The following is a 144,179-nucleotide window of genomic DNA, read 5'->3' as shown; positions in this document are numbered from 1 at the left end:
AAGCATGTCGGTTCATTCCGTATTCCACCTCCAACACCATCACTCCAATCCAAGACATTGTCACCTTTTACCCGTTTCAAAAGCCTTCTAATTGGATCCCCATTTCTACGTTTGCCATAAAATACCATCTAGCCACTGCTTAAGACCTCTCAATGACTTCACATTTGCACTTAGGATGAAAACAAAAATCTTCATTATGACACATAAGGCCCTGCAAGACCTGGCCTCTGGCTACCTTCCCAACCTCATTTCTTACCATACACCTTCTCACTCACTGCTTTCAGGCAAATTGGTCTTCTTCCAGTTTCACAGATGTGCCAACTATTTCCTTCCTAAGGACATTTGCAGAGGTACTGTTTCCTCTGTCTACAGTGTCCTTCCTCTCACTGTTCCCATGGCTGGCTCCTTCTATCCCTCTAATCATTCTTCTAATCTCATCCTAAATGTAATTTCATGAGAGAAGTCTTCCCTGACCACTAAATCCCAACCAGACCCTTCCCCTATTATTCTTTCTTACACACTCCTTCATTCTCTTCATAGCCCCTGCTGTTTATTTGTGTTTTTATTTTAGTGTTTATCGCTTTCCTTACATCTTATATACCTAAAGACAGGTACCACGTGTATTGGTTATGCCAATAGCACCTTAGAGGTTAGCCTAGTACCTGACCAAAGAACAGGACTACAAGAAATATTTAAGGAATGGAGGAAGAAATACATTAATGGACGCCAAGAAATATAATGCACATTAATGTTTCCAAGACATTGGGAGCTTACAGTCTATTTGTGTGTGTCTGTGTATGCATGTAACATTTATTCTTCAAAATCTCAGGGATTTTTGTCTATTTTGTTCATGGACGTATCCCTAATACTCCCAACAATTGCTTGGCACATAGTAGTTCAAATAAGTATAAATAAATAATTTGTTGGATGAATGATGAACAGAAACATAAGGAACTATAAGAACATTTAGCAGGAGGCCTAATCTAGTCTATAAGTCAGAGAAGAGATTTGAGAGCAGGAAGTATTGAAACTGAGATGTGGCATTATCTATACAAAGGGGAAGGGGAAAGGGGTCGCGCAGAGTAGTTCACAGATTGTAAACAACCTAAGTAAAGGCCCAAGGTAAGAGGCAAAAGTGAGCTTGACATGCTACAGCTTCTTAAAACGATTCATTGTGCAATACGGCTGGTAGCGTGCCACATGAGATATGTGGGAACATTCATGCAAACCCTGCCCAGGGAAGGATTCCTCTGGGTGGAAATTGTGTTTCCTCAATGTAAATAAACTGGCATTCTGCTTTACTTAATGGGTCTTTAGTAAATTTGGTTAGAATAAGTAAGCTCTGCTCACCGGCAGTAAATAAATTATTTTCTCTGCAAAGCTGGAGAACTAGATCCAGAGCTATCAGGACCTCACCAAAGTCAGCCCTGAGTGGACTATCTGCCTCTTCCTACAGTGAGGATAAGGTTCTAGGATTCAAGAGGCCTGTGTCCTATGTTTAATGATGTCTAGTGTCTCATCTCTGGGTTCCTGGCTCTCTTCTTTTTAATACATTTGGTTGGGACGCCTGAATGACTCAGCCTTAGAGCATCTGCCTTTGGCTCAGGGCGTGATCCTGGGGTAGGGATCCAGTCCCACATCGGGCTCCTTGCTAGGAGCCTACTTCTCCCTCTGCCTGTGTCTCTGCCTCTCTCTTTGTGTCTCTCATGAATAAATAAATAAAATCTTTAAAAAAAATACTTTTGCTCTTGGAGAGCAAGGGCAGTATCAGGTTCTGTTGGGATTTCCCAACCTCACTGAATGCAAAGTCTTGCACATCAAAAGCATTCAACACTCAATGATGAGGCACATGTGGCAATGCAAAGATGAGAAAGGCCTGAGGAAAAGATGATTGTGCCTTGACCACCTGTCTGTGCAGTTCCTAACCTCTTCTCTATGTCCTGTCTGGCTTGTACCCAGAAGCCTTTTCCAGCCTCCTCCCAGATTTTCTTTCCTTCTACTCCAACCACAGGAAGCCCAGAATCTCTATTTAGCAATAATCTAAGGTTCTTTTACTTTTGCTCAGTGAATATTGACTGAGGGGTGACCAGGGTTGGTCTATGTGCTAAGTCCTGGAGATGTAATGAATAACAAATAGACATACTCTTTGCTCTCAGAGAGTTACAATTTAGTAGGAGAGTCGGATATTAAACTTAAATACACAAGTAAATATATAACTCAAATTGTGATGTAGATTGCATATCGGTTGTGGTGTAGGAAAAGCGTAGACACAGAACACAGGTGGCTTATATTTTGTGGAAGTCGAAGTGACACTTGAATACTTGAATTGAGATTAATGCACAGAGGCAGGTTAACCATGCAGAGAGTTGGGGGCAGGGGTGTTTGGAGGGTGCTCTCCAAACAAAGATGAGGGCGTGTACAAAAGGCCCAGATGCAGGACAGAGCTCAGTGTGGCAGAGGAACAGAAAGAAGGCCCTTCTACGAGTTTGAAAACATAGGCCTGGCTAGATTAGGCCTTTCAGACCAGGTTAAGGATTCTGAATTTTATCCTTAATTCAATGGGAAGCCCCTGAAGAGTTTTAAGCAGGGAATGACATAATCTGATTTACATTTTTACAAGATCATTCTAGCTGCTGTGTGGAGAATGAATTCAGAAGATGCTAACAAGGAAGATATTGCGGTAGTCTGGGTGAGAAATAAGAATGGTTTGCACCTGGGGCTGGAGATGGAGAAAACAAGGGAGAGAGTTTTTTTTTTTTTTTAATGTAGAAATGACAAGATTGGTAATGGCCTGGATTTGGGGATGAAGAAAAAGGAAGGGTGAGAATAGCTTCCAAATTTCTGGTTTGACTCAAGAAGTCTCTTTCTCATAACTGCCCCATTCTATTTGGCTCTTGCAATAACTTTGGGCCACGGGGTAACCAGGGGTAGCCAGGGGCTTTGTGTCCCTGGTTAACAGAAGAAAACAAGAAACTGAGAGATTCGATGATTCTCATGTCTCATGTTGGTTGGCAAAAGCCAAGACTAGCTACCTCCTTTGTAAAAGACCCTAGGTGTAGCCGTGTCCACTGACCCCTGTGGGAAGTGCCTGTATCCCATCTCAGGACCCCTGCTTGGCCAGCCCCCAAGGCGTCCAGGCTGGCAGCTTCCCTGGCCGCCTGTGCGTACAGTTCCATCAAACCTCCATCCTGCCTCTCCCCGCCCACCGGCTATGGGCTCACTCTTGCTTAATGACTCTCATCTCCCAGAAAGTTCCTCCCAGAATCCACAATGGGCGACATTACGAACTCCTCATGTCTGGTGATAACTTTTTATGAGGTTTTTATTCTTTTACAATATATTAAAGCCATATTTTTGCCAGATTTTTACTTCAGTTTATTTCTTGTCCTTGAATCACTCCTTCCCTTCTCCCCCACCTCCTCGGTTCCCTCCCCCCCACACCCCCTCACCTGAGCAGGCTTTGCACTGGAGATGTTTAATTCTCCTTTAATCCCAATTCCCTGAGGTACATGAAAGCAGCTTTACGAGCCCATAAATCCAAGAAGATAAAGTGCATTTTTATTAGTTGTGTCGGCATCAAAGGGAAAAAAATGGAATCTAATGTGAAATAGTCAATAATGAATTTGCTTAATAGCCTTCCTCATCCCTTCAACGGGTCTCTACCTAGTGGCCTCCCAGGTAAGGCATGGGGACGAGCAGACGTTCTCAGATGAGGCAAGGGTGCCCCCCTGCCTGGCTGTATTTTTATTTTCATTTCATCCAGTGGAAGACATTTCTTCCTACTGGAGCTAGGAGGCTTGAAGGCGGGATGGGGTGAGAAGAGGTTTGAGGAGCAGGCATGAGGGCAAGGCGATGGGCTGGCTGAGGGTAAACCCCACATTGCCCAGGGGCTGCCAGGGTTCTGTTTGCCATGTTCTGAGCCCAGGTGGGTGCTTTGTCCACTGAGGGATGCTTTGGTGACAGAAAGCTGGAGGGTGGAGGCAGGGATGCTGAGGCACCACTAACAAAGTGGGTGTGCTACCTCAGAAGGCAGGGTGACCAGCGCCCTGTGAAGCCAGGAAGCAGTACTTCATGGAAGTGAAGGTGAAAGAACAGCCTTCATGGCATCTGTGCAGTCTTCCAGATTCAAGTTCCTCTGCTCAGATCCTGTAGTAATTCAATTGCTCTCAGGGCTGGGCCATGTCTGGCACACACCTCTCATTAGTTTAGTGTTTGTGTAATCTCATCTTGTCTCTGTGGCCACGATTACTCCTTGACCTCACCCCACCTCTCTTCTTCCTCTTTTGCCCCCTTTCTGCCTGTTTCTCTCTCTTCTCTCCCTACGTCCCTCTACCTTTCTTGCAACTTCTCTGCTTAGAGAAAGCCTTCCTGCTGAGGCTGTTAACCCCCAGGAAGGGCCCTGATCCTAACTTCTTCAGGTTGTTCAAGTAATTTCCTGAGAATACTGAAGCTCCGGGCAATCTTTGACTGCAGTTTTTAGGACCTTTTAGGGTTGAAAAGGAGAGTTCTTTTCTCTCCTCTCAAAAAAAGGGTGAAAGTGGGGGATGGGGTGAGAGTTTAGTTTATGCCATATGGCCACTAGATGGCAATAGTCAAACATGCAAAAAGGTAAGCAGCCTGGGCATTCAGCAGGCCTCCTTTCTCCAGGCATTTCTCCCTGTAGTAGGAAGGCGTGGAGGTTAGGGTATTGAGAACAGAGGCAGGGGCCAGCTCATAGGTAGGACCCAGGCAGCATCTATCTTGGACAATAGGGTGGATCTGCAGCAATTTCAAGGCAGCATAAGAGAGCAAAGGCAGTCTGCGGATGGCGGCTACCACCCCCTATCCAGGGCTCACCCTCCTGCCCAGAAGGAGACCCAGTCATGGGGCTTCAATTTCTCCTGGCTGGTTGAGGTGGGCATTCCCACACCTGCTTACTGTTGTGTTCAGGTGTGACTCTCAATATGCTTAAAAGGAGAGAACAAATGGTTTCCCATTTCTCAAGGTGGCTTTGAGGATGGGCCTATAGTTTCATCTTATTCCAGGATGCCCTGAGGTCATTAAGGGAAGAGCAGAGTCCTGAGATTTGCATAAGGTTGTGGCTTAAACTCTCTATCATGAATGTTCCCCTGCCTGAGGAGCCCAGAACAGGGTCCAGCCTGTCAGTCAAGACATCAACAGATACAGACAGGGAATAATGGTAGGTGTTCAAAAATATTTGTTGAATTGAGCTTAATTGAATAGTCTCTGCCCTTCAGGACTTTATAATCTAGTGAGAGAGAGAGACAGACAGAGACAGAGAGAGAGAGAGGCTGTGTGAAGCAAAGAATAATTTAGTGCTAGACTATGGCTTGCTATCTGTGAACTGGAGTTTAGAAAAGAAACATCATATAGAGGCTCATGGAATTTAAGCTAGGTCTTGAAAGGTTTAGGTAAGAAAAAGTTACAGCGTGACTAGAGAAGACAGGAAGAGCCTGGCACGATCAGGACATTTTACTTGCAGAACGGAGGGTTTATGCCTATAGAAGGCTGCCACCCCCTTTCCAGGGCTTCGTAAGATGAAGTAGACTTAGGTTGGAGGTGGGTACTTAAAAGTCAGGCCAAAATGTCTGTACTTGATCCAAAGCAATAAGAAGCTATTGCAAGTTCTTGAGCAGGAGAGTGACCTGGGGGAAGTGTTGGTTAAGAAAACTCAACGTTGGCTCAAGACTGGGAAGTCATTGCGTGCAGGGACGGTGGGTTTTCTTTTCTGTGCTTGTCAAAGGGTCAGTGTAATGCTTAGCCTTGATAAGTGTTCGATAAATGTTGAATTGAAAGGACATGCAGCAGGAGCCCCAAGGACACTGAGGCTCCCTCAGGGGAGGTCAGATTCACTGGTGAGTGCGCAGAGCAGAGCTAGGGCTGCTGGCAGTTTGGCTGAGCGCCGCCCACACCAAGCACCAGTTTTCAGAGGGCTGCTTTGTTCACTGGCTCAGCAGAGCATGTGAGATGTGATCACAAGCTTGAAATAACACAGACAGTCTCTGCTCTCTGCCACTTCCTATTTTGCTGATCCACTTATTTGACAATGCCTAAGGAACACCTACACCTTCCTTTTCTGCCTGCATTGCCCACTTGTAGGGATTTCTGCAGCCTGAGTGTCGATGCAGGAGGCACACTGTTAGCAGATCGCTCACCTGGACGACCAGGGATGGAGGCACTCATGGAGTCACCTTATCCAAACATCGGTGTAGACGAAATGTCTAAATGTTTTTGGCTTTCTGCTGTGGACAAAGGCAGAGCTGACTGAACAAATAGTCTGTTTCAAGGTGCCTTCACCTCTACCTTCATTCTTGTTTCTACTCTGAGATTGGTATCATTTCATCCATTTATAGTGAAAGAAGCTAAGGAGCAGTGATGGTGGGTGATTTACAACAGATCGCCTTATTTTCAATGGGATGGACTCTCATTGTCACACCCTGTTCCTGTCTCATGAGACCCCGCTGCCTGGGTCCAGGCTATGAGGACAGGAGTACAGGGAAAGTCCCAGCCTGCCAGGGAGGTGGAGGTGGTAAGGCCAACTGGGATGAGGGAGGGCACTCCCAGAGTTCAGGAGCACAGCAAAATCCTGATGTTAGATGAGGCCCCATGCTTCATCAATACTAAGGCTAGGCCCAGGAGAAGACCAGCCTTAGGCATGCCTGGGAGTCAGCAGACTCCAATGTCAAGTGAGAGGTGAAGGTCAGAAACACAAAGGTATCTGGCAAAAGAGGCCAGTTGTCAGTCTACAAACATTTATCGAACACCTGCTTACCGCAGACGAGGAAGACATGATTCCTCGCCCTGATAGGGAGAAAGACAAGAAAATCAACAGTTAAAATATAACGTGTTGTTTATGATAGTAGGGGTATGTAAAAATGCTATGGGAAACTGAAAGAAAAATCAGTCACATCTTTTCTGGGGTGGTGGAAACGAGTGGTAAGGACCTTGGGAACACATGACAGAGCTATTGTCATTGACTAGGTCAAGGATGAGGCATGAACAGCACAGACGCTTTCCATGTGCTGTCTTAGCTATTGTCTTCTGGTGTCCACTGGTGTAGGAGCTGTGCAGAAATGTTTCCTCATGTTTCAAAGTTGTCATCTCAGGTGGCACCGGGCTCATGAGCCTAGGTTCTGCTATGTCTTCTCTTCCTCCTCATCTCTGAGAACTTCGTAAGTCACAGTGCAAGAGCCAATAACCTTACCATTATCTTTCAGGCTCCTTTCTCCTGGTCCACAGTCTCACTGCACACATCATTAGGACACTGGAGAAGTCTATCATGAGAGATAATTCATCTTTGTTTCAAATCATCTTTACATACCTCAGGGACCAGTTTGAGAGTATGTATGGTAGGTTTGGCTGTATCCAATGCTCAGGAGCACCAAGTGTTAATGGACTTGCTTTTCTCCTATGAGGCAATACATTTTTGTGTCTGGGTAGTGGACAGGATGTGTTTTCCAGAAGCAATGAAGACCCTCAGAGGGTGGTAACATCAGTGTGCTCTGGAAATAATAATGAACTCAATAATAAAAATAATAACTACCATTTATTAAATGTCCAAAGTCACATAGCAAGGAAATGGAAATGCAAATGAGAATTTATCTGTGACTGGGGTGGGTTTCATGATGGCTTGTGATACTCTTCAGGGAGAGCCTCTCTGGCTTTGAGTCTATTGAGCAGAGGGAAGAATGGAAAGACAGAGGAAGAATGGGGCAGGGGGAGACTCAGGCTTGCTGCTAACTCTAGTATAATAAACGAGTATGTGAAAGCAGCTTGTTCAGCCTAGCCTTTGCTCTCATTCCCAGCTGGCCAGCTCCTGGATCTCTCCAGGTGACTGTGGCTTCCTACATACAGCACTTGGGTCATTTAACCCATCATACCCTAGCCTATTGTGATATTGTGATTGATAAGAAAAATACATTTGATCATTCAGATAACCAATATATCTATTTCTCACGTATATTTGGTCTGTCCACAGTTTCTGGCTCACAGCTCCCAAAGCTCTTGGAATTTTCTGATTTTTGAGGGTGAGAAAGGTGTCTTTTGTTATGTTAATAAGACGACTTTTGGAAAGCTCCTGAGGATAGGGGCTGGTTGCCAGTGGGGCCAACTCTGATTAGAGGATTTCGAATTCTCAGTGCTACCTCTTGATCTCTGGAGAGGGGAGAGGGGCTAGAGGTCCAAAGGATTGGCAATGACCAGTAACTTAGCCAATCATGAACATATAATGAAGTCTCCATAAAAAAGGACAGCTTTCTGGTCCTTTTTCAAAGCGCTTCCCTGCCAGTGAGTGGGGCCCCAAGCTCCATGAGGACAGAAGCTCCTTTGTTTAGGAACTTACCATATTTATCTCTTCATCTGGCTATTGATTCATTTCCTTTTTATCATATGCTTTAATAAAATGGTAAAGGTTAGTATTTCCCTGAGTTCTGTAACCTGCTCTAGCAAATAAATTGAACCTAAGAAGGAGGTCATTGGAACCTCTGAACTATATAGCCAGTCAGTTAGAAACATAGGTAACAGCCTGAGGCTTGCAATCTGGCTTTTGAACTGGGGTGTGTGTGTGTGGGGGGGGGGCAATTTTACAGGGCTGAACCTTTAACCTGTGCAATCTGGTGCTATCTCCAGGTAAATAGTGTCAGAAGTAAGCTGAATTCTGCTGGTGTCTGAGAATTTCTTTGTGTCTGTCTATGTAGGAACTCCCCCTCCCATATTGGAATTGTGCCTGGGAGCCCAAAAAGATCTGTGCACCAAATTAATCTCACCTGGTTTGGGGCACAAACTATTCTATAACATGACAACATTGAGCTTGATTCAGATTCAAAGCCAACTAGCATTGACTGAGAACCTACTATGTTCCAGGCATTGGGCCAGATAATTTTGTTTAATATTATCATATTAGACAATCTTTATGAGAACCTAATGTGAGGTATTATCTCACTTTTTAAATTGTGAGTCCCAGGGGTGTTCCTTAAGGTTTCATGATGTATTAATAAGAGCAGCAGCTTCTTTCCTCTGTGTTAGCTGTTCCTGAGGTCATTTCAGTTCTAATATTCTATTACCTGGGCCATTAGGAGATACATGGGAATTGATTAGAGCTGGGAGCAGGATGCTAGATGATTCCAAAAGAACAACTTCCTTTTTTCTATTACTAACCATCCTTCTTCTCAGGTGCTCTTTCACCTGGATAACTAACAGCTAATGTTTCCTTTTTTCTCATTTCTTTTTCATATCCCTGAGAGTAAAAGTGAAGGAAAACATTAGATTAGAAACAATAGAGAACTTGTATAATGAAGGTTAGTGTACAAAGGAGAGCAGAAGGGTGAGAGTAGTTAAGTAGAAGACATTCACATCCAGAAACAGAGGTTCTTGGTACAACCTCAGCTACTACCCATAGACTGCGTAGATGCAGCTCAAGACAGTTGCAGGACCTGCTTGGTGCGGCTGACACCAACTGTTCACCAGTCACAAATTCCTCTCCTTTTGGGTTAATAGCTAGACTGCTTTCTTAGTCTCTCTTAAGTTAGGGTGATCAAACACCTGAGTGTTGGCCAGTGTAATGTGAGTGGAAGTGATATGTGCTACTTCCAGGCCTGGCTGTTAAGAACCTCTCACCCATGACTTCCATGCTCTTTCTTCTCTCACAGCAATCCTAGAAGCCACAGGAGATGCTGGAGATGGTGGAGCTATGAAGGAAGGAGCTTGGGTCCCAGCATCACCACTATGAGAGATAAACTTGATTATGTGAAACCCCTGGGATGTGAGGGTTTATCTATTACAACAGCTAGCATAACCTTGGCTAATATACTCAGATTCCTCATATGGAAAAACAGAGGGTGCTAGCCAGAATGATTTCTGAGGTCTTTCAGAATTTAACAGCTTCTGGTTCTATGGTGCCATGAAAGAGAAGTGCAGATCCAACAGCGTAGCATTGAACGTGATTTATAGTACCTTGTGAGCTTCTCTATGGTCCCTGTCTTTGGGGAGCTTCCATTTGAGGCCAGCTGTGGTAAATAGCTTTTCTTTCCTGGCACTGTTCTTTGCTCCAAACGACCTAAGTCAGGACCCTTCTCATCTCTGTGAATTGTATATAACGACAAAGGCTTCTTCTTTTTTTCCAGAATAGCGCTGAAGATGAAATAAATAATAGTTGTGTTTGTACACACTAAATGCTATATAAGGGATCATTCTTAATCAAAGATTAGGTTGTAGTTGAGATTCAGGAAGTCAGCAAAAGATTCAGGAACTCACAAGTAATGATTTTAAGTGTGACATTTAGTTTCATTGACCGCAACCAAGTTACATAATATTAGTCCACATGGTAATATAATCCATTTTATGTAAATCAAATAGGTGACAGTTGACACTCATACACAAATTAGAGAAAGATTATTTCAATCGGAGAATTGTGACTATCAATTTCTCTTATCTTGTTTAGTACTGAGAGAGGAAATTTTCAAGTGAAACGTTATTAAAGATCAATTTAAAGTGATGATAAAGTAATACTGGGATTGGGTGAGTCAGACTAAGTAAAATCCAACTTAAATAAGATTTCTTAAAAACTAGTACACAAAATGAAATAATTTTCTTAAAATGGGTTTGCAGAAAAAGTTCTGTCAACACAGGTTGGAATTACAGCAGTGACCCAGAAACAAAAGTTTCTGCTCTATGGGGATTTAGACAGTGTACATTTAGAGAGTTCAACATCAGGTACAGACAGCTAACAATCATTGTATTTTGCCATCTTTCTTACCAAGCATTTTAGAGGTTTTAATTCATTTAAGCCTTGTTAGAGCTTTGTAGGACAAATGCTGTTACTTGGGTCTCCATTTTACAGATGGGAAAATTGATGCACAGAGAGGTTAATTGTCAAAGCTGGGGAGCCTGTTCTTAACTCCTAATCTATACTCTCTCTTATTACTGCTATAAAAAACATGAATAAGGGAATAAAATGTGAAAGAGAAGATGTGACTAATTAGAATGGTTAAGGAGATGGAACATTTTAAGAGAAATCTGAGTGGATCGAGGAAACCAGTCTGAAGATATCAAGGCAAAGATTGGATTGGCAAGTCCAAAGGCCCTGAGATGGGAAAAGTATAGTGGGTTTGAGTAATGTCAAGGTGTTGGTTTCTAAATGGATGAGCAAGGGAAAAAGTGATATAAGATGGAGTTGGAAAGATAGCCAGGGCTAGATATTATAGGGCCTTGGCATTCATGATAAGGGCTTTGGCTTTTCTCTGAAGATTTATGATAAGCCATTATAGGGTTTTGAGCAAGGGCAATAACGGGATCTAATTACATTAAGAAACAATGAACTATTCTGGATGTTCAGTGTGTGTCAGGAGTACAAGATGTCAAGAATATTAATGAGGATGTGGTATAGAATAGAGGCTACTGCAATAGTCCAGGCAAGAGATAATCTGGGATTAGATCAGAGTGATAATGATGTAAGTGCTCGAGTTTGAAAGCTCTGGATGTGGAGTGTGAGAGAAAGAATATGGATGATATCAAGTCTTTTTCAGCTGAGCAATTTGGTCTGATGTTGTGGTAGTGCCATTTGCTCAACTTGGGAAGAGTAGAGACCAGCAGGTCTATCAGCGGTGGTTGGAGGTAATTAAGAGTACTGTCTTGGAGATGCATGTGGAGATACTGAGTTAGAAATTACATACTCAAGCCTGAAGATCAGGGGAGAGGTGGGGGCAAGAGATACTAGTTTTAAAATCCCAGCCAAAAATACAGAGAAAATGGTAGAAAATAGATATATTCTAGGATTTCAACATTTAGATTTCAAGAAGAGGAGGAGCCAGTAAAGCAGACTGACAGAGGGGCGAGTGAAGCAGTAGGAAAAGAGAGAAAGTGGGTTTCCGGATGCCAAGACATGAAAATGTTTTAAGTAGGATGGCATTATCAGTGGTTCAATAAGGAGACCAATAAATTATCAATAGATTTGGCAATGCAGAAGTAGTTTTGACAAATGTGGGTGTTCCATGGAATGACGGGGACTCAAGCCTGTTTAGAAAATCAGAATTTGCTGAGTAAGGCTGCCATAACGATCAACTACCAACTCTCAAGGACTTGTCAAACAGTAATGTTTTGTTGTTCATGTTACCTGTTGACAGCTGTGGGTAAACTATAGTTCTACTCCTTATAAGTTCTCATTTTAAAACCCAGGCTGAAGGAATAGCTCCAATCTGGGGTTTGCAGTTATCACAGTTTAGGGGAAGAGCAAGATTGCCAGTGGCAACTTGACATGCCTCTTAAAACTTCTACTCAAACATAGCTCATATCATGTCTACTATGATTCTGTTGGGAAGCCAGGCACATGGCCAAGCCTGCAGATGTTTATGGGAGATATACTTCACCTACATGTCACATGGCAACTACAATCATTACAGAAAGGAGGAGCCAATAGTTCTACAAAGAGAGTTCAAGATAAATTGGAAGATGAATTAGTGAAGATAAGAATTACTATATATATATAGTATTATATATATATATATAATCACAAATTTTACTATAAAGGGAGCAAGTTAATAGGGTAGTAGCTTCTCTAGTATGTGTGTTATTTCAGTATGTTTGTGTGTGATACACTATTCTTTGAGAGTTGAAAGTGAAGGAAAGTGATAGAATAACTACAGTGATAAAGTCTTATAGGTAGAAAGAAACAAAGTCCTCTGAACAGTGAAAAGTTTGACCTCTAGGAGTATTTTTCCTCTGGCAGGAAAAAAAGGCAGAGCCTATTGGTACAGAGACTGGGAAGTGTGGCTGTAGGAAGAAAAATAATTTCTCTGATTGTTTCTGTGTTCTCGGTGAAATAGACCATCATCCAAGAGTGAAGAAGTAAGAAGGGGTATTAGAGATTTGAGAATTGAAAAGTTGTGAAATAATTACCATGTAAGTGAAATGAATAGGAAAATAAAGTAGGAACACAATTCTACTTGGGGTTTATGGTCATGGATTTAAGATGAGAACAGTCAAGGGTTTTGCATGTTTTTCATCATTTCCATTCAGCTGAATACAGTTATGAGGTAGATGGAGAGTTGGGTTTAACCAAAGATTAGAGGCATCCAGGATGGATTCCATGATGGAGAGCAAAAGGAACTGATGGCTTATCCAGTGGGTTGATTTAATAAATGGAAGATGAAGTGAAAACATAAAAGGGAGGATAACAGTGAGCATAGGTTTTATGATCTGGAACTCCTGGAGGGATTGTTGAAGTAGGTGTATTAGAGAGAGTAAACTGGAATATTGGTGATGATAGTCAGTTAGATGTTTGATATCAGGATATTAGAGATGATGCATTTGGTAACAATAGTCTGGGCTATGGGCATGGAAATTCTTGGATGAGATGCGCTGAGATGATTTCTGAGCTGATTACTGGCAGTGACGTTAGGCATTGAGAAACTAGGATGTTAAATGGATCAAGTATGTGAATGTAGAAGTTACCAGGAGGGAAGACATAGAAAGAATGAAGGCAAAAGAGGTTATAAATAAATGCAACAAGAGGCGTAAGTATTATCAGATGGCAAAAGAATCTCACGATGTGATCTTAAAGATCTTGCCTTTTCTTCTTTTAGGCTATGTGAGGGAAAGGTATGTCCTTGATGGCTAATTGGAAGTATTTTTATAAGGACTACCTGGCAGATTGGCCTATGGAGGATTCAGGAAAGGCTCTAGGGTCTTACATGGGAATGTGTCTTTACCCTTGCTTCCATTCTGCCTCCTGGCTGTCAAAGCATGGGGGGCACTGATTGATGCTGGATGCTGTGAGAACACATGATGCTTTCTCATAGCAAATGAACAAGGAACAGAGGCCAACACAGGCCTCAGACATGGGGAAATGCAGTGACGGGAGTGGTAAAGATGCTACAACAGTGACAGGGAGAGGAAGTCCACTGTATGTATGGTAGGTAGAAGAACACAAGTAAAGGAGGAACATTGTCACCCCAGGAAATGACCTGTAACAGTTTCCCACCCATCATGTGGGATTTCTCAGAGGGCTTCCCTTCCCACCTCCATGATCCCCACCTCCACCTCCAGCTTGGTAAGACCATTTTGATTTCATGGTGAAGATGTCCAAAGTCTGAGTACTCACACATCTTATTGTGGGGCATCTGTAGAGAGCTGGACTAGGGACACTTTTTGATGGCATCGCTTTTAGTCTATTTTGTCAGAGAGCTCTGAGATAGAATTGATATCCATAATTGGACATTTTGTTCAGCAAAATGACAACTGTTTAAATAACAGGTTCTCCAAAATATAGTCTTTTTCTAAAGCTTATTATAATGTTTAGTTTCCTGAGCTTTGTTTTTTGAAGATGCTCCTCTTTGAGTTTTTTTCTTTCTTTCTTTCTTTTTTTCTTTTCCCATCAGAAGGTGGCAGCTGACCTGCCCTCTCGGCTATTTTTTTTCTCCATTTCACAAGAAAATGCTTGTCATAAGCTTTGTGTAACATTACATTTGGATAATATCAGGGAAGTAAATGGCTGAGTTGAGTGTAAGTGTTGGAACTCTATAGAGTCATACAGATCTGAATTTGAGCCTCAGATGCGCCATTTGTCTGCTGTCCCTTAACCCTCCCTATACCTCAGTTTCTTTATCTGTTTGGTGGGGATAATAGGGACTCCTGGAATCATATGAGTTGGAGCATGCACAGTTCTGACCATGGTAGGTGACATGTAGTAAGCATTCAACAAGTCAGCAATAATAAAGTTACTAAAATCAACAATACCATTATTATGGTATTGTTGGTATTACCATTAATAATAGTATTACCGTTAATACCAACAATACCAATACCATTATTATCAAAGTCAAAATTACAATTGTGAATCACCTTCCAGCAGATCATTTTAACTTCTGTTCTCCAAAGGGACATTGAAAAGTCTGTACTCCTATGTGATAGTCACAGAAAAAAAAAAAAAGGGGGGGGGGTTTCTGTTCTGATATCCTTCCAGGAAAAACTGAGTATGGAATCCCCTCTTAGACTTTTTTTTTTTTTTTTAAGACTTACGTATTTATTTGAGAGAGATAGAAAGACAGCTCATAAGCTGAAGGCGGGGGGGGGGGGGCAGAGGGAGAGAGAGAGAATCTCAAGCAGACTCCCCACTGAGTGCAGAGCCCACTACAGGGCTTGATCTCAAAGCCCTGAGATCATGATCTGAGCCAAAACCAAGAGTGGGATGCTTAACCGACTCAGCCACCCAGCTACCCCTGCCCTTAAATATTTTAGGAGGATTGGCACACTGTTCAGGACTCTTATAGTTTCAAGTTACAGGAACCCAGTTCATACAAGCTTAAGGAAAAAAATATAACAAATTTTCAAAGAAGCAGGTGTAGGGATAATAAAAGACACAGACAGAAATCTTTCTTCTCTCTTTTCCTCTTTCTCGAACTTTATTTCTCCTTTCATCTCTCAGTCAGTCCCCATCTGTGTCAGCAGCCTTCTCATGCTCTTTAGCTTAAGGACACAGCCATGAACAATTCTAGAGTAATATCCTGGCACTTGGAAATCCCAGGAGAAAGAGAGAGAAATTCCTCACCATTAATTAATAAAAATTCCAGGGAAGGATTCTGATTGGCCCAGGCTGTGTCTAAGGCTGATGAATGGGGGAGCCCTGACTGGCAGCTTTCTCTAATTCAAATGGGTCAGCTGGGAGAAGGGCAGTTCTCTAAAAAACAGTGTGGAGTATTGCTAACGGGAGGAGGTAAGAAGGTAAGGGGATAGGTGATTGGTTGGTCCAAACAGCTAATGTCCACTGCAATTGGAAAGCCTAGAAATTCAGGTTTTAAATGATTCTCAGAACATTTCCTAGCTCTGGTCTGATCTATAAACCACAGTAGTTGAGAGTATAAGTATGAAGTCTGACTGCCTGGGTTTGAAACCTATCTCCTACATCTTAGATGTGTGACCAGCAAGTTATTTAATCCCTTTCATGACTTAGTTCTCTTATTTATGAAATAGAGATGACAGTACCACCTATGTCACAGAATGCTTTTGAGGATTAAATGACATAATTAATGTGTAACATTTAGCACAATGCTTGGTGCATATTAAGTGTACAAGATATGTTATTATTTTTAAAAAGATTTTATTTATTTCTGGGATGCCCGGGTGGCTCAGCAACTGAATGTCTGCCTTCCACTCTGGGCGTGATCACCCGGTCTGGGATCTACTCCCGCATCAAGCTGCTTGATGGGAGCCTGCTTCTCCCTCTGCCTATGTCTCTGCCTCTCTCTGTGTGTCTCTCTGTCTCTGTCTCTCTCTGTGTCTCATGAATAAATAAATGAATAAAATATTTTAAAAAATTAAGAAAGATTTTATTTATTTCTGAGACTGAGAGCATGAAAGGGGGGGACAGCAGAGGAAGAGAGACAAGCAGCCTCCTCACTGAGCACTGAGCCCAGTGTGGGGCTCCATCCAAGGTCTAATTCCTCCTAAATTCTCGTATGAAATATTTTGCCTTTTCTTGAGCTTTTTCTCTTTCCTGTAATGCTTTTTTGTTTTTGTCTCCTCTTCACCTGTCTAAATCCTTTAAGGTCCAAGGCAACTTTTTCTTCTCCACAAACTCCTTCTCAGGGGACTCCTGCGCTCACTGATCTACTCACTGATCTTTGGCTACCTATGCCTCAGTCATCAGAACCAATTATCCAACACTTTCCTGTCCTCCTGAGATGTCTAATGTGTCATGTCCACCCCCAGCTGGTGAGCCTATCTCTGTGTGTCCCTCTCCCTATGGAGCTTCACATACGGTTGGGAATCTGGTAGGTTACATTTCAGAGCAGAAGAATCTGAGGACAGGCATAGCAGTGAAGTAAAGTTTGCTGGAATTTCAGTGCTGTCCTCAGTTTGCATGCCATCAAGGGATTGGTTAAGATGAGCCTAAGGCTCTCAGGCCCTAAGGAGGATCTGAGAACCTCAGTTTTTTTTTTTTTTATAATAAATTTATTTTTTATTGGTGTTCAATTTACCAACATACAGAATCTCAGTTTTAAATTCCTTATTAAACTTGATCAATGATTACAAAAAGTCTTATTGTCGCTGATAACAAATTTGATGTTGCAGTGTTATACAGATACTGTGAGATCTGAGATCTGCTTTCAACCTGGTTTATATGCGGTCCTTTCCTAAGATTCACAAAGGAGGTCTCAGGACCAAAATTTCAGGAACCACACTAGCCACTGTGATAATCCCCGAGAAATGCAAGGATTTATAGGTTTCAAAGGATGTTCACCACAGCTTCCTTTACCTTCCCCACAGCACAGCAAAGATGGTAGTAGTAATGTCATCTTATTCATGCAAAGTTAAGGGGCCCTAAGATCATAGGGAGTTACTAGAAAAAGGACTGGAATTTAGGTCTCCTAAACCTGGATTGATGCCATTGTCATAAGAGAAACGATAGACTTTGGGGGAAAGTATTTCCTAGTTTCCACCCAGTCTAGTAGGACGTCTCTACAGCCTGAGATTAATTCTCTGCTTCTGAGCCCTGAATAGCTTTCCGTCTGGCTGACAGCTGGTTGAAGGAGCCTCCTGGAAAAGCAGAGTACCAGGTGACAGTCTCTTCACTTGGCTGTGCTCCCCACCCAGCGTCCCCCAGCCACACACTCCTTAAAGCACACAGGTACTCCCGAATGTGCACATTCCTCAAAACTGGTGTAGTTTTGTTTCTGAAGCTGAGAAGAGAAAGAAATTAGGGTTTTACTGCATTTTCCCTGAGAAAGGAAGAAAGAAAAGAAAGAGGATGGATAGAAAAAAAGGACAATACCTTGCTATCAGTTAGTCCTTGCTGAACATGAGTTTTTTCTGTTTTCATGGCTCTTATGGACACCTGCCAGCCTGACCAAACTCCTGTTCTCTCTCTGGACCACTTGTTCCTAAAACACCTGCCTCACTGTTTCCCTACTTCCATCCTTTGAATAGCCCTGTTGTGTCTCACCTCAGAGTGTCGCTTTAAGTCTTCTCCATGACCTCCTTCTTCATCTCTCCTGAAACTAGGCTAACTTCTCCTAAACAGCTTCTCCAATCTTTGGCGTTCCACCTTCTTCCCTTGCTTTGCAAGTACCCTCCTGCCCAAAGTCTTTTATGGTTTTCCTGTCCTCAGAGTCCTAGACTGGCCCTTCTATCATCTCACCCACTGTTGACTATTATTATCTTCCTCTGAGTCTTCTAGGAATGCTTTTTGCCTGGGTAAACATTTCTTGTCTTGATTATGCCTTTAGCTCTCTACACATTGCCTTTCTTCTTCTCCAGTAAGAGTTGAAGAGAGAGAGAATGTGGCTGCATGGACTATAAAGCAGAGGAATAGAAGAGAAAGAGTTTTGAAGTAGAATGAAGGATATCTGGGTTCCCATCCCAATTCCTGTATAAAGAAATCATTCATTCATTCATTCATTCACTCACACATTTATTTATTCATCAAACATTTGAATGTTTGATGTTTGTACTCTAGGTTACAGAGATGAATAAAGGATAGTCAAATAGTTTAACATACAGATTACTGATTGTCTTAGAGAGGCAGACACAGAACAAGCAAATAAGGCAATACAGTAGTGTGACTGAGACAGATGGAGGATGGATGGAGCAATTTAAGAGGCCCCTTTTTAGCGTTGGGCACTAGAGGAAACTTCTTGAGAAGGGACTACGATCTGACCCGTAGAGCTATGTGGGAGAATGAGAAGAAGCAGGCCATACTAGGTATGGGAAGCTGCCAAAACAAAGGCAAGCAGCTAGAAAGTGTGTGGCATGAGCATGCTGGGAAAAGATAACTGTGCTTGTTGGAGACGGGCATGGGCTTGCGGGTTTATTGCTGCTATGACTGAGCAGGAAGTTCTCAGATGTGAGTTTGGGACAGATCATGGAGTACTTCATAGCCCACAGTAAGAAGTTTGGGATTTATCTTATAAGTGATATATAAAATACATAAGTGATATAAGTGATAAGTGATTTCAAATTTTTAAACATAGCAGGTGCGCATTCTGATTTGTATTTTCTTTAGCATCAATTTTGAGAAATGGATTTAGGGGAAAGCCAGGAGATGAACTGGTAGGCTATAGTAGTAGTTCCTGGGGAGAAAGGATGGAGAGAAGGGGATTCATTTGAGGAATGTTTAGAAAATGAAAGAAGCAGCACTTGTTGGCTGGTTCTGTGGAAGAGGAGAAGATCCAGACTGCGACAGAGCCCCTGGTAGGACCCAGGGAAGTGCGCATGGAGGTAGGGGAGGGAAGGATGAGCAGAGTCAGTGGTCATTTAGTTTGGGAAAGTTGAGTCTGGGATCTGCAGGCAGAGAGGTCAGCAGGCAGTTGTGTGTACATGAACCTGATGGAAAATTCTGGCTGGTGGTGGAGATTTGGAACTCCTCAGTTTGGAGTAGTGGTACATACCCCAAGGATGCCTAAGCTCCCCCAGGCAGCCAAGTGCATCAGCAGGAGGGAAAGAAGCTCCAAGGAGGAGTCAGAGAATGAATAGCTACACAGAACCAAGGAAGGAGAGCCAGGGCGGTGGGCTGTTCCATGCCAAGAACAGGAGCATATTGAATGGAACTGAAAGTATCAAGTGGTAAAAGGTATAAACATGCCTATTGGTGGCGGTCAGAATGCTGTTAGAGAGAGCTATCTTCCGGGGAGAGTTGTTGCAGAAGTTTGGTTTTGGAGAATTAAATAGTGAGTAGGAGGTATGGAAATGGGCACTGTAAGTGTGGACTATCTTTACAAACTTTTGGTTGAGAGAGGAAGAAGGGAAGTTAGCCAGTAGCTATAGGAGAACAAGGGATCTATAAAGTTTTCATGAGTTTATCCTGAGACAAGATACTGAACTGGATTTTAAGATTTAAATGCAAAGCCTTAGTATGAAGAAGGTTTCTGGATCATCTGGGTAGTCACTGCTGAAGAGATCACCTAATATCTTACTCAATTCTATTTTTGTAAGATTCCACTGCTAAATTCTGTTTAGAAATCAGTGCACTAGGATTTATAAATCAGTGAATCTAGGAAACATTTGTTTCTTCTGTGTAAGTATACTCTTTCTTTCATCTTACAGTAAAGTTTGCAACACATCGTGTTTCCCTTTTTACTCTCCCTGCTGGGAAGCCCAGTGGCAAATTAAAGCTTATCAGAATGAAGAGCTCATTCCTGCCTCTTAGCATAAACTTTCCTCTTTTGCTCCTACAGCTTTAGATTTCTTTTGTACTTTATCTTACATTCATATATATGTAGTTAAATGTTTTTAAAATATTCAATATAAGTTTATTGAACAAATAAAACCTGAAAATGGTGATTTTCCTCATAAATTGAAGTACATAAATTGTTATTAACATATTTTCAGCATGTAGTTTTTGGCCAAATGTAGAAATGTTTCTATAGTTAAATGTCAAATGTTAGTCGTTATGTAAATATGGTTTTATTTTTATTTTTGTTTTTAATATGGCTTTATTTTAAGCCACCGAAAATACTTTCTGAACATAGGGAGGGAATTACCAAAAAAAATGGGAAAAGGCTTAACCTCCCTGGGTCTCAGGCTCCCCTTCTGTAAAATGGTGATAATAGTTCCTACTAGCCTGACTCAGGAGATAATGAATATAAAAGCAATTTGAAAGGGGTAAAAGATTCTACAAAGTCAAAGTAATATAAATAATAATATGATTTTTTAAAAATTCTTTACAATGTATAGCACAGTTAGCTACTTTATTGAAAATGTAGGAGTGTGGTCTAAAGACCTCTGAATTTCTGACTTTAAGAGCCCATAAATCTGACTTATTTTCAGGTGATGATTGCAATTTGCTCTATAGGCAGGCAAACTCTTCATGTATATAGTTTCCCAGATGCTTGAGCTGTGAGTGTGATGATGTGTTAGAGTTCTCCAGAAAAAGAGAACCGATGATGTATAGAGATATATAGAAAGAGATTTATTAGAGGGATTGGCTCATGCGAATACAGAGGCTGAGAGGCCCCACGGTCTACCATTTGTAAACTGGAGGCCCAGGGAAGCTGGTGGTGTAGTTCCAGCCTAAGCCAGGAGACCTGAGAATCAGGGGTGTCTATGTCAGAGGGCAGAAAATAGATGTCCCAGCTCAGGGAGAGAGGAAATTCATCCGTCTTTTACCTTTTCACTTCATTTGGGCTATCCATGGATTGGACAATGCCCTCCCACACTGGTGAGGACTATCTTCTTTACTTAGCCTACTGGTCCAAATGCTAATTTCTTCTGGAAACACACTCACAGCTACATCCAGAAATAATGTTTTACTAGCTATCTGGGCACCCCTTAGCCCAGTTAGGGTGACACACGAAATTAACCATCACAGGTGGTGAGCAGGTGGTTAAGAGGTTACCTGCTGTCCCTGTTACACCCTGGTGACAAGTCTGTCTCATGGAGATTTTCCCAGCAGGTTTTATGTTTGTCTTCTGACCCTGGAAATTGCACAGGTGGGTGATGCATGCAGGAGAAACAGTGCTGAGGCTGATGAAGAACAGCGGCCTGTCTGCAGACCTGAAAGAAACCGTCCTGCCTTACTGTGAGGTCTGCACAGTTATCAAGAGAGAAGGGATGATGGATGGGAGCGGGGCTCCCTCCCCATATGACCCGCTGGCTGGACCATCACTCACAGCCCCTGATGGACTGCCTCTTCTGCTCAGGCATGGCTTTGGGGTGGATTATGGATGAGCTGCCGTAAAAACTATTTTTTCTAATTATATTTTTGAGCTTGGGACATGACTGACCATGGGAGGTGGGAGGTGCCTGATTCTGAGGGAGGAGGTATAGAAGTAAAGTTAGAGGAGAGTGTGGGAGGATTTTTCTCTGTAGATGACTCTATATAAACAGCTAAGGAAGATCTCCAAGTCTCAGGCATGGCTGTGGGTGATGCTGTGAGCAGCTTCTGATGACCCTTTCCATATTTGCTCGCTTATTCATTCGTCAAGTGCTCTTTGAATGACTGCAGTGTGCAAGGCACTGTGTACAAGATGCTCCCTAGACAGAGTTTGTCGCACTTTACTGTGCATGCAAAATACCCAGGGATCTCATTAAAACTAGAATCTGGTTCAGTGGGTCCAGGGAGAGGCCTGAGAGTCTGCATTCCTAACAAGCTCCCATGTCTGCCATGCTGCTGATTCACTCATTTTGAGTAGCAAGGGCATAGGATACATAGCCAGATAATATATGGCTCTTGCCCTGGAGGAGCTTTCAGTCCAATGAGGGAAACAGATGTATAGACAACTTATTACAATGAAAGTAAAAAGTGCAGTTGCAGTAGAAAGACAAGAACAACGCAGGAGCAGAAAAGAGCCATTAATTCTGACTTGGAGGATCAGGGTAAGTTTTGTGACACAGATGTCATTTAAATTGCACTTTGAAGGTTTGCTGAATTTTAATAAGAGGAGTAGGACCCTGGAGGGTGGTGAGGGTTATAGTGAGGATGCTTTCTGAGGCTGATGGAAGAGCCCTGCTATGGACTGAATGTTTGTGTCTTGCCAACATTCGTATGTTGAAACCTAATGCCCAAAGTGACTGTTTTAGGAGCTGGGACCTTTGGGAAGTGATTAGGTCATGTGGGTGAAGCCCTAATGAATGGGATTAGCGCCCTTATAAAGGAGACCCCATAGAGCTCCCTCATCCCTTCTGCCAAGTGAGGACTCAGCAAGAAGGTGCCAGGTATGAACCAGAAAACAGCACTCACCAGACTCTGAATCTGCCAGCACCTTGATTTAGACTTCTGGCTTCCAGAACTGAGAAGTAAATGTCTTGTTTAAGCAACCCAGTCTGTGGTGTTTTTCATAGCAGCCTGAAAGGACAGGCATGAATAGAGGCACGCTGATGGTTAGGTTAGTCCCCAGTGACTGCAGGATTTCTAGACAATTAAACTGCTAAGGAATTTGGACCTTCTTCTCAAATGAGAAACTATATTGGGATGGGAGTGGCAAGACTGGATGCATGCACTTCCTTGTGGGAATGTTTAAGGATAGGCTGGGCAGGCTGAAGGCAGGGAGTCAGCAGGGAGACCTTTACTGTCTGGGAGAGGTGAGAATGGGAGAGACAGGATTATTGGTGGGAAGGAGAGAGGGGCAGAGAGAGGAAGGAGAGACAGGGCTGCAGATGGGAGGGAGAGAGGCAGAGGGAGGAAGGAGAGGCCAGAGGGAGAAGGGCTCTAAACATCCCCATGCTTCTGTCTCTACAGCTATCATTCACCCAGGAGGCACTGCATTTTACTTTTTATTTTTTTCATGACAATATGTCCTATTGCTCTACCTTGAGTACTGTTTTTTTGGGGGGGAGGGAACTGGGAAACCTCTTTTGCACCTGGCAAAGTAGCTTGTACCCAGCTGGTGCTCATTAAACATTTGTTGATGACAACATGTGAGGAAAGTGATAGAGATGAACTAACTCACACTATCCCATTAGTGATTTGATCCAATGGCCTATGGTTTCCTCCCTTTAGCTTGTTCTTTCTCTTTCTTTGGCTTGAACATATCTGAGTAACAAGATTGAAAGGAAGTTGTCCCATAAGATGTTAAAACATCCTTTAATGGGCGATGAGGTAATGCATTACTTCCCCCAGGAGTACTTGCTTTTTAAAAGAAGAGGGCTGAGAAAAGTCACTGTTTTTTTTTTTTTTTTTTTTTTCTACCTGCCCCCTGGTCTTGGCCCAAAGTTGTGAGAGCTGAAAGGTGCCACAGAGATCAGTCCCAGACTCTTATCTCAGAGAATAGACCAGAGGGACCCTGTACCTCTCCCAGGGTTGTGCAGCTGGCTAGTGGCAGGCACTTCAGACACATTGGAAGAGGCTAACATTGCTGGCATTGCAGATCTACAGATGGCACAGAGATATCCTCCAAATTCTGGGCTGGTGGATGATAAGCACTGCCTTGACACAAATTGGGGTCTGTTTTGCAGGCTCTAAACCTTCTAAGAAGGAAAGACATGAAGGGCCTCATTAATGAGGACTTTCTACACATGCTCAGAAAATCAGTGCAATAAACTAGAGTGGGCCTCTACCCAATAAGGTGTACCTTATTACCTCTATTTGTCAAGGAAGATCAACGAGGCTTAGAGAGGTAAAGTGACAGGCCCAGGACTCATGGAGGAGGTGCTGAGTCTGAACTCACACAGCAGCTTCAATGAGAGTAGTTTGTGCTCCCTCCTATGCTGCCTGGTGGCAAACACAGAGGATTCATAGGGTATGGACATTGGAAGATTAACTTCAGCACTGCACCCAAAGCCTGAAGGCTGCAAGGGAGAGGGTTTTACAAGCCACAGTGGCTCTTCTGGGAAATCAGCTGTCTTGCTTCTTTCCCTGAGTGGAGGAAGGTCTCTGGCATCATCCTGCAAGCTGTGTGGGTTGCTCCGGGTCCCCAAACTGGAGTCACTGTGGACCACCAACCCTAGCCAGAAACATCCTCTCCTCTGCACCCTATCAGAGGAGGTAGGAGTAAATATTTAGGTTTGGAGCTCAGTGCCAGGCATAGGGTAGGGGTGGAATACATAATTGTAAAATGGACTGATGGATTCAGGGAGTCAGCATTCTGAATCCCAGCAGTGTGATTGAATTGAAGGAACATGAACCTCGGAGGCAGAATAATTTGAGATTAAATTCTGGCTTTTCCAGACTGTGGAAGGAGCCTCGGTGTCCATTGAAAGATGAATGGATAAAGAAGCTGTGGTCTATGTATACACTGGAATATTCCTCAGCCATTAGAAACGACAAATACCCACCATTTGCTTAGACGTGGATGGAACTGGAGGGTATTATGCTGAGTGAAATAAGTCCATCGGAGAAAGACAAACATTGTATGGTCTCATTCATTTGGGGAATATAAAGGATAGTGAAAGGGAATAAAGGGGAAAGGAGAAAAGATGAGTGGGAAATACCAGAGACGGAGACAGAACATGAGAGACTCCTAACTCTGGGAAACGAACTAGAGGTGGGGGAAGGGGAGGTGGGGGGGTTGGGGTGACTGGGTGACGAGCACTGAGGAGGGCACTTGATGAGATGAGCACTGGGTGTTATTCTATATGTTGGCAAATTGAACACCAATAAAAAATAAATTTATATAAAAAAATTCTGGCTTTTCCTTGTGTTTGCTATGTGACTTTGGGTGAGTCCCTTAGCCTCTCTATGTGAGTTTTCTCATCTGCAAACAGAAGGGGGATCATAACGACCACTCGTTTGTGAAGCATCATAGAGAAAAGCTATGGGGGAGTGGTAGCTTAGGGCTTGGACTGCATGAATGTCCTTCCTTTGGCAGCCTTGGATTCTCCACTTACTGTGTTCCTGGTTAACTGTGTGCCTTTGAGAAAGTCACAGATGCTTTTGAACTCAGTTTCTATACGTGTAAAGTGAGGAGGATAACGTCATCCTGCTTAGCTCACATGTCTGTTATAAGGATGGATGGTGATAAGCCAGTAATGTTAGTGATAACACCGGGAACGGCTGCACGGCTGTTACTGAGAGATGGCTATAGGGCTGGTGCTCTCGGAGTGTGTTGTGGGGATTAAATAGGACATATCGAATGCCTGGAACATGTACCTGGCATAGAAAGAGTGCTTAGGACTGTTTAATATGGTCCTTATTTTGGCCACAGAGGGCAACAGTGCAGGGGGGACAGGCTGACATCAACTCAGAGCTAAAAGCTCATGGTCGGGAGTGCCCAGGCAGTGCACTCCCAACTGGGAATTGTATCTTCTCTCCTCTTGTCTCTCCCATTCAGACAAGCAAGGATCTGTGCATTGCCTAGGGTCCCAGAATCCAGGCCTGACTCCTAGCCCAGCATTGGCTCCGCAAAAGGGCGATACTGGCCCTGCAGTGGAGGGGTGACAAAGATGGTCTCTCTCCTGCATGTCAGTAAACAACTTCTCAGTTTACTGGCTGCCACTTTGCCTTCCAACCTATCTTCCCCTCCTCCTCCTCCTCCTCCTCCTCCTCCTCCTCCTCCTCCTCCTCCTCCTCCACCTCCTCCTCCTCCTCCTCCTCCTCCACCCTCCACCTCCTCCTTTGCTCTTCCTAAGGTTAAACCAATCATGTTGCTCCCTGCCAACAATCCTTCAATGGTTCTCCATTGCCCTGTCTTGAAGTCTGAACTTGAAATAGCTCACAAGGTCTGCTCACTCTGGCCCTCATCTACCTCAATTGTTTCCTTTCCTCACCCCAGCTCAGGGATGCTCTGTGTGGTTCCCTAGCTCCTTACACTGCCTCATGGCCCCTGTTCTCTTGCAGATGCTGGCCCCTCTGCCTCCAACACTATCTCCCATCCATCTACTTATCTTTTAATTCAGAAATGATATCGAGCTTCTATTATATGCCAGGCATGATGCAAGATGCTAAAGTTATAGCAGTTAACAAGATACAGTGTTTTTGGTCCCTTGGAGTTTACATAGTAGAGAGAGACATAGCTTAGAGAAAGCAAATAACCAAAATATGTACACATTTTGAATCTATTTATTTATTTGTGTGTGTGTGTGTGTGTGTGTGTGTGTGTGTGTATGAATGGAAAATGCCATGAGGGAAAGTAAATAGTATAATGTAGCAGCTCCCAGGGTGAGGGGATGGTGGACTGGTGGGTTTGGAGTACTAATTCATCAGGCTAACAAGCGTTTACTTGTTTATCCTCACTGCAATCAGGGGTCACTCCCTCAGGAAGGCTTCCTGGATCAGAACCTATCTGAATGGAATGTCCCTTTGTGCCCATACCATGTCTGGGCACTTAATGCACCAAACATACAGTTGTGGCTTAGTATCTGTCTATGGAGGCTGTGAGCTCCCTGAAGCTTGACTCTTAATGCCTGGCTCTGAGGAAGGAGGAAGCAAGTACAGCTGCTGGCGCTGAGTAAATACATGGCCCCGGGGTCAGGGGCTGGGGCCAGGGGAGGGAGAGAGAGATCATGGAGACAAGCCTTGCTGAGCTGTCCCTACTTCTATTTAGAAGAGTGCAGTTGAAGATGGAATTGTGGAAGTCAGTCGGGCACTTGTTTATAAATGACAAAGGCAGTCAGGAGCTTTTGATGAGCTGCTCATTCATCCTGCCCCCATCACCTTCCTGTCATTTTCCAGTTATTTAGAACCGACTGGCCAGATAGCCCTTAACCAAGCAATATACATGTTAATGCGTAGAGCAGGGGCTGAGATTGAAGTAGCAGCAAAAACACATTATTCAAAGAGAAGACGAGGAGGAAAAGAAATAAATGGGGGATGGCAGCTGGGGGCAGCTGTTGTCTGCACTGAAAGTGACTACTAGTCTTGTCCCCTTAGGGCATGGCACTCTCTACCCCACTACCTCACCTCCAAGCCTCCCCCCTCAAACAGTCTTCCCCCATCCAAAAATGCCCTTAGTTTATCTTTAGCCCTTTTCCAGAAGGCCCCTGGCAGTCTAACTTTAATTAGAAGTGTACCCAAGGAAGCCAGAGATATTGATGGAATGATTTCTTTTCTTCTTTTCATCTTGTTGGCATTGTGTAGAGGACAGCCAAAAATGTTTCCAGACAAGTGGAAAATTTAGCATTTATTTATTTTTTCCTGGCCAACTGGTGTCAGTCCAAGAAGGTATGTGAGAAAGAACACTGGAGCTGGCAAGACATGGTGGCGCTGGCTCTTCTCCTCCCCTCACAAGCTGTTGGAGCTAACACCTCCACCTGTGGGATGAACCTTATTTTCTTCATCTGTGAAATGGGGTCCTCATTCCTGCCTGGCTTTCCTCCCTGGGCTGTAGTGGTTATAGTGAGGAGATAGGGAGTCGGAAGCAAACTTCTATTATAATAAGGTACAAATGGAAGCACTGTGAAGAGTTTAAGTTGCCAAGGCATGCATAACGGGCCCCGGTCCCAGGGGTACAGGAGGGCAGGCAGGGGGAGGAAAGTGTTCAGATCTGTAGATTGCTGCTTCTACCCTTCAGTCTTGGCCAGTTCACATCCCACTGGCTTTTGCAACCAACTCCCTTGGCTGGAGTTTTAGGAAGGATAGAAATAGTTGGAGGGAATTTTGGGGAAATAAGTGACTCGGGACACTATAGGGTGCGCTGGGACCCTAAGAAGGGGCAAAGTTCCCTTCTGGTTCCATATCCCAGCTTTATAAGTCATGCACATAGCCTGGGTGGTACACGACAGGTGTGCTCTGGTAGGCTTCCTAGAATCTGTTCAGGCTCAGCCAGAGTGTCAGGGTTGATGATACTCAGACAGACATGTGCCACTAGAGGTGGACACATAAAATTACTTGTATGCAACATTGCATATACATTGCACATGTATCCATGAGCACACACATCCACAGACACACTAAAAACTTATAGAACTGTTGGAGTGGGAACTCTATTAGTCATAGCAAAGTTGGACTGTTTTGCCTATACTCTGCATTAGTCATTACAGGTTAGGTTATCCCGCTATAACAAGCAACCTCATCCAGCTCAGTGATTTAATACAACCTTATTTTTTGCAAATTTATCATGGATCTGGGTAATCCTCCAAGGGAGCTGCCTTCCAGATGTTGGCACAGTGTGCCACACTGCATCTGTCTTATAGTATCTTTGTGTTAACAAGTGATTACCACGGAAGGATCAGAGCTGAACACCAGCCACTAAATGCCTGGGCCCCAAAGTGGCATATTATCATTTCTGGTAGAGGACAACCAGAGTTGATGAACATCAGTTGTATCTTCTACTCGCACCCTCCCAGGCTTCAGTTTCCTTCTTTGGGCTTCATTTCCTCTTTTACTGAGTGAGGAGGATGGGTTTAATGATTTTTCTGCTCAGATATTCTGTAGTAAAATGTGGCCAACAGTCTCACACCTCTCTTTGCCTTGTTGCCTTAGTGCTCTGGATCAAGTGCTTCTGACATCCCCAAAGTCACCCTACTTTATGAGAAATATATAGGGAGTGTCTCAAAGGATCTTTCTTGCAGAACTAGCTTGGTTATTCATGAGACAGTTTTTCTGGAGAATAAAGTATATCCACTTTAATTTAGTGTCTGAGGTTTCCTGATTTTAGTCCCAAATTAGTTTTCCAAGATCATCTGTTACTTCAACTTCTGCCCAAATAGACAATTTAGTCTTCCCTTAGCCTTCATCACATCCTACTTTTCTACTTGAGCATTCTGCTCTAGTCACACTGGCCATTTTCTTGGTTTCTCAAACATGCCAAGTTTGTTCTATCTCAGGGCCTTTGAACTTGCTGTTTCCTTTGATAATGCTGTGCATCAGCCCAGCTCTATCTCATCAATTTCTTCTCAGCTGAGATGTCATCATTTTGGAATGGCCTTTTTGCTATCTTATCTAGGGTCATCCTAACATATCATCTTCACATCACTTATAACTATCAGAAATCATTTGAACTCTCACTTGCTCATTTCTTTTCTGTCCTTCCCAATTAGAATGTAAGCCCTCTGAAGGCAAGGACCTTGTCTGGCTTCTTCACTCCTGTATCTCTAGCACTTAGAACAATGGTTGGTGCATAATAGTTGCTCAGTATAATGTGCTGACTAAATTGAAGCCAGCTTCTAAGGTTTGGTCTCATTACTCCCTCACCTGACCTCCTCTTCCACCCCATCCCCATTTCAGCATTTCTCAGTCCTGCATGCACTTCAAAGTCGGCTTTAAGTCCACCTCTTCATGAGTTTCTCACTAACCAAGTTTTCAGTTCTTGCCCCATGAGAAGGAACACCTTCTCTCCCTCTGAACATCTATTGTATCCAACAGAAATACTTATAAGGCATTATTCTCAAAAGACTACAGTATTTTTCAGATTCCTTTTGCTTCTTCATCTCACAATAACTCAGTGGTAAAGTCCTCATTGGTAAAGAAGTTTGGAGAGGTCCTGCAGCTTGTGAAAAATTCCATCATGTCTAGAAGCCATGTGTCTGCCTTTGTGTCCCAAATCTGTTCCTCCACATCACAGGTGATGTTCACTCCCTTCCTACTTGTTGGTTATACACAAATAAAATCAACCATAGTCCCTGCCATACAGGAAGGTCATCCCATTGTACCTGGTTCTCTCTTGTACATCTGAGTGTCTCAGAGGAGGCCCATACCAGATATCACAGGAATCTAGTGGAGACAGCACATGAGGGCCAGGAGCAAGTGGGAAGGGGCCTGCAGTAACTTACCAGAGGAAGTGTTTTGGGAGTCTGGTCTTGAAGGAGGACACTTGGTCAGGATGATAGAAGAAGATGGAAATTCTGCACCAAGATAGCCACAAGAACAAAACTGTAGAAAAGATACTCTCTGGTCCCAGGCTCCCAAATTTGCTTGTTGGTGGCTATTCAAAATCATGGGAGCCTCTTTCTTGATTCTAGAGCATAGAGAAGTGTAGTTGGACTCTACTGAAGGGAGGAGCATCCCAATGCCTCCACAACTGCCCAGGCCCCTGGAGGTCTAGAGACTGATGAAGAGAAAACAAGTTGGGAGGGGGGGTGAGGGGAAAGATAAGAAAAGACTATTAGAAAAGAGGCATTCGGACATTGAAGCTTATAACTATGGGCAACTAATGCCAGAGATGCAGAGAAGCAGGCAGTCCAATGTCTGAACTAGGCTGGACCTATTTTGTAATATGTTGTTATTCCTCTGACTTTAAAGAGCTTTAAAGGAGGGCTTGAATTTGATTCTGCAATTCAGTAGATGTGAGACCATGGGTAAGTTGTGAAATGTCTTTGAACCTCATTGCTGTTATCAGAAAGTGAAGGTTGTAATGCCAGCCTTATAAAATTATGAATATTGAATGAAAAAACCCAAGTCATATGAGCATTGACCACCCTACATGTGCTTAATAAATGTTTTCTTTACTCTCTTCTTGTGGGCGGACAGGTGATTGCTCTCCCTTCCTTAAAAGATGAAGGAGCTGAGGCCCCTGACCAGGGATTATGGGTGAATGATGGTTGGATTCAAACTGAGGTTAAGTTGGAGTTTTCAAGTCTTCTGGCTGAGGGTAGCAGGGGATCATTGGACTGGGGCATTGTCACACAACCTGGTTGCTCAGTTTCACACCACCCCTTCTCCCCCCACAACTCCAAAGCTTCTATATCCTTAGTGAAAGTCAGCTGCGACCACAATTACAGTAGGAGAACAATCTCCCTGTTGTTCAGGGAGAAACACAAGGCAGGATTTGAAGTACTTTGCCCAGAAGTCTTGTTCAGCAGAGAGAGCTGGGGCTGGAATTCCCAGGCCTTGAATCTCTAGTTCCCTGCTTAAATTCTTTGAGCTCTGTTCAGGCCCTTCCACAGCTCAATTAAAAACAAAACAAAAACAAAAGGCAATGTTGCTTGAACAGAAAAGCACAAAGCCAGTTAGAACAAGAGTCGATTAGCTGTTCCTGGAATGTTCCCTCCCCCCGCACCAGCCCCCTCAGATGGCTCAACAGCCTTCATAAGTAGTTTTAAAATAGATTGGGAAATAAGATAACGATAGTGTTTCTCAACAATGACAAAGCAAGCAAACAAACAGGACTATATGGCTTTCCCCACTGGCTTGTAGCTTTCTTGGGAGGAAACATGTGGAGAGGGTGATGTCCCTGGGCTGAGAATCAGAGCCAGGCAGGTGGGCCTTTCACAGCACAGAAACCTGTTCTGTCATCTTTCACTATCACCCTTTTTGGAGAACACAGCAAGACCTCAAGTCTTCATCAGGAAGAGGCTGGAGCTGACTGGAAATTAGCTGACAGGAGACAGTGTCTCCCAAGTATTTCAAGAAAGATGGATAACCCACTGGCTTTTTTCCTCACTTCTGTGATTATCTTATGGAGGCTGTTCCAGATTGTCCTGGTTGTATACCAGGGAGCCCGTGTTTCTCCGTATGAGAAGATTCAGCAGAAGACAGCTGAATATTCCTCAATTAATGGAGGGCGGGTTTGCTGTGACAGGCCTGGGAGGCTCAGGGCGCCATCCTTACTCAGTAGTGAGTTTGGTTGTATATCATGACCACTGGCTTTAGTCATCAGAGAAATTCCCCTACTTGGGCTTCCATGAAAATGTTGGTTTGCTGAGAAAGTTTAAAAACCATTAGACAAAAAAAAAAAAAAAAAAAAAAACCAAAAACAAAAACCAAAAAACAACAACAACAAAAAAACTTTAAAGGCACTTCTGGGTCTAAGAGCATGTAATATCTGGGATATGGGTGGCCAGCCTTGGGCTGGGGTGAAGCTGAGGAAGCACCGTGGCATAAAAGTGAAGGAGACTTTGTTCTCAGAGTTGACCTCACAAAGGAACGTCTCCTTCAACTTTGCATCCTTGGCACATCTCTAGCTTCATCCTAGCCCCAACTCTGGTCAGTAAATATTCTTCCCTTTTAGTTTCTGGAAAGTCACAGGGTCATCTGAGGTCACCCAGACTAGCCACAAAAGCCAGCCATCTAGCAAATGGGGAGAATGAAAAGCTCTTATCTGAGGTGAAGAAAGCCCAGTCTGTTGGGGAAGGGAGAATGTAAGGGGCCAGAGGCTTCCTTTCTAGTACATCTGGGTGATGATGGTGAAGGAGGGCTCTGTAGGGCAAGGGAATGAGTGTAAATCCAAATCAGAGGGAGGGACCTCAATTTGTGAGTCTAGGCAGATCAGGAACCTATAAAGTTCCTGACAGTCTTTAATAGCCCAGATGGGGAATGGGTCCTGGATAATCCAATTGCTTTTCCAGAAAAGAGCATATTGATTTTGAGGGGAGTTTGCTTATCCTGTCAGTTGCTGGGTTTGTTTAGGGAAGGGAAGCCAGCCTTGGAATTCTATGGACATGTGTTCTCAGAGGAAGAGGGAATTGTGGAATAGCAGAAGGGGCTTGGAGGCAAAAGACCCAAGTTCTGATTCTGATTCTACCCCTCACTGCCTATTGACAAGGCTCCTTGAGCCTCAGTTTCCTCATTTGTGAGATAAAGTAAATCTCCTTCTCCCAGGGTTACCAGGGGGATGGACGCAAAATGCTGAAGGCGTTTGAAAGTGTTTGGCATATACTGGGCCCTCACTACCTGTTAATATCAGTCCTATTGGGAAGGAAGGGGAATTATGTTCACTTCCTTTTCTTAATCACCATCAGTGTCTGATCCCTGCTGTGACTTCTTTTTACCAGCAGAGCATTCCCAAAAGTTGTATATCAATTGAATTTTTTTCTAAATTGAATCTCATTTCCAATGCACCGAGGGAGCTGGGCATTTAAAAGAATTCTCTAGTTTGTCTTTTTGTAAAGCTAATAACCACCTCCTTGATGTGTTTGGTAGGAATCAGTTTTTTCATGTATTGGCTTTGTTGAGAGTGGGATTCCCTTGTATTTAAGAAGCCCACGTATACAGACTTGGTGTTGACACAGAGATTGAACAAATCTGTCTAACAGACTTGGTCCCTTATGCCATGGGGTGGGGGGTGTAGCTGAAGTGAAGCTCGAGGATGTCAGAGAGGAAACAGACACAGAAATACTTGGGGAGGCCATGAGGCCCTCTGTCTCCATTGGCACCTACGAAGGGGACATGGAAGAGAGACATTTCCATTTTAGATCTGTGGATGCTCTTCCAAAAGAGAGTACCCCTGTGCCCCAAGTGAATTCTTGATGCTACATCCCTTAATTGAAATCTATTCCCCCCACATCCCTTCTTTCAACTGTTGCTGGTAGATGGAACACCGTGTTCCGTTGCTTAGATCCCCAGACAGTGTCCTGAGGTCCCAGGCCTGACTTTAGCTCAGACGCAAATTCATCTGTCTAGTCTTTAAATCTCATTTGGTTTGTCTGTTTTCCCTAATAAGAAGAATAGAATTAGTTAGTTTGCTACTCAGCAGGGCTCTGGTATGGAATTTATGTAAATTATCTCCTTAATAAAATTACTAAATATAGCAACAACACCGTTACAAAGGAAAAAAAAATAAAGCCCTTAGATTGTGAGTGTCTTTAAAAAACAAAGCAATGTTCCACCACCAAGGGAAATGAAATTTAGCTTCTTAACCAGTGGGTACAACGTGGGGGGAGGGGGAGAAGGAAGATTCGGGAGGACGGAGACAAAGACTGAGAGAGGATGGGAGAAATCTCTAAGCCAGACACACAGATAACCATTTAATTAATTGCTCCCCAGGGATTTGCTGGGTGTTTGGAATCAGGTCAAGAATATAAACAGTTCTTGCCTTCCTGAAAAAGATACTCCGATTACCTCCTCTCATGTCAAAGAGATTGTTCCAGTAAAATGAAGGTACTAGATGTGACAGTAGGTCAGAGTAGTATGTGTGTATGTCCACATATGTGTATCCATATGTGCGTGTGTGTGCAGGCCTGGGAGGATTGGGTGGAAAGAATAATGTCAGAAATGGGAATTTTGAATTAGAGGCACGTTTTAGAACCACCTAGAGGAGAAATGCCAGAGACACCCCAGATGTTTTGATTTGTCTCTTCCCCTGGTTCTTACATATAAAACACCCTCTCTGTTGTACCTCCCCAGAGTCTCTTGTTTTTAAGCCCCTGGCCACACCCTTGATTCAGTTCCTTCTGCTGCAATTCTCTGCAATACGCTCCCTCACTTCATCTCTAACCTTCTATGCTGCGTCTTCATCAGGATGCCAAAGGCATCTTCTTCAAATATGCTCAGCTCATGCTACTGTGCTGAAAAAAGTCTGTTAATACTTACTTACTTACTTACTCCATACTTCTCAGCCTGATGTGCAAGGCTGCTGACCATTTCACCAGACCCTTCACTTCCCATCCAGCCTTCTCCACAAGAGCCCACTTTGCCTCTTGCCCTCCACTGATGCCAGAAATGCACTCTCCAGATGCGCCCTCTGCACGCTGGCATACCCTCAGCATTCCGCATGCATTACTCCACACTGAGACATCTAGGCCCAGCTCACACTCAGCTCTCCCATCCCTGTTTGCCATGGCACTTCCAGCCATAGCTCTACTGGAGATTTGTCCTGACTTTTCAGTACAGTCACGTTTACATATCTGAATGCAAGGCAGCAGGGTGTAGGGAACCAGCCAGACCAGGTTCATATCCAAGATCTACCACCTGCCAGCTGTGTGGCCTCAGGTAAGTTTCCTCATCTCTGTGGGGCTCAGCCTCCTCACCTGTAAAAGATGGATAGAGAGGTCCACCCCATTGGGCTGCTAAGGGGATCAAATTGTGTCATGCCTGCAAAGCACTTCAGGCACAGTAAGCATCCAGTAAAACAAATGTTTATTTTTATTGTCTGTCTCCCTCTCTTGGTTGTGAGCTTCTTCTGAAAAGTAGTGTCTTCTTCAACTTTATATTCCCGGCAGCTAGCATTATGGGTTTTTAAATTTCATGGATAAGGGAACTGGGCAGGGATACTTAGGTGATATTCGCCTAAGTGTCCCCTCTTCCTCCTGGTTGTTGTCCTGTTTAGGCTGAGAACTCGGGCTCTGGGGATATGTTAAAAGGAAAAGAATATTGCAATTAGGGCTGCATTTTTGGATGCTCCATCCTTTCCCTGGGAACTGCCTCATCTCCCATACCTCCTGTGGTGGGCAGGAACCTGGGTGACCAGTTTATAGCAGAGGATGCAATCCATTCCCCTCACAGCTGATGAGACCAGGCTCAGTGGTGGCTTATCCATAAAACAGGTGACCTTAGGTCATCAGATTCTCTTATGCGAATGTGAGCTAACAAACTCAGGGCCATGGTCAGTCTATGCTCTACTCAAAGGTGAGCAGGTCTGCCATGGAAACCAAAGCCAGGAGTAAGTCAATATGAGGGATGGATTGGTTTGCTAAGGCTGCTATAATAGTGCTACAAATCAGGTTGCATAATACAAATTTATTTCTTACTATTCTGGAGGCTGTAAGTCCAATATCAAGGTGTTAGCAAGGTTGGGTCCTCCTAAGGGCTGTGAGGAGCATCTGTTCTATGCTTCCCCTCTAGCTTCTGGTGTTTTGTTGGCAATCTTTGGTGGTCTTTGGCTTCTGCTCAGCATTTTAATATCTGGCTTCGTCTTCACATGACATTCTCCATGTGTGTCTGCGTTCAAATTTTCCCCTTTTATAAAGACCCAGTTACTTAGAATTAGGGCCTACTACAGTATCTTCATCTTAACAAATTATGCCTATAGTGATCCTATCTTCAAATAAGATCACATTCTGAGGTACCGGACATTAGGACTTCAACATAGGGTTGCAGGTAGGGCACAGTTCAACCCAAAACAAGAGGAGCAGAAACTATAACAAATCAAGAAGAGATGGCAGCAGGGGAGACATGACCCAGATGTATATAGAAAGGCAGGCCCAAAAGAGTTTGTAGCCCAAGAGGAGACGGAGGAGAGAGATTCTGAATTACAACTCTCCAGTTCTAAGCTCATGTCACTAGGCTCAGCTCTAGTCAGGTTCTATGAGATGCCTCGAACCCTTTAGGAAACCTTCTTTTGATTTGATCTGAAGTGAATGGACATGTGTTTCTAGCATCCGAATAACTTCTCTAGGTCAGGAGCATGCCCAGTTTTTACATCATATTCATTTTCATATGGTGACTCAGGTAGAACCACAGCCTTCTCAAAGCAAGAAGAGTCAGGGATAGAACTAAGGAGTTAGGGAAAAGTAATGAACAAAGACCATAAACCCCCAGCTATATTGGCCAGTCTTCCCAGAGCCTGTCCTTCTCCCTTTCTAACCCCACAGTCCCATTTCAGTCCCTTTTCCATGTCCCCACCACACACACACAATTTTCTCTCTGCTTGTCCCGCGCATCGCACATTCTGCTGGAGTCCCACAGAAGCACTTCTCACCTCCAGAGTCTTCCAACAGCACCTGCAAGGAGTCTTTTATCTGCGAAGTACACTTGACCTTCAACGTATTTAGAAAGAAACTATTTTCCAAAGGCTTCAACTATGCTGGAATCCCATTTATCTAGTGAGACTGCAAATTCCTTAAGAGTGCGGACACTCTTTGGCATCTTGTTCTAAGACACTCAGTAAATATTAATGGAATAATTGAATAATCAAATAATTGTATCCTCTCTTTTTTTTTCCTCTCTTTTTTAAGAACAAGTAATTTACCATGGTGCTAAATTCAAGAGGTAGATGAGGATACCTAGTATAAGGCTTCCCTCCCATCCCTGCTGCTAAATTACCAGATCGTTCTCCCTAGAGGCAACCACCATTAATAGTTATTGTGTATCCTTCCAGAAATATTTTATGCTTCTCCAAGCAAATACATACAACTATTCTTTTTCCTCCTGTTACATATGAGTAGCTGGCCATACAAACTTCTCTGTACTTTGCTCTTTCTTTCTTTCTTTCTTTCTTTCTTTCTTTCTTTCTTTCTTTCTTTCTTTCTTTCTTTCTTTCTTTTTGCTTAGAAATCTATCTCTGTATGGTGATTTTAGAGATATGTCCACAGATTCTTTGATGCGTGTCTCCTTATTTATTTTTTTAAAGATTTTTATTTTATTTATTCATAGAGACAGAGAGACAGGCAGAGACACAGGCAGAGGGAGAAGCAGACTCCATGCAGGGAGCCTGACGTGGGACTCGATCCAGGGTCTCCAGGATCACATCCTGGGCTGCAGGCGGCACTAAACCACTGCGCCACCGGGGCTGCCCTGCACGTCTCCTTAATAGGTGGATTCATCTCCTCTTGACTATGGAATGGCCTTGGTAGCTTGTTTCTAGTGTATAGAAAGTCAGCAGAACTGATGTGGTGTCGCTTCTGAGATGAGGTTATGAACAAACTTCCCCTTCTGTTTTGGAAGATCTCTCTCTCTTGAATCACTTATCAGGGGAAACCACTGTTACATCCGGGGACACTCAAGCAGCCTAGGAGAGACCTGTGAGGGGAGCCACTGAGGCTGGCCCACAACTGTGTTAGTGTAGACATTGCCAACAGTGACAGGATGACCCAGGAGTGGGTCCTCCATCTTCCCTAGTCAGGTTTTGAAATGACTCCCAACCTCAGCCCCAGCTGATAACTTGCCTCCAGCCTCCATGGGTGACCCTGAGCCAGAGCCCCCAGTTGAGCTGCTCCCAAATGCCTGCTCATGGAAACCAGGAGATAGTAAATGTTGCTTTAAGCCAAAGAATTTGTTGTGCAACAACAGATAATATGCTTGGAGATCTTTCCACATGAGTTACATAGAGGGCATATTTATTCTTTTATAGCTATTTTGTATTCCATTGTCTGAACAGAGCATTATTTATGTTAACCAGTTCCCTATAAATGGACATCGCAGCTATTTCTAAGCCTGTGTTCTTTGAACCATGCTGCGATGAAAAATGTGATACGTATGTCATTCCACATGTGTGTGAGTACAACTGTAGGATAAATTTCTAGAAATGGAAAAGCCATGTCAAAGGATTCATGTTTTTGTTATTTTGATAAGTCCTGACAAGTGGCTTTATATAGAGGTTGTACCAACATATGCCTTTATTGGTAGATGAAAGGGCTGGTTTGCCCACACCATCATCATCTTCTAGAAGTCTTCTGGAACAGGGCACATAGGAGGGACTTAATAAGCCTGGTAATTGAATGACATCTTCCACAACTCAATAAGAAATGAACCAAAATACCATTGATTTGTTCAGGATCCCAGAGATTCTCTGGCCTTGCCCAGCAAATTCAGTTTTTGCACGGAACAACGATAGCAGTAAAAGCAGCAGTGGACAGTAGCCTGGTGTTGAAAAAAGTAAAATAAAATAAAACCAGATCAAGCCTAGTCTTTTCAGTTTCTGCTCACAGTAAGAAGGGAAACACCCAGGGGCGTGAAAATCCTATGCTGTGGAGATGCAAAGGGAGATCTGTAGTTTGCAGGTGTCTGATGACCTTACAGTCCCTGTGGGGAGTGTGGGAGGACACTGCTGGCAGCCTTCTGAACCTGGTGAGGCGCTGAGCCTTCAAAAGAGTCTGCTCCAGCTTTTCTTTCTAAGCAGAGCTGCTGCCAGGGGCTCCCGCAGCAGGAGGTGGTGGATCCTGGTGGCAGGAGCACACCTGTGAAGCCAGCTCAGAGCTGATTGAAGCAGTGAGTGTTGGCTCTCACCTGCAGGCTCCTGCTTCTTTTGGCTTCTGGCCATTGGGCATGGCTGTCTTCTGCCAACCATGCAGGCACAGGCCTCCTTTTCCTTGGTCTAGGAGAGTGGAAGAAGAAAAGGAAGAAAAAACTAGCCTAAAATTCTGAGGAGGAGAAAACTTAAGTGGTAGAGTTATCAGGAAAGCAGGAACTCTATGACCTCTTCCTGACTCCTGGTATCCAACTGGAAGCGAATGGCTTTGTATAGGAGACTTTTTCATATACTCACTCATCCAACCGACCAGTATTTACTTTGTGCAAAGTTCTTGCTAAGTGCAAACCTCCAGCTCCTTCAAGATCTGTTCCCACTGAGAACACAGGATCTGGACGCATTGCTAGATGCCAAGCATAATCCTCCATGAACTCAACTACTTATTTATTTATTTATTCACTTTTTTTTTTTTTTTAAGTTAAGAAAGGTTTCCAGGAGATGGTGAGTTTTATTGTCTTGTCTGGATAGAGGTTTGATATGCTCTCGAATGTTCCAGGGTGGAGAGACTAGGAGAAAGCACAGGATGCAGAGGTCTATTCGGTGTAATCTTCTCCCTCGTTCTCATCCTCACCATCAATGGAGAGAGCAGCATACTTGCTTGCAGAACTGAACTTGGAAGCTGGATTTTCTTCAGGTTTCTTTGGCTCAGGTGCAGATCGGGAGTCTTGATCTTTTTTGCCGTCTTTCCTATCCGGCTCCTTCCAGTGGTCTTTGTTCCCTCCGTCTCCCGGACCATGGCTGGAGTTCCCACGGTGGCCTTTTGGGACACTCACCCCATCTACTTTGTTTTCATCTGCTCTCCTTGCTGGTCCTTCCTCTGGGGGTTGAGCCGGGACTGCTTTCCCCCCACCACTCGTAGGGGACTGTTGCTCTGTGTTCGAGCTCTGAGATCGAGCAGGAGGGGTAGAACTTCGCTTCACCCAAGCATTCTCCTTTGGTGGAGGGGCTGGCATTACCTTCAGAAGCTGTTCAGATTTGGGTGGCTTAGAAGTTGGAGTGCATTCAACTATTTAAAAGAACCCCCCACCTTATCCCACCCAAACCACTTCTTCTCTCCATTACACTTAGAACAAATCTTAGCAACTCCACCTGCCACAGGGGCCCTGAATACCCAAGCTCACAGTTCATTCCTCATCTTTCTCTCTTGATACTTCCCCTCAAAATCTACAATCTAGCCACATTAAATCTACATCTGGTTTGATCATTCATGTACTCAATCATTTATTAATTCATTTTTATCATGTGGTATACCAGGCTCTGTTTTGAGTGCTACATGTGTATCTATGAAAAAGATAGTGGATCCCTGTATTCAGGGATCAAGCTTCTGGTTTTGAAGGAAGACGATATGTGAGCAAATAAATAGCCAAGGCAGGTGTGATAATGCCTTGATGGGAATAATTACGGTGATGAATGGAGAAGAGTGGATAAAGGCTAGCCAGGGAATGTCTTTCCAATGACATGACATTTAAGCTGAGGCCTGAGGCCTGGACGGAGGCAGCCACACTTAAGATCTTGGGGACTTGCTTTCTAGCAAAGGGGACAACTTGAGCAAAGGCAAAGACCTTGTTCATTTAACCCCAGGGCTTCATTCATTGCTGTATTTTTCTCTGGCACTCCCCTCAGGACAAATCCTGCTTCTGTCACATAGATGCCTCTTCCTCCAGGAAACCTTCCCTGATTACCACTAGGAGTGAGTGGCTTCTCCTCCTACTCCACTTGGGGTCATGCTTCCCTTCACCCTAGGTGATGCTTGTACACTGAAAGTACTTGCCCTTTTACTTAGTAAACTTTGGACTAGCCAGGACCATGTTTGACTTGCTTACTATTGGAGCTGGTTGTGTTTTGAGTTGCGTATCCAAAAATAATTCTAACTCCTGGTTCCTGTGAAGGTGGCCTTATTCAGACACAGACTTTTTCAGATATAGTTGGTTAAGATGGGTCATCTGAATGAGGGTGGGCCTTAAATACAAAGACTGGTCCTTTTAAGGAGTGAGAAATTTGGAGACAGGGGCACACAGCAGGAGGAGGGTCCTGTGAAGATGGTGGCAGTGGTGACCAGAGTGATGTAGATGTAGGCTGGCCAATGCCAGGGCCTGCTGGGAGCTGGGAAGCTAGGATGGGGCAGAGCCAGGCTCTTTCTCTAGGAGACCAACTATAAGAGAGGTTCTCCCCTGGAGTCTTCATGGGAGTGTGGCCATGCCAACACCTTGACCTCAGACTTCTAGGTTCCATAGCTGTGATGGAACATGTGTCTGCTGTTGAAGCCACCTTGCCTGAGGTAATTTGTTATGGCAGCTATGGGGAACTCTGGTGTGCCAGACCCCAGGGGGATTCCTGCATGCTGCTCAGTTGGATGGATGAATGCCTAGACTATGTGGTCACCTCTTCTGTCCCGTGTGTGACTTCAGTGTCCCCTGGGTCCAGCCGTGGGCCCTCACAGAGTACAGGCCACTGGGCAGGAAGGAGGTCACATGCCTGCCTCAAGTTTTTTTTTTTTTTTTTAAGGTTTTATTTATTTATTCATGAGAGACACAGAAAGAGAGAGGCAGAGACACAGGCAGAGGGAGAAGCAGGCTCCATGCAGGGAGCCTGATGTGGGACTCGATCCCATGTCTCCAGGATCACACCTGAGTCGAAGGCAGATGCTCAATCCCTGAGCCACCCAGGTGTCCCGCCTCAAGTTTCCATGTAGGAAAACCTTCCTGGTGTTTCTCTTGAAGATATGTGTTGTGTTTTTCTTTAGAATACTGAATCGTGAGAAAAATTAGTTGAGAATCATAAAAAGGGAGAAAGTCTTACAAGTCTCCCAGGAGAATTAAGGATAATTAATTATAATCCTTATAATCCACATACATATCTTTCAGCTCTGATGGAGTCCACTAAGATCGGTCAAAAGTGTGAGCAGGAAATGCTGAAGTGTGGCATTGAGGGTTAAAGTGGGTAGTCTGTCAGCTGAGACAGAAGCAGGCAAGAGAGGTAGGATCACAATTCGATCAAGCTATCTTGTTCGTAGCCATTGCCAAGTTAAAAATGTGTGCTTATGGTCCTGTCTGCTGGACGACCCTCACCCTTAGGTGACTTAGTCACTCATGCAAATGAAGTACATATTACTAAGTATATGTGTAATATACTGTCTACAGATATTTTGAATGATGTCCCAAGAAATAACAAGTTTGAGTATTAAAATAAGTCCTTAAATTGGCAATTTGACATACAATTCTATGTGATGCTATTAGTCTGGCTGGGAGACCCGGATGCTGTATTATTTGAATACCACCTAAAAATGTTCCCTGGTGCCTTTTGGAGTATGAAAACTCACTATCAACAACTGCAGTCCTTTGTAAATATTTCTAAACTGAATTTTCCTTGTTTACTAAATAAGTTTCTTAAGAAATATATTCATAATAATAAAGAATATGAAGAATGTTGGAAGTATTATAAAAATAATATGATTTTGGGAATTCTGATTTCTTGCTTCTAAACTTAGATTAATATCTGTTAGTAATTTAGCAACACTATAGTCCCACCTTAGAAATTGCTGCCACACCTTTAATAGTGGCTGGTTCACTCTCAAAGCCCTCACAATCTTTTTCTTTGGGCTAAAATTAGGAGCCCCAGTCTACTTGCCCAAGTGGGAGCCCGACTCTGCTCTTAGCCAGCTGTGTGAGCTTGAGCAAACCATGTTACTTCTGTAGGCATTTTCTTGTCGCTGTTCTTGTGCACTGAATGGCTAGTTAGACGATCTCTCAGGTTTCTCCAGCCCCTACAATCTACAATTTAACCTCTCTGCATTTTTAGTGTAAATATTCTGTGATCTACTTCCCAACTCAATTGGCAGGCTTTCTTTTGTGTCCAGGGAGGATTAGTTAGGGACAATTTGACACCATGTACATCCCTTATATACATTACTTTGCTTCATTCTCATCACAATGCTATGAGGGAAGCTTTTTATCCTATTTTACAGATGAGAAAGCTGAGATTCAGAGAAGTCAAGTGTTGTGCCAAGGTCAGACAGCTTGAAAGTAGCAGATCAAGTGGAAGCAGGTTGGGAGGCATCCTGGGAAATGACCTCTGGACTTGGGTAGCAATGGGCTACCCCAAGAGCCCTCCTGCTCTGTTTGTATTTTTTGCCAATAACTACACAGACAAAAGGGAAAGTTACATCTTGTGGGATATACTGGCTGTCCCAACACTACCAAAACCTTGGTTTTAATGCTGAGGATGCAATGCATTAAGGTTTTGGTACAGATTAAAGTATGTGGTGGGAGTGTAGATTGTTATGTCTTTTCTCCAAAGGGGCTTGGTGGGTGCCTGTGTGTGGGAACTGTGTTAGACCCCCAGTAAAGAAGTGGATCAAGTCCATCTCACCCACATGAGCCCCATGATGTGAGGGGGAGGTAGGGGAGGACATGCTTCCCTGGCCATACTGAGTATGGCTGGAGGGCACTTGCAAGGTAGAAGGAATCACCTCTTTCACTCTTGTGCATCAGTCTCCTCTTCTGTAAAATGGAAGGAATGGCTTCAGAACACATGGGGAATGACGGCTCCTTTCTAATTTGTATTCCCCAGGTATATAATTAAAATAAAGCTGCGTTTATGCTCCCAGTTTTAAAAGTCTTAATGCCAGGGCTCCTAGGTGACTCAGTGGTTGAGCATCTGCCTTTGACTCAGGGTGTGATCCCGGGGTCCTGGGATCAAGCCCTACATCAGGTTCCCCACAGGGAGCCTGCTTCTCCTTCTGCCTGTGTTTCTGCCTCTCTCTCTCTGTGTCTGTCATGAATAAATAAATAAAATCTTAAATAAAATAAGATAAAAAGTCTTAATGCCATAAATTTTAAATTATAGAAGAGATAGCCATATTCATGTTAAAAATTGACTCTTCACTTGGCCAGAGGATCAAGGCAGGTATCTTTGGAAAAGAAGGCTTCCCCCTGTGATGGACTGAATTATGTCCTCCCAAAATTCTTACATCAAAAGCCCTAACTTTCAGTATGACTGTATTTGGTGAAAGGAGTTTTAGGACATAATTAAGGTTAAATGTGATTATAAGAGTGGAGCTCTACTCTGATAGGATTGACAGCCTTATAAGAAGAGGAAGAACGGAAGGCAATGTGAAGAAAGAGAGACGGTGGCCATCTGCCAACAAAGGGGAGAGGCTTCACTAGATACCTTGATTTTGAACTTCTAGCTTCCTTAACTGTGAGAAAATGTTGGTTAAGCTCCATCTGGCAGCCCAAGCTGACTGATAGTCTGCCTTAGTCCATTTGGGCTGCCATAGCAAAATGCCATAGTGGCTAAGAACAACAGGTGAAAAGCCTCTTTCTGGTTTGTAGCTTGCAATTTCTTGGTGTGTTCTCGCATGCTGAAAGGGATTAGGAACTCTGTGGGGTCTGTTATAAGGACACTAATCCCATTAGTGACTAGGTGACTTAATCACCTCCCAAAGGCCCTACCTCCTAATACCATCATCTTTGGGGGTTAGGATTTCACCATATGAATCTCTGGAGATACAAACCTTCAGACTGTAGCATATACCCTTCTTGTCCTAACAGCATGTAAATGTATTTTGACTTAGTTAATATGAAGAAAAGATATGTGCGTGTGTACATTCTGTTACTTTATACAAGCACTCTGAGAAACACCATCAGAGAATGAGTGAGAGACTCCTCATTGAGAGTAAGAGGCCCCTTTCTCTGTGTTGCAGGGGCCTCATCACAGAGAAACCCCTTCTGAGACCCTGATAGCATCTGTGACCTTGAGACCATGTGTTCTCCGTGGCCCTGCATGCCCTGTTCTCCCACTCCCCAAAGTAGACAAGCAATGGACTGGTCCAGCTTTATTCCTGTCTCCTAGCAACCATCCTTGGAAGATGGAAAGTGAATGTTAAGGTCTGGAGATTGGGCTGGGTCAGAGGGCAGGCAGGAGAGCTGGGATTGGGTGCTGCTTCTGAGAGACCACATCTTCAGGGTTTCTCCTGGGTGTAGTGGTGGGGTGGGGGTGGCATTATTATTTAACTGTGTAATTTCTGTTAACAGAATGGATGAAAAAGTTTCATCAAGCAATTACACAAAGGAGTCTGACTTGTTCCAAAACACAAAGGCAACAGACAGCAAAGATTAATGTACATGCGTGCTTGAGCACTAAGTGTTTGCCCCTACATGTACTGAAGGAGATATCCCATCCTCCTTCTGAGTTGCTTATGGTGGCATAAAGGAGGCATAAAGAGTTATTTTTGTGTCAAAGTGAGCACAGTTCAAACAAGAAGCATCCTCTCCCTCTGCCATTCATCCCAGAGTCCCCTGGGGTCCTGGACTATCTCCGATGCCCTGGGAGCCTCTTACTTTGGCCATCTCTGATGAGAGCCGGGGTAAAATCACATTCTGTCTTTCCCTTTGAAGTTCATCTTAACTAGAGGTCACTTGAAGGGGAAACAGTGTCACAAAGGGCTGTTTGCATCTGGGAATCAGAAGAACAGATGGGACGTAGAGAGGGGCTCTCTTCTTGCCTGCTTCACCTAGGTGATAAGATGAGCCTATTCCCACTTTCTTTTCCTTTTTTCTTTGCTTCTCTTTTGTTTCCTTCCTTCTCCTTTCTCTTCTCTGTTTTGAAGAAGGGTTTGGGGAGGGAGGTTTAGTGATCACACTTATAGTTAGGAACATTAGCAGCTACAAATGGGAGCGACAGTTTTGCTGGGTGAAAAGGAACAGGATTGGATAACAGTAGGCAAGGGTTTCTATTTCTGGCTTTACCACTGGGTTGTTGTGTGATCCTGGGCAGCTGGGCCTCAGCTAGCTCATTTCTAAAGCACAGGGTTAGATTAGGTGATGCTCAGAGGCCCTTGTAGCTCTAACATTCCAGGACTCCTCCTCACCTGCTGCCTTACTCAAATGTCGAGACTTAGTGCCTTGGGCCTCCCTCAGTGACTGTCTGCTATCACCTCAGCAGTGTGAATGGGGGGACAAAGTAACAGGTCAAGTCGATCTACTGATTAGTTTTTCCCCAGTGACTCTTGGAAAACACTGCGCAAGGTACAGGTACTTACATTTCTATGGGTTCTATCATCCCCATATATTTTTCCTAAATGAAATATCTTTGTTATTTACTATTAGTATTGAATTATTAAAGTACAGATATATTCTGTAAAAATAAATCCAATTAGAGACATATTCCCAATGAAATTTCCCTATAACCAGATTCACCCATGATATATATGTTTCCAGAATTTTCCTTTTTTTTTAATTTAAATTCAATTTGCCAACATATCCTACAACATTAGTTTCAGATGTAGTTTTCAATAATTAATCAGTTGCATATAATACCCAGTGCTCATCACATCACATTCCCTCCTTAGTGCCCATCACCCAGTTACTCCATCCCTCTCCCCTCCTCCCCTCCAGCAACCCTCAGTTTGTTTCCTATGATTAAAAGTCTCTCGTGGTTTGTCTCCCTCTCTTATTTTTTCCTATTCAGTTTCCAGTTCTTTTCTGGTCCCTTGCACTATTTCTTATATTCTGCATATGAGATAATTGTCTTTCTCCGATTGACTTATTTCACTTAGCATAATACCCTCCAGTTCTAACCATGTCAATGTAAATGGTGGGTATTCATCCTTTCTGATGACTGAGTAATATTCCATTGTGTGTATGTATATATATACACACGTTTTCTTTATCTGTTCATCTGTTGAAGGACATCTCAGCTCTTTCCATAGTTTGGCTATTGTTGTTTCCAGATTTTTTCAAAATACACATATAAATATGAAATACTTGTGTTTTTAACAGTGGAATTTTAATTCTTGCTTTGATTTTCTGATTCATAGGCTGCTGACATGCTGACAACCAGGAGTGTCATAGCACAAGAAGAGAATGGAGCAGCCATTGCCAAGGGGAGACAGAGAGGAGCTGTTCCCAGCTGCAAGCCTGGTCCTGCAAGAGTCTCCACATTTTTTCCTAGTGCAGGTTGGATGTAAATTTCAACCCAAAAGAACTTTAGACCTTCCGATGGCTAATTTTACGTGTTAACTTGACTGAGCTAAGGGATGCTCAGATAACTGAGCATTATTTCTGGGGATGTCCATGAGGGTGTCTCTGAAATGTATTAGCCTTTGGATCAATAGCCTGAGTAAAGAAAGTTGCCCTCACCACTGTGATTGAGCCTCATCTAATCTCTTGAGGGCCAGAATAGAACAAGATGGCGGACTATGGGACTTCTTAAACTCCAGTATTATGTGAGCCAATCCTTGTGGTAAATCTCCTCTTACATCTACATATATATGTCCTATTGGTTCTGTTCTCTGGAGAACACTAACAATCCTATTTATAGGCTCTCACAAAAGCATGGTAAAAAGGCTAGGAACCTTCACAAAGCAAGCTTAAAACCTGTTTGTTGTTAGAACAATGAACAGAATCTCTTGGGATTGCTATTTCTTTCTTTCTTTTAAGAAACTTAAACATTACAAAACATATGCTTTTTAATGTGAAGAGATTATAAAACAAATAAGTCTGTTATACATATAATAAATATAGTGCTCCTTTATCCAAAAATGTACTTGATGTTCTTAACAAAGAATATATAAACTTTCCACACACATATATCTAAGTAGCCTTTTCTGTCATCGTGATACTTGCCATTTAGAAATAGTTTGAGGTGATTGGTCATTTATTACATCTCCTGGGAACTAGGCACCGAAAGCACATTCATTCATCCAGGTCTTTGGAATATGGAGATGAATATAATCTAGGTTCTTTTTCCGAAATTTCTCAGAGTATGTTAAGAATGGTTCCCTCCAGTAACTATAGTATAGTATGGTGCATGCTAAAGTTTAGAAATATACTAAGCATCATGAGAACAGATAGAAAGAAGTTATTAGTTGAATACTTGCGAATCTGGTAAATTTTGAGGTCATTTAGTAATTCATAACATCTTCCTGCTCAGGCATTAATCCCAGATACATGCTATTTCCTTCCATTGTGAGAACCTCAAAGATGCTCATGTGTGAATTTGCAGACAGAGGGCGCCAGTTTCTACTCTCAGCTGAGCCAGGGATGTGTGTAATAACATTTTAATTTTTCTCTGTAGAAGCCGGCTTTTCTTCCCCTCCATCTCCTAAATTTGCAGCCTTCCACATGCTTGGGTGGGAGCATGTGTGTCTCACATTCTAGTTCAGCAACACTGGCTTCATTTATAGAGCATGCCAGTCTGCGAGCCCTGTGGTTCCACCAAGCTGAGATAGACTCTGGTTATATCCAGAACATCTTCCCTGTAAGCCCTGGAAATCTGTGTGGAACCAGCCCAGAGGTCTGTGTGTACTCTCACTCAGTCTAGAGAAGTGTAGTGTAGGTGAGGGCATTCACACACCATTATAAGAAGTATATTTGACACCTCACCCCAGGGAAGTGATATGTGCTGACTTAGTCTGAGTTAACTGGAAACAGACCTTGAGACAAAGAAAAACATGTAGAGGGCTTCCTGTGGATTGCTCTTAGAAGACACCCTGTAGGAAGGTCAGGAGGACTGGATTAGGCGATGGGAAAAACTGATCAGCAATGCTGTTACAACCAAAGTTTCAGTTGAACCCAAAGAGAACTCTGGAGCTGAGCCAGACCTTCAGAATTGTCTTAAAATGGGTCAAGGGTACAGGATCTGTGTCCTCACATTAGCCAGTCCCTGACTATGGGCTGCCCCCGAGGAAGGAGGGTAACCTTGGATGAATTAGTTCTCTGCAGCCAAGGGTGATTCCCAGGGAGGGATGCAGCTATGGCAGCAGGGGGGATGGATGTTAGGAGAAAAAGGGATCTTTTCTCCTACAGTCTAACTTGAGTGTCATTCAGATCTACTAACATTACATCTCAACCTGAAAAAGGTCCTTCAGGATTCTGATTGGTCTCATTTTCTAGCAATTTACAGGCAAAGGATTAGTGAGACAAACCATACCTCTTACTGCTACAGTTGACCTTGAAGCCCTAACTGATACTTTCTCCCCACTCTGTCACCATTCTAAATACTCCTCACCTTGACTCACACTATTACTATTCTAAGTCTGGTGGGGTGAACCAGATCCTCATCCCTTAGGGATCCGAGCCCCTGGTTGCTATGCTTTTCTTAGGACATGCCTACTGTATCTTTCAATTTACCTTAAAACAGGGCATGTAAACACTAAGGGATGTCTCAGTGCCAGAGATATTCTATTCTGCCCCCATTGTCTAGCAGCAGCCCCGACTTCTGTTGTATGATTCCTTTCCATGCCTATTGGTCTTTTAGTATGAGTAATTCAAAATGACTGCTGGCAGTGGTAGCTTAAAGTTTAATGAACTCTTACTGAGAACCTACGTCAAAGTATCTCCCCTCTGAGAACTAAGATGTCTAGACCCACAGAGCCTAAGGTCGTAGGATTGAGAGAATAGATTCCCAAGTAGAATATAGGTTGATGGTTAAGTGGGCCCATTCCTATTTTTAGTTTTCTGACTCAGGTATTCTACTTATAGGAGATGCAGTGCCATACAATAGCTATTAATTTAGGATCCATACTATGTCTAGGTACTGGTATCGTCTTCATGTTGACATCTCAGTGGCTTCTTTAAGAGCCCTTTCTACCATTCTATAATGGTTGTGACTCTTGAGGGTACAGGAGGTGGCAGGACAAGTGGATCCCATGGTTGAATGTCCACTGCCAATGCAGAACTTTTTTTTTTTTTTTCTCATAAAGTGGGTCCCTTGTTCCAAGGCAATGTTAGTTAGGATTTTAAGTCAGTTCATAAAATCTTCAAGTCCTTAGATAGTTGTAATTGTAAGCCCTATGCATAGAAAAGGCAAGCCCATACTGGATTATATATTGATATTAATCAAATAGAATCATTGGTCTTTTTAGGGTGAAAGGTATCCAGAGTAGTCAACTTGCTATCAAGTGCCTAATTCATCTTCTTAAGAAATGGTGCCAAATATGGGACTTAGCCTTAATTTATGTCACTGGTAGGTTGAATATTCAGTGGCAGCAGTAGCTAGATCATTTTTGGTGAGTAGCAGCATATCCTGATGGAGCCATGCATAGCTTCCATCCCTTCTATCATGATTATCAGGAGTTAGGGTGGCCCATAACAAACACCAGAGAATGTCAAATGACTGGTCGTTCTGTCCACTTGATTGTTTAGGATCTCTCCCATTATGGGTACTCTTTTGTGGTTCTTAGTATGCCATACTAAATTGTTCACACTCTATATTCATTCCTATTTGTTTATTGAGATGAGCTTCCTGAGACCTTGTTCTAGTCTTTCAATCTTTCTTTTTCAGGAACCTGGTCCAACTGGCCAGTCCAATAAAAGATACCCTAAGTCTATGAATATTTTTACTTTGGGCCATTTCTCTCTCCAAAGATGGAAAGCCAGATGCACTGCCCAAAGCCTTTCTAATTGGTAAGATTTGTCCTCATTGCTCTCTTTTAATAAGGACACTCCTCTTGAGGCCATAGAGTAATAGCTATCCATTTTCAGCTCACACTGACTTACCAAGATGACCTGTCCATGAAATAAGCTCAAACCTTTTCCTTCTCCATCAGCTGGGTATAGGAAGCCCAAACCCCCACCCCTGGACAGCCTAGCCCCAGCAATAGATGTGAGCTATAGGAGGGAGGCATCATCAATGGTAGGTGACATGGGGATTGAGATTACCTTTTTTTTTTTTTTTTTTTTTTTGAGATTACCTTCTTAGATAGCTTACTAGCAGATCATGCTCATGGCCACTCCCAGATATACCTCTCCCAGTTTACAAAGAATTGGCTCTGGGTTGGCCTGGTTTTATGACTTCATAGGTATGATAGGCCTGGCTCCTGATGGGCCATGATGCCCATTCTCAAATAGTCCATCTTTACGAGGATCTCATGGCAAGCTAGGTCCTGCCTTTCAAGTGTTGCAGATGGCATGATCTTGCTCCCAAACCCTAAGGGTCACATTGTGATTCCTACTGGGGCTTGCCATCAGCATTACTTGGTGTTTTTATTCTAAACACAGAAATCTCTAATACTACAAGGTCTGCCAGGTTGTATGGCCAAATGACAGGACTACTTGTGCCACAGCTTGGACCTGCTGCAGAGCCCTTTCTAGGCCTCATTTAAAGCTGGCAGCCTTTCATGTCACCTGGTAAGTGTGTCAGGGCAGCTTTCCAAGTGTAAAATATGTTCCCTTCAGAATCCAAAGAAACCTATAATGCATTGTGCTTCTTTCTTAGTGGTGGGAGATGCGAAATGCAATAATTAGTCATTTATTTGGGGAATATCCTTCTATGTCCCCAGACCATTGGACACTAAAAACTTCACTGCTGTGGCAAGACCCTAAAACTTTGTAGAGTTCATCTATTCCTTCTGGAGTATGTGTACTTTACCAAGGCCTCCAACACATCTGTCCCTTCTTACTTGCCTGGTCTAGTTAGTATGATATTACCAAGATGGTAGACTAATTTATGGTTTTGGAATATTCAGATGTTTCAGTTCTCTTTGGTAGAAGGAAGGTGAATTAACAAAGTCCTGGGGCAAGACTATAAATGTATACTGTGGTTTGTAAGCGCACACTGCTTGTGAAAGAGAGGAGGGAAGGAATGGCTTTACTAGAGTAGTGTCTGCATATCATGTACTGGAGTCTGTGTTAATTTACTCTAACAAGGTACCATAGTGGATGATAGCTACATTTGGGGATGCTTTTTGGTTACTGGCAGTGTCTATTGTCATCCACCATGATCTATCTGGGTTTTGAGATCCTAGCATTCCCGTTGCCATCAGGAAGTCCAATTCTGTATTAGCATCTCCTACTGTCAGGTCAGAACCACCGTAAGAGGACAGAACCCTGAGCATCTTAATGGTGCTGGTGTCATTTTCCCAGCACATTCCTTATCACTTTAATAAATGGGCTGTCCTCCTAGTCTGCCATGGAACATTGTTAGCTGGTAGTTTTTCTGCCAATGTCCACCTTATAATCTCCACTTTCCTGAGCCTTTGTACTCATCTTTCATCATCTGTCATGGAAGTTCTGGTATATCTGTTTAGTTTGGACCATTGGTTTTTCCAAGATTTACAGATTCAACCTGGAGTTTATCAGTGCCTTCTCCCAGAATTTTTGCCAGAGTGCTACATTCTGTATTATGAGGAAATTTTAATATATTTGCCAGCAAAAACCAATTCTCTTTTATCCGACCTTGTTCCTTCCCTTAATCCATCACCCTTGGGATCTAGTTCAATCCACTCCCAACTCCTTCTGTATTTATTAGCTCCTCTCTTCCCTTAGATGATCTTGTTGTCTGTGTCTTGATTCAATCATGATTTTGACCATGATCCCTATTAGCCTGATTAATAAAAGGGAAGATTGGAGCAGGGATCCTGAGGGCAGCCAGTAAATCTTGTAAGGCACCTGACTCATTTGAGACCTCTGACTGATACTCATGAAGGGAGGTGCTCACTATCTTCCATTTCGGGGAATAGGCCACTTCTGCAGGTTCACAGTTTTGGAAGAAATAGGGAGTTCAAAATTCTCAATTACATTAACCCAGATAACCACATCCTATGTCTCAAAGTTCCACTCTTTTTCTGTTAGGCTTTGACCTTGGTGTAAGAGACTTGCAAGGGAGGAACTGAACCTCCTCTGAAGCTCTGCTGCTCTTCCATGGTTAAGTCCTGAACCTAGTCCTTCGTGCTAATGGCCTTGTGCTTCAGGAGTTCAAAATGTTCTCTAACGCTGCCAAGGAGATCCTGCTTTCCTTGAAAATCATTTTACCTTGGGGCACCTGAGTGGCTCAGTGGTTGAGCATCTGCATTGGGCTTAGGTCCTGATCCCGGGATCCTGGGATAGAGTCCTGCATTGGGCTCCCTGCAGGGAGCCTGCTTCTCCCTCTACCTATGTCTCTGCCTCTCTCCGTGTGTCTCTCATGAATACATAAATAAAATAAAATAAAAAAGAAAATCATTTTGCCTTGAATTGTCAATAAATTACTATGAGCCAGATTCTTCTGATTGCCATGAGTGAATCAGTGACACTCAGCAACAGCCACCTATTCTATGGTTGTTCTAGTTATTTCCTTGCATGCTTATCCATTCCAGAGACATTACTCCAACCACTGCATTATCTTCCACTAGTGTCCTAACACGTTTGGTAGACATTTGTAATTGCACTGTAACAGCACATCAGAGACTATCCATAATATACCCACCAACCACCAGTGATGGTGTCTACACCTCCAGCTGGCCAATGGGGTAATCACCTCCAAACTTCTATTTTATAGTCCACTTCATAGGATCACTCCTGGTATAAATGGCTTAGATTGGGTTCTCTGGAAACAGACTACAAGACAGAAAATTTAATTCAGGGTATATTGAGAAGTGCTCTTGGGAGAAACACATATCCCCTCCCCCGCCCCCCCAAAATGAGAAAGGTAAGATTAATAAAGAAGAGGAAGAAGTAGGAGGAGGAGCAACTGACCTTAAATGCACTTTTCACTGAGCGGTCAGTCAATTGCATGAGGAGCTTAGAGCTAGGCTGGCCTTTCAGTATTTCCCCAGTTGAGGCAAAGGTGCTGAGGCTTTAGAGTCTCATATCAGCTCATCATTGGCCACAGTTTGTCTCTTACAAGGAGCATAACCTTCCAGCAATTCCTGATGACTGAGGGCAATTCCTAGTGAACGATTCAGCTGTGAATTGTTCTAACCAGCTGAGGATGGGAGGAATCAACCCTGATGAAGGGATCTAAGAACATCTGCCCACTGCAGGTACCCTGTACTCATGCTGCCCATTGAGCAACCTGGAAAAAAGCTGGATTTATGAAGAATGGGGGAGCAAAGATAACATAGTGGTAGTGGCAACACCAACTTCATACCTACCTAGGATTATTAGACATGATTCTGCTTGGGTTTTTGGAAAAGTTATTCAGCTTTTTTTGTGCCTAAGTTTCTTTAACCATAGAATGAAATTACTAACGCATATAGACCTTGAAATGGTACCTAGCATATTCAGCAGAAATATTGTTGCTGTTGTTATTGGCATTGTTCTTATTCTTGTTTTTTTTTAATTTATTTTTTATTGGTGTTCAATTTACTAACATACAGAATAACCCTCAGTGCCCGTCACCCATTCACTCCCACCCCCCGCCCTCCTCCCCTTCTACCACCCCTAGTTCGTTTCCCAGAGTTAGCAGTCTTTACGTTCTGTCTCCCTTTCTGATATTTCCCACACATTTCTTCTCCCTTCCCTTATATTCCCTTATTTTTCAGCAATCTTAACTCATTTTCAAGCTGTTTTTCCCTTTCCATCTCCCTCTAACCTGGTCTTTCACTGTTTTCTCCTAAAATTTAAATTCCACTTCTATCTTGCTGATTTCCTTTGTTCCTGAAAGATGCCATGCACTGTGCTTACACCATCTCCCTTCCTAGGCTCTCTGCCTTCATTGGCCTCCTAAAAAAGTTACCTAAATCCATCTTATCCTTTGAAGGAGTGGAAGGAGCATCTGCTTTGATTCAAGAAGTCTAGTTTAATTCTCAGATCCACTACTTACTTAAGTTTTGTGACTTTGGGTAAGCCATTGATCATACCCGAGGATGATTTCCTCACCTATAAATTGGGGATAGTAGCACAGCTACACTAGCTCATTATGAGGAATAAATGTGATAACTAGGTTAAACTCCCAGCACAATGCCAGGCACATTGCAGTTACTCAATAAATAGGAACTATTGGATATAGTGGTAAGCCTATGAATATCTAACCACAGAGTGATTCAAAGCACAATTATTCAAAGCCTGTAATGTGCAGGGACCCTTGGGAACAGATAGGGAGGTAGATGCAGGAGCTGCAGCCCCTCCCTTGAGGATGAAAAGAGTTTCCCAGCTTTTCCCAACTTCATTTGTGCACATCTCCTCTCTCCACCCCTCCCTCCTTAAAATACCCAAAGCATAGACCCATTCAGCATCTGAGCACCCAATTTCAATTCTTTTTGGAATTGTTCCTTACATTTTCTCACATGTCAGTTATGGCTCTCGAAATAGACTATGAGCTGCTTGAGGGGGGAAACTGTTGTATTCCTTTTACCCACACACAAAACCTAACATAGAAATGGGTGCATGCCCTGTGCTCTCTAGGTATTTTTTAGATAAATTAATAAATGAGTATTTATGATTCTTGATTAAAATCATAATAAAGAAGTTTCCACTTTGCAGGTGGAAACCTGCTAGTCATGGCATCAGTTTTGTAGGCTGTGACCTAAAAATGTATCTACCATGCTACACCAGTGTTTGGTGAAACTTGTTTCAGTGTTGAACATGTCATGGGCTGGGTTGGGTTGTGGGGTAAAAGTGTATTCTTTACTATGGACCATGGTAAAAAACCAAAAAACCAAAAACTACTTCCAGAATCCAGAATGCATACCACAAGTTTCCTAGCGGGGATGTTCAGGTCCTCATGGGCAGAACTAAAGAAGACCTTGGACACCAGGACCTCGGAGCAAGAGAGGCAGCAACAACTGGGTTTGGAAAGGCTCTCCTGGGGTTTGTGGGGATTAGAGAAGATATGCAGTTAAGAGAAGGCGTGCTCAGGGCCCAAACACAATCACTCAAACTGCTTATCATCTGGGCAACAAACAGGGACTGCAGGCACACCTGCAAATCTCAAGTGTCTTTCCCTCAGAAATCTTAATACCCTGAAATTGCTCAAGATTTTCCTCTTGAGATCCCTGTTTTCTCTAGAGCTTTAGGTGGTAATAGAAACACTATTGCCCACATTCTCTCTCCCACTTATTAATTTGAAAAGATAGATTGGAGTCATTAACCTTTAGAGATTCAGTGATAATTTCTTTTTTTCTACGATAATTTCTTGATGCAAAATTTGTACACAAAGTTTGACAATTATGAGGTGACCACAGGACAATGTCCATGAAACTGAAATTACTCTGGGAATTCTAAGATGGATGACCTCTCCGTCTATGGGAGGTTTGAAATTGCATTTAAAGCATCTTTGGCTCAGGCACCTTTGGGAGTTGGAAGCATCCTGCCTGTGGGAATGTCCGACCTCATGCCCTTCTATCTTACCTTCCAGAGTCTGCAGTTGGGGGACATGAATTCTGGTGCTCTGTTCTCCATGAATGCTTCTCACCTTTCTTCCTGGAGCCTGGGCCTAATGCCTGGCTGTTTGCTATTTGTACTTTGAAAAGTGCTTTAATTGGGAAAGTAAAATACAATACCAAATGCCTTTTTTGTGCCTTGTGAAAGTCCTCTAAAGCTTAGCTTAACTCAAAGAGCTTAAATCAATAGCACCGGCCCATTTTCTAATCACAGGGAATTTAATAATGATCAGGAAAGCCATTGTCAGTCTGATCAGTGGGACTGTTAGGACTTTAACTCCTGGAAAACAGCTTCATATCAAAATTACATACTGTTATCATATTAAATGTCACTCAGAAGGGTATTAAAATCCTTTGGAGAGAAAGCATTACAGGGGTTCTATCAAAATTACTTTATATGCTGATGAGCTGGAGAAAGCTAAGGCAAGCCTAGGGGTTGAAAGGAAGAAATTGTTCCCTTTTTACCAGAATAAACCAAAATCAGGAAGGGGGAGCGTTTTGGTGTCTGCATCTCTAATTCTGGAAGTCCCTTGAGACGCTCCAGCCCAAGAGCTGGAAAGTTTACTCTTATCCCTGAAGCCTGGAAAACCTCTTGGGTCCATCAGGGGAAGAGCAGCTTCAGGTCATTCCAGGACTCCTAGCAAAGTGTAGGACTCCCTGGCCCTAGCTACTTAACCCCACTAATTATCATAAGTCCCAGGGTAATGGTGCTTCCCAGTGGTAGATTCCAGCCACATACATTTTATAGGTGCTGCTGAGGATTCCAATCCCAATTATTCATGCAACAGTTGAGCCTTTGTGAATTGAACTTGACGCTGTTGTTTTAGGGATTAAAATTTCAGAGAGAATCATTTAACTGGGGGCAGATGGTTGGCCTTTAATGAAACCCTAAAGGAAATGGAGAAGGGTGTGGACAACAGGGAATAAGCAAAAATTAAGAAGAGGAACTAATTGAAAAAGCTAGAAAAGGAGGCGGGGCAAGAGAGCGAATGTGTTTCCTGTCAGCCCAGCCTGGCCACCTGCCTCTGCACACAGGGGTTCTTCCAGCAGCTAAACATCTGTATAAAGAGAAGGGGAAATGAGTGTGTTTGGGCTTGCTGGAGTCTGCACCTCCTATTATGTCCCACATCAGACACTATCCCCCTATCCTGGGGCCGCTGGCTTCCTGGAGACCAGGTTTTCCCAAGCCACTGCCACTAAGCCCAGCAGAATTCCAGATGTGAAGCCTGTATCCTGAGTCACCAGCTGTGGGGGCAGCATGCCCACTTAGTACAAATGGAGATTCCATCTCCCCTTCACTGTTTTAGCAGTTAAGACTTTAGCATCACACTTCATAGGTTTTAACCCCTTTGGCTCTTTGAGAAGGCTTTAGCATCTTATACATTAAGAAATGTATATTACATGTAGAGGCCCAAACACTGACTTTATATTAAAAAAACTCACACTCAAAGACAGTAACTGAGCCCAGCTGGCAAGTGGCAGCCTGTGGCCAGGAAACAGACTGTGTGCTTGTCTATCTCCATGTACTAAGTGAAGATGGTGGTCCAAGCCCTGTCATCTACAAACTGAATGACCAAGGGAAATGTCACAATCCATCTAGTCCTCCCTTTCTTATTCTGTAAAGTAAGGATAATAATGTCTAATTTGAAGCTTAAATGTATGTGATGTTTTTAGCATGAGACCTGTCACTTTAAGTACTCAGTAGAAGTACTACTAAAATACTTCCTGAAAAAATACAGGAAAAAATGGCTCTTGAAAGAGAATTGGGAACACAAAGGAATCAGAACTATGACCCACGTTCTAACTCTGTCTGTTGAAGACAACTGCTTGGGAGCATTAGGGAATGTCTTGTTCTGGGCATGACAGTGTTATCTGGGTGGAGAGGGCCACTGATAGAGTTACAAGACTCATTATGTATAGAAAAGGGTCAACCTTAAATGATAAAAAAACAAAGTTAACTGAGTAAATTTTAAAAAATCCTATTGGCTTTATTCAAAGATTCATGAATTGGGTAGCATCATCTAACAGATGAGAAAGGAGCTCTGAGTATTTCCACACGACCCAGGGAGGGATCCATATGATGTTGTTCCTTGTTCTTGTCGTAACTTAAAGGGAAACTTTCACAATGTCCAGATCCCTTTAGGTCCTGCAAATTGAAGGAGGAGGATATCCTCAAATTCCTTGCAGCAGGAACCCACGTAGGTGGCACCAACCTAGACTTCCAAATGGAACAGTACATCTTCAAAAGGAATAGTGATGGCATCTATATCATAGATCTGAAGAGAACTTAGGAGAAGCTTCTGCTGGCAGCTCATACCATTGTTGCCATTAGAAACCTGGCTGATGTCAGGGTCAAATCATCCAGGAATTGTGGTCAGTGAGCTGTGGCCAGTGAGCTGCTACTGCAGGAGCCACTCCTATCGCTGGCCACTTCACTCCTGGAAACTTCACTCACCAGATCCAGGCAGCCTTCCAGGAGCAGAGACCTCTGGTGGTTGCTGATTCTAGTGCTGACCACCAGCGTCTCACAGTGGCATCTTACCTTAACCTGCCTACCAGATCCTCCTCTGTGCTATGTGGACATTGCCCTCTTTTGCAATAACAAGGGAGCTCACTCAATGGGTTTGATGTGGTGCATGCTGGCCCAGGAAGTTCTGAGTGTGCCTGGCACCATTTCCCGTGAACACCCATGAGAGGTCATGCCTGAACTCTATTTCTACAGAGATCCTGAAGAGACTAAAAAGGGAGAGCTGGCTGATGCTGTAAAGGCTATGACGAAGGAGGAATTTCAGGGTGAATGGACTTCTCTAGCTCCTGAGTTGATTACTACTCCGTCTGAAGTTGTGGACTGGTCTGCAGGTGTCCAGGTGCCCTCTGTGCCTGGCCAGCAGGTCCCTACTGAACACTGGAGTGCTCAGCTTGCCATTAAAGGCTGATCTGCAGCTCCCACTGCTCAGGCCACTGAATGGGTAGGAACAACCACTGAGTGGTCTTCCACAAAGGTAAGCTGCTATTCCACAAAGGCAAACAAAATGGGAAATAAATAATTTCTTAAAAAGAAAGAGAAAAAAAAAAGGAAAGGAGTTCTGAGGAGATGTACAAAATGAAAGACTTTATAGGCAGAGGGAGGCAGGACAAGGAATTTATACTTTCAAAGAATGGACTGGTTGTGGCAAGGCCACTTTCCTTCAGGGGATGGCAGAGGGCTGTTAGGCAGACTGCTTCACTAGTGCCAACAGTAATTCTTGTTTGACTGGTTTAAGATTTCAGTTTGGGGAGAAGCTGAAGCTGTAATTAAGTCTTAGTTTGGTGATGTGGGGCTTAGCATAAGTGACTCCATTTTGAGCCTGTTATTATTTTGTTTTTTTAACATAACCCAAACCTATGGGTTAGAACTATCAAAGGACAGCCAAAACCTTCCTCAGCCCCAGGGGCTACACATAGCCTTGAGATATTATCAATGAGAGCAAAATTTCTTATTCTACTATATCTTCTCAAGTATCAATGTTGATGAGAGGGATCAGAGGTATTAATGACTTGAAATAAGAGTCAGCCAAAGTACCTTGTGACTATCTTCTACATCAAATAAAGGCTTGAGAGAGACACTGTCTGTCCTCTTCCTTGCTCAGTCCAGAATAGAATGCCTGTCACATGGTAGGTGTATAGTGGATATTCATCAAATAGACAGATGTTGAAGGAATTCATAAAATAGACCGGGTAGGACTAATCAAGATTCAATGGTTTGGTATTGAATATGTTGACTAAAATTGCAATTTTAGGATATTAAAGACAGGTGTACATGTATAGTCAGTTCTTGATTATTCCTACTTTGGTTGTACATGCTTCTAGATCATCCCCTAGCATCTCTCTTGCTGCTCATTTTTTTGCCCATTTTATTTGTTTGCAATCGATAAACATGTCCAGCAGAAACCAGTTAAAGCCAGACAATGTTGTGAAAATCTTCACTCTAGAAAAAAACCTACATCTTGAGACAGTTGGAATGATTGAGTAAATGGGATTTGAGGTGGTCTGTATCTGGTTCTCCATCTGTTTTCCATGGTCCTTACAGCCATGTAAAATTGAAGTGAGAGGCAACACTTACTTTCTTAGAATCTTCCATGAATTGAGAGCACTGGCAATCTGTCTAGTGCCACAGTAATTGAAATTAATTGGATTTTAGAGATAATAACATTTATGCTAATGTGGTTATTGAGAGGAGACAATAGTCCCAGAGATAAGTAGCTAGGAGAGGTGGGGCAAGAGAATTTGCAATCCCAGCAGGAGAGATTGAGAGTCTTGCGGGGGAGCTTCTGGGGTGGGTGGAGGTAGAGATGAGGGACAAGAAGTTGTTGAGAACTGGAAGGTTTTAGAGAAGCAAGAGAGAAGAACAAGGGGGAGGGAGAAGTAGAAAAACTTTTATTTTTTAAAAATATTTTATTTATTTATTCATGAGAGACACAGAGAGAGAGAGAGAGGCAGAGACACAGGCAAAGGGAGAAGCAGGCTCCATGCAGGGATCCGGATGTGGGACTCCATCCCGGGCCTCCAGGATCACACCCTGGACTGAAGGTGGCGCTAAACCGTTGAGCCACCGGGGCTGCCGGAAAACCCTTTTTGAATAATGATAATATGAATAGTGTCAGCAGTGCTTTTTATGTGTGAAGCATTATGTGTTTTAAATTTGTCATTTTACCTCACAACAAACTCATGAGGTGGGTACTATATTTGTTTTTCTTATTAAAAATAATAGAGAGGGGCACCTAGGTGGCTCAGTCAGTTAAATGTTTGAGTCTCGATTTTTGCTGAGGTTATGATCTTAGGGTTACAAGCTCTGAGTCAGGCTCCACACTGGGCATGGAGTCTGCTTAAGACTCTCTCCCTCTATGCACCACCCTCTTCCCCACGAGAGAGAGAGAGAGAGAGAGAGAGAGAGAGAAAACTGAGCTTTAGAGGGGTTTAACTAACTTGTCCCACATTACTTGGACAATACATATGCAAAGTAAGTATTCTTCTCTGCTCTATTACACCTCCCATTTGCCCAAAGTGAAAGAGCAAAGATAAATGGGAGAGGTGAAATTCTGGAACAACCCTGAAGAGAAATTGACAAAGGCCTGATTTTGACAGGAGCCTGAAAGAAGGACCTAGGACCCAAGAGAATAAAGATCTGATTCCAGGTAGTAAACCCCTTCCAAGAAAGAACCCCCCCTCTTTATAGGTTTGTACTTGGCCCTTGTGTCACCAGCAGCCAGCCTGTGGGGCTGTCCATGAACACTACAGTGAGGAGGTTCACAAACAGTGATAGACTACATGGGTATGTGGCCCACTGATATTGCTAATGAAGGTGGACTGGAAGTGAGTGTGAAAACAACCACCCCATCCAGGTCCATATCCCAATAGCAAGAGAAACTGACCTCTACAAACCTAATCTATGCCTAGTTTTCACACTGTGATCACATGTTTATGAAGTTTTACTAACTGTATTGAGCTGAAAGGGGCACAGAGGAGAGACAGAGAGATGTCCTAGAGAGGAGGTGGGCTTAGAAGAGAAACCTCAGATCACATGAGTGGTAGCAATGGGAGCCAGAGGGAAACCTTGCTGTGAGTCCTCTGCCTGGAATATAAACTATTCTGTCAAGAGTCCTTGAAAGTAAGGTCACCAAAATTATCAGGTACATCTGGGCCTTCCGAGTGATGTTGACATTGTTGTGTGTATAGCACTGTGAATGGAGAAATTTTGGAGGTAGAGCTGGACTCAAATCCAAGCTTAAACATACATTAGTTGAATGACCTTTGGTAAGTCAACTTGCCTCTCTAAACTCTAGGATTCTCAAGGGCCAAGTAGGAATATTAATACCTGCCTTTCAAAGTTCTCTTGGAGTTTCCAAATAATGACTCAAACTCCTGGCCCATCACAGACACTCCATAAACAGTGGAATTTTTATGGATGTGCTTATCCTTTGACCAGGTGGGATAGCAGAGACCAGAACATTTAGGATTTCTCTTTATGATTTTCAGTATTCCTCTCCCTATTATTAAATAAGTCCCCTGAAATCTGAATGTTGACCTCCTGACCCTATTTCACTCAGATTTAAGTCAACACTGAACTTTGTATTTCCCAAATGGAAAGCTATATTATTAATAATACATTTGGTCATGCATTTCCTTTCATTTTTGCACCTTTTTTAATTACTCATGCCTGAAAAGGTCTAAAATGTACCTTTAATCTCCTTGTCATACATCAAACTGCCATTTACAGCTTTCTCTTTATAACATAAGGATTTTTATTCAATATAATTTTGTGCTATGGCAATATGCAAATATATATGCAATAACATATATATTGTATATATTTGCATATACATGCAAAATATATTTGCATAGTTACTATCTAGGTGAATATATATAACATATATATTTGCATATTGCATATATATTACATATATATATTTTTTGCATAGTTACTATCTAGGTGAAATCATGGAATCCTTGCATATTTGAGAGAAATCAGAAAATTAAAATGGTTGTAAGGTTAACAAACACTCCACCTATTAGATCTGGTCTTAAATGGAATAATGCTTAAAATGATTCTAAAGTCATAGTATGTATAAATTTCATGAAGTGTTCTTGGCTTGCCTTCCAAGTCATTAGGAAAGTCATTTACCTCCTTACTAATCAGTCTCCGAAATCTGGAAATACTAGCACAACTCCTCTCCGTCCAAATACCATGCCTTGTTCTCCTGTTTCTCTTGGTCTTTGTCTCTAGAAAACCTTACACAGGCTTATACATCTCATCTGACCTTCCTAAGGCATAAACACAGCACCATAATGACAGTCAATTAAATCTAAAGGCTGTCTGTCCTGACATTGTGGTGCCCTGAAAACAGTGAAGACCGCTAGCCACTTAGAAGCAATGAAAAGCATCAAACTGGGTAGAAATTGCAGTGCTGCTCTTAAGTTCAATTTTCCTTGTAGCTCAATTTCCTAGCTTTGCACTTTCCTAGGTAAATCACATTAATAGAGGAGAAGGGGGGCATGGGGAGATTGGTGGTAGATAGCTAGACGGTCCTTTGGAGCTAAAGTATCTCATCCTGAGTCATGAGGGAATAGGTAACCAGTACTCTTGACAAGCAGGTATTCAGCGGTATGAGAAGTCATTTAAATAGGAAGCGGGAGCAGAGGTCTTCTGCTGGCAGGGAGTATCTTCATTATTGCTGTCATGGTGCCTGTTGTGTGTCATCCCCCATCTATCATTTGTTCAATACCTCAGTGAAATTAGCCAACTGCATATTACAGCAGAGCTCTGATGTGCCAATCTCCCCTGAAAGCATTAACTGTCTTCGGTTACGCATTCTTCTTACCCTCCACCCCTTTTTACTGCCCATTAATGATCTTTCATTTGCATCATGGAACAATGAAGTCCTTTGGCCAATTATGTGAAATTACAGGTGCTCTGTAGGTGCCCTCTGTCACTCGTTTACTTTCTTTGTTGAAGTAGTGGGTTGGAGTGGATTTATATTTCAAACATTACTTGACTTCTGCTTGTTTCTGGATGGAAGCAGTACAATTTTAGCTGGCACAATAAGCATCTTCCTTTGGCTTAATAAAGTGGCTCGTGCCCAACCTGGATGAAACTATAAAGTCAGTCTTGACAGATCCCTTTAAGGGATCCTTCCAGCTCATAAACCATGAGGGGAACAGGACATCTCAGAGCATAACAAACTTGCCCTTTTTATCCCAAGAGACTTTGCTGTAACATGTTTTGAGATTACTTTTGGCATGCCTCCTCTGGGACATTTCTATTACCATAGAACTATTATTCTAATTTCTTTGATTCAGAAAAAAAAAAAAAATTATCTTGTACTTTTGACCAAACTGAATGTATAGTAATCTTCTAGAAACAGGAATATAAGAGTAAGAGAAACCAACATTTACGGAACATCTATTATCACCCAGGTGCAATGCTATTTGCATTTATGTTAAATCTAAATCTCTCCCTGCAATGTATAGTCCAGATTGAAACTGCAAAGACCATTACTTTTCTTTTGCACAAGGAGGCAGTATTGAGCAGACCAAGAAAAATGCGCTCAGGTCTTAGCTCAGCTGCCACTTATTAGCTGAGTCACCATTGGAAATCCATTTATCCTCTCTGTGCTCCAAATTTATCATTTGTGTAATAAGAAGAGGGATACTGTTCAGGACTAGGATTGCTATGAGATTAGGTTAGACATCAAAGCAGACTTGGGGGCAGGGAAGTTATTTGATGACTGTTAATTTTTTTTTTCTTATGCTACTCAGGGAAAAATCTCCAAAGACAGAATATACTCATGTGAAAAAAGAAAATATAAAATCATTCCATTTCACAACTCATTTATTGATATTATATATGTTTAAATAGTGTTATGTAGCACTTAGCAGAGAAGCTTATCATTATGACAATACATAGGTAGTGCAAACACTAAAAGCAAGAACAGTTAGATGAGGGAGGAATCAATACTGAAGTCATAAGGAATGACAATCACCTTCTAAGATAACTTTGATTTAAAAAAATCTCAATTTTTTAAGTAGGTAATGTATTCACAAGACTCAAACACCAAAAAGCTTAAAAGTTCACAAGAGGAAGTTTCTCCTACATCCTTAACTTTAGCTTCCCAGAGACAACCAGTGTTTATCAGCTTCTTATCTTTGCAGAAATATATTTCGAGTCTATAAGCAAATATATATAAATAATCTTTCTTACCATTTGCTGCATTCTTTCTGGATAGTTATTTATATTGTCATTTCACTTGAAATATATTTTAGAGATTATTATATATCAGTATATACAGACCCTTCTTTTTATTTTTATACCAGTATAATATTCTACTATAAGCAGTGCTAAATCTCCATTGAAGGATATTCATTTCCAATCCTTTTTCCACCAACAAAAATGCTGTAGCAAATAATCATATGCATGTATCATTTCCCATGTGTGTGGAAATATCTATAAGATAAATTTCTAAAAAGAGGTTATTGGGTCAATTATTGTGTGCATTTATAAAGTTGATAGATATTGCCAAATTACTCTCTGCAGAGATTGTAATTTAGCCCCCACCCCTGACATCTTATGAGAGTATGTATTTCCCTACAGTTTTCTATCCTAATATTTTTCAAAACTTCCAGATTTTTACCAATCTGATAGATGAAAATGGTATCTTAGTGTAACTTAAACATGTATCTCTTATATTAGGAGGGAGGTTGAACATTCATTCCCATACTGAAGAGTTGTTGTTTTTTTCCTGGAAAATATATTTTGTGAACTTTATCTTCTTTTCTATTGCATTGTGTATATCTTTTATATGTGCTTCAATTATATTTCCAAGTATGTTGCTTGCTTTTTAACTTTGTATATTGTGTTCCTTCCTCGTGCAGATGTTTTTGTTCTTATATGATTAAGAACAAAATATTGGTTTAAATATTTCAAACATTTTTATAAATTCCTTGAATTGATTTAGAATTTTTATTCCAGTAAGACTTAGTTCCATAATTCTCTTCCACATCTCTCTCAACTGTATATGGAAGAAGTCCCCAAATGATTTTTCTACTGTTTCCTGACTATTACAGAGACAGAGGTAAGGGCCATTTACTCCTTTCCATGCATTTTGCCTAATACTGGGAGCTTAATAAATATTAAATGGATGAATGGAAGAGTGGATAAAAGGGTAAAGGAAATGCTGAGTTGCTAAATTCAGGACCTGATGATGATATGTGTGTTCACAAAGCACAGACTAGACGTTTTTGGATTCAGTGTATTTATGCATTGGTCAGTGAGTTAACGATGCAGTATGCATCATTCATTTTGTGAGTGGTCATTAAATGTTAACAGTTACTGTACAACAGGTGGAGTAAAGGGAGACAAAGAAAAGGAAGAAGGGGATAACATTTGGCATACAAACAACAAAAAGGCTTCAGAACCTTGGATAGCATCAGGGTATAGGCAGCCCTAGGACAAATCACAAATAAAAGATTAGCTTCAGGGCATAGTCTTTCCCCTTTTAGCCTGGAGTATAGTGCCATTTTTCTTCTGTAGAACTGAGTGCTGGGTTTTCAGGCTCCTTCCCCTCTATAATTGTGGATCCTGACTTGTTCTTTGCAGATAGCTGTCCTTTTGCTCCAGATCAATTTCCAAGGCTAATTATTTTCTGCAAAACATGCTTTGTCTCATACTGAACACACAGGTCCTGTATTTGGCTACTTGACTCTGCGAAGTGATATGATAAATCATGCTAAGGTGGTAATGACTGCTACTAATTTATATATGTTATTCCTTAAGCCCAAAGAATAAATCTCTTATATAAAGGTTTTATATGATCAGAAAGTTGACAGTGGATTAATTTTGAGACTGAGAAATTTGTTTCCCAAATTCCCAGGATATCTTGTCCCAGTAAACAGCATTCTAACTTGTGGTAGCTGTTACAGATAGATGAACTACACAAGGACCTTTAAACTAAAGAGAAAACGAACGAAGCCCCACTGTAATAATGCGCCTTTATTATTTTAGCGTCACGAGGAATTTGGGAATGGGGAAAGCATGCCAGGAGTCAAGACTATTAAATTCCTGTAAAGATCTTTCTGATATCCTTAATGGTATCCCTACAGCTTATGCTATCAATTATTCTCAAAGGCCAGCAGTAAATAGCTCATAAAGCATACTAATTCTATGATTTATATAATTGAATCTCTTTTCAGGACCCTTGACCATATGTATACTTTTACTTTTCTGTTCCTGTCACACAGGCTAGGAAGTAGGATTTAATTTTGCCTTGACAACGTAACTCAGAGCATTTCAAGATCATCCCCAATAGTCAAGACAGATATGTGTATTTAAGTTGTTAAATGCTCATCCTTGTAGAAGCCATTGCCTCAACCTTGCATGACAGTATGCTGTTTACTCCTGCTCAATGAATGTCACCAGTGGGAGGGGATGTCTAAGGTCTTTACCAGAAAGTGAAAAGAACTTCCCAGAAAGAGCATCTATCTTGATGCTGACAAATAAGTACCCATGCATTTGTATTTTTTTCTTAGATAATCCTAACAGAGGGAATCAGAAGTGGGAGAATGTCAGGGTACCACATACAGACTGTCAGAAATGCTAAGGCAAAGTTTTTCATGGAGCTTTAATACTTTGAATGACTTAACTGTTGAAAGGAAGATTGATGATTATAGAATATTAAGAAGAAAAGTAAGGGGTAGGAATGGATCCTGAGTGTGGATAGGAAAAACTAGCATCTATTGAACGCCTGCTATATGCCATGCTCTGTGCTGTTTTTTCCACGTACATTAGCATAAATAATTATCACAGTTTTATGATTTAAGCACTTTTTATTTATCATAGTTGAGGAAATTGAGGTTCTGACAGATTAAGTAATTTTCTTTAAGTCTTGGTATTAATACACAGCAGAATAAATTAGTCTCATTTCAAAACTCATCTCACTATTCTATTAGACACTCCTATTTTAAAGGTGAGCTAACTTAGACCCAGGAAAATTAAGTGTCTTTCTCTCATCTCTGAGTCCAGAGCAGCAGGAAGCCAAAGGGAAGAAGGTGATCCTTTCATCTTCTTCCTCTATCCTTCATATTTTTAATGTTATGTTTTGATCACCACAGAGATTTTACTGTTAACATAGTTTGAATCCCCTTTATGAAAGATTTATTTAAGTGATGTGCATTTAATGAGTTGATAAAAAATGTTGCAATTTGGAGCCCAGATGGTTGTAAAAGATAGGGAGGGTACAGTTCTTCCAATAACTCATTATTCACAAATCAATATTCAGGTGGCTTGACTGGGACCCATATATGCATGGATGTGTTCCTGTGTGCCTGTGTGGGTGCATGTGTCTGTAAATGTCCAGAAACCAAACATAATTGATATTTTTTGTCTGTCAATTGATTCCTGCCATCTAGAGCACTCTGCACATCCTTCTAGCTTAAGGAAGTTAGTGGTCCATACATCATGCACTAAACCCCCTAATGAGGTTCTCTCTATGGGAAATGGTAACAGTAACTCTATCAAAAATATACTAGGGTTATGGCCTCATCATTACTGTCATAACATCTTCTAAGTCAAGTCATGCTCTTTGCACTCGCCGTCTAAAGCTGGTATTTGGAGATAAGGTTTTGCTATATGTCATCAAGCCAGGGACTCCTAATTCAGAAAGGGAATTGTGCTTTCCAGCATGACCAGCATAAGAGTAGCAGGAAAATGTAGAGCCAAACCAAAGCCCAGATTTTTCATGAGCTCCAGAGGGTGTGGTCTCTGTGGTCTAGCCATGCCTGGATTAGAGTTGCCCAAAGGAAAAGAAAGGCTTCATGGATAGAAATATTTCTCAGTAAAATCCACAGCAATGATTCAGAATGGTGTAGAAGAAGTGGTTTTGAGTACAATAGGTAGGAAACAGAATTTACAATCCTGGCTTTGGCTAGGCCAGTGATGCACCATGTTGACCTTAGGCAAATGACGTAAATTGCTTCAAAATATTAATGTCCCTTATATGTCCGTAAGATATTCTAATTATCTGCATGTTGGCCATGTCTATGTCTTCCTCTGTGAGATTTCTCTTCATGTCTTTTGCCCATTTCATGATTGGATTGTCTGTTTCTTTGGTATTGAGTTTAATAAGTTCTTTATAGATCTTGGAAACTAGCCCTTTATCTGATATGTCATTTGCAAATATCTTCTCCCATTCTGTAGGTTGTCTTTTAGTTTTGTTGACTGTATCCTTTGCTGTGCAAAAGCTTCCTATCTTAATGAAGTCCCAATAGTTCATTTTTGCTTTTGTTTCTTTTGCCTTCGTGGATGTATCTTGCAAGAAGTTACTGTGGCCGAGTTCAAAAAGGGTGTTGCCTGTGTTCTTCTCTAGGATTTTGATGGAATCTTGTCTCACATTTAGATCTTTCATCCATTTTGAGTTTATCTTGTGTATGGTGAAAGAGAGTGGTCTAGTTTCATTCTTCTGCATGTGGATGTCCAATTTTCCCAGCACCATTTATTGAAGAGACTGTCTTTCTTCCAATGGATAGTCTTTCCTCCTTTATCGAATATTAGTTCACCATAAAGTTCAGGGTCCACTTCTGGGTTCTCTATTCTGTTCCATTGATCTATGTGTCTGTTTTTGTGCCAGAACCACACTGTCTTGATGACCACAGCTTTGTAGTACAACCTGAAATCTGGCATTGTGATGCCCCCAGATATGGTTTTCTTTTTTAAAATTCCCCTGGCTATTCGGGGTCTTTTCTGATTCCACACAAATCTTAAAATAATTTGTTCTAACTCTCTGAAGAAAGTCCATGGTATTTTGATAGGGATTGCATTAAACGTGTATATTGCCCTGGGTAACATTGACATTTTCACAATATTAATTCTGCCAATCCATGAGCATGGAATATTTTTCCATCTCTTTGTGTCTTCCTCAATTTCTTTCAGAAGTGTTCTATAATTTTTGCCATCAGGGAAATACAAATCAAAACCACAATGAGATACCACCTCACACCAGTGAGAATGGGGAAAATTAACAAGGCAGGAAACCACAAATGTTGGAGAGGATGCGGAGAAAAGGGAACCCTCTTACACTGTTGGTGGGAATATGAACTGGTGCAGCCACTCTGGAAAACTGTGTGGAGGTTTCTCAAAGAGTTAAAAATAGACCTGCCCTACGACCCAGCAATTGCACTGTTGGGGATTTACCCCAAAGATACAGATGCAATGAAACGCAGGGACACCTGTACCCCGATGTTTCTAGCAGCAATGGCCACAATAGCCAAACTGTGGAAGGAGTCTCGGTGTCCAACGAAAGATGAATGGATAAAGAAGATGTGGTCTATGTATACAATGGAATATTACTCAGCTATTAGAAATGACAAATACCCACCATTTGCTTCAACGTGGATGGAACTGGAGGGTATTATGCTGAGTGAAGTAAGTCAATCGGAGAAGGACAAACATTATATGTTCTCATTCATTTGGGGAATATAAATAATAGTGAAAGTGAATATAAGGGAAGCGAGAAGAAATGTGTGGAAATATCAGAAAGGGAGACAGAACGTAAAGACTGCTAACTCTGGGAAACGAACTAGGGGTGGTAGAAGGGGAGGAGGGCGGGGGGTGGGAGTGAATGGGTGACGGGCACTGGGGGTTATTCTGTATGTTAGTAAATTGAACACCAATAAAAATAAATTAAAAAAAAAGATATTCTAATTATCAAGACTAGTGCTGCACTTCCCTCTTTCACCAGCAAAGTCTTGTTGATTCTTTGATCCTTGTAACTCTCCTACTGCAATCATCAGAGTTATGAGATGACCCCCAAGATTCTTGCCCTTAAAACATCAGCCCTAAGTGATCCTCTCTCCTTGAGAATGCTTAGGAACTGTGATTATGATGAGATAGTCATTACTGTGATTATTAGCTTATATAACACTCCATCTTAACAAACCTGGATGGAGAGTCTCCTGCTGGCCTCAAAGATGCAATCTCCATGAGTTTCACAGTTGCAAGGAAATGAATTTTGCCAACAACCAAGTGAGCCTGGAAGAAAACTTTGAGTCTCAGATGAGACCCCAGTCCCAGCTGATACCTTGATCTCAGCCTTGTGGTAGCCTGACCAGAGACCCCAGCTAAGTTCTGTCTAGACTTCTGATTTATAGAACTATAAGATAATAAATAGGTATTGTATTAAGATGCTACGTTTGTGGTCATCTGTTGTACAGTGATAGGAGCATAACACACCCATTCAGTCCTTTTTTTTTTTTCATTTCCAGTGCTACCAAATAAATTCCAAGTGTCTTCTTTCATCTAGACTTTTCCATGGTCTTCCCAGAGCTGATCTTTCTTCTTTTCTCTACCTCATCTCCTAATAACCTATTTCAGATCAAGACACATGACTACTATACATAGTATATCCTTGATTATTCAGTTAAGTGAATACTTTTTCTTATTTTCACATTTCTGAAATAAGGTTGTGTCCCATGATGGATGTATATGTTTATTGTAGTGCTGGTTTTCTTTCCCATAAGCTCTTATTAAATTGATGGTGTACCTTACCAATTGATAGTGTCTAAGAATTGAGAAAGTCTGGTATTTCAGTCTTAAAATTGACTGAGTAGCACTAAATAACTTCTAGTGAGAGCCATTGGATGCCTTTAATGAGGAGAAAAATAGATTTTCTTCTCATGAACCTCTTTAATAGCGTCAGTCATGAAATAAAAAGATGCCCAAAATTTGCTCAGGAATAAGCCACCACAGGCAACCATGGGATTTGGCATAATTGCATTTATTTTTCTCATTGCTCCAGGTTGGTGGCACTCAAGATTCTTCTTTGACCCTAGTCAGAGACTATGCATAGTCTCTGCATCCCTAGTACAGACTATGCCCTGATTCCCAAACAATGCCACAGATGGTGACACATTTCTTGAGATTTGTACATTTATCCTGTCTCTGACCAGCAGACAACTTGATCCCTCTTCCCAGGGATTTCAAGGTATCCCAGTCATTTGCTCACTTAAGCCTCGATTTGGCTTAGATATAAGAGAAGGAGCTGTGACATGGGGGCTGGAAGGCTCAGATATCATTTATTGACCTTGGGACATTCCCTCTGTGATCTGTTTTCTCATCTGCAGGATGAAGTATTCTCTAAGGTTCTTTGTTTTAAGCCCAGGCTGCTCTTTCACCTCCTCATTTCAAATCTCCCCCAAAGCTGTAGCAGGAAGTGGATACTGCAATAGAGTCAGTCCATGCTATCAAAGGCTTAGCATTCCTTGGCATCCTAGTAGTAGGGTAGGGACACTCCTGGGTCCCTTAAGTATCCTGTTGGTCTTAGCTAGCAGGTGACAGAGCCATAACCCAGATTTTCAACAGCACGTTTTTTCTTTTTTTTTTTCTGCATATCCAGACTAACTGACATCCTTCTGTCTCCAAGTTCATTCCTGCAGATGTTTCCAATCCTCATCACTTTATCATAATTGTTATGATAAGCATTTCTGCCAAAATGGTAGTAAAAACTCAATTTTCCTGAGCAAAATTAACAACAAAAAGTGTTCACGGCTCGTGCAACCTGGTTATTAAGCTGTAGCAGGAATTGACTGCAGCTGTGAAATAAGATATAATTAAAATCTGGGGCCCTTCACCACGTATCTGGTTTGTGCATTTGCAATGTTGTAGATACACGAATTACTGGGGCTGACCAGCCCAAGCTGTCAATTGGGAACCTGTCCAGTGGAATTATATCCATCTGAATGTCAGAGAGAGAGAGAGAGAGAGATATGAGTACATACCTCCAGGAAAGTAGAACAATAACTTGGGTAAATATGTGAGGCAGAGAGATGGAGGGGAAAGACCCTTATTATAAGCTCTAGTTTAGATCTGCCATCAGATGTGTGATCTTGAATGAGTCATTTATCTCTTGAATTCTTAGAATCCTCTGATAATATAGGGAGAGGGTAGTATATTATTCATAACATGCTTGGCTCTAACATTACTGGTTGCTATTCTACTTGCTCGGTATAGAAAGGACATGAATAACATGGACCCTAAAATTTAAAAAACATCACAAATTCATTAGAGAAAGACAAGACTGATGAGGAAACCAGAAATACTAATACTTAATGGATTTATTTACTTTGGTTGGTCTCTTGTTTTTCAATTGATATGAACATTACCATCTCATTAAGTGTTTTTTTCTAACTGATCATGTTTTTATTCAAAATTCTTATCTTCTGGAGCCCTCGGCTGGGGTATTAATTATAGTGTTGTTGTTGTTGTTGTTGTTACAAAAGTTGAAGGATGTGTGTGTGTGTGTGTGTGTGTGTGTGTGTGTGTGTGTGTGACTGACCTTTGTTTGGCCCCTTGACCCTATATGCATTTCTAGACATAGTTGTATCTTCTTATCATTTACATTCATTTCAAATAAAAGGTATATATGTGTGTTAAGTATTTTATGGGTCTCAGGGCCTCAACAGACATTCATAGTTTTAACTTCACTTATATACTATTGGAACAAACTGGTGCTAAGTGAGAATGTTTTTTAGAGTCTGGCGAGTTTACCTTTAATCACTCTGAGACCAAGGACAGTAAGTCACATATGTGACTCTACTTTGGAGCTATGGTGTGGGGTAGAAAAGCAGTGGTCAGCAGGGTGTCTGGAACCCATTCACTTGCCATCTTTGTTAAACCTGTTGGAGGAAGCTATCCTTCACAACTGAATTCTGGGTTGAGAATTAGTTTAGCTCCTAAAATACCAGAAAAGGCCCATCTTCCAACTCCCCCTGCCTGTGTCTTCTCCACAGGAACCATGTTAAGAATCCTCCAATACCCTGTGCTGTTATGATTTGCTTCAATGCTAGACAAGATGTGGGGAGTGGAGTGGGTTACTTGTTCTCCCTGGACCTTTGTTTCCATAACTGACGACTCAGAATGGACTAGATAATCTTCAAGTTTTCTTCCCATCCTGAGCTGTCATGCTTCTTAGACAGATGTATATGGCTGTGGCCAGAGTCTAACAGAATTGTAATAAAGATTCTTAGACCAGATTTCTCCTCATAAGCATTTGATTCAGGTTTTCATAGATCAAAGTTAACTCCTGCCCTTCAAGATAAAGGCAGGTAAATCTGAAAAGAGAGAATTAAGGGAAAGTGTGAAAGTGTGTAATATATCTAACACCAAGGGCCTGGCCCTGTGCTGGGTACTGCCCCAACATTATCTCATCTGGTGGCACATAGTACATAGGTGTACAGGCTCTGGGTTTCAGCTGCCTGGCTTCAAACTCTAGCTCCAATACTAATTATCCATACGACATTGGGGAAGTCATCTAACAACTTTGCACCCCAGTCTCCTTATATGTAAAATGAGTATAAGAAAACTCTTATTATGGGTTTATTGTCAGAAGTTAAATGTGTTTGTACATGCAAAAGATGTAGAAAACAAATTGACACATAAAGAACTTGTGCTAAACAAAAGTTAATTATTATTACTAATATTAGATCTTAACCACACCTAGCCAGTTATGACAGAGTTACTCATACCCAAGTTTATCAGGCTTCAAAGCCCATATTCTCTTTTCTGTGCTAAAAGGTTTCAGAGATGAGGGTCTGGAACAATTGTCTTCCCCCTTGATTTTGACTTATGCAGAATCAACATGAATACATAATGAAGAAACCTGAGACTCACTGTTCACTTCCCACATGTAGGCCCTTGTTCCAGAAGGTGGCCATCATCCTAGACTTTAATGCTTTGAGTATGCCACTCAGGAAGTCAGGCTGGAGCAGAGACTGTTCCACTTGGCTTCAAACAGTCCTTTCCTGCTGGCTGGCATAGAAAAGGCAGGCAGCATGCTTCCTCTGGAGTCAGATATTCATCATGGAAATGGGCAACTTAGCCTCTCAGGGGCTGGATTTCTGCATTTAGTAACACAGGTCTGGCCTACCTGACTTGCAGGGTTATGGCAGGGTGGCATAACATCAACCCTTTGATTTCCTGGCACATTGTGCAGGACTTCTCAGCTCACATTCATTTTCTTTCTGCATTCCCCTGTCTTTCTCATATTACCACTTGAGCCCATAATTCTTCCCAACAATCTGAAACTGGGTATCTATGATCTTCTAACCATTGCTGTATTTTTATATATAAAAATAAAAGCTTATCGAGGTTTATAATTGCTCAGGGATTTCCCTCCTTTGAAGCCTCTTTGGGTAACCAGAGTCTCTCTGGTTTCTCTCATACAGTTTCTGATGTTAACATTTTAATAACACATTCAGAATGTTTTTGTTTTATGAATTCTAATATAGATGGAAGTTCTTCCCAAGAGATGTTTTTAAAGCAGGTGTTTTTAAGTAAATGACTCCATATCCACCTGCATATTTCTGTGACAAAAGCCATTTTTTTTTTCTTCTAGACTTCAAATTGTCCTTTAGTTTTCAGGCAGCTCCGAGGTGGCCACCTGTCTCGTTCAACATTTTTCTGCCTTTCTCAAGGAGCTAACTGCACTCTGAAAGTCCTGTGTGTGTGTGTGTGTGTGCACATGTGTAGATGTTATAGAATCAGGAAAAGTGTATCCACAGTTTTATGTTGACATCTTCTTTCACAGTGGTTGGAGAAAAAGTGGCTGTAGCATCTATGGAAATAGCTTTGAAAGAGTGTGTTACTAGATAACGATCCATGTGCCTCTTTTGTTGGAATTATCTGCCTCCTTTGGTGGTGAATTTCAGGGATTGCCTGATCCAGGGGAAGTATCTGGTCTTAACTCCTTAAAGTTAAGGAGTTAGGTCAGATGTCTTTGACACGAGGGCTAATGGGCCAGTGTGCAATTGAGGAACCAGAGTGTTTTCTGGTAAGAGGGGAGGGAAAAGAGATAACCAATGATGTGGGAGTGTGATCCTAACAATTTTTAAGACTATTGTGTCTAAGAGACACTCCTTCTGGCAAATGCTAATAGGATTTCTCCAAAATTATGGTCACAAAATCTGGGGCCATACCACTCTACCAGATCTTTTTGGGGTGTTAAGATATGTTTATAGATGAAGCACTGCCATTTAAAAAAGGAAAAATATTTATTGATTTATCTCAGAGAGAGAGAGAGCGAGCACATGTGAGCGAGCATGAGCAGGAAGGGCAGAGGAGAGGGAGAGAGAATCAAGCAGACTTTACACTGAGTGCCAGGCCAGATGCGGGGCTCTATCCCATGGCCCTGAGATCATGACCTGAGCCAAAACCAAGAGTCAAATGCTTAATTTACTTTGCCACCCAAGTGCCCCAGTACTGCCTTTCTTCTACCAACATTTCCCAAAATTATTTCAATAAGGAGTACATTTCTTGCTGCACACATGGTAACATGTTGTAGAATGCAATTTTGTAGGACATCGGTTGTGGAGCACTGATAAGAACAGATGAATCTTCTGGAAAAGATCCTGGAAACAAGGTTCATGGCACTTTGGAGGAGTCTGGAAAGCAATGTACTTTTGGTCTGTGAGATCACAGCTTTTTCACAACAGGTTTGCTGCCAGAACACAGGTATCATGAAAACCATCACTAAACCTAAACCAAAATGGGAAAGGAAATGACTCACATCAACATCGTTGTCATTGGACACGTAGATTCGGGCAAGTTTACCACTACTGGCCATCTGATCTACAAATGCGGTGGGATTGACAAAAGAGTTACTGAAAAATTTGAGAAGGAGGCTGCTGAGATGGAAAAAGGCTCTTTCAAGTATGCCTGGGTCTTGGATAAACCGAAAGCTGAACGTGAATGTGGTATCACCATTGATATCTCCCTGTGGAAATTCGAGACCAGCAAGTATTATGTGACCATCATTGATGCCCCAGGACACAGAGACTTTATCAAAAACATGATTACAGGCACATCTCAGGCTGACTGTGCTGTCCTGATTGCTGCTGCTGGTGTTGGTGAATTTGAAGCAGGTATCTCCAAGAATGGGCAGACCCGTGAGCGTGCCCTTCTGGCTTACACACTGGGTGTAAAACAACTAATTGTTGGTGTTAACAAAATGGTTCCACTGAACCACCCTACAGCCAGAAGAGATATGAGGAAATCGTTAGGGAAGTCAACACCTACATTAAGAAAATTGGCTACAACCCCGACACAGTAGCATTTGTGCCAATTTCTGGTTGGAATGGTGACAACATACTGGAGCCAAGTGCTAACATGCCTTGGTTCAAAGGATGAAAAGTCACCCATAAAGATGGGAATGCCAGCGGAACCACACTGCTTGAAGCCCTGGATTGCATTCTGTCACCAACTTGTCCAACTATAAGCCCTTGTGTCAGCCTCTCCGGGACGTCTACAAAATTGGTGGTATTGGTACTGTACCAGTGGGTCGAGTGGAGACTGGTGTTCTTAAGCCTGGCATGGTGGTCACCTTTGCTCCGGTCAGTGTTACAACTGAAATCAAGTCTGTTGAAATGCATCATGAAGCTTCAATGAGGCTCTTCCTGGGGACAATGTGGGCTTCAGTGTCAAGAATGTATCTGTCAAAGATGTTCGTCGTGGCAACGTGGCTGGTGACAGCAAAAATGACCCACCAATGGAAGCAGCTGGCTTCATGGCTCAGGTGATTATCCTGAACCATCCAGGCCAAATCAGTGCTGGATATGCACCTGTGCTGGATTGTCACACAGTCACATTGCCTGCAAGTTTGCTGAGCTGAAGGAGAAGATAGATCGTCATTCTGGAAAAAAGCTGAAAGATGGTCCCAAGTTCTTGAAATCTGGGAATGCTAATATTGTTGATATGGTTCCTGGCAAACCTATGTGTTTTGGGAACTTCTCTGACTATCCTCCTCTGGGCCGTTTTGCTGTTCGTGACATGAGACAGACGGTTGCTGTGGGTGCCATCAAAGCAGTGGACAAGAAGGCAGCTGGAGCTGGCAAAGTCACCAAGTCTGCCCAGAAACCTCAGAAGGCTAAATGAGTATTATCCCCAATACCTGCCACCCCAGTCTTTATCAGTGGTGAAAGAACGGTCTCAGAGCTGTTTGTGTCAATTGACCATTTAAGTTTAATAGTAAAAGATTGGGTAATGATAACAATGCATCATAAAACCTTCAGAAGGAAAGAAGAATGTTTTGTGGACCATTTTTTTGGTGCATGTGTGGCAGTTTTAAGTTATTAGTTTTTAAAATCAGTACTCTTTAATGGAAACAACTTGACCAAAAATCTGTCACAGAATTTTGAGACCTATTAAAACAAATGTTTAATGGTCTGTGAGATCATAGAGCCCCAAAGAATAGAATATTAGGTTTAAGAAAGACCCCCAAACCGTCAGCCTAACTGTCCCAGCTTGCTTGGTGTAAGGGGAAGGAGCTTTGCTCAATGGTGATGACCAAATCACCAGTCTCCTGCCCCTAGCATATGGTGCTGCAAGATGCCATCCTAACTGCTATAGTCCAGAAATGTGGGACAGGGAAAGGGAGAGAGATTAAAAATGCATAAGGAAAGCTGCAGAACAGACAAAAGAATAATTTTTGGATACTGATTCTTAGACTGGATTTCTGGGGGTGGCTGGGGAATGGCAAAGCAGAGATGCATGCAGAGCATATTTAACAAGCTTCTGGCGAGAGATATAAAAAGTATCAGAGTACAGGAAACTGTGTCTGCCTAGGAAAAGGGCATGGAGAGAAGGGGATGTAGCACCTTGGAGAGCTCTAAACACTCCCTAGAGAACCACTTTTGGAGCTATTTTTCAGAGATTAGGGAAAAGAAAAAGTGGACATACTCCAGTTATAAAGAAAAGACATATGGGATAAACCAGCAGAAGAGGAGGAATAAGGAATTCTTTTTCTGAGATAAAGCCTCTCTGTTTCAGAAGCAATGCTGAAATGTGTAAGTTGACATGTAGTGATGAATACCTTTACTTTTTAGCACTTTACAGCTTACAAAGCACTTTACAGTTTACAGAGCCCTGTGTGGTATCAAATACCCTCAGGAGCTCAGCGAGGCTCTTACATACTGTGAGATGGGAGAAAAAATGGAATAAAGCTCACTATGCAGAATGAGGGAGGGAAAGAATGATCACTTGGGTTTCACCAGTTTATGAAAATGAATACAGGGACATGAAATAGTAGTTAAACACACAGACTTGGAAAGCAAACTGACTGGGTTGAAATCCCAGCTCTACCACCTAGTAGTTATGTGATCGTGGGCCAATTTTTTAGCCTCTGTGTGCCTCAGTGTCCTTATATGTAAGATGAGGATAATCATAGTACTGACTTCCAGGAGTTTTAAGATGATATATTTTTATATTGTGTAGAAGATACCTGACAGTAAGAGCTAAGTAAATTCTTGGGGAAAAGTGGAAAAGCTCCTATTAGAAGGTAAATTCCTGGGAGGCCCGGGTGGCTCAGTGGTCTAGCACCACTTTCAGCCCAGGGTGTGATCTGGAGACCCAGGATCGAGTCCCCCGTCAGGCTCCCTGCATGGAGCCTGCTTCTCCCTCTGCCTGTGTCTCTGCCTCTCTCTCTCTGTGTGTCTCTCATGAATAAATAAATAAAATCTTAAAAAAAAGAAGGTAAATTTCTCCATGTCAGTTACCATTATTTGTAAATAGCATTTGTTGAGACAACAAATTTAGTGTTTAATCTATGTGAAGGGAAGTACTTTTGGAATTGGTAATGCATATAGATGTACAAAGTCCAACAAAGGGTTCACCCTGAAGACTGGAAGATGCCTTCATAATATTTCAAGACCAAGAACAAGGACTCATTTTCTAGTCTTTGGGGGAGATGGGGAGGCTAATGGACCCTACCACCAGCACCTGCTGCAGAACATCACCTGCCTGCCTGCACTTTGCAATGCCGACTGTCTCAGGACTCTAGTGACAGGTCCCAGAGGGCTTTCTCACTGCATGCCTGGGCATGGCCTCAAGGTGGAGCCTTAGCCTGCTAGTGGGAGTCCACTTCCAGACTATAGCTCCCTGTTTCTCCCCACCTCTCCCCTTTTCCCCCAGCCTATACATGGAAGCTTAGAGCTTTGCAAGCTCAAAGAGAGCCAGAGCATCCAACCCAGGCTGCTTACTTTTTAAGTTCTTGCAGGTAAGAGCTTAACTCAGTGCTTGGCACACGGAGTAGACTCTGTATGAGGCAGATTTTTCGTTTATTTATTTATTTTTCACTCTTTTGGCTTCTAGTGCCTTTTCTCCCAAAGGACAGGACAAAGACGGTTTGGCTTAAACACCGCGAACCAAGATGTGTAATGAGTGTGCCCAGGGGCAACCCTCAGAGCCCATCCCAAGTCTGGAGTGCCCAGAAGCATCTGGATAGGAATGGCTATCCTCTGCTTTTGGCAGCAAAGCTTTAGGAGAGGCAGGAGAGGAGGATATCTGAGTGACAATAAGTCCTCCGAGCTCCTTGAGAAGGGCTAAGTACAGTAATTTGTTGTAATGACTCAAATTTAAAACAATAACCCAGAGGCATAATAGCACAGGCCAAGAATACCTACTGCATGTGATGGGCTGTTAATGGGAAGTGAACAGTTTGATTTGGTGGCAGACAATCTTCAAATGGCTTTCACTCTGGATGTATACTCTGCAGTGTGGAGAGCTAAGTTTGCTATCAGGGTTAATTTGGACCACTTCCTCTCTGTCTGCCGAGAGCCATTCTCCTGATGGAGGCCCCTTTACTGCTCCACTATCCCCACAACTGAAAGCGAATTTCTGAGGCTTCACTTCTATGATCATTTTCTCTTGTTGTTTTGTTTTCCCTTTTCTTCTCTCTCCATCTCCCTCTCAGAGAAGCTGCTACTTCAGAGCCACTTTCCTAAGTGGGTAATGGGGAATAAATACACTGTAGCCACAGGACCTGCACTTGCCCAGGTGGATCAGGGTGAGACACGGTCTGGAAATCTGCCCAGCCCTGAGAAAGACCTGGCCGACCATGCCCAAGGCTGTCATTTCACTGATAGCGGGTGGGCGCAGTGACTCTCATAAGGTCTCTCCACTGCCAAGAAGAGAGGGTGGGACTAGAACCCTTGTCTCATTGACTAGGAGCCCAACACAACTCTTTCCCAGCACCATGGGAAGATCAAGAATTAGAGCCTCACATGTCAAAAATATTTTAGTATCTTAAAAGTCACTAGGCTCAACCACTCACCCTGGGAAATAGGTCTCTCCCCCTTTCCTTATTAGATGTCACTCCTCCTACCTGGTACTATCTCCCAAGTACCTACTACAGATCTATCTGGACTTGTATTACCAGGGCCAGCAGGCTTCCTTTGGTTTACCCTATCACATTTGCCATCTTCTCAGTGCCCTTCACTCCGCAAATGCACCCTGATGAATTCAAGTTCCAGGTGAATGACAGTTAACTTAATGGCTAGCCTCTTAGGGGACTACCCAAGGAATTAATGTCTAAGGGTGGAATTCAACATAATGGCAGGCTTCAAGGAACACACTCACAGACACACACAGATACACAGACACACATACACACATAGAGACACATACAAACATACCGAGACACACACAGACATGCACAGATACACAGACACAGACAGACACTAACTTTTTTTGTGTGAGACTTTCACATATCAGCACTAAGACTAGCCCCACTCATGATTTCTTACAGGGAAATGAATCCCTTGCAGAGAATCAGCATATTCAGTTAAATTCAGAAAGTATTTCCTGTAGCTGGTTGAAATGTGTTTTCCAAAAAGATATGCTGACATGCTCACTGGGGTATCTGTGAATGTCACCTTATTTAGAAATACGGTCTCTGAAATGTAATTAAGTTAAGGTCATGCTGGATTAGGGTGGACCCTAACCCAATGGCTGGTGTCCTTATGAGAACCTGTAAGGATAGACAGAGATGCACACAGTAAGAATATTATGTGAACAGGGAGGCAGAGATCAGAATGGTCCATCTATAAGCCAAGGGACAGCAAGGATTGCTTCAGCTGGGAAGAGGCAAGGAAGGATTCTTCCCCTGAGCCTTCAAAAGGAGGCTGGCCCTCCCAACCCCTGAATTTCAAACTTCTAGCCTCCAGAAGTGAGAGAAAATAAATTTCTGTTGTTAAGACATCAGGTTTGTGGTGATTTGTTACAGCAGCCATAGGAAACTAATACAATCCCTAAGTACTTATTAAGTGCTAGGCTCTCTTCCAGATAAAGCAGTGGTGGAGGCCCCTGGGGCCACTCAGTGAGCTCATCAGGGTCTCTTTGGAAGGCTCCAGGAGGCTCAGGTGTGGGTGGAGAGGATTTCACAATCTTGTGCTTCACTCTTCCTTTCCTACAATGCCATGATCGATAGCATGTCCCATGCACTTCCAGAGTTGGGCTCAGAGCCCTGTGGATGCAGCACAGTCTCCGTGTTCAAACACTGACTTGTCCAACATTTTCCTTCACTCATACAGCTCAGGAAAACATTTGACTTTGGTGTTAAATTGGCTTAGTTTGGAATCTTCTCTTCATCACTGAGTAGTTGAACCTTCCACTTCCTTGTGTGTACAAGAGGAATACTCAGAATCTGTGAGAAACCTGGGAGGATTTCAGAGAGTAAATCATAGAGTCAGACAGACAGATGGACTTGGGTCCAAAACCTATCCTTTTATACATCATCTGCTAAGGTTGTTACCTTGAGGAAGCTGTTTAACTTCCAGGGCTGGCTTCAATTTCCTCATTGACAAAGTGAGAACAGTAATTGCATTCCTCCAGTAGGGTGGCTGCGAGTATTGACTTAGTTAATATCTGTAAGCCGCTTAGCAGAATTCCTGACAAATAGTGGGTGCTCAACATTGTCATTTTACTGGTAAGGAAACTGAGTCACAGAGAGGTGACATGATTTGTCTAAGGACATTTAGAGGCTGAGCTGGTCCTAGAATCTACATTTTCAGGCTGATGGATTCTCTGAATAGTCACTGGCTTGTTCATTTGAGAGGTTGTGCTTGTTAAGATTTCCAACTCTAGAATCAGACATAAATGCAATTTCAGACTTGATCAATTACTAGCTTTGTGACCTTGGACTTACTACTTAATGTCTGTGGGTCCCATTATTTTCACCTAGGTAAGAGAAATATCGACTTCATTGGATTGTGGTATGTGTGAGATTAGAATAAGTATAAATACTTAACCACAAACTTGTAGGCATTCGTAAATGTTTCTGGCTATTGTTTGTATTTGTTAGAAGTAAGTTCAGCTGCATGTGACTAAATAGTAGTGGCTTTAAAACTCTCAGGTTCACTTTTTCTCCTGTAAAAGCAGTAGGGAGACAGGCAGTCCAAGAACGATATGGTGGTGTCAAAAAGTCACTAGGGACCCAGGCTCCATCTGTATTTTTTAAAATTATTATTCATTCATGAGAGATACAGAGAGAGGCAGAGAGAGAAGGAGGCTCCCTGAAGGGAACCTGATATGGGACTCGATCCCAGGACCCTGGGATCATGCCCCGAGCCAAAGGCAGACGCTCAACCACTGAGCCACTCAGGCGTCCCACCACCTGTATTTTTGCCCTGATATCTTCAGTATGTGGTTTTCACCCTCAAAGTCACATCATCCTCCAGTATGACTGCTGGAGCTCTAGTTGTCACACCCACATTGTGAACAACAGCAGCGTGTGTGGGGTGAGGGGCAGAGCAGAAAGAAGATGATAGAAGCCACTTCTCAGCTAAATCAGTTCCCTAAGGAGCCATCTCTCAAGTCAATACTTGGTGTGTATTTCACGGGTCAGAACTTGATCACATGGTCACACCTGGCTGCAAGGTGGGCTGGAAGACAGAGTCTTATACTTGTCTTCGGTAATATCCAGTCTCTGTTACAGGCATAAAAGAGAAAAAATAATGGGAAGGAAAGGAGCAGCCTCTGCCAGATTGTCGTTGTTTTTATAGTTGCTATTGCTAGATGCCAGGAGGCTGCCCGTTAGGAATTTGCAGGTTTTAATGCAATGCTATGAATGTTTGAAAGATGCATAGTGGTGTGAGAGTACTCAGGAGGGAGAGACTACCTCCACCCTGAAGGCATCTGAGATGGCTACTCTGGAGAAGCAGTCTTTGAGGTGAGGCTTGATGTTTGAGAGGTTTGCCCAGGTGACAGCGAAGGAAGGGGATTTCTGGTAGAAAGGGTATCACACACACAGCCTACTGGTTTTGTCAACCAGCCCCTTGGCTGCTTGGAATTGTGTTGGGGATGAGGTGGGGGACAGGCTCCCAGAGGCTGTCCTGGGACTTCTCTCACCTACACAGTCTACTGGGCAGATGGTAAGGGGTGCTGAGCCCTGCTATCCATGAAGGTTTCCTGATTCTCCATTCTCATTTCACCAGACAGCAATCTATTTGTTAAATGAAAACCAGCTGGTTATTGAAAGAAACATATTTATTGGGAATTAACTGCCATGTGCAAAATGGGTATTTACTACCAACTTGTCAAACATCAGTGAGTTTGTGTTTAATAATCATTTTTTTCAATTAACTCACAAAAAATTCATCCCATTAATTCTAAATTAAATGCATATTTGTAAAACTCTAATTCACAATGTAATCAAATCATCTCTTCCCAGCCTGTTTTTGATGGCTACGTGTTGGTAAAAGAACTTCAAATGATGTCCTTAGAGAGAAAATTTGCTTATACCTACATGCAGTTGAAACTTGGGCTAGAGGGTATTGAGGCAGGTAGAACTTCTTTCCATTCACGGCTTTCCTAGGTCCTTCCCTCACTCCTTGCTCCCTAACATACTACAGGCACTGGGAGGGGCCTATAGCTGGCATATTTGGATAATCTAAGATGATAATCTAACTTTGATCTCTTGTCTTTAATCTCAGAGTTAGAAGACCTTGGAAATTTTGCTTATCGTGGTACTTAGCTGGGAATCAACAGACCTGTTTTTTTTTTAAATTATTATTTTAATTGACATACAATATTACATTAGTTTCAGGTGTGTAACACACACAGCGATTTGACAAGCCTATATGTTATGCTCACCATCTGTCACTACACAATACTATGACAATACCATTGACTATATTCCCTATGATGCACCTTTATCCCTGTGACTTATTCATTCCATAATTGGAAGCTTGATTTTCCCACCTCCCTTCACCCATTTTTGCCCATGTCTCCATCCCCCTCCCCTCTGGCAACCACCAGTTTGTTCTCTGTACTTATGAGTCTGTTCCTGCCTATTTGTTGTTGTTACTTGTTTGTTTTGGGTTTGTAGATTTCACATATGAGTGAAATCATATGGTATTTGTCTTTCTCTGTCTGACTTATTTTACTTAGCATAACACCTTCCAGGCCCATCCATGTTGTTGCAAACAGCAAGATCTCCTTTTTTCTTATGTCTGAATAATAGTCCATTGTGTGTGTGTGTGTCTGTGTGTGTGAGTGAGTTATATCTTTACTCATTTATCTGTTGATGGACACTTGAGCTCCTTCCATATCTTGGCTATTGTAAATAATGCTGCTATAAACATAGAGGTGCATGTATCTTTCCAAATTAGCATTTTCAGGTTGTTGGTTTTTTTTTTGGGGGGGTGTAAATATTCAGTAGTAGAATTTCTGGATCTTATGGTATTTCTGTTTTTAGGTTTTTGAGGAATTCCTATACTGTTTTCCACACTGGCTGCACCAATTTACATTCCCACTAGGAGTACACCAGGGTTTCTTTTTCTCCACATCCTTGCCAACACTTCTTATTTCTTGTCTTTTTGATTGTAGCCAATCTGACAGGTGTAAGGTGATATCTCACTGTGTGTTTTTTTAAGCAGCTTTTTAAATAATAAATTTATTTTTTTATTGGTGTTCAATTTGCCAACATACAGAATAACACCTAGTGCTCATCCCGTCAAGTGCCCCCCTCAGTGCCCGCCACCCAGTCACCCCCACCCCCCGCCCTCCTCCCCTTCCACCACCCCTAGTTCATTTCCCACAGTTAGCAGTCTTTTTTTTTTTATGATAGTCACATAGAGGAGAGAGAGAGAGAGAGAGGCAGAGACATAGGCAGAGGGAGAAGCAGAGGGAGAAGCAGGCTCCATGCACCGGGAGCCTGACGTGGGATTCGATCCCGGGTCTCCAGGATCGCGCCCTGGGCCAAAGGCAGGCGCCAAACCGCTGCGCCACCCAGGGATCCCCAGTTAGCAGTCTTTATGTTCTGTCTCCCTTTCTGATATTTCCTACCCATTTCTTCTCCCTTCCCTTCAATTCCCTTTCACTATTATTTATATTCCCCAAATGAATGAGAACATATAATGTTTGTCCTTCTCCGATTGACTTATTTCACTCAGCATGATACCCTCCAGTTCCATCCACGTTGAAGCAAATGGTGGGTATTTGTCATTTCTAATGGCTGAGGAATATTCCAGTGTATACATAGACCACAGCTTCTTTATCCATTCATCTTTCGATGGACACCGAGGCTCCTTCCACAGTTTGGCTATCGCTTTCTTCAGAGAGTTAGAACAAATTATTTTAAGATTTGTGTGGAATCAGAAAAGACCCCGAATAGTCAGGGGAATTTTAGTCAAAATCCTAGAGGAGAACACAGGCAACACCCTTTTTGAACTCGGCCACAGTAACTTCTTGCAAGATACATCCACGAAGGCAAAAGAAATAAAAGCAAAAATGAACTATTGGGACTTCATCTCACTGTGGTTTTGAATTGCAATTCCCTGATGATCAGTGATGTTGGTCATCTTTCCATGTGTCTGTTGCCCATCTGTATGTCTTCTTTGAAAAGGGACCTTGGTTTTAATTCTTGTTATGTGACTGTGATCAAGTCACTTTCTTCCTTGGAGTGTCAGTATTAGAATAAAGTTAAGCAACTATCCTCACTGCAGCATTTCTTAGTGATATTACTATGTTAATGTTCACAGAGAGTCTCCAACTGGAGAATGGATACTTTTCTTTTTTAAACTACTTTGAACAGGGATCCCTGGGTGGCGCAGCGTTTTGGCGCCTGCCTTTGGCCCAGGGCGCGATCCTGGAAACCCGGGATCGAATCCCACGTCGGGCTCCCGGTGCATGGAGCCTGCTTCTCCCTCTGCCTGTGTCTCTGCCTCTCTCTTTCTGTGTGACTATCATAAATAAATAAAAATTTAAAAAAAAATAAATAAACTACTTTGAACAGAGAATTTTGTTTTTCTTTTCATGGAGCATCTGGGTGGATTGATGATATGAGGAAAACATTTTGGCAAAGGCTGGGAAGGATGATTTCCAGGGTCCTATGGCTCTAACATTTCAGGATTTTGTTTCTTAGTTCAGAAACCTGGACTGAGCTTCCGAAGGATAGCTTGGCAATATGGACCTCTGTTCACCAGACACCCCAACCCTGGCCAGATCTGAAGCCATATGCAAATAGTGCAGAGCATCCTCAGAAGCCCCACTTCTTGTAAATCTGCCAGATAAGGATACCAATAGAATGATCTCTGGAGCCTGGCTACTCTCTGATGCATCCAGCTACACTTAGCATTCGGTCCCTTGCCTTCCCCAGCACAGCAATTACATGCTCAGCATGCACCTCAGAAATGTTTAAGTGGTAACAACTGCCCAGAGGGTTCATTATCATCCAGCAGTGCACAAGGCCCTTGCACAGGGCATGGGCCACCTTACAGAAGGCAGTGATTCCCTTCCTTGTTTGCTGAGCCATGTGGCTGAACATATGCTGGCCTTGTAGTGAGAGGGGCTGGCATAGCTCATCTGCCTTGGCAAAGCTAGCTACTATCCTCTCCTCTGCACACCCCAGCAGCACTAGACATTCCACCCATGCGGCTGGAGGTTGAGCAGCCCCAACCTAGCTGTAGAGGAGACTTCTTGATGTGATTCATGATCAGTCAGGGAAGAACTTGAAAAGTGCCCAGAGGAGTCTGTCAAAGGGGCTGTCTGTCTGATGCCCCTGGCCACCCCTTTTCCTAGTCCAGAATCATTCAGGTAATTAAGATAGTAGTTCTAATGTCTTAAGACCTCTTTACATTCTTAGAAGTTCTGGAGACCTAAAAGACTGTTATTTATGCTAATTATCTCTGACAGTATTTATTTTATTAGAAATTAAAATGGAGGAAATGGAAACAATTTATCAATTCATTTAAAAATAGCAACAGTAAATTGCTTGCGTGTTAACATAAATAGCACACTTTTTTTTTCAATTAGCACACTTTTTAAAATGAAAAATAACTTTCTTTTCCAAAGCAAACAATAAATGTAGCAAAAAACACAGTTTTGTTTTACATTTTTGCAAATCTCTGTAATGTCTGGCTTAATAGAAGACAGCTGGATTCTCCTATCTGCTTCCATAGGCAATCTGTCACGATATGTTGTTTTGGTTGAAGTATATGAAGAAAATCCAGCCTCATACAGGTAGTTATGCATTTGAGAAAAAGGATGACCTTACAGGTCCTCAAAAAGAGTCTTAGGGACGTTCAGGGGTCCTTACACTTTGAGAATGGTTGACCTAGTGTATGGCTTTGGAGAGGAGATGGGCTGAACAGTTTTGGATGTAGATGGTCTACACAGCAAAAAGTAGCCACTTGTCAGATCACATGGTCTTCTTTTGCCTGGACTACTTCTCTATCTTCCTAGCCTATTTCTTGAATTCTGTTTTGTTCGCCTATAAGCATCCTCTAAACAGTGTGATACCTTTTAGAGATACCTTCAATTCTATCAATCCCTTGTCCCCTACTGCTCGCTGACTCCCTATCACACACAGAGTAAGACCCCCAGCTCCTGTGCCTGTGTGTGCTGGTCCTTGCCCCAAACTCCTACCTTGTTTCTTTGTTGTCTTTCCTTTGCTTGATTCACTCCAACAGCTCTAGTCTAATTGTCCCTGTGAATGCATAAGGTCCTGATTTAGGGCTTCTATCCTGTCTGTTCTCTCTGCATGGTGCACCCTTCCCTCAGATATTGGCATGTCTTGGCATTTCGATTTCAGATTAAATGTCACCCACATTGAAAGCATTTTCTTTTCTTCATAGTCTTTATTACTATCTGTATTTGTCTACTTTACTTCTTTACAATCTGTCTTCCTACATAAGGAGTTAAGTTCTATTGGAGCAAGGGCTTTACTGTATTCAATACTGTATTTTCAATGCCTAAGATGGATCTGGCACATAGTAGATGTGCACTCAATACTTTTGAAGGAATGAATGAATGAATAGCCATAAAAAATAATGTTTGCACTGGAAGTCAGACATGTTTTTCAATTTCAGCTTTGTCACTTACTAGCCCTTTGCCGTTGGATGAGTTCCTTGAATTTTAGTTTTCTCAAAAGTAAAACACTGATAATGACATCTACCAGTCTTAGTAAGTTTGGGCTGCTACAACAAAAATACTTGTAAAGAAAAAAAAAGTCTCTCTCACATGATTACCATATCTACAACATTTCTGGCACTGGATATCTAGGGTTTTTCCCATATCAAACAATGTTCTATGATGATACCACCTGGGTGTCCTATTTAGCTCAATTTTCTCTCTGTTTACTTAAAGACAGCATCAGATGCCCCAGGTTAAGGGTTCAATCCTACAAGGCTGGTTCTCTACTTCAGATTCCAGTAGCAAATAGTAGGTCCCCAAGTTACCCACAACTTCTCTCTGACTTGACTCATTAAGAGGTTCCCATGACCTCCTCATTCTTTGATTCATTTATTTGCTAGACCAGTTTATAGGACTCCCATGACCTCCTCATTCTTTGATTCATTTATTTGCTAGACCAGTTTATAGGACTCAGATAATATTTACTGACATTTTCCAGTTTATTAAAGGACGTGATAAAGCATACAAATGAGCCACGAGATGAAGAGATACATAGGGTGAGGTCTGAAAGAGTCCTAAGAGCAGGAGTTTCTGTTCCTGTGGAGTTGAGTGCATCCTCCCCCTGGTATTGGATGCATTTACCAAACTGGAAGCTCCATGAACCCCATTCTTGTGGGATTTTTTCCAGAGGCTTCATCATTTAGACGTAATTCATCATTAACTCCATTTCTAGCCCTTTCCTCCTCTTTGGAGAATGGAGAGTAAGGCTGACAATTCCAAGTTTCTAATTATGGTTTGGTCTTTCTGGTGACCAGGCCCCATCCAGGAGCCCACCCAGAGTCACCTCATTAGAACAAAAGACATTGCTACCAGGAATCCAAGGGATCTGTAAAATCTGTCAGGAACCAAAGTCAAAGAACACAAGTTAGAACAGAATATGCCCCTAGTGCTCTCATCACTTAGGATATTACAAGGATTTTGAGAACTTTGTTTCAGGAGCTGGGGGCAGATATATATATATATTCCTATTATCTTGCAATACCATAGACTGGATGGCTTAAACAATAGAAATTTATTTATCGCAGTCTGAGGGCCAAGAAGTCTAAGATCGAGGTACTGGCAGAGTCAATATCTAGTGAGTGCACACTTCCTGGTTTGCAAACAGCCACCTTCTTACTGTGTCCTCACATGGTGGAAAAGAGCATCTTTCTGATGTCTCTTCTTATTAAGGCACTAATCCCATCAGGGGGCTCCATCTCATGACCTAATTACCTCCCAAATGTCTCACCTCTAAGTACCATCACAGTGGGGATTAAGACTTAAATATATGGGTTTAGGGAGACACAAACATTCCATCCACAGCACTACTGTGTAGGGTTGTGAGATCAAATGAGGTCATGAATGTAAAGCATTTGTCACATAAAATCATTCTATAATTGCTCTCCCTTTCCTCCCTTGTCCCAACCTAGCTTGTCAATAACATCTCTATCTCCAGAGGGCTACTGTCACTCTCTAGAGTGAGATGTGGGTGTCCAGGTCTGATGGAACTAGGAGGGATTCAGAGATACTCAGCTCGTCATGTATTTCACAGATAAGGAGATTAAGACCTTGAGAGGCCCATCCCTCTTTATTTTGAGGTCCCCCCACCCTCTACTGGTAGCATGACTGAATTGAGACTCAGGCCTCCTAATGTAGGCTAATGCACTGTCCACTGCTATTTCTGAACACAGCAAAACCCCAGGCCCCCTACTTCAAGTGCTCTTTGGTAGGTCTTCAAGCCATGGCTCCTCAGACACAGGATCAAAATTAAGTGGAACATTTATGAAAGTGGTAGTTTCTGATTTCATTCTGGACCAACTGAATTAAATAATTGGGAGGTCAGGATCCAGAAAACAAGTTTTCTAGGAGATATGGATTCATGTTAAATTTTGGAAAAAAAAAACTGAATTGGGAAGCAAGGAGAAGATGCAAAAAATTCTCTTCTTTTATTCTTTTTCTGCATGGTCACCACTTTTTCTATGGCTTTTAAAAATTCTTCATTTAAACGAAGAATTTAAGTAACTTCTTGCAAGATACATCCATGAAGGCAAAAGAAACAAAAGCAAAAATGAACTATTGGGACTTCATCAAGATAAGAAGCTTTTGCACAGCAAAGGATACAGTCAACAAAACTCAAAGACAACCTACAGAATGGGAGAAGATATTTGCAAATGACCTATCAGATAAAGGGCTAGTTTCCAAGATCTATAAAGAACTTATTAAACCCAACAGCAAAGAAACAAACAATCCAATCATGAAATGGGCAAAAGACATGAACAGAAATCTCACAGAGGAAGACATAGACATGGCCAACACGCACATGAGAAAATGCTCCGCATTACTTGCCCTCAGGGAAATACAAATCAAAACCACAATGAGATACCACCTCACACCAGTGAGAATGGGGAAAATTAACAAGGCAGGAAACCATAAACGTTGGAGAGGATGCAGAGAAAAGGGAACCCTCTTGCACTGTTGGTGGGAATGTGAACTGGTGCAGCCACTCTGGAAAACTGTGTGGAGGTTCCTCAAAGAGTTAAAAATAGACCTGCCCTACGACCCAGCAATTGCACTGATGGGGATTTACCCCAAAGATACAGATGCAATGAAACACCGGGACACCTGCACCCCGATGTTTATAGCAGCAATGGCCACGATAGCCAAACTGTGGAAGGAGCCTCGGTGTCCATCGAAAGATGAATGGATAAAGAAGATGTGGTCTATGTATAGACCTGGAATATTCCTCAGCCATTAGAAATGACAAATACCCACCATTTGCTTCAACATGGATAGAACTGGAGGGTATTATGCTGAGTGAACTAAGTCAATCAGAGAAGGACAAACATTATATGTTCTCATTCATTTGGGGAATATAAATAATAGTGAAAGGGAATTGAAGGGAAGGGAGAAGAAATGTGTGGGAAATATCAGAAGGGGAGACAGAACATAAAGACTCCTGACTCTGGGAAACGAACTACGGGTGGTGGAAGGGGAGGAGGGCGAGGAGTGGGGGTGAGTGGGTGACGGGCACTGAGGGGGGCACTGGACGGGATGAGCACTGGGTGTTATTCTGTATGTTGGCAAATTGAACACCAATAAAAAATAAATTTATTATTAAAAAATAAATTCAATTTAGTTAACATATACTGTATTATTTTTTTTTAAATTTTTATTTATTTATGATAGTCACAGAGAGAGAAAGAGAGAGAGAGGCAGAGACATAGGCAGAGGGAGAAGCAGGCTCCATGCACCGGGAGCCCGATGTGGGATTCGATCCCGGGTCTCCAGGATCGTGCCCTGGGCCAAAGGCAGGCACCAAACCGCTGGGCCACCCAGGGATCCCTATACTGTATTATTAATTACTGAGTAGTATCTAGTGATTCATCAGTTGCATATAACACCCAGTGCTCTATTACATCAAGGGCCCTCCTTAATGCCCATCATTCAGTCATCCCATCCCAACACCCACCTCCCCTCCAGCAGCCCTCTCTCTATGGCTTCGGTAGCACAACTTGTTGAGAGGATCCTGACTTTCAGACAGGGGGTGGTAGCTTGCTTGGGTGTAGCTCACAGTCTTGTCCTGGATCCCTTTCCCTGACAGAGGAAGTAGAGCAGTGCACTTGGGCAATTCATAGCAGTGAACATAGCACGAACTGCCAGAGCAGTGTGTGAAAAATCTGTTTGAATAACAGCTCCAGCAGCTCTTACCAAATTCTCAGGATCCACCAGAGAAAAAGAACAATCTTTTTCTATCATCCCATAAATCATTCCACTGAGAACATCAAATCGCAAACTGAAAAGACATTTTCACTAGCAGCTCAGCTAAAAGACATTCACTCTAGCCCATTCGGTGCCTCCTTCCTAAAAACTGGAAGGCAGATCTGAGAGTAGGGGTTGAACTTGCTTACAGCTTGCTCTCACTCTCCAACCAGTACAGAGCTTAGGGTTCTAAATACGACTACGTCTGACTTTTTTCAGGGGTGAATGGTTTGATCTGAGAGACAAACCTTCTTCTGGAACATCCCTTGTATGGACTACAGTGCAGTCCCTAGTCCTATGAGCTTGGAGATAATTATAGTAGAGAAAGATAGGACTGGGGTTGAGAACTCATTAGCTTTGAGTTCTTGGACAAGTCACTTATTAATGGCCTTGAGCTTCAGATGTTAAAAAATTGATAGTAAAATATAACTCATAGCACAGTGGGTAGGAGCTAGGACGGAACATTTGATGTCTCTGCACATGCCCTAATGCCTGGGATTAGCAGTTGCTCAATTAATACTAGATCTTTTTATATTGTTGGCCAATAGTGGAGTCCTTCACATTGCTTAGAGTAGTAAAAAATAGAAAAAAAAATGTGTGTTCCTCTGCCTGGTAGTAGACATGATTTTTGGTTTAGCCTTGTCTCAGAATCATTATGTGACCTTGGCGAAGTCACTCCCCCTTTCTGAGGCTCAGCATCTTCCCCTGGAAAGTGAAAGGCAATGGTAGCAAATCCAGAAAGTCTCTTTCACTCTAACCTCTGATTTTAGGCTTGCAACGTCAGACAGACCAGACCCAACACTGTGATTGGCTCTTCTTGAAAGTCTGGCTCTGCTGGCTTTATGAGTATTTCCTAAGGTCTGTGAGCTCATCTGTCAAGTGGAAGCATAATATCCTTAGTGCTTTACTGGAGGTCAGGGTGTATGAAGCTCTGCTAAAGGTACAGGAACTTTAGGGAAGACAAAAAAAAAAAAAAAAGTAAGAAGCACCATACCAATGAGGCAATATGGTCCTTCTGTCTCTTGTGTCAGGCTCTCCCTGCCTGGGGCTGGGTGCTGGGCAAGGTTTCAGGGACCAAGAAGCAAGCCAAGTCTGAGGGCTAAGCACAGGCACTGGCCACCTTGGTCTCTCTCCCATGAGTGGCTCTGCTCTGCTGTCTTCTTGGGGCCACTCCAGAAAGTTGTCATAAGGGACAGGGGGAGGTAAAAACAGAAGGACCAGGACACGAGAGGGACAAGAAACAGGTCACAAGAAGGGATGAGAATGGAGGAGGAAAGAGGGAGGGAGAAGGGGCAAGGAGTATTAGGGAAGAGGGGAGAGGAAACAGTCCTCATTGTTCTCTCTTCATTCTGCCTGGGCATCAGCAAGACCATCATGAGCAGATCAGAGCACCCCACTCCGACCTCTTAGCTTGAGTTAAAAAATAATTCCAAGCCAAACTGCGGTGCCTAAATCTATCACAAATGTCAGCAGCCGGGCCTGAAGCCAGAGCTGTGATCTCCCTCATGTCAATAAACCCTTGAAGTCCCTCTCCCTTGGAAGCCTGGCTTTCTTCTGATCTGTTGCTTTCTACCCCGGGCTGCCCTTTCATGAGTAATTTCTTTTAACCCGAGGATCTCAGCTGTGAGCCATAATGAAAAGATTTCTTCTGGACTAAGACTGTTAAGAAGCTGCTGCTGCTGCTGCTGCTGCTGCAGAAAGTCAAAGAAAACACACAATTAAATCCAATGCCCCACCAAGGCCAGTGGAGGTAGCACATGAGCAAGCAGAGGGCCTGGCTATGGGATGCCCATCACCCCCAAACCAAGAACCAAGGGTTTCCTCAGGTGACCCAGGGAAACACACAGATGCCTAGGTCAGTCTTATTTTGTGGGTGTCAGGACTGTAATGATGGTAGGGAGAAGAGGGGCTGACATTGACCCAAGAGGGGACAATAGAATGGGAAGTTGTACTGTACACTCCAGTGTCAGGCCCAGGCTTTATCCTTGGTCTTAGGGACTCAGGAGAAGGGAGGGTGTGTGGATTCCCAGCCTGCAGGAGGGCTCTCTGCTGGCCCTCAGCCTTCTGCCCACACTCAGCTCAGTGCAGGAAACAGAAGCAGGCTGTGCACAGGAGCTTTTGACCCTGCTCAGCCCATCTCACCTTTACCTGGAGGGACGTGGCCCTCCTGGCCACTGTGGACCTCTGGCACCATCCCTTGTTTTGACAAAGTGTGTCCCACAGGGGTGGTTGAGAGGGGTAGGGAAAAGAGTCACTGAAATGAACAGTTCACTTTGGGTGCTGGGGCCTGCTCCTGACTCCATTCATGGGGTTCAGGTTGATCTATGCCTGCTTCCTGGAGTACCTTCTGGCTCCCAAGTGGGAGAATAATGCTGGAGTTTATCTGAGTTATCTACAAGTGATAGTTCTATTATGTATAAGAAAATATCAGTTCAAGTTGGGCTAAAACCATTTGACTGTTTGGGGGCACCTGTTACAGATGAAAACTCACTTTCAGTTTTAAAACTGAGCTTACCCTAGGGATGGTCTTTGGGCATTATTTAGGTAGCTCTGTACTTCCCCATGTAATAACGTGTTCTTGAAAAGTTTTGAATCTGGGTAACTTTTGAACTTGGGTAAATAGGATTATATTTTAATGTAATGGAAATATTTGTTGCTTAAGAGAATTCTATGATGGATCATTTTACAGAGCATCCTTACATGAGACAGATAGCCCCTCCCAAGTCATCTTTTTCTTTTTCCTTGTGTTTTTTATCAATCAGGTTTGCTTGAATAGAGCCTCTCTCGTACATGTCAATGGCCAGCTTCCCCCAGTTCCTAAGCAACGAAGGCAGAAAGGTGGCAAATCAGTCACTGGCTGGAGTGTTGCCTGTCCTAGGTGTGTGCTATCTTTGAAAGAGCCCTGGACAGAGACGGCAGGCGCCTTGGTGCTAGGTGCTGAGTCCCTCCTTTGTAACCATCATGCGTTAGTGTGTCTCTGAAAACGTTACTAGCTAGAGTTCAGTTTTCTGAATAAAACGCTCAGGATTAGAATATATGTCAAATGAGAAATATCCCAGATGTTGCTTAGAAGACTATAAATGTTTCCTGTTTTCTTCCTTACGCAGGTTGGGGGACCTGTGCATCAGGACAGGCTGATGTTCCCTCATCAGAGCTCTGAAGGAAGCACTTCTTTGTGTTCTCTCCTTTCTGTTCACCAAGCATGAACAGGTATTAATGAACTGCAAGTCAGGGAATGAGAGATGGTCCCTTCTCACTTGGGAGCTCAGCCCAGCTCAGGGAAGCATTAGCTTGCTGCAGGCACTTGGCTTTGCAAGGCAGGTATGTGTGCATGTGTGCACACACATGTAGGAACTTGTCCTCCTTAAAGCAGTGTTTAATTACACCAAGGCTTTCTTAGCAGAATGTGAGAATTTTGGCCAAAGGTCTTGTTTTAAAGTCATCCTCTTCATCTGCAGAAGCAGCAGCAGGGGGACCCTTAAGCGGCCCAAATCTGGTAGAGCCATAGTGATGAGACAGGAGTTGGGGGGGGGAGTAGTAGGGAGCAACAAACACTTTATTCTACCTAGAGGTTCATCCTTTTAAAGGGATGCTGGTTGTAAAAGGTGTTTAGCACCCGGTATTTATTTGAAGCATTGAGGATTTATTGAGTGTTTCTAGTAAATAAGAAGAAAAAGACCAACTATACTTGTGAAACCAGTGAGACGGAGAGAAATGGAGCCTTTCTGCCCAGAATGAGTGGAAAAGAGCCATGGAAATGACAACAGCTGGAAAGGCCTGCAGGGGAGCCCTGTCCAGGGGATATGGGAAACAGAGCCAGGGAAGGAGGGGAGGGCTGCAGGCCAGACGAAGGTGCTAGAGGATGGAGCTGGGATGGCACAGGACCACAGCAGAAGGCAAATACAATGTTCCAGATTCTTGAGAAACAGAGATGCAGGGTTTAGGAAGTGGACTAAAAGAAGAGGCCACTCTATCTCCTAAGTCATAGGTGGCTGAGGTGGTGACAAGAAGAAAGAGTCAGCCAGTCCCAGAGGATAGGATGCTTCCTTTATCTTCTCAGTGATGACCAGGGCATCAGACTTTGTTGTTGTCAATGTGGAAAGTGATCAGTCTTCCCCTTGGCTTTCTCTGGGCAGTGACCCTTGGTGAGGTCAGGATCCTGACATTAGGACTTTTCTGATGGAGCCTGGCTGTCACCACTTGTAGACATGTGTTTCACAAGCAACTGTTTCATTTGCACCTGTAACTGCATGTTCTGGAAAGGCTACCATTGGGCAGGGAGTGACTCATAATCCTTCCCTGGCTTGCATCAACCATAGAACTTTTGTTTTGTTTGAAGGAGGTGGGATAAGTTGTCTATATGGGAGAAGAGAGGAAAGGAAGAGAAAACATCAGATCTGCTTCCTGCCCTACTTGTTGGGAATAGCTAAAGGCCCCTGGGAAGAGAAGGGTTAGGGCAAGAAGCAAAAAAGTACATTTTTAGGAGAGATTTTGAGGGCTGTCTGGGAGTGGGGAAAAAAAGGGCAAAGCAGAGCATAGAGTCAGGGAAAGACAGCTGCTGCAGTGGCGAGGCTCTTTAGTGGTTTTCCTGAGAATGGCTTCTCTCAAAGAGAAGGAGGAACATGCTGGATGCTCGTGGGGACCGTATCTGTCATACAGGTCTTGGAGCAAAGGTAAATTTCCATTTGGGGCCCCTGGAAATTCTTAGGGATGGCGGTGAAGTAGGGGATCAGGAACTCCAAGTTATTGATTTTTTGTGACTTTATTTCTATCTGCAAGTTAATAAGGCCTTGGTGACATTTCACCAATGATACATTCATCAACAAGATTATTAGAAATTCACAAGTTGTGGCTTGATTTTAAAGGTTTTTGACTAAGGAGGAGTTTACACCCTTGTTGTAGGCAGTTAGCCAGTGGAATGCTGCTTGTGTCCCAAGTCGGGGTGGAGGCATCCACATCTCATACATGACCCCAGGAAGCAGGCTGGACAGATGTTTTCGTGCCCTGACACCCCCGACCACGGCCGAAGATCTTCATTAACAGACAATTAGAAGAAAATGCACACCAAAGTATCACCAATGAATGAATGAATTCTCCTAAGCCATGGACTTTAGGCAGCTACTGTTGGAAGTTTAACAAAATAAGTCATAAATGTCCATTCACATATATTTACCAAGCATCTATTGTTTATAATACTGTGCTGGGCTCTCTAGTAAAGCATACAAGATAGGAAATATTGTCTCTGACCTCAAAGTTTACTAATGCAACTTCATTTTAAGGGAAAATCTTTAAAAAAAAACAATTTATGGGCATGAAACCCCTCTGACAGCTACCATGTAATTAATAATATATTTTTTTTCTCATGGGAATTCTATGGTATCCACAGACTATTTTGTTTTGTTTTTGTTTTTTTTCAAGTTGATCTCATTAAGATCCATGGAGCCCTTTCCTGAATGTACGCATGTATGTGTATATTTATTTATTTATCTATCTATTAGCACTAATATAGAAATTTTATTTAACTTGTATTGGATTTTTACAGCATGTTGCATGTTTGTCATAATACAACTGCACAGTTTGGATTTTTGGCCATATCATGTCACTTACACCCACACAGCAGCTCTGAAAAGAGTATTTGATGAATATATCTGAGCTAAGAGCCCAGGGTCTCTCTCCAAGGCCATGAGGTATGTTCACTGATGGGAAGTCCCTTAAACAGCCTCATGAAGTAGAGAGATATAGTTTCCTCAAGCATTACTGATCTTATTCCCCCTGAAAAGGCCAGAATGAAGTATTAAAAAATCAAGTTAGTTTAAAAAAAATACTTCACAAATGGCAGTAAATTTTAATGACTGAGAAAATGCTTAATATAATTTTATATATCAGAGAATTTTATGTGTTGTTACTTTATCCACAATCTCAGTAATTTTCCAGACACAAAATCTTCATCATTTAATATTATTTAAATGAATATATGTAAAAATGAAACAAGGAGAAAGCACATGCAGGGTTTGCAAAATTCCTGAGAAAACTCTTCTGTCCAGGTTATTCTCACTTCCTTTTGAGTGCTTCTGTTGGAGAATAAAGATAATTTTGTGCCTCAAACAGGGTAAAAGAGTGGACGGTTGGTTATCATTTCTGGCCTACTGGTTTTGCCCAGGAAAGATAAGGATAGGGCCCCAGACGTCTATCCCCTTTGAAATAGGCGATATTACATCATTCCCAGGAATCTTGGTTTGGAGTGTGAGGAATTTTCTTTGAAATACTTTAACTTCAGTTGACATGACTTAATCTCAATTTCAGCAAGGACTAGAAGCAGTGCAAATATCTGTGTGTTGGTTATCTTTTTTAAAAAAATATTTTATTTATTCATGGGAGAGACACAGACACACACACACACACACACACACACACAGAAGCAGAGACACAGGCAGAAGGAGAAGCAGGCTCCATGCAGGGGGCCTGACGTGGGACTCAATCCTGGGTCTCCAGGATCACGCCCTGGGCTGAAGGTGGTGCTAAACCACTGAGCCACCTGGGCTTCCCTTATCTCTTTTTCAAATGGGAATGCAGAGACAGTAAAATCACTTTGACTAATCTTTGTATCCCAAAGTCCTGAAACTTTACTTGATGGTCATAACTGAACAAAATAAGTTCTATGTCATAATATGCTGGGGTGGAGGCAGGGGGTCCTTTCAAATTTGGCAGATCCTGGTATATCTACAGGGTATATGTTCTGATGAGAGGTGATTGAATCCATATAATTCCCCACCCTCACCACCAGTGGTTAGAATATGCAGGATCCTGTTTATATTTCTATCTGATATAGGATGTTGCGGCTTTAAATAGGATATTTGCTTTGATTTATGGCAATAAGATCCATGAATAGTGAAAGCAAGAAAGTGTGATCGTTATTACATTTTATTTTCCCTGTATCTCAGTATCAGGCTACATTTCAATGTACTAACAATTATAACTGAGGCACAAAGCTTTAGTTAAGCTAACACATGATTATTTTTTACCAAAAGGCCTAATTTATGAAATTACCAATTGTTCTTCTAGGTACAGTCATCAGTGGGTAGTGCATCATTAGTATGCTTTATGGCATGTGCTATATGATGTGTTATCAGACTACAAACTTAGCACAAACTGATGTATTGTTTTTGAATGGCATCTATTAGTTTATCAAACAAATATTTATCGAGCATCAACTTTGTGCCTATTATTAGTTGCTGTAACTATATTTATTCTAGCCTAATATTCTACAATTAGAATAACTACAGTTACTGTTTATACAGTAGTAAATGAGTAAATGAACTTTTTTTTTTGTAAATGAACTTTATAGCTTAAAACAATTGAAGTTAATTTCTTGCTTCAAAGTCAGTAAGGTTGTTCAGCAGGTGGATTTCATGTGGTGATTCAGAAACCCAGGCTTTTTCCATCTTGTGGTTCCACTATGCACTAAGTTTTCAGATTTCTTCATTTCCAGCTGGCAATTAAGAAAGGAGAGGGTGACAAAGGCATACCACCCACTTCTTGACCACCTCCTCCTAGAAGTGACATCACTTCTATTACCACCCCATTGTCAAGAACTGTCTTGCAGCCCCACCTGGAAGAAGCATGCTGGGAAATGTGGTTTCTCGCTGAGCGCTTACAGTGTTAAATCTATTTAACGGGAATCTTTGGGGGGATAGCTGGGCATCTATGCCACAGCTAGGGATTGTTTCAGATGCTAAGGATATAACAGTGAACAAAACAGAACAATATCTGCCCTCATGGAGCATAAATTCTTGCATTTGAAACTCAAATTCTCCATGGGTAAGACAAACAATAAACAAAACAAAGCAATATGTTACAAGGTGATGAAGAGGTAAGGAGAAAAACTAAAGCAGGAAAAGAGTGATAGGAAGCATGGGGGTGGGGTTTGAAATTAGTGTGGTCATAGAATACCTTTTTAAACAAGTGACATTTTGAACAAATAATTAGAGAACACAAGGGATCCAACTATGTAAGCACTCACATAAAAATCATTCCAGGCAGAGAGTATAGCATGTACCTGATGCTGGGAAGGAATAGTAGCTGATGAGATCAGAGACATAATGGTCAGGCCACAGTATGTTGGGCCATTTGGGTCATAGTAAGGATCTTGGATTTTTTTTCTGTAATTAGCTTTATTTAAATAAAATAAAATGCATTTATTCTAAGTGCACTACTAGATGTGTTTTGACAAATGCGTATTTGTATACACCCATGTACTCACCACTACAATAAAGATAGAGTATTTACATCAATACCCACACCCACAGGAGAGTTCCCTCATCCCTGTTTACAATCAACCCCTGTTTCATTCCTGGCCCACACAGCCACTGATGTGCTTTCAAGCATCATAGATCAGTCTGCTTTCTCTACTATTTCATATAGATCAGATCAAATAGTATGTACTCTTTTCTGTCTGGATTCTTTCATTCAACCTACTATTTTTGTGATTCATCCATGTTGTTGCTAGTTTCAGTGGTTTATTCCTTTTTCAGTGGTTTATTCCGTTGTGTGGATGTACCACAATTTGTTTAATCTTTCATCTGTTAATAGACATTTAAGTAGTTGATACCTTGGGACTATTAGTAGTAAACCTGTTATACACATTTGTGTGCAATTCCATTTTTTTGAGCATATATTTTCATTATCTTGAATAAATATGTAGAGGTGGAATTGCTAGGTCCATAGGATAAGTATATGTTTTACTTTAAAGAAACTGCCAAAGAGTTTTCCTCAGCAGTTGTGCCTTTTTATACCTCCATCAGCAATGTGTGAGAGCTCTAGTTGCTCCGTATCCTTATCAACCTTTGTTATTGTTAGTCTTTTAAATTTAAGCCATACTAGTGCGTGTCTTATTGTATCTTGCTGAAGTTTTAGTTTGCATTAATCTAATGACTAATAACATTGAATCTTTTTATATGCTTTCAGGCCATTACATATCTTCATTTGTGGAGTGCTTGTTCAAATCTTTTGCCTTTTTTTTTTTTTTTAACAATTGGGTTTTTTGTCTTACTACAGAGTTGAAAAAGTTTTATGTTTTCTAGATATAAGTCTCTTGTCAGATACTTGTATTCATATACTATGGATATTTTCTCCCTAGTCTGTGGTTTACCCTTTCTTTTTCCTACTGTTATTTTTCAAAAAGTACATGTTTTTAATTTTGATAAAGTAAAGTGTATCTTTTTTCTAGTTAATGCTTTTTTGCATCCTAAGGAGTCTTGGCTTATGTCTTGAAGATTTTCAAATTTTAAAATTTTCCTTCTATTTTCCTATAGGTTTTTTCTTTTTCCTTTTTTTTTTTAAGAATTTTACCTTTAGATCATGATCCATTTTAATTTGGGCATACTATGTGATTTAAGGGTTAAAATTTATTTTTTGTATGGCAGATATGGAGTTGATCCAGCATAATTTGTCAAAGACTATCCTTTCCTGTTTGAATACCTTGGCACCTTTATTGAAAATCAATTTGCCATAAATGTGCAACTATTTATGGCCTCTCTGTTCTGTTATATTCACCTAGAAATCAGTTTTTCACCAATATCACATTGTTTTGATTACTATCATTTATAGTAAGTCTTGAAATAAGTTTAAGCCTTCCAACATAATTCTCTTTTTCAAATTGCTTTACTATTCCAAGTTCTTTGGAACTTGTTAATTTCTACCAAAAAGACTTCTCAGCTTTTAACTGAGGTTGCATGGAATATGTGGATTAGTTTAAGGGAAAAATAACATCTTCACAGTACTGAGTCTTCCAAATTGTGAACATAGTATACTTAAGTCATCTTTAACTTCTCTCAGCGATGGTCTGTAGTTTTCAGCGTACATATTTCATCAAACATATCCCTGTGTATGCCATAGTCTTAAAGTTATTATTAAAAATTTTTGCTTCCTAATTCCTCATATAGAGAAAAAGGTTGAGTTTGAACACTAGTCTTGTATATAGCACCCCTGCTCAATTCATGTACGAGTCAAGTACTATTATTTTGTAGGGCCCTATACATCATCTTATATGACTTTTACTCTGAGTTTTATGAAGTTAGAGTCAGCAGAGTCTGCTGATGAATCATATGAGAAAGAAGATGTTAGAACTTTAAGTACTGAACATGTTAAAGCTAGATATTTAAGGCTGTTAGATAAAAAAAAAATCTGAGTATCAGAGAGAGGTCACTGATAAACATGTCCATTTAGACTTACTAGCTTATCAGTGATAGTGAAACCATGGAATTGATTCAGATTATCAACATTTTGAGATGATGAAGAATCACAAACTAGTCTGTAAAGAAGCAGTCACAGAGATATGAGGAAAACCAGAAGTGTGGTACCATGGAAGCCAAGAGAAGAAAGTGTTCTAATTAGAGTGGTCTACTGTGTCAAATAGCACTTAAAGATTAAGTAAGATTAAGATTGAGATTGACCCTTGAAGTAAGAGGTCTCTGGTGACCTTGGCAAGCAGTTTTGGTGGAGTGTAGGAAGTGAGAGACTGATTGGAATGTGTTGAGAGGAGAAATTGGAGGCAATGCACATAAGGAACTCTTTTGGGGAATTCTGCTCAAAGGAGGGAAATGAAGCAAAAGTTGGAGATAAGTGGAGTCAAGAGAGAGAATGTGTGTGATTTTTGCTTGTTTTGTTTTTCAATGGGAGGAAAAAAAGGCATATATTCATGCTACTTCAAATGATCTAGCAACATCCAGTGTAACAAAGGAGAGAGGGGAGAGATTCTGGAGCAATGGTTTTTAGTTAAGAGGGGATGGGATCTAGTACACAGGGAAAAAATAGCCTCAGCGAGAAGCACAGATGGCTTATCCACAGTCACAAGAAAGAAAGTAGAGTGGGTATATGCAGGTGAATGTATAGTTGTATGATAGGAACTCATGGAAATTCTTTTCTTACTGCTTTAATTTTCTCACTGAATCAAGCTAGGTTGGTTAATTGAGTTAATTGTTGTAAAACATTTAGAATAGTGCCTGGCATGTAGTAAGTGCTATGTAATTCTTTGTTAAATAGATGTCTTTTCCTGGTTTCCCAGAATCCAATCATAGAATTAATGATGATTGAATACAGACTTTCATCTTCTTTGTTTGAGTTCACAGGCATTGAGCTAGAACTGGCATCTGAGGTTGGGTTATTGCTTTGTGTTACCTAGGAGAAGCTATGATCTTTTTGGGTAACTGCTACATGTGGATCCCTGTAGCTTCAACCCTATTTATTCAGAGAATGATAAGAGTTCTTTTTTCTAAATAATCAATGCTTTTGAAGTATTGGCCTATTGCTTTTGGCTGAATAGATGGGCAGTGTTATTAGTATTATAAGTAAATAATAGAGCTTATATATCCTATATTCTATAACCTATATATATATGCCCTCTCTCTTTATATATATGTATATATATTTGTATTTACCATATAAAGAGTATTATGTTAACTGCTTTATATTTGTTATTTTATGTAGTATACCCAACAACCTTTTGTGCAAAAATGTATCATATACATTCTATATATGTGAAATCTAAGTTCAGTGGACACCAAATCACTCAATGAGATTACATTCCAAGTTTTCTTACTTGAGTTGTCCTCTTCTTCTGTGACACCTGCTCTTACCGCCTCTGTTATAAGTGAGTTATCATTGAGCAATGGACAAGAGCACTGGACTGTATATCAAGCAATACCAGCTCTTGTTCCAGCTCAACCAATGACTGGCTGATTGAACTTGGAAAGTTATTCACCTCTTTGGGGATTTTTTTTATCTGTATTCTATGAACCCAGATGATCTCTACCATTCTTTCCAACTCTAACATTCTGAGACTTTATTATTTCTATAATTGTCATCTTGCATTACCCATATCTTTTAAGAATCTAGGTCAGGGCTTCCCTAGGTGAGAAGGTGATTACAGATTTAATCAGGGCAGAGCTGGAGACAGCTGTGGATGAGATGAAGCAACCTCCTATTGCTTCCCACTCTGTGCCTTTCCAGTGAGTTATCAGCAGGATTAAATGTCTGAAGCTGCCCCAGCTTCGGCTCCAGGATGAGACATGAGAAAACCCTGCTAGGTCCAAGCTATAGGCTCCCTGACTCCCAGAACACTTGTCCCAGGGCCTGACGGACTAGTTTTAGTGCCTGGTATTTATTATCTTTGTGGAACCTTGGCCTGGAGCCTGGGCATGCAGGGTGAGTGATTAGACATGGGGCTCTCATGTATCTAACTTTAAAAAATCTCAATTACATCAGAAACAGGGTTCAGAGTAACAGATGGGGTCTTGGGGACGATAGTGTAAATAACAAACAAGTGCACTTGCCTTGATGCATCGCTGGTCCCAGGGAGCTCAAGGAGCCAGCATCTGGGCATACTCTCCAGCTGGAGTGCCCAGAGACAGAAGATCCAGGAGGTGGCAGTACTTGCTAACAGTACAACTCTGAGAGCCTGTGTGCACCTCTGGGCCCCACTCAGAGCGCTTGTGAGCTGAACTGGCAGGGCGGTGGGGAGGCAGGAAAGGGAGGTCTGGCATCGCACAGAGGCTGGCCAGAGAAGTGTTTTGTGAAGCAGGTTGGTAGAGGCAGAAAATGAGTGTATATCCAGATTCTTGGAGATGTGGGGACTGTGTGAAGGAAGTGTTGAACAGAGTAGTGAGTTTGATTTGGTAAAGTCTCCTGGATGGGGGCCCTGAACCACTGCAAGCATAACTCAGTAACAGAGGACATTTTTCAACTGGTTAAAAGAGGATTTGAGAGATGGTTAATTCAACCACCCTATTTGCAGATTAAGAAACTGAGGCCTTGCAAGACAAGGTAACTTTCCTAAGGTCATCTAGCTGGTCAGTGGCAAGCCCAGGAATGGATTTCTTACTGTCCTGTTTCCCAGATCCATTATTCATTTCTGCTACACTTAACTAAAGACAGCTTCCTATAGTGATCTTGTAAACAAGAATATGACCCCTTGCCTTTGCTGCTGTCACTGTGACTTCATAACTTGACAAGTAGTATGTGGCAGGTCCCCTGTATTTGACAGCATTATTCACAGTGGGTGATGATGAAAAAGTAGAAAGAAAGGGCCACCAACAAGGGGAGGGAAGCAAACCATGTGTGTGCATGCGAAACATAGAAAGAATGGTTCTCCAGCCATGGGCGGCAGGCCAAGACAGGAAGACCAAGGACCTATGTGCCCAGGATGCCCAGTAGCATGAAGGGCCGTGGTGGAAACATATGACTCCTGAAATTGAATGGTCAATACTGGAGTCTCAGCTCTGCCTTTTCTTGACATGTGACCTGGAACAAGACATTCAATTTCTCTGAGCCTGTTTTGTAGAATGGAGCTAGAATTTGGAAACAACCTAATGGAATATTTGTTATGTGGAGAGGCTTTATGTAACCTATAAAGAGTAATGCAAATGAGAAACATTCTGGTTTTAATCTAAAGAGAGGGCAAGTTGTTATTGACTGAACTTAGGGATGGAAAAGTATGCAAAATTATCTTCTGCTGAGCCTTAGAGGGATGGGGCTTGGTGGGAAGAGGAGATAAAGAGTAAGAAATAATAAAGACTGGGCTCTGCTCTCAACTTGATATGAAGAGAGACAAGGAGACCACCTGCTGGGAGTGGCAGGACTGAGAATTGGATGAGGAGAAAGAAGTTTGCCCTAGTGGACACCCAGACAATGGGTATGAGGGGTGTAAATTTTATTTACAAAATAGAAAGTCACTTGGATACTCCTAAGTGGAGTTATATGACAAGAATAGCATTTTGGAGGATCAGTTTACTAGTAGCTAAAAAAATGGATTCATTTATTCATTCAAAGTTATTTATTAGGTGCCTGGCACTGTGCTAGATGCTGAGGACACAATAGACAGTAAAACAAGATAAGTTCTCTGATTAATGGTACTTCGAGTCCAGTGATGGACCGAGGAGGTAGGAGCTAGGGGTTGCTGTGGCTGGGGAGGCTTCCAGGGTCCTGAAGAATTGAAGCATGGGGCTCCATTCATACTCAAGAAAGAAAGAGTGGTGGGCATCTTGTAACGGGCATTTTCTGAAAAGATGAAAATCCCAGTCAAGATTGTTAAAGACACCATCCCTGTTAGCAGAGCAGACCTGCATCTAATTGTGAAGCCTGGAATCTCTGTGAAAAACCAGTGACAACAGAAAACAGGGCAAGGCAGGGGATCCCTGGGTGGCTCAGTGGTTTAGTGCCTGCCTTCGGCCTGAGGTGTGATCCTGGAGTCTCAGGATCGAGTCCCACGTTAGGCTCCTTGCATGGAGCCTGCTTCTCCCTCTGCCTGTGTCTCTGCCTCTCTCTCTCTCTCTCTGTGTCTCTCATGAATAAATAAAATCTTAAAAAAAAAGAAATAAATAAAACGGGGGCAAGGCATACTTCAACTAGGAAGTTTGCAATTGGTTTTATCTCCGAGTGGTTACCTCTTGATGCCCTCAAATAGTGGACTTAGATTTCACACCTAGAAGTCATGCTTGTGGGGGGTCATTTACCTTAAGCTCTCTATTTCCCTTTATTTTGGTTCCTACCAATGCACAGTTTTTGAGCATCTCCTCCATACCAGGTAAGAGCCGTTTCTCCCAGCTCCTAATTACTGGGTATGTCTGGCTTCTGTTGTTTATTTAGCAAATATTCACTCTCCCCTTTACTGTCAAATAGAAGGGCTCTGGTTTTTAGCTAAACACATTTCCAGAAGGAATTAGCTAGAAAGCACAAAGATTGCAGTTCTCAGCTTCCTAGCAGCTAGGTATGGTTATGTGACCAAGTTCTGGCCAAAGCGATGGGAATTGAAGAGTTGTGTGAAACTTCTCTAAAGGTTCTTTCCTGTTCTCTCTGTCCTGTTGTTTGTAACATGGCACCAAGAAAGCACTCCAACCAATAAGGTGAGGCCACAGGTAGGGATGGTGAGCAAACAGCTGGAAGGAACCTGAGTCCCTAATGATCACAGAGCATCCATATGGGGCCAGACTACCTACCTTACCAGTTCTTTTCCTGAAGAAAGACATAACTTTCTGTCCCATTTATAGTGTCATTCTTCAGGTTTCTCATTGCTGCTGAACTTCACCTTAACTGATATAGTGGGATACAAGGTATTTTTTCCCCTTTTGGGCTCAAAATTCATCCTCTGATCCTGAGCTGAACATCTCTGAACCTAGTCTCGACAGGTTCCTAGGTCCATAACTATTCTTTGCTTTTTCTGGCTACAAAAACAAAAACAAAAACAAAAACAAAAACAAAAACAAAAAAAACAAAACAAAAACAAACAAACAAAAAAACCTGTGAAGTACTTGAGGTATTTCTGCTCTAAAAGACTTTTTATTGAGTTTAGAGATGAAGAAACTTAAGCACAAAGCATACATGACAGTGATTAGCACAGAGCTTGGAGCATAATAGCTACTGAATAAATGTTACTTGAGATGTATTTGAAGAATTCCCACTTTTAGCCTCTCATGAATGTGTGCTGATATGTCTCAGCTCTTCTCATTGTAACTGTCCCCCTTCTTTTGAATCAACAACTTCTCAGAAAGTTGCACATTTCTTCACAATTTCATCTCAATAGCTTTATATCTGGGGAAACTTTTTAAGCATACACACACATACACCCACACACACACACACTGGTTGTGCAAAACCTCAACATCCTAAGCCAGCTCTCTTCTAAAACAAGCTCCCCTGTTTCCTTAGTACAAACATGGATCAATGGGTCATATATAACAATAATTTGAAAATGATTGTAATTACTCTGCCTCTTGCCAGATTGACTCTTAAGTCACTCACATATGATTTTGTAGAAGGCTTTGGTGCTCAAACTCTGCAGTCTCCTTTCCCAATGATACGACGTGGAGACCCAGGCTGGCTCATGGGAGTCTGTCTTAGCCTCCTGGTGCCCTGTACATTTTCAGGAAGCGCAGATGAAAATAGTGGTTTCATACAATAGAGGGCATTTGGGCACACCTGAAGGCTGGTGGAAGAGCTGTTTGCAGGCTGTGGGCCACTTGGCACTTAGAAATCACACAGCCCAGGAAGAGGCACATTCAGCCTAGGACGAGGACTCTCCACAATTCCAGTTAGTGAGAACTGGGTGCTTTCTGGGCTGGTATTGACTTTTCACAAGAGTATCTCATTTCAGAAATGATATTGAAAAGTTCAATATCAAAATGAGCTCAAGAATTCACTTTAGCCAGATGAGTCATGGAACTGGAAAGGCCTTCAGTCCTCTATATTTTTTTTTTAAAGATTTTATTTATTTATTCATGATAGTCACAGAGAGAGAGAGAGAGAGGCAGAGACACAGGCAGAGGGAGAAGCAGGCTCCATGCACCGGGAGCCCGACGTGGGATCCGATCCCGGGTCTCCAGGATCGCGCCCTGGGCCAAAGGCAGGCGCCAAACCGCTGCGCCACCCAGGGATCCCAGTCCTCTATATTTTTTAAATCATATAACATATAAACTCTTTTTTTCTGGTGAAAAAAAAAGCCTCAGACACTAGAGCCAAAAATAAAAGCATTGCTTCATTAGCGCTCCTTACACCCCACCCAGAGGAAATTAGAAATTTAGTGTATATACTTGAGAGCTTTTCCTCTGTGTATGTGTGCACACTTTTGTCTATGCATCCCAAATGGGGTCCACCTGCTGCATATATTCCACATCTTGCTTTTCCAACCTAGTGACATACCTTTCTATGGTGTTGTTGCTGCATTTGCCTTAGTTTTGTTAACCGCCAAGTAGTCTCTCATTGTGCAGATACAGTGAGGCTCATTGAACAATTCCCATAGTACTTGGAATTTAGATTTTTTTTCTAGACCAGTGGTTCATAAACTGTGCTTGGAGGGGATTCATCACAGGAGTTTGGAAGTCTTCAAGGGAAGAACAGGGAAGAAGTAGAATGTGGGGCCTCTGACCTCCTACCCCCACCCCATGGTAGTAACCAGAACAAATTTAGTTCTATTGTTTTATGTACTGGGCTTCCACAGAATTTTGTTTGATAATAAGAATTTTGGGATTAATTATCCTCTTTAAGCCAGTGATATAGTTGAATGCTCTTATATTATAGTTCTTGAAATGCAGGCTCAGAAAATTAAAGTGACTTCCCTAGGATTATATGGACAGTTCACATGAAACCAGGCTCAAACCCAGGTCTTTGGGCTGGATTTCAGTACCTTTGTTCCTTTAACCTCAGGCTCCTCCTCTTTTCCTCCAAGATCTGGACACATCAAACACCCATTAGAAGGAATTGCCCAGTCCTGACCCTGAATTGAGGTAGAAGTTTTACTATGATCAAACCGCAGATCAGCTAACATATTTATGGCAGGCTTAAAGTCATGTAGTCTTGTTAGAGGTGAAAAGCGATGGCATCATAGAGTATGGTGTGGCTAAAGACAAAGCCTGGCACCTCCATCCAGTTGGAATGGGGGTCTAGCTTGTTTGTAGCTTCTTATACCAAGACTAGTGTTTCATTTCATTTACCAAACACTTACTTTATTATGGATACTATATTTTCAAGTATATCATTTTATTAAAATAATAAATTCCTTGTGAGAGATGGATTATTTCCACTTCAGAGATGTATAGGAAAGTAGGGTGACAAGTCGGAGGTTCAGTGAAAGTTTGTGCCCACAACCATCTCTAAGGCCAGTGGAGCAAAGAGCTTTTCCCAGCAAAGAGCTTCGTCCTTGGCTTGGTGAAAACACTGCCCAACAGGAACATGTGCAGCTGCATTCTGCTCCATAGGCCACTGCTCTGCAGGACAAAGCATCCCTGGCATTGCCATTCAGAAGGAACCCTGTGGTATGGTGTTGGTGCCAACACCTTGTTTTATCACCCTCTATCACTGGCCTCCAGGTCATTACCAGCAGCTGTTCCTGGGGCAGCCAAGAGTTGTCTTTTTCCTTCTCTGGTTTCTCTCTTATTTTTTCTTAGAGCCCACTGGGCAGGACTAATATGCAGTAAAACTGATTTGTGCACTTTTCAGCCCTAGCTGAGAACAACAGCCATGTGCATTAGTTGGGAGGTATTTAATGGATGATTTATAAGATGTTGAAGATAAAACTTGAAAGATACATGGGCAGCGCCGAAGTGCAACATTCTTGAGGAACGGAGAACATTAAGTGCTTGATTGGCTGAGATGATTGAGAGGGTAGCCCTAGGCGGCTGTCCAGCCACCCCAGCACTGTTCTGGCAGTTTCTCTCCCGACAGCTGCAGCCCACAATGTGGATCTAGGGCGGAGATGGTCTGGGCAGCAAATCCCAAAGGAAACCTGTGCTTTATCTGAGGACTTTCCTTCCTATAGCCCTCATGGGAATGCAACTTGCCTCTCTAGGACAGAGCACAGTGCACAGAAGGCACACTTCTTCTGGGAAAAGGCCTCTAGTAGGTAAACCCATCTTATTCTTTTCTAGTGAAGCTCTCAGCTCAGCGATTCAGTGCAGTTCAAAAACACCTGACTGGGTCCCTGCCATGCTCTGGGCACAGAGTTAGGTCTGAGCACAGAGAGTAAACAAGGTTAATAAGATCCCTAACTGCAGAAAACTTATAGCTTTCCTTCTCTCCATATTTTCCAAACAACAATGACAACAAGCCAATGTGGTCTAATAGAAAATATAAATTCAGAGCTATCTAGAAAAACCCGACTGATTAAACTCCAAACACGAAAAAGAGATCCAGAGATCATTGGTCTGAACAGTTCTGTTTTTCTCAAATTTATTCTGAATGCAAATAGTCATTCTTGTTCTCACGCCCTCAAGGTCCCATGGGGCTCACCCTGCCTTCTAGCTCACCCTAGATGAAACTATCGGATAGATAAGTGGTCCCATGCCTCTTCCTTCTCAGAAGACCTTTCTGTCTTTCCTGCTCTGGCATCACCCTCCTCCTCCAAACAAACACAATTCACCAACCCTGCTCTGCCCAGGGTGCCATCTCAAAGTCCTGCAGCAACACCATTTCCATGGGTCCGTAGTTTGCATTCAGACTCTCAGGAACAAAATAGCAGTGAGGCCCAAAAGAACATCTTCCCTGCTAGTAGAACTTCAGTTAGTGACAGCAACAGATATTTTGCAGGAAATGAGAGTGTCCTCCTTTGTCTTGTCAAATTTACAAATTTCCTGGGTGTATGGACACCAGTTAGTGTCCTGATCTCCAGGCAGAACCTTTATGTTTTCCCCAGCTTTCCTTCCCACATCACTGGAGTGGGCTCTGCTCAGGAGCTATGAGTGTTTGCTTTCTGTATATATACTCACAGCCTGTAGGGTCTGTGATCCTGGGCACATCCCAACTCTTGATTCTGGAAACCCAATCAGAAACGAAAAGTTACTAAACTAACTTTAAGAAACCTGGCTATTACACATGGAAATCTGAACTTACCCAAAAGATAAAATGGGGGAAACAGTTGTTTATTATGGAACAATGAAGATATGACACACTTGCAGGAGTGCAGGAGGGAAGAGTGGTGACTCTAGAGTGGTAACTGTGTGCCAGGCCACATGTAATCACCTCTATCCTCTCACAGCCATTTTACAGATGGGCATTTTGAGGCCCAGAGAGCTTAAGGGACTGGATAAATTCACCTGGCTAGTTAGTGGCAGGGTCCACATTTGTACCCAAGTTGTTTGCCATTCAAGCCTGAGCTGGGTCAAGCGTGCTTCTCTGAATTTTTGGTGTAAGATCCCCTCCGTGTAGAGGAGACTGCTGACTGTTCCACCTCCTCAGACCACACTGTGACCTCCTGGCGGCCTGTTTGCACTTACCACTGTGGTGGGCACGTGTCTGTTCCACACAGCTCTGGTCAATGAAAGAAGGATGCAAGCTAATTAGCCACATTCCTGTTTTATGAAGGAAAAGAGAGAGCCTATAATAACTTCCTCTTTTTGAATAATGGCTACACCCTGTCCTCTCTGCACCCAGTAGCTCAAAGGTCAGAATACATTACAGACATCATCAATATCTCCAGCAAACAGTAACTGATCACAGACAAGGCACTGTGATAGGGTGAAGAAAGAGTAGAAAATCAACCTCTTGAGAGGTTAATTTACTTTGATTTAACTAGAGTATGCTGAGGTCTATATGTGCTAGATATTATGAAAGATGATAAAAAGATTAAGATGCAAGCTATATTGAAACATCTTGTGTAGTTGGAAATGTAGGATATACTAATGAAAACAAACTAAAGTATAAGATAGCAGATAAGAAGGGATTTAATATGAATTAGTAAAACACTGGACCCGTTCTCAGAGGACCTGAGTTGAACTCTCAGCACTACTACTAGCTGTGCAATCTCAAGCAAGTCACTCAGCCTCTCTGAGCCTTATATTCCTTTACTACAGAGATGATAATTCAAACCACACAGGGTTATTTTGGGAAATAAATGAAAGATAGGATGGATGTAAAATTTAATGTTATATCTGATATGTATATATAGATAAAAATCTGGATATATAGCCATAATCAGGGGCTAAACATGTTGGTTATTATTTTTTTTTAATGGTCTAAAACAACCACCTGCTTAACTCACAACTCTGTGAATTGGTAATTCAGGCCAGACCCAGGTGGACAGATCTTCTGCTGGTCTTGGCTGATCTCTGCTAGGATCTCTATGTATGTCTGTGTTGAGTTAGTAGGTTGGCTAGAAGCTGGATGATCTAGGATGACTTCACTCATATGTCTGGTGACGAGCGGGCTATTTCAGGGGTGACATGGGTGAATGGGTCATAATTCTTTCATCATCCAACAGGCTAGCTCAGGCTTCTCTACAACTTAGTTGAGTTTGTTTAGCAGATTAAAAGTGCAGTAAATCCTCAGCTAAATTGGCACTAGAGTCTCTGAGGAAGGGATAAAAAATGACACAATCGGCTTTTGTATTTCTTTACTATAGGGATGGGAGAGATCCCTGTGGGTAATGAGTGGTCAGAAAGGCCTTCCTGGAGAAGGAAAATTTTAAGCTAGACCTGGGAGGGTGAATAATATCATTTTATATTGGCTCAATGTAATTAACTAAACCACTCACCGTATTAGCATTTCACCGGTTTCTCCAATAATGTTCTTTTTCTATTTTGGGATCTAATTCGGGATACCACAACGCATTTAGCCATCATGTCTCCTTGTTCTCACCTGATCTGCGACAGTTTCTCATTCTTTCCTTGTTTTTAGAAATATCATGGTCATGAAAGAGTTGGTATTTGGTAGAATGACCTTCAAATTTGAGTATGTCTGATGTTTTCTCATGATTAAACTGGGATTATGGATTTGGGGGAAGAATGCCACTGAGGTGAAGTACCCTTCTCATCACCCACAGTAGGGGGTACATGATCAACATGACTTTCATTGTTAATGCTGGCCTTGATTGTGACGTGTGCTTAAGATGGTGACTGCCAAATGTTTTCACTGTAAGTTACTATTTTTTTTTCTTTTCCATACTTTATTTTTTGGAAGAAAGCTACTAAAATACAGCCCATAGTAAAGGAGAAAGGAATCAAGATAAGGCGGATATAGAGTTTTTTAAACTTTTTATTTTGAGATCACTGTGGATGTGCATGCAGTTCTAAGAGATCATACGGAGAGATCCTGTATACTGCCCACCCATCTTGCATCACTGTACTAAAGCTTCATAACCAGGATATTGCCATCACCATAATCCACCCACTGTATTAAGATGTCACCATTTTACATATACTCACTTGTATGTCCATGTGTGTGTGTATGTGGAGGTATGTGTTTTGTTTTTTTTTTGAGGTATGTGTTTAGTTAGATGCAGTTTTATGATGTCATTGCATATGTGGATATGTGTGACCAGCATAATAATTAAGACAATGGTTTTATCATGTCAAGGATCCTTCATGTTGCCTCCTTATAGCCCCAGCAGCCTCCCTCCCCACCCCGACCCCTTGGCAATCACTAATCTATCTCCATTTCTAAAATTTTGTCATCTCAAAAATGTTCTATGAATGGAATCAAATGGTGTATATAACTTTTTGGAATTGGCTTTCTTTTAACTCAGCATAATTCCCTTGAGATCCATCTAAGTTGTTGCCTATATCAATACGTCATCCCTGTTTATTGCTGGGCAATATTCCTTGGTATGGATGTACCACAGTTTGTTTAACAACTCATATATTAAAGGGCATTTGGGTTGTTTCCAGTTTTTGACTACAGTAAATAAAGCTGCTATGAACATCCATTCACAGGTTTTTGTGTGAACAAAAATTGTTATTTCCCTGGGACGAATGCCTGTGACAGATTGATTCTGAACAGAGTCCAGGGTATTTATTACTGGTTTTGCTCTTTTTCTCTTGATACCTAGTTTGATCTGGATGCCCAGTTTGGGTTGATGTCTGTCAATAGCACCTCCACTTGTAGGAGAACTGCCCCTCACTGACGATGCTGAATAAGCAGGTGAGGCAGTGCTGTTGCCTCTCAAATTGGAGCAAAAGGGCTCTCTTTTCTCCTTCTTATCGTCTCCAATGCTGACTGGGCGTAGCTGCCCAGAAAAGAAGCAGACACCCTGATTACTCAGGGAAATCAAGTCAGAGCTTTCACCAAGGGTGCCCTCCTGGGCTCCCTTGCTTCTTGGCTTGTTTGTAGTGACACCAGGGAAAACTTGTCATCTGGCAAGGCTCTGGGAGGCTGCAGGAACAAGAAGTCAGGCCAACTGGAAGTGAGTTGTGTGACCTTGGATAACTCACATGACCTCAATGTTCACTAATTTCACATTTGTTATGTGATGCAGTAAACTAAGAATCCCCATCCCCCTTCCATTAGAGTAGAGATTTAAGTGTCAGAGATATTCGAACTGTGCCTATCACCACTAGATGGCTAAAATGGAACATCCACAGCTGTTGTGGTGACCCTTAAAATGGGAAGAATGGGAACTCCTCCATAGCACAGTAATACTGGATTATGGTTTCACAAGGAACGAGGCAAAGCCCCATTAATTGGAACAACACAGATCCCTTATGTCAAATTGGACTATGTTATTGACATTGAAAAAAGTAGTACTTGCTTTGATGAGGAGATTGCTTCTTTGGCAATTAGTGAGAAAATTAGGCATAGCTTTTGCTGGTAGGGAACCGGAGCAGAACTGGGGCACTTAACACCTTCCTCATATTTGAGATCAAAGTCCTTCCTTTAAGAGCCATGCATGTGCAAAGTGAGTCTCTTTAGCCTAAGGCAATAAAAAAATTGTTAGAGGCAGGGAAAGAGCAAGCAAACATTCCTCATTCTCCTTGAGCTATAATGGAGGGATCTGAGGCATGAACTGGAGGATGTGGGAGGAATCCAAGAGACTGATGAAAGAGCAAGAGAAGTGAAGGACCAAAAAAGTGGAATAATGGGGCCAGCCTTAGATCCTTTAACCTGGTGTAGTTCTAGGCATCATTCTGCTCACCATCACTGGTTTTGGTGGGTTTGTGGTATGGGGAAGATGAAGCCATGGGAGAGGGCTTCCTGATGGTCTCACAGGGTCCTGTGAGAGACTGTGCTCAATAGGCATTGCCTCTCTTCACTGCCTCAGACAGAGTCCATTTTAGAAGTATATCCTCTACTTCCTAGCCACCACACGTGTCCCATAGCTTAGCCAGGGATGCACTGTAAAACAGAGGCCCTGCCTTGCCAGATTATGTTTAAAATGAGGGATTGAATCAGTATGGTCCCTAACCCAACTGGTCACCAAGACAATGACAGCTTTTGAAAAAATGTCAAATTCTAGTCCCCACCCAGGATGTACTAAATGAGAATTTTCAGAGAGGAGATAGGAATATATTTTACTAATTCCCCAAATATTTTGATGAGCAGACAGATTTGAGAGTGCTATCCTAGATGATTTTTCTTTTCTTTTCTTTTTCTTTTCTTTTCTTTTCTTTTCTTTTCTTTTCTTTTCTTTTCTTTTCTTTTCCTTTCTTTCTTTTCTTTTCTTTTCTTTTCTTTTCTTTTCTTTTCTTTTCTTTTCTTTTCTTTCTTTTCTTTTCTTTTCTTTTTTCTTTGCCTAGATGATTTCTAATGCTATCCCTAAGAGATGGAGGGATGGAGGACAAGAAGAAACAAAGACATAAAGGGTCCTTTGTTTTTATACCCACGATCTCCATTCCATGACTTCTAAGCTTCCTGAACACTCTCATTCCCATCCTCTCCTCATCAAGGCATAGTAGTAGGAAAAATGCCACACAATTTGCAATTCTTTTCTCAAAAGAATATTTGGAATATTTCCTCTAAATCTCTTCCACCTCAGACATATTTAGAAATTATTTATCTGACAAAAAGACCTGTTGGAAAAAGCATTGTACGACCACTTTGGGTTCCCTGGGAGAGGCAAACAATGGCCATTCTCATTCTTTCACAGCCCCAGTTTTGAAAGAGCCCTGTCTTCTCACCGCCTCTACTTACCTCCCATTCTTTTCTTCATTTATTGGAGCCTGACTTCCTCTCCCACCACTGACCTAAAACAACTCAGACAAGTGAGCATTTTGGGGGGCCGCCATGCCCCAGGCATTTAAAGTACATGTATAGTCCTCATCTCAACCCTATGGAATAGGAAATGTGGCATTATTGTCTGTATTTGATGGAAAAGGATACTGACACACAAAATTAGTTTAATTTGCCCTAAGTGTCATAGTTTATAAATATAAGAGTCAGGTTTGAGAATACAACAGTGTGAGTCCATTCCTGCTTCACTATCCTATAGCTAAAAGCATACACTTTCCTAAGCAAGATTTGATGGGTAGGGAGGATCTGGGGACTGTAGGTGAGGGGCAGACATTAGGAGAGGAGGCTAAGACCCAGAGGCACTGGATCTTCCCTTTGATACTGAATTGGGATGAGTCCAGCATCTCAACTACAGGTCCCTTAGCATTTACATTCCACTTATCTCTGGGGAATGTAAGAAAATAAGAGACAGATTGTTTTGACAAGCCATGACTGATTTGGCAGCTCCAGTCTTCACCATCACCACCATCACCTTGGTTAAGTCTCTCAGTTAGAGAAAGGAAAGGAGAAAGAAGAAAATCACTCTAGGTTTGAGGAATATTTTTGTTAAAGCATGTAGTCAAATGGACCCACCACCAGACAGGCGGATCACATACAGATGATTTAGCTGCAATATTGTTGAGTTCATGGAGTGAGGAATTCCCATTCCCATCTCTGAGATGACTGGAAAGAAATAAAATTGAACTGACTTTTGACAGTGCAGTGCTGGGGAATCTAGTTGAGTTCCTATTTAAAGGCACATAGCCTTATTTTAAATTAGTTTCCCAGGGTTTGACTAAGATACTCCAAGTTATCAAAATACACATTTCCTTCTACCCTAAATGCCTCCTTTGCTTAGAAAGATTCCAAATATCTCTGTACTACAGACTTCTTTATCTATTAAGAACAGCAAGGCTCTGTGCACAAGCTAAAGCTCGGAATAACAACAACTTCAACAACAACAATAATAATATTTCTGCCAAGTACTTTCCCATGTTATCTCATTGAAATCTTCACAAAAACTTTATGAGGCAGATGTTATGATTATTCCCAGCTAGCAAATGAGGTACTGACATTCAGATAGGTTAGGCCACTTGCTTAAAGTCACATAGCTAGTGAGTGGAGATATATGAGGATGCTTGCAGTCTGGCCTATCTACAAAAAATGTGACTATAAACATTTCTGCTTCAAGGATGGATAACCCAAGAAACCCAAGCTCCAAACTTGTGGACTTAAGGGACATAACCCTCTGCCCATGGGTTCTCTTGGGCCAGGTTCCAATCTGGGCTGGAAGGCTTAGTTTCTGGGTGAAGTAATTGGGTGGGGGATGTTTCTGCATAGTGCATGACCTTGGAATAGTTCCTATCCAGCTGATATATTGTTTTTTTTCTGTCTGTGATAAAGTGAACTCTCACATATTGGGTGCTACTATATCTGGGAGGCTCATATTCTATGTGTGTTTGAGGAATCTCACTTAGGCAAAGAACACGTGGACCAGCAAAGGCATTGGCTAGCACAGTACTTGGAGGAAGGATGACCAGTGGGAGTGTGGTCATGACTCCACAGCCTGGCCCTGGGCACTCTGGGTCTCCAGAATGGCTCAGCCTCCTCATCCCAGCCTCAGGATCCACTGTGGGAAGGCAGGGTAAACTCCAGTTCTGTGCTTACTCCCTTTATACTCCTGGCCTGGCCAGACTTCCTTGCCAACCTTGAGTCTTAATCATGGGGAGCAATTACATGAGAACAGAACAACAAATCAGGATCAATACAGAGACTCAACTGTCTACTGGAAGAAACAAAATTTATGACTTGGCTGGATTATGCTTGCTAGCCAAGAATAGCGGTAATTCCAAGCAACCCCACCGACCAGGATCAATCATGGCATTTTATTACTTTGCTAAACCCTGCTTTCTCCCCACCCCCAACTTCCATCTTATTAGAACCCAATCTCTAAGGAAAATATTGCACTTGTTATCAAATTTTAGAAAGAGAATTTATGGCAAAGGCAGATTGATTTAAAGCCTTCTTCTAAAAGAGGAGCAGAGGGTGGTGGAAAGGTAAATTTTGCTGCGTCTTTTAGATTGGTTCTTTTGCTTATCTCTCCATTTTATGACATAATCTGTTGTAGCATTACCCAGGGTCCTCTGGGCTGAAGCTTCTTGCCTGGCATTAGATAAGGGGGAGATATTGTCTGGGTGTAAAGTTTAAAGCCCGTGGCAAGGGCTCATTTTTCTCATTTCAGGCAAGGGAGAAAGGATATAAAATGAAAAGCAAGCAATCAATAAAGAAGAAAGATAGAGATCTTCCCAAAAAGGAAAAAAAAAAAAGAAATCCTCACCTCACTGACTGCTCTTCTAACTAAGACTTTAACAGTTGGATAATGAGCTCACACATCCTCTGGTCAGGGCAGGGACTGGAGAGCAATCCCCCACTGCCAGGGTAATCCACTCCCCTTCCACTCATATCCTGCATAATGGGTTGCAGCTCCCATTAGAAGCCTTTGTATTTTTTTTTTTTTTAAATACAACTTGGCCTCTTTCATTCCTGTCAGTCAATCTTTAAAATAAGAGCAGAATGTTTAATTACTTATCCGGCAATAAGGGTGGGGAATAGTGGTGGTTTGTTCAAATCAAGTAATAAATGCTGTGATCCTGTCCTGCTTAAGTGGATGTATCTACTCCCGATGGCTCATGAGAAACTAAAAGAAAAGGTGAAAGTACTCTTTGGTTAATCCTGGAGTTTATGATAGTCTAGTCTGATTTAACGGCTCTACAGTCATTCTGCTGTTAGAAAATCAATATTTTCCTAAGAAAGAGTATGGACCGCCATAAATACACTCTCAGTTATATGAACCTTGGCCACAGAACTTCCATACTGCAGGGAACATAATGAGTGGCAAGGAAACAGCCTTCACTAGCAGCAAGGGAGTAGGGTACCCCATAAAGAAGCCCACAGCCCTGTCTATGGACTCAGTACATCAGAGACTCAGAGACACTCTCCTCTGACTGTCGGGGAGCTGGGTGTACTCTGTCATTGGTTTTTAGTTGCACGATTCTTCTGTACCACCCATTCTGGAGCAAGGGAGGAAGCAACTGCATAGGGAATATACCTCAGGGCTAGGCGTGATGCTTGCAAGAAGGATAAAGAGGAGAAAACACCAAAGGAAAAAGCAGCCCTGTGTCATGGAATGAGCACAAGACTAGCCATCAGATGTCTGAGTTTGGATCCTGAACTACACTTCTGTGTAAGCTTGAGCCAGTCATACACCCTCATTTCACAGAGAAGGGAATTGAGGCTCTGGGGGATTTGTAACACATTGAGTTGTTTTGAGTTTAAAGAAACATGTATCAGACATTTGCCATTTATTTTGGCTGTTCAGCATCTAATACCCCTTCCTGTGTTTGAGGAATTCCACATCTTATTAAATCTTGGTGGAAATTAGAGCCCTCTTTGTACCAAAGAATCTGAAAATGTGACACATTTGGTTTTCCAACCTCCTCTGCAGTGATACAGATGTGTTCAGACAAACAATGTACTGTAGGTTTGAATCAGGAGTAGTGAGGTAAGAAGCAGGGGCAGCAGGTCATCCACTGGTGATGGGAGAGGTTGCGGGGGTGCCCTGATTCCAGGTGCCGTGCGGTCACAGTGCAACCACTGTCAGTGACAACAGCAACAGCTGCATGGGCCATGCCAGCTGTGCCATCGTCTGAGGTTTCATGGTGGCAGTTAAGTCCATAGCAGACCAACATAAAGAGAGATTCTGAATGCCATCTATGGCCGTGTAGGCTTAGAGCCTATTTCCTCAGGAGTCCTGTGCACATTGTCATACCTCCTTCATCATAAAGTGGATCTCTTGATCTAAGGCAATGTTAGGGGGCTTCTTACAAAACATCAGAAGCCCTGTGAGGTCTCAGATGGTCGAGTTGGAAAATGCACTGTGGGTGGAAATGCAACGCAATACCCAAAATATGGATGAAGTGTATTTATTTATTTGGAATCACTTCCACCTACAGGCAGAAGGAATCCAGTGTGATGAACTTATTACCAAGTGGCTTTTTGGTTTCCTTGAAGGATAGCGTCATGCCTGGGGCTTATCATCAGTCTCTGTTGCTAACGGATCAGACACTCCAAAGTGCAGTAGCTATCAGGTTTGGTGAGAAGGAGCCCCTACTGCTGGGCCCCTGTTCAGCCTCCACCTCTGCTGTATGACGACTCCATTGATGAACACATTGTGCAAGCAATGCAGTGGGGCTCATGGGCTGCCGCTGGATGAGTTTTCCTACCCATGTGCTTGTTGAGTGCTTTTCCCAAAGAGTTCCTCTTCTTCACACACTCTGGGCCCCCACTTACGGGACCACGCACATGCTTCTTTCCTGGACTTCTGTCTCTGACCTTTCAAAATGACTCCTTCCAGGCCCCTAAGCAAACAATTAATCCATTCACCACTGCCTAGAAGCATATGCATATCCTTAACTCAGGCTGCTTCACTTTCCATACAAATATTTACCACTCAAAGTTTTACCCACTGGAGGGATTTCCACTCCTACTATCTTTCAGGGCTATTCCTGAGGGGGGTGTTTTACGGAAGCAGTCCATTTTATACTCATAGCAAACTAGTGAGCTGACCCTTCTGTGAACCAAGCCTGGGTAATGTTCTCTCCCAGGCCACAGGTGTGAGCTGAATGAGAGGTTTGCTGCCTCCATTGTATAATGATTGCTGCTGTGCCCATTCAACCTTATAACTTAGTGGGTCTAAAAATATTCAGCTCGTCTTGGGCACTTATAGTAGCACAGCCATTCATATTCCATAGTCAAATGACTTTAGTAACATATCAAGTACTGCTTTTTAAATGGTGAATAATGTTTTGCTGTAGATAGCATGGTCTTGCTCCAGGGCCCTAGGGATCTGCACCTCAGCTCTGCAGTTTTGGCTTTTAGGAATGCCATAAAGCCTCCTTGTCTATCATGGGTGTCTCTAGAAGACATGAGAGCTGATGAATCACATGGGCCAAGCATTAGGGTCTCCCTGTCTATCATGGGTGTCTCTAGAAGACATGAGAGCTGATGAATCACATGGGCCAAGCATTAGGGTCTCCTTGTCTATCATGGGTGTCTCTAGAAGACATGAGAGCTGATGAATCACATGGGTCAAGCATTAGGGTTACTTGTACCATAAGTGTTGCAGAGTTCTTTTTCGCTTTGGGCACTACTCAAAATTGACAACCTTCTAAGTCACTGGATAAATCGGTCACAGCAGCATTCTTAAGAGTGGCATGTACTGTCATCAAAAATCCAAAGGAAACTGCCAAGTGCTGGGCCTTTTTCTAAATAGTAGAGATGCAAGGTACAGAAACTTAAACTTTACATTGGAGAGGACAGTTTGACATGCTGCAGACCACTAGACCCCTAAAGTCTTTAGGGTTTCACTGATGTCTTCTATTCTTTTCTCAAGCCCAGTATCCTTATGATTTTGCTGTAAATTCTCCATCAGATATGTTATTTCTGTTTTATTTAGGTCTTCGGCCATGACCTTATTTTATTCTTTAATATAAGGTAAGTTCCTCCATTTTCACATTTTGTCTAAGTCTCTGCATTCTTCTGTGTCTTAGAAAAGCCAGTTATATCTCCTGTTCCTTGTTTTATGTGGCCTCTTCTCTCCCTTTAGGGTGGAATTTGTTATGTCAATCTTCAGGTTGATTTCTGGGGTATTTAAGATGATTTGATAGTTATTTAGTTGTATTCTTAGGACAAGATCAACCTGGGGTCCTCCTCCCCCACCTCCATCTTCCTCCTCTCTCCAACCCCTAAAATCTTTAGTGATGTAGTAGGTCCCTTACTCTTTGCAGGGTTATCTCCCAATAACTGGTGCGCACATGTATTTCCAGGATATCCAGAGTTCTTACCGCTTCTTGCTCATTAGTTCTGATTAACAAGATATTCAAGAGTATCTATCTCAATGTCCCTATTCCAGGTCTCAGAATCCTGCTCCTTCTTTGACTTTAGCATAGGAAACTTGCAAATCTTGTGATTTCAGCCCTATTTATAATTATGTGACATTTGAAAATCAGGTTGTGGGCCTGATTTTCAGCACTCTTCTGTCCACCTATGGAAAGTAAAGGCTTTTACAGGGTTTTGAATTTTATACAACCACATGTATTTTATTTCACCTCATTTATTAAGTAATGGGATTCTTGTCTTCTGACCAGCAAGGGGTCTAACTTCAGAATCCCATTCTGAGTATATCCTTTCTAATACCATTTCTGATACCAACTGACTTAATACAGATTTCCCAAGAAGAAAACACTAAGACAAAGGTAAGGAGATGTCATCAACATGGGTAGGTAAATGGGAAGTAGATAGTGAAAGGAAGAATGCTAGTAAAGATTTTCAAGCAAGTTTCTACTGTAGGTCACTGAAGCAAATTTTTGCTGGACAATTCTAGAAGCCAGTGTGAAATATGTATCTCGGTTATCTTGCCTGAGAGGTGAGGGAGGAAGGATGGTTCCATCACCTTCTGTCAGTCATTAGTTGAGAGTTGCCCCAGCTGGCATTTGTTCCCTGAAACTTCCAGCTGAAGTGAGCTACAGCCCCAAAATGTATGGAAATGACAGGACTCAGTGAGATTTGCTCCACCACTGGTTAGCTATCTCTGTGCAGGGCCAGACCACAGAGGTGAGGAGATGTGGAGATGGCAGTGCCAGATATAGAGCCTAGAACCAATAACACTGTGCCTTTCTTTGAGGGCAAAATATGTCAAATAGACCACCTTGGGGGGCTTTCACATAGTAGGTGTTCAGTAAATGAATACTGATTATTTGATGTCTGAAGAATATAGGAGAGCAGGGGCCAGCAGGCGTGTAGTAGACAGACATCATTGGACAGCAGGCCTCTGCAGTCCCAGTGCTGGGGCAAAGGAGGGTCCATGTGTCCTAGATTAGGGTAGGAATCTTTGTGACCAGTTTGTTGCTTCTCAGATGAATTTCTTAGGAGGCATTGAGCCCCTTCTATCTTTTCTGTCCTAGAGGCAAGTAGTTGGTCCAGAGTGGCTTCCTGGTCAGCAAAGTCTGGTTGAATTGTGTGGCCCAGAGGGCCACATTATCTCCTCCAGTCATTTGCCCAGAAAACTTCTGGAGTTGCTTCCTGGGAAACAAACCTAGAGAATAGGAAGAGAGAAAGTGGATGGAGGAAGAATGAGCAATTACAAATGACAAGCATCAGCCCCAAACATGCAATTACTTTTCAAATAGGCTATTCACAATCCATCAGACAGAGCCTGCAGGGAGTAGGAAGCTTGTGTCTGGGGCTGGTCAGGGCTCCAGAGGTAGGAGAGGGAGCATCAGGCTATCTCTGAGCTGTGTGAAGCTGAGAGGTAGATGTACAGGGCAGTGGGCAATTAGGGGAGCATGACAGAGTACAGCCAAGAGGCCCTCTCTGATCTTCCCTCTTGCCTGATGCCTCTCTTCCAGATGCCAGGCTCTTTGCTGTCCTCGTCAGGGCCAGTATGCCCCATACCTTCCCAGTCCTACTCTATCCTTATCTTTATCCTGGTCTTAGCTCAATTTCTACCACCCCAGCAAAGCTTTCCTGAGTACCCAGCCCACTCTACTTGCTTGCTTTCTGAAAACCTGGGTCCTTTACCCGTTTGCTACTCACTTTTCACGGATTTTTTTTTTTTTTAAGATTTTATTTTTAAGTAATCTCTACACCCAACACGGGGCTGGAACCTACAACCCCGAGATCAAGAGTTGCACATTCTACTGACTGAACCAGTCAGAAACTCCCTCACAGACTTTTTTAAAGACTATTTTCTCCTCTCAACTAGAGTTTAAGTTTACTGATTTCTTATTATTCATTTGTGCATTCTCTCTTGATCTTTGCCCAGTGAGCAGCATGTAGCTGATGTCTCTGACTTAATCACCATAAGCTTCAGCTTCCTGTTCACATAGCAGGACTTAAAATAGTACTTTCTTCTTAGGGTTGCAGTGAGGGCTGTGGCAGCCAATGCTAGTTAAGTGCTTAGCACTGTACCTAGTACACAGTGAGAACCTGATAAAGATTAGCAGCTATTGCCTGCGTTGACCTATTCATAGTTTCTGGGGCTCAGAGAAAACCATGGTGGTCAGATTGTTCTTTATTTCTCCCATATTTCCACTCATTTGAGTTAGAACAGGAAACATTTATACGATTACAAGACATATTTTAGAATGATTTCTTGTAAGCCTTTTGACACTGAACTATGTAAATTAGCTCTGTATAGTCAAGCTTAGAAGTCTTCTCTTGTGCACATCAGAATGGAATTTGAGAATTGTTATATGTGCTTGATACAGGTATTTTGACAAGCCTTATTTTTTTAGAGATTGTTCACCAGAGCCATTTGTGATCATTAGAGGAAGCAAAATCTTCAAAGGCATGTCTATGTTAGGAGAAGCAGCCAGGGCATTATTGCCAAGCTGGATTGACCATGCTGGAGATGAGAACATTTGATGATGCCTGTTAGTGATGGCCTTGACAGATACTGCACCTGCTCCTATTTTAAGTTTGGCTTTGGTTAGTTGGATACAGGATTAGGGCAGCTGTCCCCTCTCATTGCCTCTAGAAAAAAAAACACTGCAGCACTAAAATCAGATTAGTGTTTGTATCTTAGCTGAGACTTGATGCTGCATCTTTTCCATTTGTTGTCCAGACACCTTCTCCACCCTTCTTTCCTTCTGTGTGTCCAGGGACACTGATCTCTAGGGACAGTTGAAGCCCTCTGGCTTCTACTTGGCTCCAGCCAGTGGGAGACATTAACAGGAGACCAGAGCATAAGTATGGGATATTCCTTAATTCTCTCCTTCCTGGCTCTCAGATTGACATGTGATTTCTCATCCAAGGCCACAGCTCCCACAGGGCTGTCCTCTCCTCTAGCTTTCTCCAGGTTCCAGTGACGTTTGACCCCTAGAGCTGAGCAGAAGGAACAGCTGTTGTTGCCCTGGGATATTTCACTATCCTCTGCTGAATTCCCTTAACCTTGCTCATAACTTTGTGAATCATCCCTGCATTAAACTTTCCTAAAGCATTTGGTGGTCTCCCTGACATCTGGGTGGTTGAGACCATAGGGTCTACAGTCAGAATATATGGGTTTACAGGCTTAAAACAAAGACAAACACAAAGGGCAAAATGCATGCCCAAGATGGGGTCATGGCCAAACCAGGCCAAACCACCAAACTGGGACTTAATACCTAACTAATTGCAGTTTCAACCTCCCCCAGAAATGTAATCTTAACTGGTCAGTCAGGAGTTTTCTGATTAGCACCAGTGAAGTAATCTATCACATGGGCTGTCTCCATCCCCCAAAGGAAGATGAGGTAATCCACTTAATGAGACCCCTCTGTCTGTTCTCCCTAAAGGAAAGTGGCCTTGCCTGGAACAATTCTTTCTTTTCTTTCACTAATAACTTCCTAGCCCCACCCTCCTTCCTATAAAAACGTTCTATTTCCTACAACTCCTTAGAGCTGTCCTCCACTTCCTAGATGAGATGCCACCCAATTCATGAATCATTTAACAAAGCCAACTAGATCGTCAGCCTAACTCAGTTAAATTTCTGTTCTTTTATTTTTTATTTTATTTTTTATTTTTAAATTTTTTATTGGAGTTCAATTTGCCAACATATAGCATAACACCCAGTGCTCATCCCATCAAGTGGCCCACTCAGTGCCCGTCACCCAGTTCTGACTTAATCTTTAACTAGTTGTATGATCTTGGAAAAGTTGCTTAACCTCTAGGTGCCATTGTTTCCTATATTGTGCAACTAATCAGAGTACTTTCCTAACTGGTTTGTGATGAGGATTAACTAAAATAAGACATGTAAATCCCTTCCAAATTCACTTCTGTCCAGTGAGAGAGAAGGGAAAGTAGAGGAGGACATTCTAGCAAAAGCGGTAACACAAGAAGCAGGAAGAAGATGTGTGCAGAGGTGAGAGAAGACATAGACATGGCTTGGGGTTGATCCATCTAAGGAAAGGTTTTCAGAACAAAAAAAAAAAATCAAACAGTAGCTAAGAATACTAGAGGATGCTGGGGAGTGGGAAGAGTATAGTAAGTACTCATTTTTGAGTGTGATTATTTGAAGAATGTAGGTAGGACCTTTTGTTAATGTAAATTCCCCAAAGCGCTGGAAGGCTGAGATTGCATTACAAATCTGGAATCTATTCTAGACTGAAAGTTCTTGTCCTCTATTACTTAGTTTTTCTTAAATTTTGTTCTTGTTGGAGTTTTTGGTGGAGCTTCTATTAATATAATATATAATTCTGATATTACAGTACCTCTTATATTGGACATCTTTGATGGCCCACCTCATCCTCTTGACTAATCATTTTTGTTTTTGAATTAAAAACTTTATTTTTTATAGCAGTTTTGAGCTTGCAGCAAAATTAAGTGTAAAATATAGTTTCCATGTATGCCATCTCCCCTGCCACATACACACAAACACATACACACAACCTCCGTCACTATGGTCATTCTGCATCACAGTGCTACATTTATAACAACCAATGAACCTACACTGACACATCATTATCACCCAAAGTCCATACTTTACATTGGGGCTCATTTTTGGTGTTTTACATTCTATGGGTTTGGAAAAATTCATGCTGACATGTATCCTGCATGATGGTGTCATATATAACAGTTTCACTGATCAAAAAGTCCTCTGTACTCTGCTTATTGATCCTCCCCCCACCCCTCCAGATCCTGGCAATCAGGGATCTTTTTATTGTCTCCATAATTTGGCTTTTTCCAGAATGTGGTACTGCTGGAATTATACAGTATATAGCCTTTTCAGGTTGGTTTTTTTTTTAAGTTAATAATATGTTTTTAAGTTTCCTCCAATCCTTTTTATGATTTTATAGCTTATTTCTTTTTACTATTGAATAATACTTCATTGTCTGGATGTACCACAGTTTATTTATCCATTCACCTACTGAAGGACAACTTGATTGCTTCCAAGTTTTGACAATTATGAGTAAAGCTGCTATAAACATTTGTGTGCAAGTTTTTGTGTAAAAATTAGTTTTCAACTCACTTGGGTAAATACTAAGGAGCATGATTGTTGGATTGTATGGTAAGAGTATGCTTTGTTTCTTTGAGAAATCACCACACTGACTACCAAAGTAGTTCCATCAGCAGTGAATGAGAGTCCTTGTTACTCTTGCCTGTTACATTCTCGCCAGTATTTGGTGTCAGTTTTCTGGACTTTAGCCATTCTAAGAGGTGTGTAGTAGTTTCTCCTTGTTTTAATCTGCAATTCCCTAAGGACAAATGATATTGAGCACCTTCCATGTGCTTACATGACATCTATATATCTTCTTTAGTGATATGTCTGTTCAACCTTTTGCTCATTTTTAAATTGATTTATCATTTCCTCATTGTTGAGTTTTAAGAGTTCTTTGTATGTTTTGAGTAATTGTCCTTTTTCAGATTTGTGTTTTGCAAATATTTTATTCCGGTATATGGCTTATTTTCTCATTTTCTTGGCATGGTCTTTCACAGAGCAGAAGTTACTAGGTTTAATGAAGTCCATTGGGTCACCTTTTGTTTCATCAATTGCTGTGGCAACAGGTTTGCATGGATAGGTAGCCCAACCAGAGCCCACCCGAGCTGCACAGCTTACTCTTACTTTCTGTCCTTGGACTTCTCTGTCTACACCATGGAGGATGCTATAGGATCCTGTTCGACAGTGCTGACTCATATGCAATCTGGAAGAGCAAGAGTTTCACAATACTGGGGACAATCCTTTACCAATGGGGTCAGGAGCCAATGCTTGAATATTTCCCTCTCCATCTCTTGGGCACACAATTCTGAAGCACAGTGTACATGATTCTTCAGATATCTCTAGGGCATTGAGACCCAGCTGTTCCCAATTTTTGAGTCTACTCAATAGTGAATGATGGGATTGGGTTTTTTTTTTTTCTCCTTTCTCTTCTTAATCTACCCTTTCCTTCCATCCTATTCCCTAAAATCACTTCTAAAAATAAACTACTTGCTGGCAAGCTTTTGCCACAAGCTCCGTTTTTCAGGGAGAATCCAAGCTAAGATATTATTTTATTTAATTTTATGTTATTAAGTTCATTTTCTGGTTGCATTGTGTGTTGCTTTAATGAACATGGTTTATGTCCTCTTAATAATACACAAATAGCTAGAAGTGAGTCCTTCATAAATAAGACCACAATTTCAACAATGAATTTAATTAGCTATCTTCTTTAGTGAGTTATGCCTTTGTACAAGTTGAACACATATTGAAGCAGGATAGCCTAGTGGAAAGAGCAATAAAATGGGAGTCAGGGGTGTTTTACCCTTGACCTAGCCCTCCCCACATATAATTGTATGATTAAGCATATTTGTTTTAATAGCTTTATTGATATATAATTACATTTGCTATAAAGTTCATCTATTTAAAGTATATAATTCAATGTTTTAAAATATATTTATAGAGTTGTACAACCATCATCATAATCCAATTTTAAAATATCATCGGCAGCCCCAAAATAAACCTTGTGTGCTTTAGCAGTCACTCCTTGTCCTTTCCCCTACTTCTCACCTCTTCTTCCCCTCCCTACTCTTTCCCCTCTCTCCTAGGTTTAGGCAGCTACTAATCTACTTTCTATTTCTATAGATTTGCTTATTCTGGACATTTCATATAAATGGGATCATGCAATCTGTGGTCTTTTGTGAGTAGAATCTTTCTCACTTAGCAGAATATTTTTGATGTTCATCTATGTTGTGGTATTAGTTATGTGATTTAAAACAAAACAAAACAAAAAAACACTGACCTCTTGGATCCTGCTTCCTCCTCTGCATGTCTGAAGAGAAGATCTTCAAGGTCCTCTCCAGCCCTCAGGGTCCTGAGGGAAGGAGTGCAAGTAGCAGAGAAACCTAGAGAAAAGGTGGCTCTAATGTTTATTTTAAGATTTCAGCTTTGAGTTGAACGAAGCTGATAGAGGAGCATCATTTTCTATTGCTGAGCTCCTATTCGACAGTTGGTGCCCTTCTGTGTGCAGAAACCAATTACCTATGAGGAGTAATTGAAATCATTAATAGCCACAAACAAATGTGTCTATTCTGCAAGTAATTTGCAGTAACATTTAGTAATTGATAGTAATTTTTAGTAATTAAACACTAAGTAATTCATTTACCAAGCCACGCATTTTATGGGGTTCCTTGGTGTTCCCACAGCAAATCTTAATTACTTAACCCAAGCACCAGGAATATTTCTGTCATTTCTAAAAAAAATATAGGGAGTGTGCTATTCTCGGTAAGCCCTAGTAGAGAGAATGCCAAAGAGAGCAGTATTTTCCTGGGCAGTAGTAAATGAAAAGACTGGAGCTACCTTTTGGGCCAATAACAAGGTTGCTGAGTCAAGCCCTTTAGACAAAATTTTTGTCTATGTTGCGCGGAAAATCAAAGTGAAATCTGGTTTGCAACAACTTATTTCTGCCTCCTCCTCTCAATATTTTGGCTCAGCCTTTCCTGGGTTTGTTCAGGCTATTCTAAACCCATTTTTGAGTCGGTTGTGGCAGAAAGTAATCATGAGGAGCCATTCTTATTTTCAAGATGCCATCTGAAGTTTTGAGCTTGATAACCACTGTTACCTGCAACCGGGCTTCAATATGCCTTTCCTAGTGATTTATGGTCTGAGGAGCACAGTGTTAGTTGCTTACTCAGCATCTAGTCCTCCTTCCTCCTTTCTAGCAACACTCCGATTTTACTCAGGTATCCACCCCTTCTCCATGCAGCCTATGTGACTAGGGGATGCTGGGCTTTGGGGTTTATCTAAACCGCTCATAGTAATCCCACTACCTGCTCTTGCTAGAGACTGGTAAAAGAAGCCACTGGTCTAGTGGTGATCATGTAACCCTAGATGACCCAATGAGGGTGAAGGAAAGGGCTTTCATTCCAGGGTTAGGAGAGATTTTTTTTTTCCACTCTCTCTGTTTTGTCAGATGTGAACAAGGTAGCATATTGGCTCAGATATGGCTGGCAGCCATCCTTACATCACATGAGAAACTAGCCTGAGAACAAAATCTACATAGAGATGGGCAGAGCCAAGAGAAATGACACAGGAACTGAGCCTGAGTCCTACTGTGCCTGGAATACTATGTCTGGACTTCTAGTTACTCGAGATAATACATTTTTCCTTAGTTTAATCCAGTTTGAGCACTTTTTTTTTCACTTGGAGCTCCAGACTTCCTAGTTCATTTGTTACCATTTCCCATATTCCACAGCAATCTGATTGTTTCATTCCTGCAACAAGTTTCCATACCTCAGCTGACACATTATTGTCACGGTTTAGAATGTCCTGTGCCACTCCTCTCTATCTGGGGGAAATTCTACAGAAGTGAAATCATGAATGTTCCTGCTCAGCTCCAGGCCCGCCTCCTCTTTGAAGCCTTCATTCCCTCCCCAGTGCTGTATGGAATTCTATAGCATATAGTCGGAGTGCCATTTTTGGTGTTTCTCACATTTTTGGTGTACATGTGCACCTCTTCTAAACTAGCTCCTGGACAACAGACAATGTGTCAGCATAGCACTAAGCTGACAATCTGAAGAAGAGACTGAGCTAGGTGCTGATAAAAACTAACATCAAGAGGTCACGTGGAGGTTAAAAGAAGTTCTTAAGTACTGCAAGACATTCAGAGATGGGAAAGATGATTTGAGACAAGGTTGTCTGGGAAGTTACGGAACTTTCCTGAAGAAATAGAACCAAAATGGGTTCTTTAAATATGTATAGGCTTTTGATAAAGGTTATATGTAAAATTATTCTTTTTTTTAACTATTTATTTATTTTTTATTTTTTTTTAATTTTTTAAAATTTATTTATGATAGTCACACACACACAGAGAGAGAGAGAGAGAGAGAGGCAGAGACACAGGCAGAGGGAGAAGCAGGCTCCATGCACCGGGAGCCCGACGTGGGATTCGATCCCGGGTCTCCAGGATCGCGCCCTGGGCCAAAGGCAGGCGCCAAACCGCTGCGCCACCCAGGGATCCCACTTCCTTATGATTTTCTTAAACACACTCCCTTTTCTCTACCTTACTTGATTATAAAAATATAATGGATAATACATGTAATGTATAAAATATATGTTAACTGATTGTTTATGTTAGTGGGAAGGCTTCTGGTCAAAAGTAAGCTCTTAGTAGTTAAGCTTTGGAGGAGTCAAAAGTTATACACATTTTTTTAAAAGGGGTGGGCAGGAGTAGAAGGAAAGGAAGAGAGAGAGTCTTCAGCTCCATGTAGAGCTCAGCACGGGGCTTGATCTCACAACCCTGAGATTGTGACCTGAGCTGCTACTAAGAGTCAGATGCTTAACCAACTGAGCCACCCAGGCACCCCAAAATTTATACACATATTTTTGACTGTACAGAGCTTGGCTCTAACCCCCATGTTGATGAAGGGCCAACTGTGTTTTAGGCTTCATGGGCTATACAGTCTCTGTTGCAACTATCCTACCCTGCTGTCATAGCATAGAGGCAGCCATAAATGATGTCTCAGTAATATTTGTTTCAATAAACCTTTGTTTGTGGCACTAAAATTTAAATTTTGCATAACTTTCACATCATAAAATACCATTTCTTCTTCTTATTCCATGGCTCTCCTCTTCCCAGTTATTATAATATATAAAAACAAGCTGTAGACTTGTTTTGGCCTATGGGCTGTAATTGTCTGGCTCCTTTTTTTAAATGTCTATAATTTTTAAACTTAGTGTCTATGTGGATGGGGGTCAGGAAATTGAGGGACAGTTTACTCTTTACAAGCTCCCTCTCCTTCATGCCCCTGCCTCCTCACCTCCTAAAGCCTACAGTAACAGTCAACCCTGCTCACCTCCCTTACCTAGCAGCCCTGGCCGTGACCTCCCAATGGCTGTGCTCCATTGCCTGGCCCCAACCTGTTTATCAGCCCAAGACATTCTTTTAATTTAGCAATCTGCAAAGGTCTCAGATGAAAATCCTTCACCTGCCCTCTTTCTCAAGCCTGACATAATTAGCTACATCTCAGCCCCACCTTCTATTCTCTCCTTTAATGAGCACTGCCATTCCTGAATCATTTTAAAGGAGCAAGCAGCCCCTTGGTATCAATTAAAAGAGAAACACTTTCCAATGCATAAACTGTAACAAGCTGTGAACAGGTACAAAGAAAAATCTAGAGGCTCCGGCACTGCTAACAGAGCAGAGTGCTTTGCAAGGATTGTCTCTCACTCTTTTGGAGGAGAAAAGAAAACAGGGCCAGCATGTCGGGTAATATATTATTCCTGGTGGGAGAGGCTACACTCTAGAATATTCAAGCTAGAGACTCGGGAACAGTTCAGTGAGCAAAGTGTACTGAAGTATTTCAGCCCAGTCTTCTAGTACTCTTGGATGGAGAAGTTGTGTGCAGCCCCAGTGAACTGAGTCTGGAGGAGATGATTTAAGACAACTGTTTTAGCTCCATGTGAAGTTACATCTCTCTCATTTTCCTCCCCTGAAGTGAACAATCAAACAAGCCTTTTTCAGGCAGGGGGTGAACGGGAGGTAGTGGGTGGCTTCATTAATCTCCGGGTTCTCCAGGAAAGCCAACTTGATCATCGTGCAATATCAAGCACTCTGAGAGTACTATGCTTGTTAGCTTGGATGTGTGCCCCGCAGAAACTCCATGCTGGGGAGACTGGTCCATGTGCCAGAACCGAATGGGGAAGAAGGGGCTGGAAGTGGGAGGAATGTGCTCTTGATCTATTCAAAAGACACACGCAGCAGAGCCTTGCATGAATCAGGAAGACACCTGTTAACAGAGTCACCCAGGCAAAACTGGGGTGCTGGCAAAGTTAATTTTTGAGTCTTCCAGCTGCACTTTGGAAGTCTTGTCATCTTGTGTTGTCTTCTCCATTTTCTGAGACAGTGGGTATAGTCACTTACACATTACTGTCGATGCCTTTTAGCACCAGGGGGTTTGTGTTTCTCTCTTACTCTTGGAAATAAGTTCCCTACCAGAAAATACTTAGCAAAGTACTGTGAAGATTGGAAGAGCCCTTATCCTGTCACCTAAATTCTTCTTACATGGGCAATAGCCTCAACCAGGGATCCAGCGGGTTCCAATGCTTGAACATTGTGGATTCAAAGTTGCCCTCCCAGAAGGGATTGCACAGAATGCAAGGCCAGTTATTGTCTCCCACCTAGAGTATGTGACAGAGATTGAGACACTGCCCTGAGCCCAAGCCCTCCAGTTATACCCTACCCTCTACATCAGGAAGAAATGTTCATTTTCAGTGACTAAAGTGCTTTTCTGTTAGTAAAAGGCTTTCTTATACATTATTTTTTTATTGATCCCCTGCCCACCCAGCAACCTTGAGAGTTTGGAAGAACCAGGATAATAATCGCTTCTATCTATTGTGTGTGTCATTTATTATGATTATTATGAATGAAACTTCACCTACACAGAAGAACGGGCTGATAAAACTTGGTTAAAAAAAAAAGTAATGGTTGCTATGTGCCTGGCCCTATTCTGGATGCTATGAGTCACATGAAGAAATAGAGGGATTAAGTAACACCAGGTATACCATAGATAGAAGGTGGCAGCACGGAGATTAGAACCCACATCTCACTGACCCCAGCATCAGACATGGTGGGATAGAGTAGGTGACATTAAAATTATCCCCAACTGTCACATGTATAAACAGAGAATCACAAAGGTCATTAAGGGAAACACACCTCTGTGGTAGAGTCACCTCCTGGAGGCTAGATTTCCTGAACCATCTCAGAACCATCTCAGTACTCTTCCTCCTGGACCAAATGCATGGTATAGCTCATTACTGGTTCCTCCATGAAACCCAGTGTCACCAGAATTTTAGTACGGGCCCATTCCTTAGACAGGGTATCGTAGAAGCCGGAAAGTAGCCTCATGTTGATCTTGTCATTGGTAAGTAATGAAAACCACAAATTAATAACCACATGCACAAATTGATTTTTAGAGGTACAATAATTAGATTTAATGCTGCCATGCCATGTATTTATGTGTTTAATTATCAGTTTCATTATGAATTTTAATGAGCTTTCAATGGTTCAAAATATTCATATTGCATTAGGTATGTCTTCTTTCTCATTCATGGTTGGATTTTAGTCTCTAGAGTTCTAGAGTTGACTTGTATATGTAAAGAACACTAATTTTTCTAAATTCGATTTTTATTTCTTATTTTATTCTCACATAGACAGGTAAGGTATGTTGGTAAAGACATGAGTTCTTCCTTCAACATCTTTGTCTACATCCACCAGAGAGAGAGGCAGAGAAAGAGGTGGTATCCACAGCCCCGAGTGTCTGCCCCATTGCTATAGTAACTCACTGTGAGACTTCAGGGAAGTCACTTCACTCCTCTGGGCCTCAGTGTTCTCATATGAAAGGGGTGGGAGGAAAGGGAATGGGAAGCAAAGGAGTTGAAACAGAGTCCCCTGATTCAGATTCCTGCAAAGCTGGCCAAGGACTTTTTCTAGAAGCAAGAGAGTGAGAGGAGGGATTTGGGCCACATTTCCTCACCCTTGCCCTGCCTTAAATATGGACTCTGCCTTGGCAGGGTGTGCAGCTGCATGTTCTGTGGCAGGTTTGGCTCCAGCCGGGATTACAGCGGCAGCATTCACTCGCAATTTGGAGCCTGGGCCACTGGGAAATTGCAGACAATTTGGATGAAAATGGTTGGAAAATTGCAGTGTTTAGGCCTCTCCCACCAGCCCCTTCATTTTTTTTTCTTACTCTCCTTTTTATTTCTTCCATCCTGCCCCCTGCTCACCGCAAAATTATTCTAGAAGCAGAGAAACAACAGGCTAGACTGGCTAGATTTTTTCCTAGTCTATGATGTATTTTATAAACAAACATGTAAACTGATACAGAATTTAACCACCCTCAGACGAAGTGGCTAAAAGACTACAGAGGGAGGAGAGGCTCTATGTGAAAACCTAGATTAACTGCATTGTTGAGGAGTGTTTGTCCTGGTTAATTGAATTTCTGATTGGATATGGCTAGGCCAGGAAGCCTCTCTCCTATTTTATATTGTACCAAAATGACTCCACTCACCTATCTTAGTAGTTAATTATTTAAAAAATTTCAGACTCTGCCTCATTCAAATAATTGGACTAAGCCACCTTATTAAATAGAAAATAAATGGTATCTTTTTATTGATAACTGAGATTCATGGTCATGGTGCTGAAAATATTTATCATCTCTCAGTACAATAGATGGAAATGTATAAAGTGTAGGGGATAAATTGTGCAGACTGTCAGGGTTGCAATAGGCATCAAATGCTCTAATCAACTTGCTCACTTAACATTTGCCTGTCTTCTGTATGTCCAATTGATTTCTAGCCTTAACTTAAGTTTCTCAACCTACGGCAGCCCATTCCATTGTTAGACAGATCTAGTTATCCTAAGATTCACCCTTTATATTGAGTCAAAATTTGTTTCTCTATATTCAATCAATCATTGATTCTAATTCTATCCCTTGGGTCAATACAGAACAAGCTGCTTTTCATTTCCACATGTCAGCACTTCACGTATTTGAAGAAAGCTTCCTTCCCTCCTAGAGAGATGGTATAGTGGAGTTGGTAAGAACTCAGACCCAAGGGGCCAGCCTGTATGGGCTGTCCCCTCTGCCCCCTTCATTAACTACATGTGTGTGACCTTGAGGGAACTTAGAAAAGAACTTTACCTTAACTTTCCTATATAATAAAAGGGAATTGGAACAGTAGAACCCCCTAAAAGCTTTCTAGGAGGATTAATCAGGACAATATAAATGAAGTTCTTAGTATAGCACCTTACTTCATAGTAAGTATTGTGGAAGTATCTTCTATTACCATGGCATTGTTTAAGACCTCTTTGCCTATGGTCTTTCTTCTAAACAGACTCCAGTTTATTTCCATTATTTTGAAAGTGTAATGTTCATTCATCAAGTTTTTAATGAGCATCTGCTATGTAATAGGCACTGGATATATAGGTGAAATAAGCACTGCTGTCATAGACTTTATAGTCTCTTAAGAGAGGTATCTATAAGCAAATAATTCTTTAGCATGGTTATTATATGTGCAACAAAGTGGAATTATGGGATGCCATAAGAGCAAAATGCAAGGGCACTTAATTGAGGATAGAAAAGTCAGACATTAAGCTAAGACTGGAAGAATAGGTCGAAATGAATCAGCTGAAGTGAGGATGATTAGAACCAGAGAGAAGGCTCCTTGAGGTTAGAAGATGGAAAATCTGAAGAAATGAAAAAGCAGTCTTTCTGGAAAATAATGACTTGGGGAGAAGGCTGTGGGCTGAGATTGGAGCTGCAGATAAGGGATCTTAAATCAAGTAGGAGTTTTTAGATTGTAGTAAGGATATTGTTTTTGAAAAGTTTTAAGCAGAAAGAGCAATGATTATCTATCTATCTATCTATCTATCTATCTATCTATCATCATCTATCATCTATCTATCATCTATCTATCTCTATCTATCTAAGGAAAGTGAATGAGAGATGGTGATTATTCTAGGGGTAGGCTGATACAGAAGACAAGAAAGGGGACTTTACCATAAATCCAGGTGAAAAATCATAAAAAAGACGGTGTATAATTATGGTGGCAGAGATGGAGAAAAGTCAGTAATTTTAAAAGAAATTTAGAGAAAATGAGTGGGAAAAATCAGAGAAGGTGACAAAACATGAGAGACTCCTAACTCTAGGAAATGATCAAGGGGTAGTGGAAGGAGAGGTGGGCAGGGGGATAGTGTCACTGGGTGATGGGCACTGAGGGGGGCACTTGACGGGGATGAGCAGTAGGTGTTACACTATATGTTGGCAAATCGAACTCCAATAAAAGTATACACATTAAAAAAAGAAATTTAGAAACAAGGAACAGCTGGATTTGGTTATAGATTAGATGTGAAACATAAAGGTCACATCTGAAGGATGTCATGATGTCATCATGATTAACTGGGAGGATTGGAAAAATGATGCTTTCTTCAGTTGGGGCCCAATAGAGCAGGATCTTGAGTTTGAGGTGCCCAGGCTATGCAGTGTTCTGATAGAGCATTCCAAGTTAGACTTGGATGTATGGTTCTCAGGCTCTGGAGTTTGGAGATACAAAATTGCTGTATAGGGATTAACTGGGGTCATAATGTGGACTTGCCTAGGGCAAAGTGTAGAGAGAGGAGAAAATGGGGCATGAGATTGCCCAGAGAAGCCAACAGGTAAAGGTTGGGTTAGAGGATAAGGAGGCTGGAATGGGGCTAAGAGGAAGGTGACCAGAAAGAGAAAGAAAATCAGGAGTACTTTCTGTAGTGCTAGAGAAGCCAAGAAACAAGAGTGTTTCAGAGAGGGAGGGAATGGTCAACAGTACTGTTCAGAGACTCTTAAGAGGACAAATGACAGGAAAACTGTAAGATGTCCAGTGGGCTTAGTGGTATGGAGGTTTATTGGTAACTTTAGTGAGAGCCCTTTTGGTGATGAGCTGGGGCAGATGCCAGATTAGAGTGGACTGAGGCATGATTGGAAAGAGAGAAAGTGGAGGCACAAACATAAATTTTTTTGAGATAGTTGACAGTAAAAAGAAGGAGAACTATAGACCTAGCTAGAGGATGGTATAAGACCTACAGTTTGAAAAAATTGTTATTACTACGATTAATGGGAAAGATTAGAGCATGTTTGAATGCTGATAGGATTGATCTAAGAGGACTAAGAGGTTAAAGACCTGGGGAGAGTCAGGGTAACTGATGATATTAAGACTGCTAAGGAGCTGGTGTCCCAGATCCCAAACACTTGGCCTCTTCTATGAGGGAGGGACCAAACAATGTGCTGTCAGTTTGGGAGTAACAAATTGAGAGGGGTCCCGTTGGACGTCTTGGGTAGTTCCAGGGAAGTAGGAATCTAGATTCTCTGTGAGGGTGAGGAGCAGGACAGAAGGTGGAAGGTGGCACAGTATGGAGTGGGGCTGTTCCCTCCTCTACCAGGTGTTGTACTTAATCCTGCTTCTTAATGTGGTAGTGGTTATGGAGGGAAGAATTTTACCATCGTGTCCTTACAATGCTCAATTTATCCCCAGTTCTGACAAGCCAAACTTCATCATCTTGAACATATACAATTGGAAATTCTGATTCAAAGTGTGTGTGTATTTCTTTGAACTGAATCTTCTCCTGAAGGAAGTGCTTTGCTTTAGAAGAGGGGAAAAGGACAACAGAACAACATGCTGGCTAGCCTGTGACAGATTTTAGTGCAACTATTAACAGTACCCTCTTTTATTCCCGGAAGTCCCCTGTTTGTGTTGTAATATGGTCACTCAGCATTTTAGAGATATTGTCAGAGGGTAGCAGATAAAATTCTGTTCCCTGAGCCCTCAGGTTAATTGGGTCTCAGTGAATCTCACTTTAATGATGTTCTAAGAGCCTTGCCCTCCACCCCCAAAGGCTGAGCCCTTGGTCAGAGCAGATAGGCAAATATATCTCTACTGTTCTCTCACCCTGATTTTGACTACTCACACTAGCAACGCATGCAGATATGACTTGACCATAAAAGACTGAAAAGTGAAAACATTTGAATTTGCCACAAACTGATTAATGGGGCAAGGGCCATGAGGAAAGCATGTCATTCTCACTCTCCCAGAGTTAGTTCCTGGGTGTATAGTGGCCCCAACAACTCTTTGGACAGTGCTTCCCGATGATAATTAATGTGCTTTTGATAACCTTGCCTTATTGATCTCTCTCTCTCTTTTTTTGAACACCGCATATCCGAGAGCGCTTTGCTACAATAAAATAGCCACAAGCACAGTCTATCGATCTATAAAAGCCTCTTGAAACAGAGAGGGGTTTCTTTTTGGCCAGGTTCAGAGAAACCTCTGCAGAGAGTTATTTCATCTTGCCTAAGACACACCCAGGGATTTTACTTGAAGGGAGGAGCAGATGCCTCTCTAGATCTTTTATTTCAGGGCCCGGTTCAGAAGATGATGCTCCTGGTAGGGGCTGTGTGAGTAGGTAGGGTGGAGTGGGGAGGGGAGGGTTGTGCTGGGAACAGAAGTTAAGTGAAATTGGAAAATGTTTCTTCCTTCCTAAAAAAAAAAAAAAAAAAAAAGGCAGAATGTACAAAAAAGCAAAATAACAAAGCATGAATGAGTTAAGTCTGGAAAGAGAAGTGAGCCCTGAACCCCTGGAGCCACGAGGCACCTGTGAAAGGCTGAGCGGTAACCCAGGAGAACAGAACATTATTCAACTGTGGTGCTACATCAAAATGAGGCTCTGGCTGGATTTCAGTTGAGCAAACATCTCTTGTATGTCAGTAACAAAGCCTCAGAAATAGCTCGAGGCCATATTTTAGCTCAGGCAAAGCAGTAGCCAGGCGTTGGGAGCCTCTTTCAAGTACAACATTTCATCTCTTTAGGGAAGGGGTGGTGGCCAAAGGAGGCAAAGGAGGGTCTTCTCAGAAGGCCTTTCAAAGCCTGGGAGGTTTCCCCACCCTCTGTGGGCTTCGGAACAAAGAGCCAGAGTGCACAGTCAACAGAGGCCTTGGTGGAAACAGCCTTAAGGCCCTCTGAAGCCACAAGTAGTAAAGCACAGAAAGGAGCAGAAGGTGGGAAGGGCATGTGGCCAGAGCTGGAGGCCACATTTTGCCTGAAAGGTCTGCAGCATCCTAGCTCTCTCCAAAAGCAACATTTCGAGAGGAATAGAGTTGAGGTGGGCAAAATGTCAAGGTGACAGAAGTCACCAAAATCGGTTCTAAGCTACATTCTGGGACCAATTTAAGGGAACCTCTGTGAGGAAGAGCTGGAGAAAGCTGCGAGTCTTAAAGGGACTTTTAAGATCCCAGTGGGGTGGCTGGCACAGGCAGCGTCTAGTTGAGCTCCAGCATTCTTGCTGGGCAAATTTATTTTTTATTTTTTTTATAAATTTATTTTTTATTGGTGTTCAATTTGCCAACATATAGAATAACACCCAGTGCTCATCCCATCAAGTGCCCCCCTCAGTGCCCGTCACCCAGTCACCCCCACCCCCTGCCCACCTCCCCTTCCACCACCCCTAGTTCGTTTCCCAGAGTCAGGAGTCTCTCATGCTCTGTTTCCCTTTCCGATATTTCCCACTCATTTTTTTCTCCTTTCCCCTTTATTCCCTTTCACTATTTTTTATATTCCCCAAATGAATGAGACCATATAATGTTTGTCTTCTCAGATTGACTTATTTCATTCAGCATAATACCCTCCAGGTCCATCCACGTCAAAGCAAATGGTGGGTATTTGTCGTTTCTAATGGCTGAGGAATATTCCATTGTGTACATAAACCACATCTTCTTTATCCATTCATCTTTTGATGCACACCGAGGCTCCTTCCACAGTTTGGCTATTGTGGACATTGCTGCTAGAAACATTGGGGTGCAGGTGTTTGCTGGGCAAATTTAAAAGAGTCATTCAACCTCTCTGGTCCTCTGATTCTCATCTGCCAACTGGAAATTACAATCCCTGCTTTTCTTACTTGAAAAAATGCTAAAAGAGCGAAGAGGGCTGAACGGGTGGCAGTGATTTTAATAAAATGGGAGTGATCAGCACCCTAGAACGCTAGTGTGGAGGGGCCTCACTGAGTCTCTGTTGATCTCTTGCCCCCAGGTTAGCCAGCTAGAGGCAGAACTGGAATTCCTAATCAGATTTTCCTCCGCTCGGCTACATCTTATCCTCTTAATGTGGTCACGAACTTCTTCACAGCAGGGCTGTGATCACAGGCTTGTTTTTTTTTTTTTTTTTTTTTTTTTTTTTGTGTGGTTTTAATTCTCATTTCAAATCTTCCAGAGCACACTGACCTCACTGGTCTGCATGCAGTCAGGACTTGATAAAACCTGGCTTTGGTCAGCATTAGGGCTCAGAAGGCCTACTATGTTTGTAGAGCAGTTTCTTACTTTGACCCTGGTACCCTGGTTTTGTTGGTGGAGATCCACATCCCTAACAGCTTGGGGACAGGCTACCTGCTTTTCTTCCCTCTGAAACAAAGGCTCTGTTAGGATCCTAGGGGAGGACAAAAGGAATGCAGGCAGCTACTGCCTGTTTGTTAATGAGCAGCTCAGTTCTAATGGCTGGCTCTCCCGCCCACGGGGATGCTTGGCCAGGGATGCTGACCAGATTGGCTTGGGGAGGTAAGTGGACTTAACCTGCAGTGGCGCCTGGCTGCAGTCGCTCATGCTCTGCTTCCTTCTGCAAACAAAATGATGATAATATGAATCATGAAAAGAGAAAACACCTGACGGACTCACAGTGGTGCTTTCCAGAGCCTTGAATGGGGAACCGGGCTTCATTTAACACCAGCCATCAATTTATATTCTTCACGGTCTACCTCTGAAAACGGGGCTGCAACCTCCTAAATTAGAGGTCTGACTGGAAGCATGCCCAGGCCTGGAGAGAGGCCTCCAGAGAGGGGCAGCTCCCCACCCCTGGGGATTGAGGAGGAGGGGTTTGCAGTCCCTGTGAGCCCCAGGCAGGCCTACCCACAGACACCTGCAGTTTCTGCAGGGATAAAGGTTTCCTGTGCTTTCCTTGCTCCTATCCTGAATGTGGCTAAAAACAGCAACATCCCAGGGTTGCTTCAGTGAGATGCACACTGGATGAATGTATTAATAAAGTGTGGGTTGGAGCAGGGCCAGAGGGGGCGGTCAGCTGTGGGCTGAGCCAGGTTCTTGTGCTCAGAATAGCCGAGTGGGAGGAAGGTTGGCACAAGGGGTTGCCTGCATGTGCGCATGTCTCTGTATGTGCATGAGTGTGCTTGGCCATGTGCGTGTGTGTGTGCGTGCATGTTCAAGTCCGACACAGGGAGGTCAAAGGACCTCAAAAACAGAGCAGCGAGACAAGTAGGGGGTCAGATAGAAGTATCCACGGAGAGCTGCAGTCTACCCAGAGCCTGGAGCAAATGGGTGTTTCCAGGTGGGGACAGCAGGGCTCTGACACAACTGTCCGGGGAACACCTGTCTGCGGCATTCACAGACCTGCAGTTTCTGTGCTCAGGTACCACAGAATAAAAAACAAAAACAAAAAAACCCAAAAAAAACCAGACCAGTCTCTGTGCCACACAAACAGCTGCCCTGTGCTGGGCTCCCTCTCCTCCCGTCCAGACCCTGCAATCTCTTCCTGCTGCTTCTTCCAGGCTGGATGGGTGAGATGATGGCAGCCCCTCCAAGGTTATTACTCTGCCTTAGGCATTTCCCTTCCCCATCAGTTTGCTTCTCTGAGCTTTGATGTTGATGGTCTCAGCCTTTCCATCAACAAACCTGGGAAATGGGTGAGGAACACAGAACCTGGTGGGCTTAGAGTCTAGCTGAGCCATGTTAGCCAGCCTTCCTTGAACCATGGCTTCCATTCCTGTAAAATGGGATGATGGTAGTAATACCGTCATCGTGAGGATGAAATCAGATAACGCTCCGTCAGCATTTCTTGTTAGGCCTTTGTGAAGGCAAAATAAGGCTACTGCAATATGGAACATTCTAAAACACCCAAAGTGAGTTGAGGGGGGATCTGAACAAATTTGCTGCGCCTTAATCTCAGCTCAGCCTTGGCTTCCTCTTCTAAGGCATCTTCCAGCTCCAGGATCCTAAGGTCCCTCAGACCTCTGGCTCCTGCATCCTTTGCTTGATCCCTTCTCTCATCTGCCAGTGGGGTTCCTACCTCATGGGCCAGGCCCGGCCACTCACATTAAATCCAGACTGAGGTGCCACATTAGAGACCTTTGAGGGGAAAATCAGCTGTTTATCAAATTAGTGGAATTCTCGGAGACTGGCTAACACAGGAGGAATCAGATGCTAATTAATGAACAGCCAACACAGCCCCACTGCCGATTTGCATAAATATGCATTGTCAAACTGTTAGGTAAACAAAAGCAGGATAAAGTGCTAGGGAGCCAGATTCATTATGCCTGCACTCCTAGTGAGCCTTTGCAATAGGGATTACAGCCTCTACAATTTTTCCTTTTTGAAGACTTTTTTCCCCCTACACCCTCCCTACCTCATTCTCTAGTTAGAATTCAGCTTTCTTGCCATTATCAGATGCCAAACCCAACACAATGCAAAGCAAGCAGGGCTGGTTCTCACATGAACAAGAAGTGTCTTCTTTACCACTAACACCATCTGGGTCCCTGGGCTCTGTTTTAAAGAGAGAGGGAGAGAGATTGAGAGGAAGAGGCTAACATGAGGTTGTCCCCCCACTCCAACCTCCGTCTCA

At 42.3% G+C, this 144,179-nt stretch overlaps 1 long non-coding RNA gene and 1 pseudogene across 1 annotated transcript; both read left to right on the top strand.

Annotated features, from left to right (window-relative positions):
* Positions 1 to 41,127: 41,127 nt before the first annotated feature.
* LOC111092439 lies at positions 41,128 to 47,067 on the top strand. The gene is made up of 2 exons (XR_005378259.1): positions 41,128 to 41,205; positions 46,747 to 47,067. It is a non-coding gene; the product is annotated as an uncharacterized LOC111092439 (long non-coding RNA).
* An 8,786-nt stretch (positions 47,068 to 55,853) lies between these two features.
* LOC119877509 lies at positions 55,854 to 84,335 on the top strand (annotated as a pseudogene).
* Positions 84,336 to 144,179: the final 59,844 nt, after the last annotated feature.

Source organism: Canis lupus, chromosome 25, assembly GCF_011100685.1.
Source record: "Canis lupus familiaris isolate Mischka breed German Shepherd chromosome 25, alternate assembly UU_Cfam_GSD_1.0, whole genome shotgun sequence".
Taxonomy (NCBI): Eukaryota; Metazoa; Chordata; class Mammalia; order Carnivora; family Canidae; genus Canis; species Canis lupus.
Note: the sequence above shows the minus strand (reverse complement) of the source record. Positions and strands in the feature narration are given on the sequence as shown.